Source organism: Giraffa tippelskirchi, chromosome 4 (genome assembly GCF_054371585.1).
Source record: "Giraffa tippelskirchi isolate mGirTip1 chromosome 4, T2T-mGirTip1v1.2.pri, whole genome shotgun sequence".
Lineage (NCBI taxonomy): Eukaryota > Metazoa > Chordata > Mammalia > Artiodactyla > Giraffidae > Giraffa > Giraffa tippelskirchi.
In genome coordinates, this window is record NC_137278.1 from 26,961,193 (window position 1) to 27,105,371 (window position 144,179).

Consider the following 144,179-nt stretch of genomic DNA (forward strand, 5'->3'; position numbering starts at 1 on the left):
CTGTGGTGTTGCAGAGTCCCTTGAACTGCAAGGAGATCCAACCAGTCCATCCTAAAGGAGATCAGTCTTGGGTTTTCATTGGAAGGACTGATGTTGAAGCTGAAACTCCAATACTTTGGCCACCTGATGCGAAGAGCTGACTCATTGGAAAAGACCCTGATGCTGGGAAAGATTGAGGGCAGGAGGAGAAGGAGACGACAGAGGATGAGATGGTTGGATAGCATCACTGACTCAATGCACATGGGTTTGGGTGGACTCCGGGAGTTGGTGATGGACAGGGAGGCCTGGCATGCTGCGGTTCGTGGGGTCACAAAGAGTCGGACACGACTGAGCGACTGCACTAAACTGAACTGAACTGAAATATCATTGGAATTTACCCATCCAAATCAGAGTATTACTTCCCCAAAGCGGTCCCCTCCGGAGACCCTGCTTATCACCTGATGCTGTTGCTACCTTGCTACCCATCCCATCACCCCAAGAAGGCCTAAAGACTCTTTGTCTAAGAGAATAGCTTTTTTTTTTTTTGGAGGAGAGTGGAGTGTAATAGTTCATGCACTTGATACATGTGTTCAAAGTAGCAATGTTGCCCAACTCCCGGGAAATACCATCCCCACTGCCTCCCAGGTAAACAGGGTCCCTGGGGATTCACATCCCATAGCACCTGGCCCGAATGGTGCTCCCTGGAATTGGGCAGCACGGCACTGCAAGAGCTGCAGGAGTGCCTGCTGGAACCAGCCTCCAAATAAGGTTCTCAAGTTCCAGGGGGTCCTAGTCTGGGGGAGAAACAGATATAAACAATCATTATAAAGCCAAGAAGAACTATCCTGTCAGCCTGTTTATTGATAGCTTGAGGGAAACATCAACTTGGAACGCAGAGAAGAAGTTCCGAAAAGTTTCATGGATGAGGACTGGAGGTTGGGGAAGCCATTAGAGCCTGTCTTTAGATGAAAAGAGGGTTTTGCAGTTTATTAGTTTCCTGTGGTTGGTGTAATAATTACTACAAATTTGGCTGCTTAAAATAGCACATATTTATTCTCTTACAATGCTGGAAGCCAAAAACCCGGATTCAGTTTCTTTGGGCTGAATCTCCCAGTTGCTACTCCCAGCTCGGAGCAGGTCCGAGCTCCCTCCAGAGACTCTAAGGGAACATGTTCCTTTCCTCTTCCAAGAAAGGGGTGGTTGCCAACATTGCTTGGCTTGTGTCTGCCTCACTCCAGTCTTCAGGGCTCTCTCCATTCTGTCTTAACATCACCTTCTCATCTCAGTATAATAAAATTGCCTTCCGCTTCCTTCTTACATCCTAAAGGAAATCAACCCTGAACATTCATCAGAAGGGCTGACGCTGAAGCTGAAACTCCCAATACTTTGGCCGACTCACTGGAAAAGATCTCAATGCTGGGAAAGACTGAAGGCAAGAGAAGAGGTAGCAGAGGATGAGATGGTTGAATGGCATCACTGACTCAATGGACATGTGTTTGCACAAACTTTGGGAGCTAGTGAAGGACAGGGAAGCCTGGTGTGCTGCTCTTCATGGGGTAGCAAAGAGTAGGACATGACTTAGTGACTTAACAAGGATACAAGTGTCTGATTGCCTTTAGGGCCTACGTGGATGATCCAAGATAAGCTCCCCATCTCAAAAAGCTTAACTGAATCACATCTCCAAATCTGCAGAAGATGTCTCTCTCCGATTTTCTTTTTCTTGGCCAGGTAAACTAACATTCACAAGTTCCAGCAATTTTAATTTAGAGAGGACATTCCCAACCTGGTTCCAAGTGGGGGAACCCAGCAAAGAACAGGCAGAGAAGCAAGAAAGAGGTTCAGAGTGTTCTGGACCTGGAAGGAGTCTGGACTGGCTAGAGCACAGGCCCCCTGGAGAGTTGGGTCAGAGGTCAGAGCTGGAAAAGCTTCCCCAGTCACGCTTAGGCCAGAGGAGCCACCGAGCAGAGGAGGGACTCAATGGGGTTGAGTGTTAGAAAGATCCTCTGACCCCTGCGTGGAAGGACGGGCTGAAGGGAGGGAAACTGCTGCTTGGGACGCAGGGAAAGACAGCAGAGAGAGAGGACTGGCCTGACTTGAGAGGGTGACATTGAAGAGAGGGAAGGGTCAGGATGGAAAACTAGGAGGAAGTAGATAGACTGTGGTGTGATGGATGGGGGAGAGGGAAGTGGGAGAGTCTGAAAAATCAGTGGTGGGCATCTTTCCACTTGGTTTCTATAAATAGCCCAAGTCAGTGTGTGAAGTGGGCGCCGCCGCTGAGGTCATGCACTGAACCCCGCTGTGGCTCTTGAATCAGTTCTGGGCCACCTGGGAGGGAGCAGCCCTTGTCGGAGGCTTGGACAGGAAGTTCTCCAGCAGGCAGGTGTGCCAATGCCAGCCATGCCCACGCAGTTGCCGCCCGGTGTGGATTCACCCTGAGCCACTTCCTAGGGTGGGGCCACTTGCCCCCCCCACCCCCGGCCCTCACTAGTCCCTCCCCTCCCTCCCTGTGTGTCTGGCTGTCTCTGACTCAGCCCCAGGTGGGGAAGGGGCACTGATGCTGCTCATCAATGGAGTAACGGAGGGCTGGGGCGCGGGGAAGAGGCAGGCCAAGCCCGTTCTCCCCGCCCCCCACCCCATCGCCACTTTCTCCCAGCTAAAAACTCTTTGCAATTTCCTCTGACAGATTCTTAGCGCTACTTTAGCTGCGTGACCTTTAACTGCGTAATTTAACCCTGGAGGTCCAGTGGTTAAGACTTTGCTTTCCAATGCAGCGGATGCAGGTTCCAGCCCCGGTCTAGGGAGCTAGGATCTCACATGTCTGTCGGCCAAAAAAACCCCCAAAAATTAAAAAAAAAAAAAAAAGTACAACGATATTGTAACAAATTCAATAGACTTAAAAAAATATTCAAGTGAATTCTAGCAATACAAGAAGGGAGGGGTTTATTCAGATCTTTTCCTCTGCATTTATGCACATAAGTAGTACTTATACTAACATCTGCAACTCACCGTTTTGACTTAATACGTCTTAGAAATATCAGTTATCTGTAACCAGACTCAGTCTTGTGTGGAGATTCCCTGGTTTGGCTCTACGTTGATTTTTAACCATCTCCCTCCTGATGGGTGTTTTTGTTAAAACTTTGCTATCAAAAAAATGCCACCAAATATCCTCGCATGGGCTTCTTCATGGAGAGAACAAACCTTGCCTGGGATGGAAGTGGATGAAAGGCCCAAGAGATTCTGAGAACCCTGCTGAACTGTGCCCCTCCAGGCTGGGCTTCCACATTCCTGCCCAGGGCTCTCAAATGGCCCCGAGCACTTATTCTGAGCCAGGTCCTGGCACAGCTCTTGGCTGGTAGGAGAGGGAGCCAGCGATGCAGTCTTAGGGTCGTATGATGGGGTGAGCCATGGGGGCCGAGTACTGGGGACAAAGGGGAGCAAGGAGGGCTTCCAGGAGCACAGTTTTGCTGGGCAGAGCAGCAAGTGGAGGAGGGCCAAGGCCAGCCATGCCCGGGTGAGTACTGCTGTCCCCTTAGTGCTCAGGGCCATGGGGGATGTGAGTGGCAGGAGGTGATGCCAAGCTAGGAGAGTGACTGTCGCCCGAGGACGGTCACACAGGGCGTTAAGCAAAGGTGCTTGACCTCTCTCTCACCCACAAGCACATGGTCGAGGCTGATCCAGGAGGGTGGGAAGGGGAAGAGGCATCAACTCCCATCAGCTAAGAGCCCACCGTGAAGCAGGCCCTGTGTGAAGGGCCTTCTTCCTTTGCCTTTCTTCCTTCTTTCCTGCCCTCCTTCCTTCCTTTTTTTCTAATTAATAGATTTTTTTTAAGAGCAGGTTTAGGTTTACAGAAAAATTGAGGAGAAAGTACAGAGAGTTCCCATATCCTAGTCATCCACCCCCAGTTTCCCCATTATTAACACCTTGCATTAGGGGGTGTGCGTCTGTTACAACCAATGAACCAATATTGATACATGATTATTACCGAAGTCTGCAGTTCGCATTAGGATTCACTCTTGGCCTTGTACATTCTGTGAGTTCTGACAAATGTATATGGTCATGTACACGCCATTATAATATCACAGAAGGTAGTTCCGCTGCCATAAAAATCCCTTCCGCTCTGCCTGTTCATCCCTCCCCACCACCCAACCTCTGGTAACCCCTGATCTTATTACTGTCTCCATAGGTTGGCCTTTTCCAGAAGGTCATACAGTTGGATTCACATAGCACATGGCCTTTTCATATTGGCTTCACTGAGTAACATGCATTTCAGGTTCTTCCCTGTCTTTTCATAACTGGATGGCTCCTTTCTCTTTATCTCTGAATAATATTCCATTGTCTGGATGCATTAATTTGTGTATCCACTCACCTCCTGAACGACATCTTGGCGGCTTCCAAATTCTGACAATTATGAATAAAGCTGCTGTCAATATCTGTGTGCTGTTTTTTGCATGGACATAAATTTTCAACTCATTTGGGTAAATATCTAGGGGCACAATTACTGGATCATATGGTAAGACTCAATTTCATAATACATGAATAAAGTCACATCATAAAAAATCAAACAATACTACACAGAACGGAGAAGGAAATGGCAACCCACTCCAGTATTCTTGCCTGGAAAATCACATGGACGGAGGAGCCTGGTGGGCTACACCCCATGGGGTCGCAAAGAGTCGGACACGACTGAATGAGTAACACGCACACACTACATAGAACACGAATGTTGTGCCCTAATCCTGGGCATACCTTATTTTACAAATGAGGAAAGTGTGTCGCTAGAATGTAAGTGACCTGTTCTGGAGTTGACAGCACGAAGCTGTGGAACACACACGAGTTCTATGGGCCCTTGGAAGAGAGTCAAGAATACTGGCCTGACTGTAGGTGTGAGGGTGACCAGTGATGGTGGTAGTGGGGTTTATCCCTTCCCTTCCCAGTCTCCCTCCCTTCAATGCTCCCTTTAGAACCCAGTCATCACAAAGTGAGAACACCCAGGCTACGGGGAGAGGCCTCCACATGTGGGTGTTGTGGTGATGTCAGCTGTCTGACAGCTGGCGTCAAGTGCCAGACATGTGAGGGAACTCTCTGTCTTGTGATCCCAGCTCCCAGCCTTCAGGGTGCCCCAGCTGACACTGAGTGTAGACACGCTGCCTTCTGATCCTGGCCCACACTACTAATGTATGAGTTTGAAAAAAAGGAAGGGGAAGACGAACGCAAAGCTTCTGCCACTGGATTTGGGGGTGGTTTATTTCACAGCAGAAGATAGGTAAGACACATTAGAAGATGACACAATGTTCCAGGCTCATCCTGGATACCTCCTACCCTAGATCTGCAATTAGCCAATGAGAAATGGAACTTGAAGACCTCAGTCTGAACTCTTTGGGTGAATTGAATTTACAGATTAGGTTGGGGAGAAATAACAGTTTGTAGCACTGACTCTTCCTATCTGGGAATATGCTGTCACTACTTAATCCATTTTTCTTTACTGTCTTTCAATGAAAATTATTCTCTTCACATCATGAATTTCTTATTTGGTTTTCTCCATGGTTATTTGCAAGCTTTTTTTTACTATGATGATTTTTTTTTAATTAGTTTTTTGCTGTCTAGACAGCTGTAACTACAATCAGTTGATTAGTTTTTGTATATGAATCTTCTGTCTAGCCAATTTCTTAAACTCTTAATAGTTCTAAAACTTTTTTCAGTGGATCCTCTTGGATTTTTTAGGTAAATCATTCTACCATTTTTTGCTTTTTAATACTTAAATCTCTTATGCTTTTCTTAATGCACTCTCTAGGGACTCCAGCTTTATGTTGAATAGTGGTGACGATTGTGGACATTCTTATTTGCTTCTGTCTTTAATGAGATTACTTCTAATGTTTCAACATTAAATTTGCTATTTGCTTTGAATGTTTGATAGATATTACTTTTTAGCTGAAGGAAACTTCTCAACATTGTTAGCTTGTAATGAGTTTTTATCAGAAATGAATATCCAGCTGTACGTCCGAAACTAATACTACATTATAAATCAACTATATTTCAATAAAATTTTTTTAAAAAGAAATGCGTATTGAAATTTATCAATTGCCTTTCTTATTATTTGATATATTTTCCCTGCTTATGTGTTAATGCACTAAAATCACATTAATAAAATTTCTGATGTTCAACTATCCTGAATTCCTGCAATAAAATTCTGCTGGGTCATGAAGTATGATTCCACTGGGTTTGGTAGATTCACATATTACTTAGGAGTTTTCTATCTATACATGTAAATGAAAATAGCTCATGGTTATTGTTTGTGTGTGTACTATCGTTTTGTTTTCAAGTTTATTACAGTTTTGTAGAATAACTTGGGAACTTTTCATTGTTTTCCATGCTCTGTAAAAGTTTATATAAACTAGAAATTATATGCTCTTTGAAGGTTTACAGTAGACTTGTCCCCAAAACAGTCTGGGCTTGCCTTTATTTTAAGGATGTATATTTGATAACTTCTTCTTTTTACTTTCCTTCCTTCTTAAACAAAATAGCATTCTTTTATTGGATAGATTATCAGGAAAATACAACTGTATATTTGCATGTACTTAATAGTATGTCCTTAAAATATACAGGGCAAAAACAGTAACAAATTAATTATGATGGGATATTTTCCTCTCAATGGACTTCCCAGATGGTGCTGGTGGTAAAAACTTACCTGCCAATGTAGGAAACTTAAGAAGAGACATGATTTGATCCGTGGGTCAGGAAGATCCCTGGGAGTAGGAAAGGGCAACCTGTTCCAGTATTCGTGACTGGGAAATCCCATGGGCAGACAAGCCTGGTGGGCTACAGTCCATGGGGTTGCAAAGAGTCAGACAAGAATGAAGTGACTTAGCACACACACACACTACTCTCAATAGATAAAAGATATAAATTTATTTGAAGAACAAATTATAAAAATTGACGTAATATTTCACTCAATAACTGCAGAATCCAATTCTGTCCCCTCCACACAAAATATTTATAAAAATTAAAAATATAGACCGATTCATGAATTTGCATGTATCCTTGCTTAGTTCAGTTGCTCAATCGTGTCCAACTCTTTGCAACCCCATGGACTGCAGCATGCCAGGCTTCCCTGTCCATCACCAACTCCCGGAGCTTGCTCAAACTCATGTCCATCAAGTCGGTGGTGCCATCCAGTCATCTCATCCTTTGTCGTCCCCTTCTCCTTCCTCCTTCAATCTTTGCCAGCATCAGGGTCTTTTCCAATGAGTCAACTCTTCGAATGAGGTGGCCAAAGTATTGGAGTTTCAGCTTCAGCATCAGTTTTCCAATGAATATTCAGACCTGATTTTCCTTTTTGTCTGGTTGGATCTCCTTGCAGTCCAAGGGACTCTCAAGAGTCTTCTCTAACACCATAGTTCAAAAGCATCAATTCTTCGGCACTTAGCTTCCTTTATGGTCCAACTCTCACATCCATACATGACTACTGGAAAAATCCCTTGCTTAAGGACCATGCTAATTTCTCTGTATTGTTCCAATTTTAGTATATGTGCTGCTGAAGTGAGCACTTAAACATCTTTAAGTGTACAGTTCAGTAGTGTTATATATACTCACATTGTAGTGCAACAGATGTCTAGAACATTTTTATCTCAAAAAACTAAAACTCTACATTCATTAAACGACTAATTTCCCCTTCCTACCCTACTTCCTGTCCCCCACCCCCATTCGTGGCAACCACTATTCTGTTTTTAGGATCTAACTATTTTAAATTCCTCATTTAAGCAGAATCACACAGTATGTCTTTTTGTGACTAGCTTATTTCACTTAGCATAATGTCCTCAAGGTTTATTCATGTTATAGCATGTGTCAAAGTTTCCTTCTTTAGAGGCTGAATAATACTCTATTGTATGTATATAACACATTTTTCAATCCATTCATCCATCAATGGACACTGGATTTCTATCTTTTGGCTATTGTGAATAATATTGCTATAAACATGTGTGTGCAAATATCTGTTTGAGATCCTACTTTCTTTCGGATATTTGTCTCTTTGTTCAGTTGCTTAGTCATGTCTGGCTCTTTCCGACCCCATGGACTGCAGCATTCCAGGCTTCCCTGTCCTTCACCATCTCCTGGAGTTTGCCCAAACTCATGTTCATTGAGTTGGTGATGTCATCCAACCATCTCATACTCTGTCTCCCCCTTCTCCTTCTGCCTTCAATCTTTCACTGCATCAGGGTCTTTTTCAGTGAGTCACCTCTTTGCATCATGTGGCCAAAGTATTGGAGCTTCATCAGTCCTTCCAATGAATACCCAGGGTTGATTTCCTTTAGGATTGACTGGTACTTTTGGATATATACCCAGAAATAGGATTGCTGGATCATAAGCTAATCCTAATTTGTAACTTTCTGAGGAGCTGCCATACTGTTTTCCATAGCAGCTGCACCTTTTTACATTCCCACCAGCAGGGCATAGGGCTTGTTTCTGTACATCCTCACTAGCACTTGCTAATTTCTGTTTGATAGCAGCCATCCTAATGGGAGGGGGTAGTATCTCATTGTGATTTTGATTTGCAGTTACTTCATATGCTTGTTGACTATTCATATACCATCTTTGGAGAAATGTTTCTTAATGTCCTTCACCCATTTTTTTTTTTTAATAAGACTGTGTTTTTTAATTCTTGAGTTGTAATTCTTTATATATTTTGGATATTAACCCCTCATCAGATACATGGCTTGCAAATATTTTCTCCCATTCTTTTTGCTCTGCTGATTAGGCCCGTTGATGCAGGCATTTTGAAGTTTAATACAGTCCCATTTATCTATTTTTGCTTTGGTTGCATGTACTTTTGGTGTTAGGTGCAAGAAGTGAAGTGAAAGTGTTAGTCGCTCACTCGTATCCAACTCTTTGTGACCCCATGAACTGTAGTCTGCTCTGCTCCTCTGTCCATGCAATTCTCAAGGCAAGAATACTGGAATGGGTTGCCATTCCTTTTTCCAGGGAATCTTCCCAACCTAGGGATCAAACCAGACAGAGTCTCCTGCATTGCAGGCAGATTCTTTACCATCTGAGCCACCAAGAAAGCCCTACATGCAAGAAATCATTGGTAAATCCAGTATCATGAAGCTTTCCCCATATGTTTTCTTTTAGGAGCTTTATAATTTTAGGTCTTTAATCCATTTTGAGTTAATTTTTGTGTACGCTGTAAGGCAAAGGTCTAACTTCATTATTTAGCATAAGGATATCCTGTTTTCCCACATTGTTTGTTGAAGACAGTGCTTTCCCCCATTTCGAACGATTTTGGTACTCGTGTTGAAGATAATTTGATCATATGTGTGAAAGTTTATTTCTGTGCCCTCTCTTTTATTGGTTTACATGTTTGTCTTTATGCGAATCCTACTTTGTTTTTGTCATTTTCATTTTTTAAAGATATAATTGACATATAATGTATTAGTTTCAGGTGTACAACATAATGATTTGATATTTGTATATACTGCAAAATAATCACCACAGTTAGTCAACATCCAAACACTGTTTTGATTACTGTAGCTTGCTTTAAAAGTTTTGAAATTAGGACACGTGAGCCCTTCCTTCAACTTTGTTCCTTTGACTACCTTCTTAATTTCTTTTATGATTATTGGTCTATTCAAGTTTTTTATTCTTCTTAAATCAATTCTTTTTGATGTATAGTTGATTTACAATATTGTGTTAGCAAAGTGATTCAGATGTGTGTATATATATATATATATATATCACATTTTTTCCATGACAGGTTATTACATTTTGTAATATCTTGAATGCTATACAGTAAATCCTTATTGCTTATCTATTTTATGTGTAGGAGTTTGTATCTGTTAATCCCATCAGTTCAGTTCAGTTTAGTTGCTCAGTCGTGTCCAACTCTTTGCGACCCCATGGACTGCAGCACACCAGGCCTTCCTGTCCATCACCAACTCCCAGAGTTTACGCAAACTCATGTACATTGAGTCGGTGATGCCATCCGACCATCTCATCCTCTGTCGTCCCCTTCTCCTCCTGCCTTCAATCTTGCCCAGCATCAGGGTTTTTTCAAATGAGTCAGTTCTTCGCATCAGATGGCCAAAGTATTGGAGTTTCAGCTTCAGCATCAATCCTTCCAATGAATATTCAGGACTGATCTCCTTTAGAATGGGCTGATTGGATCTCCTTCCAGTCTAAGGGACTCTCAAGAGTCTTCTCCAACACCCCAGTTCAAGTGTCAATTCTTCGGTGCTCAGCTTTCTTTACAGTCCAACTCTCACATCCATACATACATGACTACTGGAAAAACCATAGCTTTGACTAGACGGACCTTTGTTGGCAAAGTAATGTCTGCTTTTTAATATACTGTCTAGGTTGGTCATAACTTTTCTTCCAAGGAGCAAGCGTCTTTTAATTTCATAACTGCAGTCACCATCTGCAGTGATTTTGGAGCCCCAAAAAATAGTCAGCCACTGTTTCCACTGTTTCCCCATCTATTTGCCATGAAGTGATGGGACCGGATGCCATGATCTTAGTTTTCTGAATGTTGAGTTTTAAGCCGACTTTTTCACTCTCCTCTTTCACTTTCATCAAGAGGCTTTTTAGTTCTTCTTCGCTTTCTGCCATAAGGGTGGTGTCATCTGCATATCTGAGGTTTTTGCCATACTCCTAATTTATTCCTCACCTGCTCCCTTTCCCATTTGGTAACTGTAAGTTTGTTTCCTATGTCTGTGAGTCTGTTTTTGCTTTGTATCGCAGTTCATTTGCATTATTTTTTATATTCCACATATAAGTGATACTGTATTTGTCTTTCTCTTGAATCAGTTCTTGAACTTTATATTGCCCTAGAGAATTACCCATTTCAATTTTTAATTTACAGGTAGACTTTTTAATATAAATGCTCTTATAATTAGAAAAATAATTTTATATCTGATACTGTTTGTATTGTCCTTTTTCAAAATTCAAATTTGACAAAAGCATGTCTAATTCATGATTATTTTTGATTGAATCTATTTTTGTGGGGTTTACTAATTCCTTATACTTTTTTTTGTAATTAGTTTTTAAATTAGATTTTCTTGGCTAAACGTTTTTCTCTGAATAGCCTTTGGCTCGAATCCCCCAGGCTTTGTACAATACTCTCACTGTAATTAATTTTGAAGTTAGCGCGAACAGCTTATTCCAGAGTAGGATTTTTTTACCTAGGAGCTATTAAGAATGAATGGTATTTTAAAGATTCCTAAGATATATTTCTAGTAATAGATATACTTCTAAGGAACATTTTTGGTCCCCTTTTCTACTTCTATTCAGTGAATCCTACTGCAGTCCATTCAATGAATGTGCCCTATATGATTTCAGAATTGAGTTTCAAAGAAGTTGGGGCAGGGAGGGCTCCCAAATTTCACTCCCCTCCTCTGGGTAATCCACATGCTTTCCTTCCAACCTTTGCTGTAAAAACGGCCCACCAGATGTTGAGACCTCCTGGCTTTTCAAGGCTTCTCATGAAAGGCCTGAGTGAGACTGAGGAGTTGGCAGTGTTAATGGAATTCTTTAACTCTGTAACTCGTAGTGGTAACTTCACCATCCCTTCAGTTTCTCCCTACTTCCAAAGCTCTGCCCATCATGTAGGTGGGTCCTTTCCAGCACTGCACTTATCACTCCTTGTTCAAGAATTTATGATTCCCTGTTGTTAACCACAGCATTGCTTCAAGGACCTCATTCTTTGAGGTGTTCATTAACCACAACTGTAAAAAAACACGGTAGCTGATGCCATGGCCTCAACCCCAACTTCCCAGGTCCACCTACTCATCCTAGTGTAAGTCTATTCATTTCTCCCTTCCCTTCCTAGCCCAAGGCACTGCATCCTGTGCTGTGCTTCCCACCTGTGTTTATCTTTGAATTCTTGATTTCTGTCTAAATTTAAAGCTGTTGAGGTATAAACTAATTTTTTCTCAGGCTTACTCTTTCCAAACAACAAATAGGACACAGTGCTTTCTCAGCATTTGATCATGGAATGGTTTGCGGTATATTTTTTCTCCACTGTTTACCAACCTTTCCATAAACCCTGACCATGACTTAGGTTCTGCGTTCACAGTAATGGCCTGGTCCTGAACTTGAAGAGAACCTTCTACTCAACTGCATGGGCCCCAACACTGCTCCTAAAATGTCTGCCGAGGTGCGAGAATCACAATCTTCTCAGGCAGCCCTTGACAAGCCTAGGAAGTTAGATGGCCCTGTCCACTAGGAGTTATCATGTAGACCCTGAAGGCTAAATTCTGTGACTGGTATCAAGACCTGGGTGAGACCCCTCTGGTCTGATTTCTACATACCTACTGCTTTGAGAGGAGACTTCTGCTTAACTTTGTTGCACAGGCAGATGCTGGAGGGATTGTTTTAGAAGGCCAACAGGGGCATTTTTCTCCATTAAATGCTTTCCTTGCTAGAATAAGCCAAATTCGCAGAAATTACTGAGTGATACTGTGGCTTCCTTTAGGTCAAATCAGTCACACAAAGCTTTTCCACACTGGGCTATCACTACAGTTCAGCTCTCAAAGCAAGTAGATACCCAGAGAAGATCCAGAGAGACTCCTTAATCACTCAGCAAAACATTAATATATTGGCAGAGCACTTCTCTGATTGAAGCATAATCCTAGCATAAAGGGTTCCTGAATCACTCACTCAGTGAAAATGGTGCAAGGGATGAGCACGAGGAATGGTAGAGACTAAAAACCTTGGTGCCTTCTGAGTCTCTTACTATGCTTTTCTAGGTGTGTGTGTGAGAGACCGAGTTCTCTACCACATTACCTTTCATTTCTTTGTGGTGCTTCCATCCTGGCATCCATTCACCAACAGGCCAAAGCTACTAATACCACCATCAGTACCAAGAAAAAAAGATTAAATGTACCAAGAAAAAAATTAAAATGCTATAAAGTTTCCTACTCATGTCTTCTAGTATTCTTCCTAGTGATTTATCTGCCAACTTGAGTCAAGAGCTCATTTGCAGAAACAAGAGCTCTAAGTCAAATATTTTGAGGCTGTACATAGGCAAATTAAAAACAAACCCCCCTTTGTAGTTAACTGTTAACAGAAGGCACTGAATATTCACTGCCTCTGCACGTCACATATATTCTCCTTTAATCCTCACAGTTTTAGGAGGTGGGTGTTTTTTCCCTTGCCTACATATGAGGAAACTAAAGCTTAAAAGATGAAAATGGCTGTCTACAAGTGTAAAACTAAAGGAACCTGGGCAGTTCAGTTCTAGAGTTCAAACACTGAACCATTTACACTCTTATGCCCAGGAAAATTTGAATCTAAATGTAGCCAATTTCTCTCCTAAACTACCAAACTTTAGGGGGAAAAAAAGTTGTATGACTGGCACAAAAAGAAACAAGAAATTATCAACAGTATGTGTAGATAGATAATAAAAGTTCAACAAATAGTCCACTGAATTTTGAGCTTCCCATAGGATCTACTCTATACTTACAAGGTTCTTAGCATCAAGTACTCTCAGATCTGAGGTTCTGCAGGAAGTCAGGATGTTATTTCTACTTACATGCAGATAACTTAAGAGGCCTAAAGGGTAACCACACAGATCACACACCTCAGGGCGCAACCTAGGCCTGGCCCCTACCTTTCCCTCAGCAGTGCCTTCCAGAGGCACACTGGAGCCTCTACCGAGAGCTCTATCCCTTCTCACGTTGTGTCTAGAGATGAATTGACCGAATGGCTGCACATTCAAATCCTGTATGTTGATCCAGTCCTTTCAAGTCAGATGGGTAAGGTAGACAGTGAAGACTACTTACTCCTTAGGGCTTTCTCCGCCTTCCTCTACTCGCCCACCCGCTTTGGAGAAACCATTGTTACGAAGGCAAATAGACTACTACCCAGGTCACTTTAGGAAAACACTTTTGTGATGTTGATAAACTAGGGTGGGAGGATGTGACATTTATTTCCCTTTTAGGAACTTTAATTTCATCACTATAATGGGGTAGGTGAAACACTCCAGAAGGGCTAACAGTTGGGAATAGAACCAAACCAAGATAAAACTAAAATGGAGGATAAACAATGTGTATGAGAAAAATTCCTTTTCCCACTTAGTTTTATGAAGATATCCGTTTTGAATTCTACCAAATTATCTATATAGATTAAAAAAATCAGCTATAGAAGGGACAGGAAAAAGTATTAGCACAGTTGAGAATTAGGTTCTAGGTCTCTTTATGTATCTATCTATCTTCAATTCTTAAAACCACTAAGGATTTAAAAATAGCTTCATCCCATACTAAAGATGAGGGCTTCCCTTGTGGCTCAGCTGGTAAAGAATCTGCCTGCAATGTGGGAGACCTGGGTTCGATCTCTGGGTTGGGAAGATCCCCTGGAGATAGGAAAGGCTACCCACTCCAGTATTCTGGCCTGGAGAATTCCATGCACTATCCATGGGGTCACAGAGGCGGACATGACTGAGTGACTTTCACTTCATACTAAAAATGAAGGTACTAAGGCTGAGGTAACACAATCAAATTCACAAGGTTTGTGACAAGTCAGTTTAACTTTAAATACAGGCCTGAACCTAGACTGTACTTTTAGACAACACAGTCTCCTAAAATGCATGTATGTGCAAAGGAAACAAACACCTGTGGGTAAAGATATGTGATTTAATTAATCCTCAAAAACAACTTTGAACTGTCATTTTATCAGTAAAGAAACAGGGTTGAAGTTTCATCATATGAAGTATGTAATGACTCTATGTAGTTAGACAGAGATTATGAATATTGTAAGATAGGATTCATACCATCAGTGCAATCACTGGCCCCAGACTAGCATCCATGTGATAAAGATATTTTCATTTTCCTTAAATCAGAGTAAACTTGAATGGTTAATGGGAATTGTAATTGAGGTACAGCGGGGTATTTTATGTAGAGAAAAACACAAGACCAGATTTATTTCATACAATGTTATTCACACATTTTTCATTTTCTAATTTATACATAATATACAAAGAACTGAAGATAACATTATTTCATATGAACCAATAAGAGCCAGGACTTGGACAAACTGGTCCAGAAACAATTCATATCAAAAGACAACCAAGAGTAAAGCCTAAGTGGTTCTGCCCAATTAAGTTTATTCTAAAATGTCACTTTCAGATTATACCAAAACCTCATGCCAATTTATTAAAAGGTGGAATCAGAGAGGTGGGCATCAAAAATGGCAGACCAAAATTTCCAGAGTAACAGATATTTTTCTACGATAAGCCCTAAAATACTGGGAAGATTGGGTTGCTAATAATGGGACACACAAGAACATCAGGAATCCAAGACAATGGTCCAGTTTCCCAATGTGCTGTTCTCCAGGACTTTCTAAATCTGTAGAAATAACTTGTCTGTGTGGATAGAAGATAAAGAAAAACCAGGAATTTAACTGTGCAAATCCAGGAAAGTCACCACCAATCTCCAAGGACAACTTTGATCCTGAAACCATGAGCTGATACTGGGAACAAAAGTTCAACACAGGGCCAAGACATTCTGAGGCTGGCAAAACAAAGTGGGAAGGGTGGCAGGGAGCAGCCCTGTATGGAGGGGAAAAAAGCTCTGTCACTATGGCTGGGACATGCTGATGAACAAGTGTGACTGTGAGAAGGGACAGCGACAAATGGTTAAATTTAATGGCCTCAACAAGGAATGTTGGGTTAGAAAACTAGAATAACTCAACATCAAACATGAAAAACTATGCCTGGCACCCCAAACTTCATGCCATTATTTTTAGGTTCATGATATGAACAGCTATGTGAAAAACCTTTATGTTCACTATTGTGCTCAGAAGACTGGTATTCTTCTGCAGACTTCCAATAAAAAAATCCCTTACATATTCAATTAAAAGAGATAGCATGGTTCATTAGTTTTTAGCACTAAACATAAGTGAGTCAACATAAAATTTTTATACAAAATACTGACTTCAACAAAATACAAAGCACTTTCTTTATCTTTCAGAAACTGAATATACAAAGCAAGTTTTTTCCAAAATATTTTCATAGGCAAAGGATTAAAAACGATTTTAATTATACACATATGGTCACAATTTTGCCTTAAAAAGATTGTTGGGAAATGTACATAAGGCCGCTTGTAAATGTACATCATGTTACTGTTATGTCTTATGTCCAGAGAAAAAATGTTATCATACAGATTTGCTATTACTTGGGAGTAGGCTATTCAAAAATACAGTACTCTTCTGTACAAAGAAAAAAAGTCACATCACATTTAATAAGATGGAAAAAGCATTGGCCTCCATAGTAATCAAATATCTCAGTCCAATACTTTCTATTATGCACAATACCCTGACTTCTTGAAAGTGATCCAAATCCTAGCATGTCCATATTAACAGAGTCAACAACTATGTTATAAAACAAAGTGTTTTTCACAATAATAAAAAGAAAGCTGGTTCATACTTCTGAAACCATATAAAGATAAAAAATTTTTAAAAATCACTCTCAATTTGGAGAAATCAATTTACATTATACAACACTATATGCCAGGTCAGAGGGCAGGGACATAAATGTACACCAAAATGCAAATGTTTCCCAAAGAGATAAAACAAATTCCATTTACAGCATTGAGGTTTACAAATATACACCTGTACAACCAAAGAAAGCATCACTACCAAATTAGCAAGGCTTTTATAATAAACATTGAAACAAGATTTGCTTTCAAACTGTAAACTTACATCTATTACTACACACACAATGCATATATTTATAGGAAGCAAAAAAAAGCTATCTGAATATGTAATCATGCTTAAATGTTGAGCTACCAAATTCACTTTTCAGTGGCCCCTTTTCACCTCTATCAGGTTCCTACTTTCTGAATCTACTATGAAAAAGCAAAATAAAGCTCAACACTTTCTGAACATGTCCTTGTAATTCTATAAGCAAAACAATATACAAATCTCCACTCTTTCTCATCGCAAATCAAACTGAAAAGTTAAAATGGAACTTAACTTTTCATTTAGCATACTTAATTGGATGGAAGTGTCACCATGATTCTGTTTTTTTTCTACCTCTTATAACAATTACATATGTAAGTATATACAATACTTCTGTACATTGCCAGAGACATTTTAGGGCAGTATTTGTATTAAAACCACATCCACTGTCAATACTATAAGTTCTTTTCCTTTCAAATCACTTAATTCTTATCTTACTGAGTTTTTATTTGCATGATAGTTTGTGAATTACCAAAATACAACTTAACTTTCTCTTTAAAATATTAATAATATTTATGCAGTTGATTGTTAATCTGTTATAAAAGGCTTCACACAAAGGACAAAAAAAAAATAAGGACTATATTTCTATATACATCTCTATAAACCTGTTGTGCTATGGGGTCCGTAGACCTACCAGACTGCAAGCCAGTTTATTAAAAGAATACTGTACTTTTTCTTTTAAAAACTATTTTTGTGACTTTACAAGGTAAAAATTTACAAAATATGTGACAGCATTTTTTGATACAGTTACATCATATACAGGCATTCTGTGCTTTGCCAGCAATCCAATCTGATAGGTCTCCATTCAGGGCTGAATATAATTTATAATTCACCACCCCCACCCCCAAATATACACAAGAACCTTAAAAAATTTACAAATGGATGAATAAAGTCAATAAATAGTTTTGCTTTAAAAAAAATTTGAAGATTCATAGTTGAGTTGTGTTTTGATAATTCACAAAAGAAACACTCCTCTCACATGGTTACATTATCTTCTTTTTTCCTTTACAGCATTCCATTTGGTGGTCCTCCAATAGGCCCTAGATCTGGGCTATTTTTCAAATAATATTTTTCCAACTTGGCCAGTATATGCTTCCCATATGTATATTTGCGCAAAGTAGTAATGTGAGGTCGAATCTGAAAAATAAATAATCTGCTTAGGAAATCTAAGTTATTTTAGTTTCTGATTCCTAAAAAATCTGCCCCTAAATCTGGGTGATTTGGAAGAAATAACTGCAATTTTAAAATTCAAATCCAAAGAAAGTTGTTTGCACAAGCAGTTCTGTTCCACTCAGTCTCTCCAAACTTCTACTCTCAAAATTGTCTAACGAATAAAACAAGCCACTATTCCCATAAACAATTACACATGCAAATAACAGAGAAACTCCAAACACAGCAGAGAAGTATCACTAATGAGCTAGTGTATTCTTACAAAGTTTATGAGGGAAGAATTCTATAACTCTAAGCAACTAGACAAAACTTCAATACAAAATGAAGCAAAAGACATGAACAAGCAAGATATGTGAGAGCTAATACATTCAAGATATTCAGTATTTCCCTAGTAGTTTTAAAAAAGCCTATGAGAAGAATCATATCATTATCTTTCCATCTAGACTGGAAAAGATTTTATAAGCAATAACTGGTATTGATGAGATAATGATAAACAGGCAAATACCAGACAGATATGCAAACTTGTACAAAATTTTTGGAAAGCAACTTGGCAGAATCTATTAAAATGTAACATGTTCACATACTTTGTGCCACTTATTTCCACATCTAGGAATTTACCTTACAAAAACATTTAATTATGCAAAGATGTTGATATAAAACACTGTTAAGAACAGTTACTAAAAAATAAGTAATTGAAATGCCCTAAATATGAAATTGGTAAATAAATAATGCAGTTAAAAATAAGACTAAAAAAGTGTTACAGGTATACATTCTTAAACAGAAATATTAAATTTTAAAAACAAAATCAAGAGGGCAAAAATACCACCAGTATTCATTTTAACAGTAAGTTTTCCTGTGGAAAGTAATGATTTCTTTGAGAATCATTAGACTGTAGAAAAAGGATAGAGAGAAAACAGCTTAATTGATTAGGTAAAGGGAAAGACAATGCTAACAGTAGGTAAATATGAGAAATGAATGTGATTTTATTGAACTGATTACCTTAAGAACTTAACAAAAGGATACAGCATACCTACATCTGCCAAAGGTTTTCCACTGATTTTAAACTTTTTCTGCAAGTTCAGACATTCTGAGGAAGTTAAAGGAGTAGCCTGAACAAACTGAATCATCTATTTTAAGTGCTACAAATGGTATTACCTTGTGCATGATTATCTTTCTCTGACCAGGTTCAGCCATATCAATCATCTTCTGAACGACATAATTGGCATACTGGTCCTTCATCATGGTGTATAAGGCACTGTGAGGACCATCATTCTGGCAGCAAACTTCGTCAATCAGTAAAGCTCTCTCAGCACGGGAGGCATGAGTAACACACTTTTCTACTACATTGCTAAAAAATTAAAGTACATAACTGAAAATCATTTTGTCATTTTTTTACAGAAAACTTTCTCTGGCTTTTGAAAGAACTTGTTCAGTGCACTGGAAGGCAGAATAGTCAAAATAGGATTCTTTTGTAATTCTCCAGTTCCTTCTAAAACAGAAATTAATATCATGGAAGAATCCATATGGGACATCCCCAAGTTTAATGGCAGGCCTCTTTAAAATTATTAGGGACTTCCCTGGCAGTCCAGCGGTTAAGACCCCGAGTTTCCAATGCAGGGGGCATGAGTTTGATCCCTAGTTGGGGAACTAAGAACCCACAGGCCACGTGGTATGGCTAAACAAAAACAAATCAAAGACCCATAATTCAAGGGGAGTGGGTGGGGTGTGTGTGTGTGTGGGAAATTAGGTCATTAATAAGGTCTGAGGCTTTCATGAGCATGAACTAAATGAATTAAATGTGCAATTATCCACACATCTTGGGAAGAAATAATTTTCCAAACCGATTTCAAAAATGGTATATACGTGGGCAAACTAATTTGTCATATAGATTCTTTAAGAACAAAAGCAACACTCTAGATGCACTTTTTGCCTCTACTAAAAAAAATTAGAGAGAGACTGTATTCCAATGTTATAGTCTATATGCATTTCTGTGCTTAAAAAGCCAGAGTGTTAAAAGACCTGACCCTTGGAATGAGAAAATAATGCAATACCTGGCAAATTTGTGTTGACTCAAGGCTAAGACCTTTCCTCGGATTTCAGAAACAATTTTGCTCTTGTCTTCAGGTCGACCATGTTCCAGTACATGCTGAATAACATAATTGCCATACTGATCCTGAGTGCAGACATTTAAAAATTGATTTCCTCATTTGTTAGGAATAACGGTAATTCTTAAAAAAGATGTTTATCATTTTTCTAAAAATCCAATAGTACAATCAGGAGAATACAAAAGGCTTTTGTTTCACTGTGTGTTAACTCTATAGTGTGTTAACAATAAATTATATTTCCTTTAAAAAATCAGAACCATTTACAGAAGTATATAAACATTTCAAATTTTAGGGATTTTATACCTGTACCAACTGCTCTGTATGTTGGTGGAGTTCTTCTAAGATAGGTAAGGTCTGCTCTGCAGTGCAATGCTCCAGGATGCGCTGGATTACTCTGCAGCCATAAGGATGAGTTGAAAGTACAAATACCTTAAAACAATTAGAAGAAATAAACTTCCAATCTGTGACATTTTTGGAAAGACTGGTTTATACAGGTTTTTGATAACATGTTGAGTTAATTTAACATAGAAGAACAGGGAATTTACATTTAATACATCAACTGCCACATTGGCAAAGACTGGGAAACAGGATACTCAGTTTAGGAGCTAACAGATATTTTGATCAAAAGGAACCTCATCAGAAGAAGGAAGGCATGTAATAATGACAAAGAATGGATCGTGGGGTAGTGGTAGTGCTCACTGTAATCAGACACTATTAATTATTATGTATTAGTTACTAATTTATATTTATTTTTCTGTCTTTTATTATACAGTCTTAAGTCTTCTTCTCTCCTTCCCCCTCCCCCAGGAAATTTGGAAAACAATGTCGGGCTTACAACGCTAACAGCAGTTATCTTTCTTAGAGTAATATAATTAAACTCATACTTCTACATTTTTCAGCTGCAAAGATGAAGCTATCTATTGACTCACTCACACCCTATGAAAGAGGCAGAAATTAACACACATTTGGTATTTATCTCCTTGCATGAAAGTACTAGGTATCATCCTGTGATTTATAAAAAAAAAAGTGTTAACAAATTCTAACTAGAAGACAAAAGTCAATCTTACTTGTCCTTTGAAAGCATCAATGATGAACTGTAGTGACTGTGGCTGAACACATTCAATACACTTTTGTACAACATGGTTTCCATTTTGATCTTTCACACATTTGAGTACATGACCATCTAGCTCCTTTACCATTTCACTCTGCAAAACAGAAGACATTTATATTACCTTACCAAACAACATAAAAGGAGTAAAAGTAATGAGATGGGAACAAAAGTATATTCAAAAATTTGTTTGCAATTTTTTATATATCAAAGTTTAAAATCCCGAAAGTGTTAATAAGCAAAAGCCACTGAAGGTGAGAATTACTAAAATATTTTGGATTATAATGTAAATGATATTTGCTAAAATATAACCTAGTGATACTCAATTTGCTATATTTAAACTGTCTTCACTGTATATATCTTCCACTCATCTTTCTCAGCTGACAACTAATATAATGATGTCAGAATACTATACTTTTCTCGACTAAGCATACTCCTTCCCCCAAATAATCATCATCATCATTTTTTTGGCCGTGCTGTTCAGCATGCAGGATCTTAGTTCCTCAACCAGGGACAAACTATGCTATGCCCCCTGCAGTGGAATGGCATCCTAACCACTGAATTGCCAAGGAATTCCCCCAAGTAGTTATTACTGATGGGTATTTGAGATTATCAAGCACACAGAAAAGGGTAAGGAGCTGAGTAAGCCCTGAAGAGCCGTGTAATTTTCATGTAATATATCAATTATGAAAAATTATTATTGAGCATTTTTATTCTTTTTAATAATCTTATAACAAGGAATTTGATTCAAGGAATTCCCTGGTGGTCCAGTTTTTAGGACTCTGCACTTCTGCTGCTGGGGGCCCAGGCTCTCCCTAGTGGGGAACTAAGACCCTTCAAGCTACACAATTCGGGGGCGGGGGATGGGTGGTGGTGGTGGCGCATGCACGCGAAGGGGTGGGCACAGGACCAGCCACAACTTGATTCAATATTTTCCTTTAACATTTTATACCTTCTTCAGGGACAGATTCTCAGGAGATTTTAGATCTTTACTCATTTAATGGGCAAAGATGACATTTTTCAATTTATATTTGATTAATAAGCTCAGACAGTAAAGCATCTGCCTGCAATGTGGGAGTCCTGGGTTTGATCCCTGGGTCAGGAAGATCCTCTGGAGAAGGAAATGGCAACTCCAGCACTGTTGCCTGGAAAATTCCATGGATGGAGCAGCCTGGTGGGCTACAGTCCATGGGGTCTCAAAGAGTCGGATACGACTGAGTGACTTCACTTGCACTTTTCAATAATAAGGTTAAAGTTATGGTGCATTTTCTTTTAACTATTTTTCCTATAAAATTCTACGACTTCATTAACACACATCTTAATCCTTAGGGAAAAAATGTAAGTAGCCATACAATAATCTGTGTACCTGATCAGTGTAATAGGAAATAGGATTGTGAAGAAATGGAGTACACCTCGTGTAAAGGTATTCATTTTTTTTTCTTTTGACATGCTGCATGGCAAGTGAGTTTTTAGTTACCCGACCAGGCCCTGAACTCCTGTCCCCTGCAGTGGAAGCACAGAGTTCTAAACACTGAACCACCAGGGAATTTCCAGTATTCATATTTGAAATTTCTCTCACCCAAAAAATCTCACTTGTATTCTAACAGAGGAATCCTTGAACTCAAGATATTACACAAATGTTTAGTTATAAGAGGACTAAATTACAAAAGCAAATGTACTAAAGAATCCAAACAGGAGGGAATTCTCTGGCAGTCCAGAGGTTAGGACTCTGCACTCTCACTGCTAGGGGCTTGGCCCTTGCTGGGGACCTACAATCCTGCAAACCATGCAGAGCAGACGAAAAAAAAAAAAAAAAAAAAAATCCAAACAGAGACTGTAATACCATTATTCATGAACTGGTTCATCTAAAGCTTACTCCCAATGCTTTATATTTTCAAATATTAGAGAGAAATAAAATATCATTTTTTAAAGAAAGAATTTGAAAATTTTATTCAAGGCAAACTTGAGGATTATAACCTGGGAAGAGCATCTCAGAAAGCTCTGAAACTGTTTCCAAAATATCTTTGCCAGTCTGAGAGTTAAGAGCAGAGAAGCCCTAAGTATCTATACAAACTACTGATCTTTCTCCATTATGACACAACTTCAATGACTCTAAAGCTCGAGATTTCCTCAAGAGGAATGTTATTTTCTCACAGATGTTCACTGCTGTGATTACATACATATATACATATATATTATTGCTTTTAATTCTGGAATTTATTGAATGTGTGTAGCTTGAGAGTCAAAGTCTCTTCCTAAACTTACTAATTACCAATACCTTTTAAGAACTAATTGTTTTCTTCACTCATTGTATTTTGCTGTAATATATAAACCAGTTATATACAAAACAGTTATCTATGGGAGGTTATGAATTTTATTTTAAAAGTCTGTTTTAATGCACAAACCATATTAATTAATTAGTGATGCTTCACAGTGTAAAAAATCTAGTGGATTAGCAATTCTCCTCATCCCCTACTCTCCTTAATATCCTTGTCTATTTAAAGTAATTAAAACACTTATTTTGGGGACTTCCCTAGTGGTCCAGTGGTTAAGACTTTGCCTTCCAACGCAGGGAGTGAGTTCGATCCCCTGTTGGGGAGCTAAGATCACACATGACTCGTGGCCAAAAAAACCCAAAACATAAAACAGAATATTGCAACAAATTCAAGAAAGACTTTAAAAATAATCCACATCAAAAAAATTTTTTATTTTGATCATTTACAAAAAAATTCGTATGAGTATGTAACTGGAATTGGACTAATCCTTCTTAAACTTAAACTACTTAACTCTTTAAACTTAAAACACTTATACATCTTTCCATCCTAGAATATGGTATATTTCCTATTTAATTAATTTATATGTGCTCTCCTTCTCTTAAAGAACTGTAAATCTTGTTAAGAGGATGCTTAGGCTACTTTTCCTGTTGAGTGAAACATTTAAAACTCTCTATATACTTTTCTTTTTTTCCTTTTGTCCATGCTGCGTGACTTATGGGACCTTAGTTCCTGAACCAGGGACTGAACATGCACCCTTGGCAGGGAAAGCACGGAGTTCTAACCACTGCACCGCCAGGCAGTTTCCTGTAAATACATTTTTAACTGGCATATAGAAAAGCAACTGGTGTTAAAATATTTATTCTTAACAGAAATATAAATTTAATCCAAATAAACACTGGAAACAGTAAAATGTACCCCTTATACTATGGAAAATCAAATGAATAAATGGTAGCAGAAACATCTACCACCTAGTCTTGACACATAGTAGGTACTCAAATATTTTCATTTAGAAAAGATGCTGAAGAACAAATAGAAGACAGGTTAAAGATCTGTTGTATAACTTTTAATAATGTATTGTTTAAGATAGATTTTTAAAAATACTTTTAGTCTGTGGAAATATTTAACATTTCACTCCAAGATTACTATAAGATAAAACTTTAAAACTGGATAGAATAATACAAAAATTTTGTCTTAACTTACAATTACCTGCTGGTCAGACGAAATAGACTCTAATGCTTTCTGAATAACACGGCAGCCATACATCTGCAATGCTAAGGGTAGAACATGACCACGAATACGAGTAGCTAGGGCTAATTTTTGATCCAAACTCCCAAACTGATAGAGAAAAAAAAAAGATTTAAAATATAACATTTTAACCATAAAATACATTTTCACGTCAGTGGCACTGACTATATTCTCACCATGTGCAACACTCATCACAATTTGATTCCAAATCTTTTCCATTGCCTCAAACACTAGACTCATTAAGCAAGAACCCCACTCTTTCCCCTACCAGTCTACCAGTAGAATAGTAAGCCCTAGTCAACTTTATGTCTCTATGAATTTGTCTATTCTAGGTATTTCAAATAAATGGAACCTTATAATGTTTGTCCTTCTATATCTGGCTTATTTCACTTAGTTTCATCCATGAGTAAGCATGGATGAAAAGCTTTATTCCTTCTTATGGCTGAATGATATTCTACTGTATGTATATACCACATTTTGGTTATATATCATCTGTCGGGCATTTTTGACTGTTCCCACGTTTAGGCTACCGTAAATAATGCTAAAATGAACACTAGTTCATTTAAGTGCTTGTTTTCAATAGTTTTGGGTATATACCTAGAATGGAATTGCTGGGTTATATCATAATTTTATGTTTATAGTTTTTTAAGGAACTGTCTTCCACAGTGGCTGAACCATTTTACATTCCCATCAACAATGTATGAGAGTTCTAATTTCTCTATATCTTCACCAACATTTATTGTTCTCTATATTTTAAAATACAGCCATCCTAGTAGACATAAAAAGGAGCTAGGTATGGTTTTGATTTGCATCTCCCTAATGACTAAGGGTGTTGAGCTTTTTTTCATGTGCACATTTGAGTATCTTTCTTGGAGAAATGTCTGTTCAAGTCTTTTGTCCCTTTTTTAAACTGAGCTGTCTTTTTGTTGTTGAGTTTCATACATTCTGGATATAAAATCATTATGAGATACAGAATCTGTATATATTTTCTCCCAAGTATATATTTTTATATGAAAATAAACTTTATATGAAGAATAAACTTTCATAGCTTTTCTAAGCATTTAACATGAACAAACATGAATGCATGCTTACCTCAAAAAATTTCTGTATGACATAGTTGCCAAAAACATCTGTCATTAATTGATAGGCTGCTTGTAGAATTTCATTAAAAACCATCTGTCGCTCAGCTGGAGTAGCTCTCTCTAGCTTTTGCTGTATGAATCTATGTGGGAAACATTTTAATGCCATGACAGTATATAATAATAAGCTCCTACAAAATCCGTGTCTGACTTGAATATAACACACCCCAACATATATACACATAAAATCATTTCCAGAAACAGTATTACTACATCCTATACATTTAAAATAAAAAGAACAAAAGTTATGAAGCATATCTTTGTTAACACCTTAATTTAAAACTTCTAGTCAGACTGGCAAACATCTGGACATATGGATGTTTAATATGTAAGTTAGTTCTGGTTGTATTGTAATCAATAAAAAAACTACAAAGATATTACTGGTTATTCATTTATTTTTAATAATCATATTATTACTGAGACATCTCAAATTTAGCAAATGTGTTAGAATTTGAATACTATTTTCCTTTCTGTGTATTATCTTGAGAACACTAATTTGCATGTACCTCAAATATTATAGTACACATATATCCTGTTTAATGTAAAGGAACACAAAGCGTTTAACTTTGTTTTAAACACTTTTTTACACAAGTATATACATCAGGGACACAAGTTCATAAACGTAATTCAGAGCACTATTTTCCAAAGGAGTTTAAAGAAATTAAATGTATTCAGTAAATATAATAAAAATAATCCAACAAAAGAGCACTGCTATTTTTTATTATAGAAAACTGAAGAACCATAAAAAATAAATATCTGTATTTTTATAGTTTATCCTCATATGAAAGAAAAATCCATATTGGATATTTATTTTTTAAACAATTACAATTTTTATACAGGTTAAATAATCCTGGTCAAGAAAAATCTTGGCTCTTTCAAAGCAAAAATGCAGTGCAAAGCATCATAAATCATAATCACCTACCTAGAACCATGCTGGTCTTGAGAAAACTCAACTATGTGTCCAATCAAGTCTCTAAGTTGAAGGTTTGGGAAGCGGTTGTTTCTGAAATCTTCTAATAATCTACTTCGGCCAGAAGGCATAATATCAGACCTATTATACCGAAGCCGAGAAGGAGGAAAGAGCTGGCTGCTGGAGCTAAATAGACTGGAAGTGCCTGAAGCACTTCGGTATTTTGCTTCTGCTCCAGGTGCTGCAGAGATATATCGACCACTACCATTTGTCAGTCCTCCTACAACAAAGCAACTGTGGTCAGCAAATATTTTCAACAAAGTCATTCCTCAAATAAGTCACTTAAACTAAAAAGGCAGTCAATAAAGAAATATTTACCCTACTAATTCTTATATGGTATAACAGAAAATTAAAGTTGAAGGGGAACTCTCACACATTTACTTAATGTGTGTGGCTATAATATATGGGGAAAAAAGAGACTAGAACACATGAAAGGAAAAAAAAAACCAACCCTGTATTTGTTCTTGGCAATTCTGTTTAAAAACGTCTAACATCATACACAAAACCTGTATTTGTTTTTGGAAGTTTAATTTAAAACCTAATTACAACAACTAATGTCATACATAGTAGTATCAATATCAGAATATTGAAACCACTAACAAAATTTTCAGTTATATTAACAAACAAGTTACAAATAGCTATAGCCAACTCAGATTTCAAGTCACTAAAATAAAGGCTGATTGAAATTTATCCACAATGTTAATGGAATACCAATAACTAAATCTACTTTTTTGGAATATACAAAAATTCATCAAGTCATATACACTTGTATGTAAAGAAAAATGATTTCTCAGTTAACCTAATTAAACTTCAAACTTAAAAAACCCACAACATAATAAAGCTAAACTACAAAAGCTAATTATTAAAATTTTTAATTTAAACACTCTCCATAAAACACTACTGTTTTACAGACGAAAACTAGTAGCACTAAACATATTTATTATTTCTAGAGTTTTAACATCAGTCATTTAAAACAAATGAATAAAAAACCTCTTTAACTTATATCCCATTCCAAAGAACACTAAAGGGCAGTTGATAAAAACAAAAATAAATAGAAGCAGGTAACCACTTAAAAGTACTTGACAGTGTCCTTTTAAAAAAGAAAAATGTACAGAAAATTGGAAAATGCATACTTAGTAGTTCAGATAAATAAAATCCACTGTCAGCTTTATACTACTGTATATTACTTCTATTTAGAGTAGTGTTGTATGTACAATCCAGGCCAGAGTACAGATGGTGCCAAGGACACACTGTCAGTGCAAAGTTATAGAGAGGCATTAAAAGCCAAAAAGATTTACAGGGATAAGGAGCAGTAAAAGAGTTATAATCCTGGAGAGTGAAGTGGGTTAGAAAATTCCTCTTTCAGTTCCCACTATTCTAGCTTTATTTTTCATTAAATTTCCCAACATCCAGGATATTATACACATTCATTATTTATTTGAATCCTCAGCCCCATTTCCAATGTCAAGTGCCACAGGACTATATTCACCTACATGCTAGATACCTTGTGCCTAAAACAGCATCTGATGCACGGTGAGTACACACATATTCGTAAATACTTAATGTAGTCTCAACTGCCTATGGTCTAGTTCTGTAATACCTTAAAGTGTGTAATTTTAGCAAGCTATTTTGTACACCAAAGTCATTAACATCAAATTGTCAAGTACATTCCAGTTCTACCATAAATTTGTACTCATATATAAAAACTCTAAAAAGTAAAAGAATTCAGTGTTAATACTGTCATGATCTTTTCACTACTATTAATCCTTCTAGTTCCCTATTTTAATCTGTTTATAGTATTACCAATTGTTCACAGCAATAACTGATCATTAGCCCACTGGAGTCTCTAACAATTCTTTAACCTTTTCATAGGGAAGGGGTACTCTGCTTATCATTCCAATTTGTTTTTATAAACAATGGTTATGTCTTCCCATTCAAAGACTACCGTGATGATGTCATTTTATACTAAAACCCTACAGCATCCTGCTAGAGTACCTGCTCTACATTCTTCAGCTTACTTTTCAAATCTGTATTCCAGACCTGTTTTTCACATAAATTTCCTAACAGTACCCTAATGTTCAATTCTCTCCTTCTTACTCATTACTATGTCTGTACCATTGCTTGTCACTACCTGAAACATAGGGCCTAATCCTACCTCTTTATTTTTAATGAACTAAAGACTTCAATAGCAAATTCAAAATACATACTTGTCCCAGAAAATGATAATTTTATTTAGTACCTTCCAAGTAATTATCAATATCCAACACGAATTCCTCGTGTGTCTAGATATTTCTTGATTATATTCTATCAGCTCCTAATACATCAAACTCCTGATGTACTCTTTGACAACATAAAATGTCTAATAATGCCAAACTGCTTTGAGATTTAAAAATCTTGGAACTTCAGTTCTAGAAGACTAGCATTTTCATATATAAAGTTGAAAAATTAATTTCACAAAGGGTCAAGATGCCTTTGTTTCCTTACAAAGTAATTAAATATAAGCATTTAAACTCAATTTAAAATATATGTTAAACATTTAAAATGTGGTTGCTTTTAGGGAATTCCCTGCTGATCCAGTGGTTAGGATTCCACGCTTTCACTGCCAAGGGCCAGGGTTCAATCCCTGATCAGGCAACTAAGATCCCACAAGCCATGCAACCAAAAAAAATAAAAATAAGAAAAAAGATGGGGCAGGGGCGAGTTAAACACTGAAAGCGTATCATTGAAAACATAATATAAAATTTAGGGACATTTTACAAAATTGGCCTGTACCTTTCAAAAATGTTGAGGTCATAAAAGACTGAGAAATAGTTCAAGATTAAATTTTCAGGACACACACAAAAATGCTGATATGTTTATGAGTAAGGGATAGTAAGGGAAGTCTGCAACTTCCTTTCCAAAATAATCATGAAAAAAATGGGTGTGAAGGGACACGTAATGCAGAGGGGGAGAGAGTAGAGGGAAAGAATAATAAAGCAAATTCACTTATTATTTGGAAAATCTGGGATAAACTAGATTTAAAAAAAACTGTTAATGACTTTAAGTCTGAAATCATTTCAAAATTATCAAAAGCAAACAAATTGGTCATTTATATTCATACCATTGCTGCTGCTCCTGTTTGGTTGCTAAGTCATGTCCAATTCTTTTGCAACCTGATGGACTATAGCCTGCCAGGCTCCTCTGTTCATGGGATTTCCCAGGCAAGTATACTGGAATGGGTTGTCATTTCCTTCTCCAGGGGATCTTCCCGACCTAGGGACTGAACTCAAGTCTCCTGCTGGGTAGGTGGATTCTTTACTACTGAGCCATTTGGGAAAGCCTACCATACTATTGCTACTGGTCATCTAAGAGCAGATGTGTTCTCCACCAAATGTGTTAAACGGATAACAGTCCCTTCATCACTGACCTCACCCGTAACATTTATGACTCCTTAATCACTAGCTTAATAAGACATACGGGACATGGAGAGCTGTGCTATTAATTTCACAGATAAAGTCACTATGGTCCAAAAGTGATGTGACATGTAGCTAGTCAGCCAGGACTCCTAGGTCAGAGGTTATCACACAAGTTCTATGTGGCCCCTTATATGCTATTTACACAGGTATCTATCAGGCTCATTCATGACAACTGAATGAAGGCAAACATCTAATAACTATACTAGCAGAAGTAATATGATTTTATAAGTTTTCATTAATTTCCTTGAGAAGTCCATTGTTTTAAAATCCTTCCCTATTAAATATCAGACATCAAAAAGATCTTAAGATACTGACAAAATACAGAGGAGAAAAATATACAACTGAAACCACCACAAAATAAATCTCATTTTCCACCTCCCTAGGATCTAAAAGGCAGCTCATGAACCTATTGTTTATTTTTTTCTGTTTTTTAAAAAACATAGATTCTTGAATCTTCCCCAGTAGATAGTTTTTATTTCAAAAAAGAAAAAAGGTATACTTAAAGATTATTCTGATAGAAGTTTGGAGGCTAAAGGATTAGAATCAAGATAAATTAAGGTCTCATTTTGGATTCACGCTGTCAACTATTAATTTTGAAAAAAAAAAAAAAGTGCTAATCCAACTAGATTTGGGGCCCTGAAAAGGACACAACTAAATACAGGCTTACTAGGCAGAGTCTCTTTCAGAAGGTAAGGCTCTGAAAAACTCAAGAAGGTTAAGATGATAATGCAAGATGACTAGCTAGTTGGAATAGGTAAATAATAAAGAATGCATAGCTGGAAAAAGTCTAAAATGAGGATGGTCTATTTTACTTTAAGGTATTACTTTTAATTACTTCTAACCCATAGCCGATCCACTTAGTACTTTACTAGACTTTAGCAGGAAAAAGACTTTAGAGCAGAGCTTCTCAATATGCACATAAATCACTTCAGGATACTGGCTACACATTTCTAACAATACACATTAATTAGACCTTTATCCTGTGTTCTGGTGTACTGCCTTAAACAGGTTTTCTATGTTCAATACAATCAGCTTTTTCACCTACTTTGGAAAGCCCATTTAATGATTTCACATTCAGAGTTGATATTACACACTAGATCCTAAGGATCCACGGCAGGTAGTATTATTTTGTTGAGAAACAAAAAGGCAGCTATCTGTGAGCCCAATTCAACCTGGATCTGCACATTAATATAGACTTATTATTGTCCTCTTTTAGAGAGGTAGTGAATCCTTGTTGTGCATTCTTAACTGGACACTGAGAAAGCAGACTCTGCATAAAATGCTGTGTCGCACTGAACTGTGTTCACCAGTTTGTCCTCTTTTGTTTTAAGCCATTTAGTCGTAGTAATTTGCAGTCTCAGAACAAAAGTATGTGTTATCCTAACAACTCTACAAGACAAAGATATTATCTCCATTTTACTTGTGAAACAATAGGCTTAGAGAAGCTAAATCCTTATTCAAGGATGCACAGCTAATAATTAGACTGAGTTTTTTAAAACTATATTTGAATAATTCACTTAAAGCTTTCAGTTATATTCTGCTAGAAACTATTATATTTATACTTATATATAAATATTATATTATGCTATAAACTATAAATAAACTATTATATCTGAATAATTCACTTAAAGCTTTCAGTAATATTCTGCCTCATGAAGAATGTTTAATGCCATATACCATTCATAAATCTGGGATATGTTTGAGGTTACATGGGGGAATAAACCATGCAAATTTTTTAACTATAAAATTTTAACTATATATTTGCCATACAAAGACAGAATTTTTACTGGGGAAAAAAATCTTTCAATGAATTGAAAACCAACATAATTCTAGTTGAAAGTATAATCTTCCACATCATCTTAACAGACTAACTAACATAAAAGGCAAAAAGTGTAACTGTCAAGTGTGCTACCTTCAATTTACACATTTTATGACAATAAGTATGCAAACAATATAAGGAACAAACTATAAACCAAAATAAGTTATCTGCTGCTTCCATTTCTACTACCTGTAATTTTTTTCTAAAAGCAACTAATTAATCTACCTTTCAGCATCTAGTGCTTCAAACTTTTTAAAAATACAAAGAGGGAGACCATCTTCACAGAAGATACTTAATAATCTATCTTCATTCATCAAAGAGCATTTAAACAGCCTGTTTTTAACTATGCAGTTCATACTAGTATTATATCTCATTCCTATCTCTACTCAACTTGCCAATATCCATTATTCCATCAAAAAGCCCTGTATGATTTCAAGACTGCCTGAATCTCACATCTTTAGTGAAAACTAAATTATCTCTGTGATTACTGAACATGAGGACACTCTTAAAACCTACCCCTACCCCAACAAAATACACACATGCACAAATAAGAACTCACAACTGTCATAAAACTTTTTGAAGTGTAGTATTCTGCAGAGTAACTGTAGAATGATCTTAAAACACTCCTCAGCCAATACAGTACAGTCAAATAATGCTTTAATGTAGAAATGTAGGATGTTAAAAGAATTTTTTTAAACAAGAAAGTAGCTAGTATTCAAAAATAAATTCACCTATAAAACAGAAAGAAACAAACCCACTCAAATTAAATTACTCATTTTGTTGAGATCGGGATACAGCTGACCCTTGACCAACACAGAGGCTAGAAGCATTGACCCCACAAAAAACATACATATAAATTCTGACTTTCCTCAAACTTAATTACTAATAGTCAGATTGCTGTTGACCAGAAGCCTTAAGAGTAACATGAAGAGCTAACAGACACATGTACACAAGTATATTTTTTGCTGTTTGGTCACTAAGTTGTGTCTGACTCTTTGGGACTCCATGGACTGTAGCAAGCTAGGCTATCCTGTCCTTCACTATCTCCCTGAGTTGGCTCAAACTCATGTCCATTGAGTCAGTGATGCCATCCAACCATCTCATCCTCTGTCACCCGTTTCTCCTCTTGCCCTCAATCTTTCCCAGCATCAGGGTGTTTTCTAATGAGCTGGCTCTTCACATCAGGTAGCCAAAGTATTGGAGCTTCAGCTTCAGTCCTTCCAATGAATATTCCAGGCTGATTTCCTTTAGGATTGACCAGTTTGACTTCTTTGCTGTCCAAGGGACTCTCAAGAGTCTTCTGCAGCACCATACCTCAAAGGCATCAATTCTTTGGTGCTCAACCTTATTTATAGTCCAACTCTTGCATCTGTACATGATTACTGGAAAAACTATAGCTTTGACAACAAACCTCTGTCAGCCAAGTGATGTCTCTGCTTTTTAATACACTGTCTAGGTTTGTCATAGCTTTTCTTCCAAGGAGCAGGAGTCCTTTAATTTCATGGCTGCAGTCACCATCTGCAGTGATTTTGGAGCCCAAGAAAATAAAATCTGCTACTGCTTCAACTTTTTCTCCATCTATTTGCATGAAGTGATGGGGCCAGATGGCATGATCTTAGTTTTCAGAATGCTGAATTTTAAGCCAGCCTTTTCACTCTCCTCTTTCACTTTCATCAAGAAGCTCTTTAGTTCCTCTTCACTTTCTGCCATAAGGGTGGTGTCATCTGCATATCTGAGGTTATTGGTATTTCTCCCAGGAATCTTGATTCCAGCTTGTGCTTCATCCAGCCCAGCATTTCCCATGATGTACTCTGCATATAAGTTAAATAAACAGGGAGACAATATACAGCCTTGACATACTCCTTCCCCAATTTGGAACCAGTCGGTTGTTCCATGTCTGGTTCTAACTGTTGCTTCTTGAACTGCATACAGATTTCTCAGGAGGCACGTAAGGTGGTCTGGTTTTCCCATCTCTTGATGAATTTTCCAGTTTATTCTGATCCACACAGTCAAAGGCTTTGGTGTAGTCAATAAAGCAGAAGTATTTTTTCTGGAACTCTCTTGCTTTTTCGATGATCCAGTGGATGTTGACAATTTGACCTCTGGTTCCTCTTTTTCTAAATCCAGCTTGAACATCTGGAAGTTCACCGTTCATGTACTGTTGAAGCCTGGCTTGGAGAATTCTGGGCATTACTTTGCTAGTGTGTGAGATGAGTGCAATTGTGCGGTAGTTTGAGCATTCTTTGGCATTGCCTTTTTTGGGGATTGGAATGGAAACTGACCTTTTCCAGTCCTAAGGCCACTGCTGAGTTTTTCAAATTTGCTGGCATATTGAGTGCAGCACTTTCACAGCATCATCTTTTAGGATGTGAACAGAAACAATCCATGTATAAGCGGACCTGGGCAGCTCAAACCTGTGTTGTTCAAGGGTCAACTCTACTCTTAAAGCTGTGAAGCATGGTCTCAGCTTTCTTACTTCTAATTTAGTGGAGAGAAAAAAAAATCCAAAACAACTCTAATATAATCTAGTCTGTGGTTAACTTGGTACAAGAAAACTCATAAAGGAAAGATAATAATTCTAAGGGAGAGAATCACTATGTTAAATAAAGTAAATAAGTCAACAGCATTACAATCATTATATTGCAATCACTGGTTTATTTGTCTGTATTTACCACAAAAAAAGGTCAAATTTGCTGATACTAGGCAGAATGTTTTCTTCACCAGTGTCTCTGAAGTCAAGCACAGTATGCCATGTAGGTATTTGACACTGGTTGAATAAATTTATTAAGTGAATTAAGTAAAATAAATTAGGTAAAAATTTTGATCAGACCGAAAATTCTTAAATGGAGGCCAGAAACAAAACACAACAAAACTACACATAAAAGAGAAACATAAAATAGGTATTAGTTTCAGTATAATAAAACTTATTACTATTCTATTAATTAGACTAGTGTCTGATCAGTTTAAATTTAAAAATTAGTAATAAAATATATTAAGAGATCCTTGAAGTAAAAAGTATTTAATTGATATTAAAAGTCAATTGCAAGCAAGTAAAAAATGCCAACATACTGACATTCAAAGTCACTTTCCCCACCAACTCATAATAGGCTAAGTTATATTTTACCACAATTTTATAAGAAGTTCACAAAAATTCTAAACTCAGGGAATAGGAAAAGATCCTTTATTTAGTCAGAGAAGTAGCAGACAGAAATAAAAGCATTCTTCAAGGAGCAGTGTCATATCTTGGAATGAACTAGACAGACCTGGGCTCAAAATTTTTGTTCCTTACTAACTTGACAACTACAAGCAAGTTATTCAAGTGCTTTGAGAATGAAGTTTTATTTGTGTGTGTAGTATGAAGGAGAAGTCAAAGTTAATCTCTCCCTGTCTGGATACTAAATTGCTCCAGTTCAACTTACTGAAAAGACCATCCTTCCCAAACACACTACAGTGGCACCATGGCCACAAATCAGGTAACCAAACAAACAGGTCTATTTCTGGGTCCTTTATTTCACCAATTTATTTTCTCTACCCTTGTGCCAATACCACAACTTTAGTTACTGTAGTTTTAATAAGTTTGATATCTAGCAAATTTATTAAATTTTAAATTTGTTCTTGAAGACTGTCTTGATTATTCTTGGTTCTATTTTTCTATATACATTAAATAAATCACTTTGTCAGTTTCTTTAAAAAGCTGAAAAACTCTTACTGAGAGTGTGCTAAATCTGTGTATCAATTATAAGACAGTTGGTATCTTTATAATACTGAGTCTTTCAAACTACAAACATGGCATGTTCTCTTATTTGCCTTCTTCAACTTCAGTCAGTGCTTTATAGTTTACAGTGTAAAGATCTTGCCCTTCTTCCACTGGACTTATTTCTGGTTAAGGAAACAGTCTTATATAAAAATACCCTAAACATGTAAGTCAATTCTCCATATCACCCCATGCGACCCATGCTAACTTTCATTTTTAAAGGTTATTTGGCTAATAAAGCTGCAGGTTTCTCACAAAGCACATCTGCCTATATTTTAAGAGTTAGTTTCCTGATTCTATGTTTACTTAAAGTACATTATTTAGTGTATAAACAGTGAAATAATATAAGTTCTTGGTAAATTTTTGATAAACTGCAATAATTTTTAAGACATGCGAAGACTTATTTGATATCAGTAAGAAGGAAAGGTAGAGAAACAATTGAGTGAGGAGATGAAATGCAAATATGAAGGAAAGCTAGGGGCAATAAATAAAAAGTAAAACAACCAAATGATAGTAAATAACGATATACAGATTATAGCCAACAAAATTAAAGGCTCCAATTTGCAAAATAAAAATCAAGGGAAAGAGTATTTTAAAATACATACAATGAGAGATCAGACTTTTCTATTTTCTTTCATTCCATAAGCTGTTTTTTTTTCAAAAATTAAAAAATTTAAAACATGCAATGGTAAGCAGACCTCAGGTAAATGGAAGGAAAAGAAGGCAGGAAGAAAAAAAAAATCCATTAGTGAGGTGACGGGAGACAATATCAAAGGCTCATATAACCCAGATCCAGGAATTACAAGTCAAAAAGATGTGTGAATTGGAGTAACCCCTAATGTAAACTATGAATTGTTCCAAAGTGGTCTCTCTCTCCAGGTGAGTACTACTGGAAATTTCAGTGGGATAATCATTTTAAAATGAAGAGTTTAGCATCTGGCTGCTAGGTATTTAATGTCAACAGAATCCCCATAATCATCATGACAAGCAAGAACTGCTGTCATACAATTCCATATCAATCACCTCCTCATTCCAAGTATTTTAAACAGGCCCAAGTGATTCTGATATGGTAAACCACTGGATAGGATCATCAAATATTTTCTAGTCTCAAATCTGAGATTATCTTAACTGAATTAACTGGTGAAAACATTTTTCAGTCATTAGAAGCACAAAGTCACAGATAACATCGTTAAAGGATAATGAACAAAACGCAAGGGCAAAACTTAAATCACTGGGACCCCAAACCAGAACTCACACTAATGAATCTGTATACAGAAATGAAACATAATAAATTCTTCTACACAAGTAATAATTAATAGAATTTACTCACAACATATTTCATACTCATCAACAAATAAGTGACTTTTAGACACACCAATGGGTTGAAGCAATGCGTTCATTTAAACCACCATGAGAACCTGTAAATATCATTTTGTTTCAAGCTGAATCTATTCAGTTCTATATCGTACAATATATTCAGTTCCTGAATCACCTGCCTTATGAGTACCACGTATTCTTATTTCAAGGAGTAGATAATATTTGGGACTTTAAAAATGTCTAGACAAGAGCTTTTCTATAAATCTCAAGAATGACTGAAAAATGAAAGGGATCTAGAAGCCTAGTTATCTTTTATAAACATTTAAAAAACACACAACTTATGCCAGTGTTAAATATAATTAGAGGGGCTGATTAGAATCCTGTTATTGGCATACTTGGTAAAACTGTTCAATTGATTATAGAACAGCAGAACAGAAAAAATAGTATCAGGAGTTAGAACAATGTTCCAGCTTCAGTTCTATCATTTATGGGTTTGATCAAGCTTCTTGGGCTCATATGACCTATAACTGTCTCTTCAACGGGCATATTACTTAGCCACTCTATGTTAACAATTAGAATGAAATGAAATCATGAATATGAAGGTGCTTTAGAAAACTACCAAATGCTATTCAGTTACAGGGAACTTGGTACTTAAAGCATAAGAGTACTTTCAATGAAAACTTCAGAATAATTCATATTGTTTTCTGCTTCAAGGACCATATATGAAACTCAGCAAAATTGCACATAGCCTTAACAACTGATTTGGCCATTCTTGTTTTAACTCTTAAACATCTCATTCTGAGAAAAGTAGATGACTAAATTGGCTGAAGGTCAGCAATTTCAACAGATGCTGCTGCTAAGTCGCTTTAGTCGTGTCCGACTCTGTGCGACCCCATAGACAGCAGCCCACCAGGCTCCTTCGTCCCTGGGATTCTCCAGGCAAGAATATTGGAGTGGGTTGCCATTTCCTTCTCCAGTGCATGAAAGTGAAAAGTGAAAGTGAAGTCGCTCAGTCGTGTCTAACTCTTCGCGACCCTATGGGCTGTAGCCTACCAGGCTCCTCCATCCATGGGGTTTCCCAGGCAAGAGTACTGGAGTGGGGTGCCATTGCCTTCAACAGATAAACTACCACTAAACAGGAAAAATGACCTTAGAAGTTAATATTACCCCATCTACATTTCATAAAAAATTTTCTGTGATTAGGATAGAAGACGGATTACAAAGTTTTTAAATCTACTGCACTATTTGATTGCTGAATACACTATTTGATTACTGAATGCATGACATTAACAAAATGTTAAGTTACCTTCTAATTAACTAATTTCCCTGAGCTCATAGTTGTCATTCGACTTTTTGGCACCCTTTTTCTTAAGGAAAAAAATAAGCCAGTTCAAAAATGAAGAGGTACAGAGAAGAAAGCCATTTGTTCATCAAACTCTAATAAAAATACAGAATACTACTTTATACCCAAGAAGTTCCATATCAATCTAAATATTACGAGAATAAAGATTAAATAAGAAATCATTAACATATTGTAAACATTTACTCAAAGAAGAAAAAGAAAGGAAACAACTAGTTAGCTAGCTCCAGGTAGACGAACAAAATAAGATTGGAAATATTTCATCTTCTTTTACTGGGAGTGAACTATCTCAAAATAAGAGACTGACTTCTATCATAGAGAAATAATTTAAAACACAACTATTGGTAGAAGATTTTTCCCTCAACTCTATAAATCAATGTAACATGAGAATATAATTCATTTAATATTCAGTGCTGAAGGTAAAGCCCAGAATCTGACATAGCTATTTGCATTTCAAAATAAAACCCACTAATCTTAAAGTTGTTCTCTTTGTTTGTTCTTTTCCACTTGCTTGTCTGACCAGTGTTTTAAGTGCTTTTAACAAGTTATGGTCAAGCAGGTGCCAATCTGAAGGGACTCCAAATGCCTAAAGATAGTAAATATAGGATCAAAAAAAGGTATAGAAAGTGTTATCTTTCAGACTACAATGGACTGAAACATATCAACAATCCTAAAAGCTATCAATTTACACTACAGTTACCTGTAGTATATGATGATTTAAACACAAAAACAAAAAACCCCTACAAGTCACCTTCAGAAGTTGCTAAGGCATCAACTTATCAAAGTTACAAAATATAGGGGAGAAAAATCAAGCATTATCCTGATTCCTATATGAACTATGTATTTCAGGGTAATCTCACAATCAATGAGAGTTCTTTTCATAGAAAAATTCCAGCTAACCAATGCAAAAGGAATGACAGAGTTACAGAATCACCATTTTGCAATCTCTGAAGAAATATTCAGGTGATGATGAAAGGTTGCTAAGCTGTTAAGTGGATCTGGCTGATGTAAAAAACCAGATCATGGAAACAACCTCACAGGGGAACAACCAGATACATGTCTCCTGATATGGTGCAGCAGAACTATATAATCAAATAACAAAGCAAACAAACAAACCAGATCAAACCACAAAATTTAATTCCATTTTATAAAAAATTCAGAGAACAGAGGAACACATTAAATACCACCATGAGGAAGAATTCATCAAAGTCAAGAATGTGGGATATTCAATAGGACAAAGTTTCTTTCACAAATACATGTAGAGAAGAAGAAGAAAAAAAAAAGAGGATGGAAAAACGGTTTCATATCAAAAGACATGTCAAACAAATAATGGACCTTATTTGGACCTTGATGTAAACACAACAACTGTAAAAAGACATTTAAATCAATTAGGGAAGTTAGAGTAACGAGAATTATAATAAATGTTAAAAGGTATGATTTTGATATTGTGGCTATAAATGTTTTTAAAAAAGGAATCTCTTAGAAATTTCACACTATAATATGGAATATAAAATTACTTTTTCATGCTCCTGACTTCAGTATATTTAAAAAGGCTGCAAAATCTTAACAAAAATGTTTTAGGTTATAAAAAAATGGAACAACCAAAATCTATCAGTTGAAATACTGATTCTTCAATCACAAAGTGACTACTAGTCACCTAGTAGTTTAGTCATCTACAAAAAATATTTATGTTGATGAAATGACAACTATTTTTAAAAAATAAAACATCTCCTGGAAAACCAGAAGCACACAATGTTGTTATTAGCTTTTTCTGTGAATCAAGTAGCTAGCATGAGCAAAGGCATAGGATAGGTGGCTTAAAAAAAAAGATGTTTCACCCAGTATTTTAAGACTGTAGATATCTAAACCTACCAATAACTATAATGGTTACATGTCTTAACATCTCATAAGAAAATCAACTGGAACTAATTAATTCCAGTCAATTTTAATGAAATGGAAAATTTATCTCTATTTTATAATATTATATTCTTAGTGTGTGACCACAGTAAGATTATTTCTTAAATGGCTATGCAAATTCATTTCCTTAGGTATTTTATAAATCAGCAGCCTTGATAACCTAATTTATGGTATAATCCACTTCAGGAATACACAATTTAAAATATATTTTTTAGACCAAAGAGCATGTAAGTCTTGCATCATCAGTCAATGATATGAAAGTGAAGGACAGATTATTTTCATGAACACTATATGAAGAGCAAATTTATGAAATCTACTGAATTATTTCAACTTGGCAGGGTCTATTCCTTGTTACCAAACAAGGCTGCTAGTTATAATATGACTAAAGCTAAAAGAAACCAGGGAATCTCAAAAGAAAATAATCTACAGACAATTTCAATCAGAGGTGTATTAAAATACCAAATTCCAAGGTGAAGCTAACCTAAGGAGTTAAGCTTAAACTGTTGGGTACAAAAGTATCCAAGTACAATGTAGAACTCCTGGCCCACACGATTACTTCTCGTAACTGACTAGAATTCATTCCATAAGCATAATGCCATTTACACAGGCACTAAAGCACAACATAAGCAGTTAACAGTTGACAGAATCTGATCTGAAACTTACCTATGAAAAAAATGACAGGACATGACAAATATAATCTTAACGAATAAAACACAAAACTATTATGAAATATCTATTCTTAGGTATGTTTTGTTCTAAATTTTGGTGTCAATTTCAAAGTCTCAAAGGCATGTTTTAAATGGGAGTAGTAGGAATGGGTCTGAATAGGAATAATAAAAATCGAGAACTGAATAGCTCCTGTGACTGAGAAAAGATAAATGAAGGAAGGTGGTAGACTAAAAACTGGTTAAGTTTACACAAACAGTGCTACAAAGCAGGTCTTAGGACCCCACTCAAATAAATTAATTGGTTGCATATAGTTAATATCCCCAAAAGAGCAAAGGCTCAGAACTGGGGTGGAGGACTAGTCTTTTTAAAAAAGAAATCTAGCCCACTTTGTAATAACATAAACCTAAATGATGATCACTGTTAAAAGATTTCTTTGTTACGTGGACACTTAACTACATTACTGAGCTTTAGGAAAAAACAGCTATAGCTTTATGACTGGGGGAGGGGCTCAAATATAATCACTAACTTATATTTGCTTACAAAAGCAAACATTACTTTTTAAATCACAAGCTGATTAATCTTTCCAAGCATATATAAAAATCAGCAATAGAACTCCTCAATTTTAAGTTGAAATGACTAGAATCAGAAAAATCCAAAACCTAATTTTAATAAAATACTTTGAAGAGATAGGCATTCATACACAGCCTCTGATATCCAAAAACCCCTCAAAATATCCTGTTAAATACGTGGTTAAATACTTCTTGGAGCAGGAAAAAGGTAACCACCAATTCAAATAATCCTGGGCCGGGGGCAATTTTAATATACAGATATAAACCGAAGTTCTAAATGTCCCAACTTCAAGGGTACAAAAACCCTAGAACATTTTTTCTTAAATAACATATTCAAAAGTAACAGAAGTACATGGACCAAACCCATACATAGTAAGATTCTCTAACTCACAAACATACTCAATTCATATACCCTGATATAACCCTTTGGTAAAAGGCCAAAGCAAAGACCATCATACTAAACTAAATTATTTAAAGTTCAATAACTATGTGACTAACATTTTGCTTTTGGTGTGCACAAACTTTTGATGGTGAAATTTATTTCACTATCACATATAAATAACTGACTTTTCAGATGAACTAAAACACACACAAATCAAAAGCACAGACGAGAAAAAACACACCACTGTATTTCATAAAAGGAATAAAAAATACAATAGGGGTCTTTACCTTACTGTACATCAGACCCTCACTTTGAATTTTCACAAAAGTAGAACTTTTTCAAAAGGATAATATCTAAAAGCAAAAGCAATTTGGCATGTTTTATCCAACATTAAATATTTTACACATATCATAAAACATATACACAAACACACTTACATGTATACATACGAATAAAAAGGGTTTTGGTTTTTTTTTTTACCTAAATGCAAACTGGATGAGGATCCATGTGATGAAAGTGATGGCGGTGGCGTAAGTGAATGTCCTGGAGTTTGGCTTGGCAGAGGCATGCCTATTGGACTTGGAGAGGAGGAAAATCCCAGACTATTGTAAAATGGTTGCCCTATGGGTGCTAGGCTGCTACTAGATCTTTTGTACAAGTCAGAGCTAGTAGATAGAGACTCTCTCCTTGTGGCACTACTACTTGCAGAACTGCCAACTGAAGAAGAAATAAAAAAAACCCTAATTACATACAGTGTTAACTGAATAGAACCTATCCCCAACTCTTGCTAGGAAATAACAGAAGTGATCACAATAATTATTTTTAGAAACATAACAGAGAGGATAATTACTGTGATAACTATATATACTGTGATAACTATATATACTAACTTATTAATCATAAAAGGGTATAAACGCACCCCAGGAAAATGACCAAATATTGAAAAGCAGTCATATGTTCATTATTTCACACATATTTACCACTGACACATATGATTACTGTGCTTTAATACCCTGGTATGATTTATAAACCCTGAAATTTTAAGTTGTCTGCTATGCTAGAGATTAAATTCCATAAGGTTATATTTTGGTAGTATCCTAACCTTTGGAACCAAGTTCTTAGACTTCAACCCAATGCCAAGAAAAGATTATACTGATAAACAGAATATTAATACATTTCCCTTGCCATTCACATTTGATTTGGGTTTCAGCTTGTGTTCAAACCATAGTCCTTTAAGTCCATATTGGCCCGAATATTAGTCAGCTGTGAAATACAGTGGCAGCTTACTCCTCAGTACTTTTCACACTACACATTCTCCTGATTCTTCAACAGCTAAATTACAAAATACATATGGAAAAACCAAACTTTAACTGCTAGCTCTCTGTTTTCAACCAAAGACATGCATTCACTTACCCCTCGAGATCTTCCATTCTTAAGATGATAGTCTGGCCTCGTGAACTGCTTACTCAGGTAAAGATATTACATCCCTTACTGTACTACATACCAGTTTTTTGTTTTTCACTTAATCCCCAATTCAACTATTAACTTTCTAGTCCTTTTTTTCCTTTTATATTTTATAAAATCGTAAAAGAATGGTAGGTTCACATTACCATGTAGCTATGCAACCCAAGATCTGGCTATTAATCAACATATATTTGGATAATCAAATTCTTTACAAAGTATTTTTAAAAGGGTTGTCCAAAACTCCCAATTCACAAGTCTCACTTAGAGCCTGTATTTTCAATTATGCTTTTTTTTTAACTGTCTCTAATAAGCCTTTTAAACTAAATCCTTTTATATTCAAGATAATATCATATTACATTTTTAAACCTGTAAAGTTTTTAAAGGACAAGCTCTATATTCGGACCAATATGGTTAATTCTTTTAAAGAAAATTTTAATAGGTCAATTATAAATAGGCCATAAGGGTATAGATTAAAGAGAAAAATTAAGCAGAGCACATGATGGTAGACCAAGGTAAGCTTATTAATACAGATAGAAAACTTAATTACACTGGTTTTACCAAAATCAAAATCCTATAAAGGAAAAATACCAGGCTCATACTACTGTATTAAGCAAAATATCAAATTAACAGTATTCAACCTGTTAAACCAGTGAATGCAGTTTCTGAAGGACTGATCAGGTTTTAATGAAATTCTTACTTTTTAAGATATATTATAGGGAAATACTAAGTAACTATATGCATTTTTAATACAACAAATAAACACTACTGTAAGAATGGTTTTGGCAAAATTGTCAACGTATGCTATATTAACTATGCTAATTTAAAAGGACACTGTCAAAGTGATTTTTCTAAAACATGGCTACATTTGTAATTTCTATTTATTTCAGAAAACACTTAACTGACAAGGAAAAAGACAAAAGCCCTCTAAATGAGAGCAGCAGCACTATCATTCCCCTGGCAAATAATCAAAGAAACCATAGTTTTGACACATGCAATATCATTTTCCTCTAAAAAGTAAAAGCCAAGCGAAACATTTAAAAGTAATTCAGAAATAGCTTTACTTCAAACATAAACAAGCTGGCTTCTTAAATTTTACTATCTGCCTAAATTATCTGCAACAGTATGACTATAAAATACAAAACAAAATATACCTAAAATATTTAAGAGGCTAGACAATGACAGTGGAGTCACTAATCATGTATCAATTGTGGATAAAATGTTAAATCATGAACTTTCAACTGTAAAAGAACGTTCTAAATAACAGGCCGTAGAAATGGTGATTTAATCTCTATATTACAATGGCTAAGCTTCCTGGAGAGCTGAGTTATAAACTGGGGTATTTAACACTGTTAAGCATTAATAATTTCATCATATGGGTAAGAGAATGACTGTGTACATGGTACTGTGTATATACATGTGCATATAAGCATATTTCAGATTTCACATAAGTATGGAATTGCCATAATGTGAAACGGTAATGGGTAGATTTCGAAGGGTACGTAAGTGCACCACTTCATTGAACGCTCACAAAATGTCCAAGAGGAGGGAGATGATAGGTTTTTTACTGGTATTTAGGGATACCAATCATTAATGTCCTCTGAAGCAAGGTAAAACAGAGGTACCCCAAGCTGGAAATCAGAATGGAGTAAAGCAATGCTCATAAATAAGGGAGAATGAAGATGATAATTTTTTGGCAGAGGCATCTGCAGGGGACAACTATAGAAAACAAAATATTGATGACCAATCAGCTCCTGAATACAGGGGGAAGGGTCTTACAAATAAAGAGACAGGGGAATTTGGGAGTATACCAGACAATCAGTGACATTTTAGTATTACAAAAGGGAACAGGATATTTATCTTTTCTCTATTTTTCCTGTATTATTTAGGGCCTACAAATCTGCAGAAACTAGTTATTTCCACGAAAGTTTTTTTTTTTTTTTTAAGTTATCTGTTCTTTTGATTTTCTTCAGCAATCTAGGATTATCTGGGACAACTGCTTGTCAACTGTTAGAAACAAAAAATGAGTCTATGAGAGCACCTGGGCTACATATAAAAATACTAAGTTTAAAAGTAATGAAACAAATCAAATAGAAAAATTAAAAGACTGAATAGTCTCTATGTTCACTAGATTTTTCCTGAGAAGTTCCCATGCCCATTCTTTAGGCAATTTTTTTATTGGGCAAATATGGTATTTCCTTTTTGTATCTCATTATATCAAAAAAGAATTAAAAGTTAATAGGTGTTCTGGACCATCCCTATTAAAAACGTTCAAAGAATTCAGAAGATACTTTCTTAGAAAACTGGCAAAAATAGTTAGTAATGACTGGCATGTGTTAGTTTGGCCATTTTTTCACACCAGAAAAGAATATAATTTAATGTGGTGGGAAACCAGATGAGAAGCAGATTTTAAGACTCAAGGACACCAGAGAAATAAAACATTTCTTGAGGTGTGAATAAATGTCCCTTATAAAGAAAAGGCTGTCAATTATACCAAAAGAATGAGAGTAAGCTGTTTTTTCCCTAATGTTTCCTGAACACTCTGGAAACATCAGAGACTGATAATACATGTGTCAACAGGGTGTCAATGTGGGCCTCTTCTGATTTCAGCTCCTTCTCAGTTACAAAATCAGTTTCTGTGGGTACATTATTTATTTTGTGAAGCTATTTAAAATTAGGATTTCTTAAGTATTATGTACAAAACTAGGATACGAGACAGGGGGAGTCTTTTTAAATGTATTTTTAGTGATAAAGGCTAAGTTGTTTAACCTAAAATAAATACAGGCATCCTTACTGTAGGGGCTTCTGTTTAGAACATTTCATTATATTTTATTTTTATATATTATACCAAATAGAGACCATAAATAATCATTAACATTTAATAAGAATAAATCATCTGATGAGCACACAGATAATTATTTTAAAATATCAGAACTTAAGATGGAAAAGTTTTTACTGCCTCAAGCATTAATATTATAGGGAAAAGGGAAGAGCTAGTAATGAGCATAATATATAGCCCAAACGAATCTTACTAAAACAAAAATTACAGTAGTATAATTCTTAAGGCCAGGGGAAAATATATTATATTTGATTAAAGAATGGGCTGCTTGAAATGAGTTAAACATTCATAAACACTGCAAGAGGTTTCTGTCTACAAAACTAAACCAATAACAGTATCTTATTCCTGTCCTTTCTACACTACTAACTATTGTTCATATTAATATAAAAACAAATACATGTACCTCATGTCCACTTAGCAGAGTACACTCATCTTAAAAAGAAACTTACCTGATGAACCAAATCCACTGAGGGCTGAGCCTATAGCAGCACCCAAAGAGCTACTGCTTCCAAAGCCAAGAGATGTACTTCCAGGTTGGCCAGGTCCGTGAGAAAATAAAGAACTGCTCTGGGAGCTATTAGTCAGAGAAGTGCTCCCATAAAATGAATTAGACTGCAGATTAGTGCTTGGCTGCTGCTGCTGCTGCTGCTGCGGTGGTTGCTGAGTGCCAATTGGCCGGAACAGACCATTTGTGCTGCCTGTGAGACTATTTGCAGTTCCTCCAGCTGCTGCTGCCGCTGCTATAAAATAAATTTCAGACACTTCTTATAGCTACCCAGAAAACCATTTTCTATTTTTAAAATATCTCAAACAACACCAGAAAATTATTATCCCTGAAAATGTCAGTTACACTTACCAGCTTGTGCTGCTGCTGAACTAATTAAAACAGGTGTTGGAGCCATTAATCGAACTGGAGCTCCAAGGCCAGTTCTTGCTCCAGGGCCAACCACTAAGGCACCAGTCTGATCATAATAGGCAGTTGGAGCTAGTACTTGATAGCCTAGATAACAGCAAAATAAATGTTTACCAACAAAAACATTAATATAGAAAGCATGTTATTTACTTTCTCCCACAGTTGTTTTTATCAACCAGCAAACACAGTTATTTTTACTGTGAATATAAAACCATTAGTTACTATATAAAAAGCAAACACATCTAAGAAGGTATTACTAACTAAAAGAAAATCTAACAAAGCCTAAATAAATTTTTTCCCTGAATTTTGACAGCGATGCCTCTTGCTTATGGACCACAGAATGATGAGATTAGTCCTTGCTTTTGAAACTACAAGTAATAAAGGGCTGATGCTTGAAAATTATCACCAGCAATTAGTTCTCCCAAGAGGAGAATGGGTAAAGACTAAGCGGAGTGAGGGAAAACAGTGTAAGATTCATTAGGCAATTTTAGTAAATTTCTAAACCAAGTGCCTCATTGACAGCATTCCCTCAGATTTTCATTTGCAAGCAATCCTTTAAAGATAAAATCATGATATAAACAGGTAACTTAAAATCATGAAGTTTAACAGTCAATCTGTAAAGGGTCTCAAGCTAGAGTCTGAATAAAAATCACATAGGCATCAGTTGTATTACAACCTTGACCACAAGGTGGGTGACAATTGGCACTGCTCAGAACTATAGGAAGAGTAGTTTTTCTCTTCACAGACTTTCTCAGTTCCTCATCTGAACCACAGAACAAAAAATGATTATTTCGAACAGAAAAGTGGCTTTTTTGCCAATCTTCTCAAAGATGATGCAAAATAACAAATACCACTCAAGATGCATGAGAGAGAAGTTAACTCTATCTCTATCTCTCTCTCTCTCTCTATATATATATATACACATACATACATACATACAGTGGATACTTTAAGGCCAATAGGTTTATTCTCTCCCAGGACTCAGGTTGAAAAGGCTGTCTTATATAGTAACAAAGACTCAGGCTCAAAAGTGTGAGGACCACTTGCAAAAATGTACTAGCAACCTTGGATATTTTTAAATTTAAACATCACCTTCCAAATTAGGACCAAAACTTTCACATGTTAAGGCTGTTTTAATAAAATGCAGTAACTCTGATTCACAATTGCAGCTTTATTACAATGGGTATGAATTAGGAGGACCAGCCAAATGAAGGGCTGCACAGGGCAAAATCTAGGAGGGAATGACCTCTCCTCTCAGGAGAACTAATTGGTAATAATTTTCAAAGACCTCTCCTCATAGAATGAACACGATAATTTGAGAAGATTATCAGATATCCAACTGCAACTCTCATATAGAATATGCAAGTCTGGAGTTTACTAGAGATGTTCAGGTTGGATTTACAAATAAGAGAGTGGTCAACATAAACATGGTATAAGCTAAAAACGATCCAACCACCAAGAAAATAAAAGGGTAGGGCCTATGGCCTGGAGGGTACTTCACATTAAGAGGCTGGAGAGAGGAGGAACCAAGGAAGTGACTGAGAGGAAACAGCCAGGAAGAAAAAAACCAAATCGGAACACAGGGGTCTCCTGGAGGCCAAAGAAAAAAGAATTTTAATGAAGACTGAGCAATTAACAATGCAAAATGCTGCTAAAAGGCATTAAGAATTGAGAACCAGACTAATGAATTTAACAATATGGAAGTCATTCTGGTAAGGATGATAGTCAGTGTGGTGAGTTTAGTAAAGAATGGAAGAACCATAACAAGTACAGAAATGCTTTTGAATTTTGCTGTAAAAAGGACCAGAGGGGAGCTACAGAAAAGGGGCTGAGAATAAATTTTTTCTTAACCAGAAAATGTTCTTGTTTAGCAGAGCATGATACTTCTTAAGTGTTTAAAACATTATTGTGAAATAAAACATAAAAAGTGCAAAAACCAAAAGTACATTATAATGATTACAACACAATAAAGTGTAACCTCCATGCAAGTCAAGAATAGAAATAGAAAACTGCCTGGCACCCACCTCTTGTAAGTCCCTGCTCTGCCACAATATTCTCTTTCCCTTTGTTGTTTAATCGCTAAGTCATGTCTAACTCTTTGTGACCCCATGGACTTGTAGCCCGCCAGGCTCCTCTGTCCATGAGATTTCCCAGGCAAGAATACTGGAGTGGGTTGCTATTTCCTTTTCCACTTCTCCAGGGGATCTTCAGAATTACACAACATCCTACCTCCCATAAATGGTCTCTCTCTAAACAATCATTTGAATTATTTAAAAAATTTTACATACAATTCATCCATGTTGTTATACATAGACTATGTTTCCATTTTCATTATTGTGTAGCACCTCACTAAACACACACCATGATAAATGTATCCATTCTACATTTACACTGTTCCCAGTTAGGGGCCATTGCCAACAGTACTGCCATAAACATTTTCATATATGTATGCTGGTGTGTTATGTGTACATATTTCTCTAACCTAAATGTATAGCAGCTGACACCCTGAGTTAAAGGGTATGTGTATTTTCAAACTTTAGTAGATAATGCCCAACTGCCTTCAAAGTGGTTGTGCAAATTTATACACTTAACCACCTTGATATTAAGCGTTCTCACTGTTCCATGACTTTAAAAATACTTGATAAATTATCAGACTTTTAAAAACTGGCCAATCTGAAAGATGGCAGAAGCGGTTTTGCCTTTCTTTACTCAGAAGGAAGTTGGGTGTCTTTTCAGATGCTAATTGTGCCTCGGCATTTCCTCTTGGGAAAACAACTGTTCAAAGTTTCTCTCACCCATTTTCCTACTGGCTGTCTTTGTTATTGATTTATTTTTATTTATTCTGTAAAATAATTTTATTTTTGGCTGTGCTGGGTCTTTGTTGCTGCAAGGGCTTTTCTCTAGTGGTGTGAGGTTTTTTCTTTGCAGTGGCTTCTATCGAGGAGCATGGGCTCTACGGCATGAGGTTTTCAGTAGTTGCAGCTCACCGGCTCAATAGCTGTGCCTCCCTGTTTCTATAAGACAGGCTCAACAGCTGTGGTGCAAGGAGTTGAGGCGCTCCCACTGAGACACCAGGGAAGCCCTCTTATTGACTTATAATTCTTTAGGTATGCTGTATTCAAGTGTTACATAGTTTCTTCTTCCACTCCTAGCCTGACCTGTCATTCTCTTTATGGAGACTTTTGAAGTAATGGGTTCAAATTTATTATTTCCTTTATTTTCATAACAAAATTTCCCTGTATTATCTTCTAATAACCTTTAAAATTCCACTTTCCTACACAGGTCTAAAATCGAAACGTAAATGATTAATGAACACAGGGTAAGTCATGGATCCCAATTTGAACAATTTGTTGTTCAAAGAATCAATTTTCTTTATTTCACCTTATTTATAAAACAAGATCTTCCTATCGCTTTTTGCTGGATTTTTTTTTTTTGCTATTAATTAGGTAGGTGTCCATTCCTTTTGGGATCTCATTTTTGGGGTCTCTATGTCTCTCCGTGCAGTAATTCAACTGAAGCTTTAGAGTAAAATTTTACCCTAGAGTATAAGTCAGAATAGACCAAGTCCTTCTACTCATTTTTGTCCTTTAATAAGAGTATTGTGGCTAATCTTGACTCTGGTATTTTCATTAGATTTTAGTATCAGCTGTCAAAAAACCCCACAGTAAGAACCCACTGGGTTCTGATTGGAAATATATTGAAACTATAGGTTAATATGGAAAGAACTGGCATGTTTAAAACATTGAGTTGCCCAATGGTATCTAGGTCTCCTTGAACAAAGCTAGTGGAGGTGATGGAATTCCAGTTGAGCTATTTCAAATCCTAAAAAGATGATGCTGTGAAAGTGCTGCACTCAATATGCCAGCAAATTTGGAAAACTCAGCAGTGGCCACAGGACTGGAAAATGTCAATTTTCATTCCAGTCCCAAAGAAGGGCAATGCCAAAGAATGTTCAAACTACTGCACAATTGTGCTCACTGCACACACTAGCAAAGTGATGCTCAAAATTCTCCAAGTCATGCTTCAACAGTACGTGAATCATGAACTTCCAGATATTCAAGCTGGATTTAGAAAAGGCAGAAGAACCAGAGATCAAACTGCCAACACTGGATCATCTAAACAGTAAGAGAGTTCCAGAAAAACATCTACTTCTGCTTTACTGACTACACCAAAGCCTTTAACTGTGTTGATCACAATAAACTGTGGAAAATTCTGAAAGAGATGGGAATACCAGACCATCTGACCTGCCTCCTGAGAAATCTGTATGCAGGTCAAGAAGCAATGGTTAGAACTGGACATGGAACAATGGACTGGTTCCAAACTGGGAAAGGAGTATGTCAAGGCTGTATACTGTCACCCTGCTTATTTAACTTATATGCAGAGTACATCATGCAAAATGCCAGGCTGGATGAAGCATAAGCTGGAATCAAGACTGCCAGGAGAAATATCAATAACCTCAGATATGCAGGTGACACCACCCTTATGGCAGAAAGCGAAGAACTCAAGAGCCTCTTGATGAAAGTGAAAGAGGAGAATGAAAAAGTTGGCTTAAAACTCAACATTCAGAAAACTAAGATCATGGCATCCAGTCCCATTGCTGCTGCTGCTGCTGCTAAGTCGCTTCAGTCGTGTCTGACTCTGTGTGACCCCATAGTCGGCTGCCCGACAGGCTCCCCCATCCCTGGGATTCTCCAGGCAAGAATACTGGAGTGGGTTGGCATTTCCTTCTCCAACCCATGAAAGTGAAAAGTGAAAGTGAAGTCACTCAGTCTGACTCAGAGACCCCACGGACTGCAGCCCACCAGGCTCCCCCATCCATGGGACCCCCTAGGCAAGAGTACTGGAATGGGTTGCCATTGCCCTCTACGATTACTTCACGGCAAATAGATGGGGAAACAATGGAAACAGTAACAGACTTTATTTTTTTTGGACTCCAAAATCACTGCAGATGGTGATTGCAGCCATGAAATTAAAAGACACTTACCCCTTGGAAGGAAAGTTATGACCAACCTAGACAGCATATTAAAAGGCAGAGACATTACTTTGCCAACAAAGGTCCGTCTAGTCAAAGCTATAGTTTTTCCAGTAGTCATGTATAGATATGAGAGTTGGACTATAAAGAAAGCAAAGTGCCAAAGAATTGATGCTTTTGAACTGTGGTGTTGGAGAAGATTCTGGAGAGTCCCTTGGACAGCAAGGAGATCCAACTAGTCCATCCTAAAGGAAATCAGTACTGAATATTCGTTGGAAGGACTGATGCTGAAGCTGAAACTCCAATACTTTGGCTACCTGATGCAAAGAAATGACGACAGAGGATGAGATAGACAGCTGGATGGCATCACCAACTCAATGGAAGCTCCAGGAGTTGGTGATGGACAGGGAAGCCCAGCGTGCTACAGTCCATGGGGTCGCAAAGAGTCAGACACGACTGGGCGACTGAACTCAACTGAACTTAATGTCTAAACAAAGCTGTTTTCCCAAAGAAACTGCACACTTTTAAAGACTTATTCCTAGGTACGTACTACTGTAAATAATAATCTTCAAATTCTACATTTCAAAACACTGTAGTGTTGGGAGTTCCCTGGCTGTCCACTGTTTAGGACTTGTGTTTTCATTGCTGTGGGCCTGGTTCAATCCCTGGTGTGTAACTAACCTGACCAAAAAAAAAAAAAAAAATGCTGTTGGCTGACAATAAAGATTTTATGCTTTTATTTTGATTTTATTTTTACATCTGAAAACCTTAGCAAAAACACATTAATCCTAATATTTTATCTGCAGATTCAGTTACTATAATCATATTTTCTGCAAATGACAATTATTTCTCTCTTAACAGAGCTTTTTCATTTTTTTTTTTAGAGCTTTTTCATTTTATTCAAATTTCTCTCATGTTATATAGCACTGGCTATATAATACAACATTTAATACAACATTAATCTTTAATTAATACAACATTTAACAGCAGTATCATTAGCAGAACTCCTTGTCTTTTTCCCAATCCTTGATGGAAAACTTTCATATACTGAGTATAAATAGGAAGTCTGTCATCCTTTGGAGGTGGGGTGGGTTGTTTAATTCTCTTTGACTTCCCAGCATATTAAATCTTCTGATTCTTAACTGTAAGTCAATATATAAATTTATTATGATGTTCCTGCATCTTCTGAAAAATTCTTATGATTGGTATCTCTTATTTTAATCTTTTAATGTAGAAAATTATACTGTGTGAGTTACTAATGCTCATCTTGCATTCTTGGGATAAAAACCAGCTTGTTCACGATGTATCACCCTGCTTTATATTGCTAGATCTGGTTTGCTAGTACTTCAGGATTTCAAATCCATGTTTATAAGTCTGATTAGCCTACAATTTTCCTTTACTGCATGTTTGATAGGTTTTTTTTTAATATCAAGATTAAGCTAGCACCATAAAATGGCATTGGGAGATCAGTCTTTTTCTATTCTCTACAGTTTTAAAAATTTAAAAACTACTTCTTCCTTGAATGCCTAGTTATCATTCACCAAAAAAGTTGTGTTAGCCTGGAATTTTCTTGTAAGACTTCTTGATTACTCAATTGACGTAATGGTAATGAACTTTAGACTTTCTATGTATCATTGAATCTGTTTGATAATATTTTTCTCATTATTTGTCTACAATTTCCAATTTCCTAACATGAGATGGATCCTAATATCCTGTTATGATTATTCAATTTTTCTGATATTGGTTATTTATGTCTTCTCTCTTTATCTTTTCTTTTTTGATGAACCTCTATGAGGTTTATCAATTTAATTAGTCTTTTAAAAGAAGCAACTTTGGGGATAACTTGACCTTTTTAATTGTATGTTTGTCATCTATTTCATCTACACCAGTTTCGATTTTTACTATTTCATTTCCTTCTATAATTCTCAGAATTTATTCTCTTCATTTTATGGTTCCCAGATAGAAACTTATTTTCTAATGTATACAGTCAAGCCTATATACTCCAGTCATTTGCAGAAACATGAATAGACCTAGAGATTATCATACTAAGTGAAGTAACCCAGATAGAGAAAGACAAGGAATCTTAAAAAAAAAAAAAAAAAAAAGATAAAAGTGAATTTATGTACAAAACAGAAACAGATCCACAGACATAGAGAACAAACTTAACAATTACAAAAGGGAAAGGAAGGAATAGAGGAGTTTCAGATTAACATATACACCACATACAAAAAAAGATAACTAACAAGGACCGACTGTGTTGCACAGAAAACTATACTCAGTATTTTGTAATAGCCTTTAAGAATCTGAAAAGGAATATACACATATAACTGAATCACTCTGCTGTACATCTGAAACTAACAACATTGTAAATCAACTATACTTCAATTAAAAAGAAAAGGCCAATATACTCCTTCCTTTTCTATGTTTTGCTTTTAGGTGTAGTAAATAAGTTTAAATATGCACCATTTTCATAATCAATCACTTCAAAAGTTTCTAATTTCTATTATATTATCTTTGTTACTTAAAGAGCTTGATAAAACACAAGAGATTAAAAAAGACACACTCCCCACACTCAAGAATTACACAATTCATAGAGAAGGTAGCATACTATATTCTTAATCCTAAAATGCCACTTATTTGCAGACCTGACATTGATCAAATAACTTCCCTTAGGAAGAAATACATAACTCTTTCACTTTAATTTTAAGACACTTTCCACCTCCAAACATGCTAAATTAATTAACAAGTCACAAATAGCTAAATGAAACACAAGGCAGACAGAAGTACTAAAGGAGCAAGTTATGTGCCACAAGAATGAGAAGAGCAGAAATGATTATTAAATTTATTTTGTTCCTTTTTTTGGCCATGCCGCATGGCAGCCAGGATTTTAGTTCCCCAACCAGGGGTTGAACCCATGCCCCCTGCATTGGAAACACTGAGTCTTAAATCACTGGACCACTAGGGAAGACTCAGGAGGAATAATTATTCATGAACAAGCACTGGGAAAGATTCAGAAAGGCTTCATGAAAAGGATCATATTAAAAGACGAAAAGGAAAGTTAATCACAAGTATAAAGCAAGGCTTTAAAAAGGAAAATGTAAAACTATATATCCAAATTTTGCTTAAAATTTATAAAAAGGTATTCTAAAGGAAAAATGTTGGCTAGGGCTAAAAGCATAAAAGGATGTTTGTGGAACAGTCTGTGGTCTAGTATGTTAAAGTATAGAACCAGGACACTGTTGATAAGTTTAAAAAGTAGTTTGGAGCTAGATTAACGGAAATGTTAGCAACCAGAATGGTATACACTAACCTGGAATTTTGAAAGGTAACCAAAAGAATAAAAAGATGAAATAAACTGAAGAGACTAGAGGCTTACAGAGTTAGTGGGAGGACATAGGAGAGGGTGAACAAGAACAGCAGAGTTGAAAAGAAGTGAACATGAGATAGAATAACCAAGAATTGGCAAGTCATTGAATGTGGGCACAGAAGAAATCAAGACTTCAAGATGACTCTGAGGATGAAGTAAAAAATTTCTAGCTCAAGTAGAGAAGGAAGTTAATAGTGAAATAGGGTAAATAGTAAGATAAGCAAATTTGGGAGAAGTGAGCTCATTTTGGGACATTTTCAGTTTAAGGAATAGCAGGAACATACACATGGTAATATTTTGTACAAAGGTAGTAATGTGTTACATATTCAGAAAAGAATCCAAGATGCAGATGTAAACTCACTTGGTATACTGGCACAGGAATGATAGGTGAAAAGTGAAACCAGTTAAGATTCTCCCAAAGAAAGAAAGAAATGCTTTATATAAAGCATCTCTATTTTTCCAATACAGAAACTGAGGTTCAAAGAGGCAAATTGGTCAAGGTCACACAATCAAGTGGCAGAGTAATATGGCAGATCTGACTCCAAAAGCATCTAGTCATTAAGCTAGACTGTCATGTACGTTTAACTGATATACAGAGGAAAGGGAGACTGACAAAAAGCAATGAGAAAGATGGGAAAGCCAGGAGAGTAAAATATCACACAAATGTAGGGGAGAGGAGTTTCCGAAAGTTAGACATACAACAAAGAATTGAAGAATGAAGAAAAATAAGGATGGAGGAGAGGAAGTCATACTCTGGCACTGAGTTACATTCAGATCAGTTCAGTTCAGTCACTCAGTCGTGCCCGACTCTTTGCGATCCCATGAACCGCAGCACGCCAGGCCTCTCTGTCCATCACCAACTCCCGGAGTTTACCCAAACTCATGTCCATCAAGTTGGTGATGCCATCCAGCCATCTCATCCTCTGTTGTCCCCTTCTCCTCCTGCCCCCAGTCCTTCCCAGCATCGGGGTCTTTTCCAATGAGTCAACTCTTCACATAAGGTGGCCAAAGTATTGGAGTTTCAGCTTCAACATCAGACCTTCCAATGAACACCCAGGACTGATCTCCTTTAGGATGGACTGGTTGGATCTCCTTGCAGTCCAAGGGACTCTCAAGAGTCTTCTCCAACACCACAGTTCAAAAGCATCAATTCTTCAACGTTCAGCTTTCTTCACAGTCCAACTCTCACACCCATACATGACCACTGGAAAAACCATAGCCTTGACTAGATGGACCTTTGTTGGCAAAGTAATGTTTCTGCTTTTTAATATGCTATCTAGGTTGGTCATAACTTTCCTTCCAAGGAGTAAGCGTCTTTTAATTTCATGGCTGCAGTCACCATCTGCAGTGATTTTGGAGCTCAAAAAAATAAATCTGACACTGTTTCCACTGTTTCCCCATCCATTTCCCATGAAGTGATGGGACCAGATGCCATGATCTTAGTTTTCTGAATGTTGAGCTTTAAGCCAACTTTTTCACTCTGAGTTACATTAGAACTACTGAAAAAGAATCATGGAGGTGGGGCTTAAAAAAGCAGTGTGAGGTAGAATATAAATTCTGAAAGGGATCAATAGAGTAAGAGGGGAGCACAAGAGAGAAAATTTTTTAGGATGAAGAGGCAGACTAGTATCATAGTGATTATAGAAAAGGAGGTGGCAGATGGATAAAGACTGAAAATATAAGACTAAGAAACAATGGATGGCATATATAGTCATGCAGAAGGACTGAAAGTCTATCATCAACATAGCACAAGGAATAGGGATTTAATGAATGAGAAGTGAAACACAGAATATGGAAAAGCTAAGAACCCTATGAGATTTGAAGAAACAAACATTAATTTTCTTAAGCAAGCTCCTCTATTGGCACATAAAATTTTATAACTATGTAACTATTTGAATAAAGGAGAATTATTTCATCATAGTCCTGGGCAGAATGAAGTACAGGAGACAGAGAAAAATTTCATAGTGAAAGAATGATATAAACAATCAACACATCACTTGGGAACACCAATACTAATTCTAGTAAAGCCCTATTCATGAGAGTGATTTTTACATTTATAGTCATAAAGGAACTAAATGTTGTGGCTCCGAAGATTAGGTAAAATAACCTGATTTCTTCCTAAAAGTTTTATCTGCTTTTAAATTTCTCATCACTCCAAAGATACAGTCAATTCTTTATAGACAAATATACTGTAAAATGTGGTTTTCTGTTAGGATTACCAACATAGAGTTCACTGGTGAACAAAACAAAACAAAAAAGCACTTTCTTATAGAATGGAAGTGAACATAAAAATAAATTTTGAGAAGATCAAAGTTGATAAAATAGCAAAATACCTTGATTTTTTAAGTCAACAAGAACATTAGCTGAACATGAGGAACAGGAGCAAAGGCATTTATAGGAAGTAAATAGGACCAGCATCAAAAGTCTAAAAAAAATAAGCAACAGTAAAAGGGAGTAGCAAATATACACAGGCCAGAAGCATTCTCTTAAATCACAGTCCTACTTAGAATCTAGTAAGACAGGACCATGGTACTCTGTGACTCTTCTCCCTTTCCTATTTGCAGCTAAGAAACAAGCGGGACCCACAACAGTCTTAGCAGGGGCTTTCAGAAACTCCCAGTTCAGTTCTTCTTAGCTTTGTTCCATCCCTCCACGTGCCTATAATTTCAGCTTCACAGTCCATTTCACAAAGGGCTGCTTTTGCCAGGTATCTAATCTACAGTAGCTCTGGGACAGTAGCTTCCATGAAGCAAGGATATAGCTGAGGTAAAAAAGGAAAATAATGAGAACAGCCCTGTTCTACTATCATTTGTACTTCAGAGACAGTATTAACATCCTTTTTCATTCAGTAGGCTTAACAAGACGATAAATTCTGACCTTAGAATTTCAGAGAGAATAGAATGAATGTAATTGATACAGAATTCCTCAAAACAATATAAAGAAATACTTAATAGTATGTTAAAAAAAAACCCTCAATCATGTAAGTAAGGACCTTCTCCAATGCATTAAACACATCTCCTACATGATCTGAAGAGAAAATTTATCTACAGCACAATTAAATGAAACTGGAATATGTATTTCATTAATAAGTACAGTTGACTCTTGAACAGCACAGGTATTAGGGGCAGTGACCCTCTGTGCAACTAAAAATCTGCATGTAACTTTACAGTCAACCCTCCACACCCACTATTCTGCACCTGCAGGACTGAATCAACCACAGACTATGTAGTGCTATAGTACATCTTTATTGAAAAAGATTCAAGTATAAGTGGAAACACACAGTTCAAACCGGTGGCTGTTCAAGGGTCAGCTGCACTCTACATAGTTAAAGGAGTACTCTTATACTAAAAGTAAAAAACAGCATGCTTAAAAGTGGGTCTTTAGGAATGTGGAGATATGAAGGAATAGAACAGCAGGTGATGCATTATCTACAAACATTCAAATGTAGCCTTTAAACTTCACTTTAAAAACGTAACAAGTGCCACTTTATTAGCTTAAGAAAAATACCTTCCATCTTTCACTACTATTAAAGTAGTAATTTTCACACAAATTAACTTCACAAAAAATGTATTTTGCTGGTCTTTTCTAAAAGTTGTACTGCAGCAACAGGAAGAAAATTTACTAAATACTGATGCCATTAGGTTTTAAATACCAATAGATTAAAATACTATAAATGTACTAAGTAAGACTGAACTAAGTCCTAAGTGGAAAATGTTAGCTGTACACTTCTCAACATTAATTAAATACTAACCTTGTAAGGCAGGAATGGCAAATAGGTTTTGCCTTACATGCTAATAAATGGCTTTTATTTCTTAAAGCACTGCATTAAGAATTCTGGGCTTCACTCCACTAGATGCTATGATTCACTCTATAAACAGACTAATAAAAAATGTTTTTGAGAATTCTAATGCACATTTGTCATCCCTGTCAAGTCTCACAAAAGATACTGATTTCACCTATTGGCACCTGAGCTCTAAATAATTTATTGCAGGGTAGGATTTTAAGACATGTTGATTTTTCTCACTCCTCAGTGTGACAGTCTACATTTAACCTTTTAAATCTATCCAAATTTCCACAATAACCAACTATATACCTGGCATGCCGGTAGCAAGACCCTGACCAAAAGCCAAAGTTGGATTTGCTGCTGCAAGTGATTCAGCTTGCTGCCCTTGCTGGCCCTGATTGGGAGTAAGAGGGCGCTGACCTGCCCCAGCACGGAGAACCTACAAAGGACAAATGATTTCCTTAGAAACGATATTAGAAAATAACAAATTAATTTATCTTGGACAACTTTATATTGCAGATAGTCTTTGGGTATTCTTTGAACATATTTACATTCAAAGAAATGTCAGTTTACCACTAAAAAGTACAAATTAAGTAATTCAAGAACATAATCTATTAAGCAACATGGAGATTTTAGAAGGTCTTCACAAAAAATTATTTCTAGTATTTGTGCTCTTTAACTTACCAAAGTAGTATTAAAATGAGAGAGAGATTTGGGGGGAAGGGCAAAATTTTAGATGAAAAAAGTTTAAATTCTGTAATTTTCTAAGACTGAAAACTATAAATTAAATATGACGATTCAATTTGTCTCTTACAAGACTGTGATGCAGAGTGAAAACTTCAAATTTAACCAGGTTTTCAGGATTTAGAAGCTTTAATAAAGTGAGCAATAAGCTGCTTTTTACTGTAAAATCTTAAGAGTGAAAAAAGGAAGAAAGATTTCATCAAAATGTGAAAATTCTTAAGAATGGTCAAACTTTACTACTTCATAATACACAGCCCTTCTTGGAATGATAATACACAACCATGATACACATTAATTTCACAAAGGTAAATACTTCAACAGTTCAGGACAAGGGGGATTCCTCTCCAGTCCAACCATGTAAGCAAGCATCATGCCACAAGTATGGGTAATGTTTAGGCAATGTGATTTTTTCATTTAGCCAAAGAAGACAGATTTTAAGAGTATTAAATGGTGCTATGGTATAATCTATAAGGACTGAGTCAAAGGACAGCTTTAACAGAACATTAACATAGTTTAAAAAGAAAATTCAACTGCCAAGTAACAAACACTATACTTGTCATTAAGTTGCTTCTTTGGTATAAGTATGATAAATTTGACAACCAGAATTCTGGCATTTTTATCAGAATTTTTCTTTGACATTTATTTACAAAAGTAGCTTCAGGAAAGCGGAAACTGGGAAAAAAATCTTCAAGATAGACATTTTCTGTTTTAAGAAATTAAATCTAACCTTTACTGAAAATATTTCATCTTTCCTTGCTTAAAAACAAAGCACCCAGTAACCTCCTTTTTCTGGTCAGAAATATATTAAGTTAATATTTAAAATAGTAATTTAAATATCCAGAAGAAAATGAACTGACAATCACTTTAATAGAAACACTGTGAGTACACTTAAAGAAGTGAAGAAAAAATTAAAAACTGTTAAGAGATTTCAAGACAGTTTCAAAAATGGAAATGTAGAAGTGGAATACAACATAATATTCAAGTTCGTATAATTACAACTAGAGGGGAAAAAAAACCCAAAATACTTATCTATCAACTATACGATAGGTACTGTGCTAAACACACTGGGAAAAATAAACAGAAAAAACACAGATCTTGAATGCAAGGGGCTCATACAACTTCAAAGACTCTTTAGGTATTATTTAATGAAGGCAAGCCTATACCTGTTGCTGTCCAGGCTGAGCTTGTGATGCTGCTTGTTGATTTGCTGTGTTGTTTGCCGCAGCTGCAGCTTGCTGCTGAAATAAATTGGCTGGATACACCCCCCACGGAACACCATAATACTGAGGTGGAACCACTGCAGGACCTAAACCCCACATCCCACCCCCCCAAAAAAATTTTAAAAAGTCACTATATTTTATAGAATAAGGTTGGTCAGTTACCATTAGATCATAAAAAAGGAACAGTGCATAAGACTTAGAGTAGATGTCCTTACAATCCTATATCCACATGGAACTACTTTCCCCTTTCCCAATTCTACTAGAGACAAAGTCTACTGAGGCATGGATTATTAAAAAAAGGAAGTATTCAGAGGTGACAGCAGCGGTATTAATGAAAAGATATGAAACTAACCTCAAGAGGGACAAATGAACTGACAGGACACTTAATCACCTACTCAACAGCTGTTGAATGCTAGTTTATGCACTTAACACTGGCAAATAGGAACATTAGACAACATAAAGATTTCCTATATTCAATTCATCACTCTTTTTACAAAGGAATTTAATTGAAAACATTTTTGGCTTTTAATTGTAAACTATAACATAAAACTAGGGAACATTTGGTACTAAGCTTGCTAAAAGTATATTTTATTTGTAAACAGAATTTTAAAATATTCTTCATATCTGAGACAAAATTAGTTACAATTCTCACAAAACAATTGAAAATCATATAAAAACAAATGAAACATCAGTGCTTATGTGATTAGGAAAATGGAACCACTGAGTTAAGACAAGAAAGAACTATATTATATAATCATAAAGGGACATAGACATAAGAAAGCAACCCAGGAAAAACAGAGTAAATTTTTGCTCTATCTACTTTATTAAAGATAAAACTTAATTTCTGGACAGTATGTAGTATCACACAAAATAAGACCTCCCATTAAATTAATAATTAACATGTCATGTTTCCTGGCTGATAAAACAAACATGTCCTAAATTCCACTGATGATTTTATTTTATCTGGTGGTGGTGGTGGTTTAGTCACTAAGTCGTGTCCAATTTGCGACCCCATGGACTGTAGCCTGCCAGGCTTCTCTGTCCATGGGATTCTCCAGGCAAGAATACTGGAGTGGATTACCATTTCCTTCTCCAGGGGATCTTCCCAACCCAGGAATTGAATCTGGGTCTCCTGCATTGCAGGCAGATTCTTTACCAACTGAGCTATGAGGGAAGCATTACATATTAGTGTATCTAATATGTGTAATTTAGAAAGTCAAACTCTTGGTTTCATTTTGTTTTAGAAGAAAATAAAGCCCAGTGTTACTGAACCACTAACACGAAAAGCTTCAAAAAAAAAATTCTAAAGACAGTTTAAGCAAAATCAACAATCAAGACTCTTAAAACTTAAGAAAAGGATTTATGAAGAAAGGATACACTGTCACAACAAAACAAAAGAATCAGACATCCAGCTAGAACTTCTCTGTCCAAAAGTAGCCAGAAGTCACCTGTGGCTAAACAGTTGAAAGTTGAATAGCCTGAACTGAGATGTGTTCTAAGTATGTAATACATTACTTACTATGGGAATTTTGAAGACTTGGCATTAAAAAAAAAAGTACCTATGAATAAAAACTATTGATTATATGATATACTAGACTAAACCAAAAAGATTACTGAAATTAAGTTCATGTTTTTTACTTTTATAATATGGTTACTAGGAAAAAAAAAAATCTAAGTTACATTATCTGGCTCACGTTCTATTTCTACTGGACAGTGCTGATCTCAGAAAGTCTAAGTCAGTCCAGAATGTCAAGAATCCTTATCTCGAAATTAATGATCACTTAAAGTTGCTTCTTTCAGGTTCCACAGATTCACAGATTAATGATTCTCTGTATTTAAGATATACCAGCACTTTACATATTAACATCCAGTTAAATGGTACCAAGAAAGCTCACATCCTTATGGAACCACAGGCAGATCTACACCGAAAGTACTCATTGTGACACGTTAGTTTCAGTTGGCTAACTAAGGGATCCAGCAGGAATTTGACATTAACATTTTTTCCCACATCTTAAAATTCTTGTGTATTAAAAAAAAAAAAAGTCCACAGATACCTAAGGAACCTACAAATGCCTAAGAAAAGAATACCTGTTCTGCAGGCATGATAATAACTACCAGAAGCAGATTTAACATTAATAGATCAGTGGTAATTCAGTGAATTTATCACTGACAGCTTTAAGTTATGAAAAGTTAGTCAATCAGCAGCCTCAACCAAGGAAACATACTTTCATGGTTGATATCTCCCTGTTCCTGTCTTGGTAACCAACATAAACCATGCTTAAGACTAATTCATTCCTGTCTCTATAACTGATTCAATGTAAAACAACTTCTCCCTCTAAACCCTAGACAACAAATCACTTTGCTCAACAATATTGTGCCAAATCAGTACACAAGTCTTCCTTAAATAAGAAATACAATTTTTTTTTTACGTTTTAGTGCAATACAACTGACACGTGACACTGTGTACTTTTGCTTTTTAGTCTAGATTTTGAGTGGTAGTTATCAGGATTTGACATTTACTAATATATTCTTTCCAACTCAATTCCACCTTTTCATCCCTCAGCTTGCCTGTTTATGCTAACACTGCTAATTAAACTTTACTTTTTAGATACTCATTCACTCAAGACTGAACCTCTTTTACCTTGTCCTATTCCTGACCTGGGGGTAGCTGCAAAAGAGACTCCTGTGAGCGTCCAGCTTATTTTCTGAGAAGTAACTTTATTTGTATTGTCTCTGTGGGTAAATGTGATCAGTTACAAGAATAAAGATTTGCTAACGTAAGACTTTTCAAACTATAAAACTAAAATGTAAACCAACTATGCCAGGAGGAAAAGTTATCAGACTTAGGTTTTCTCCTGTAGCATTACAGTTGAAAAATAAACTAACTCTGGAAACTTCATTTCACTCTGGATATATGTTTCAGTTTTCCCTAGGAACTCCAAATTGCCCAAATAGACAAAAGTAAAGCTTACCCCCAAATTAAAACTAAATCCGGAACAAGCAACAAGTATGAGTAGTAAGTTACCTGCTAACGTAGCTGCTGCAGCCAGTCCTGCTGCAGTATATGGATCAGTCCCTGGAGGAGCAGCACTAATAATATATGGATTTGGCACAAATGCAGCTGGAGCAAGGCCTGCTGAAAATACACCAGCTGTATTTGAAAGAGAGAGAAATAATAAAAACATATGCATGATTTTCTTCATTAGAAAAAAAAATTCTATTCTGAAATTAGGGTTGGGGAGGAGAGAGTATATGATTCTAACCCTTATCACCTAAGTGACCTTGAGCATGTAACCTGTTTCTGGGGTTCTTCATGTATGAAACAGGTATATTACCAGTAATTTCTGTTCAAATTAAATGTAAATGACTGTATAGTACTAGCACATAATAAATGTTTAGAGCTAGAACTACTATTGTTCAATAGTGGTTTTTCATTCAATCTTGATTAAGTCAACTATGAGCTAGGGATTAAACACTGAGGAGGACAGACATGATCTGCCCTCACAAATCACAATCTAGTCAGAAAAACAAGCAGAATACAGTGTAAGTGCTATGAGCACAGAGAGACAGGATATCAAAGGAGCTTTTGGCAGGATGATATGGAGTTGTAGTAAGATAAAACTGGAACTATAATCAGAATGAAGGCTCATGAAGAGTTTCCTGGGTCATGTTAAGCAGTTAGGACTTTACTCTGAAAGTAAAAGGAAAACAACAAGTTTTAAGCAGGAGAATAAACCCACTTCTGAGTCTAATATATGCCAATATAGATTTGGTAAAGGAGGCTAAGGAAGATTTATGCTAGAATTTCCTCTTCTAGAAAGTAAATGTGAAAAGTACAAAGTAGGAAATAGCTAAAGAGGACATGTTTAAAGTTAAAGGAGCTCAAAAAGGTTCAAGTTGGAAAGATGGTGGGGGATGGATATAGGCATAAAATGCCACGTGGACATAAAATAACTTTTATGCTTACTATATTATAGTGGTTTTCACGTTTTTGGACTGTGATGCACAATGTAAAATATTATTTCACATGGACCTAGCATCCAAACACAAAAATCTCAAAAAAATGTTTACCCTTATGAAATTTCAATGCACTCTAAACTAAATTGCTAATTTTAAGAAATAATGGTTACAACCTACAATACTGATTTCATGCCCAGGCAACACATGGCCATTTGCTTTTGATGTTTATCTCAGAAAAGTGAAACCAGAAAGTTAATAGAACACTAAAGTGAGAAATGGACTTAACCATATTTCAAAAGTAATTATTTCAAAAGTAATTTCAAAAGTAATTCAAAAAAATTTCAAAAGTAATTATTATCTTCAGTGGTTAAAACATTGTGGCACTGGCTTAGAAACATATAACTAGATCAGTAAACAAGAATACTATGAAGTGAGGGTGTGTGTGTGTGTGTGTGTGTGTGTGTGTGTTTGGGGTGTGGTGGTAGTGTGATTTTTAACCTTAACATTGCAAATTGATTATAAAAGAGTATCTTTGGAGAATGACTTGGAGATAATTGGGTCATATTCCGATGGATACGAATTTTAATGAAAAAATAAAGGTATAAAAGATTTGATATAGCTTGTCTCTTTGATAGCCAAAAACAGGTAGTAGGCTAAAACTTGGCCCATGGACTGGACCAGAAAGAGGTGATAGATACAGTATATTTTATGTTTTAAAATGTACATCCACACTCAATAGAGGGGGAGAAAGAGAAAAAAAGATGGAGTTGTTTTGATGGCTGTGGAGTTTCTGTAGGGTAGGAAATTGATATGCGATCCACAGGAGTAAACTGGAAATAAACTATGAGGCCTGCAGAGGGCTGCAAGAGGGATAAATAAAACGGCCTGCTCATCCCAGGACTGGGGTTGAGGGGGTTAGACCCCCAAACCACTAATAAAGACTTGGAGACTTCACCCTACAGTGTATATTTGTCAATTGGGATGAATAAATGTAAGAGAATCTCTCATATAAGATAGTATCTAAAACAGAAATTACAAGGCAAACAAAAAAGAGTAGTCACATAGTAGAGGTTATACCCATGATGTAGAAATAGGAGAACTTCAAAGTTCTGAAAAGAATTTTTAAATGTTTATTTAGAATATAAGAGATAAAGGGCATAGGTCATCAAAGATCAGAGGTCTTAAAACATCAAAATGATGTGAAAACAAACCATTTCAGAATCTTGTAAATAAAAACACATGGGGTGGGCTGCATAATTAACTAGCTATCACCTAGGAGGAAATAGACCAGAAGATAAAACTTAGGAAATCTCTCAGAACACTGAAAAGAAACACATAGTAATCAGGACATGGGATGGAGTGAGGAGTAACTAAATAAATTAGTGCAAGGCTTTTTCTGAAGGCTTGAATAAATGGGGACACATGTCCTATGGGGGCAACTCAATACCTTAAAGATGCCAATTCTCCTTAAATTGTGAATTTAATATATTGATTGGAATCCCAACAGGACCTTTTATTTTTGGAAACATGCAGTACTTGGATGCAATCTCAAAAACGACAGAATGGACTATAAAGAAAGCTTAGTGCAGAATAATTGATGCTTTTGAACTGTGGTGTTGGAGAAGATTCTTGAGAGTCCCTTGGACTGCAAGGAGATCAAACCAGTCAATCCTAAAGGAAATCAGTCCTGAATACTCACTGGAAGGACTGATGCTGAAGCTGAAGCTCCAATACTTTGGCCACCTGATGCGAAGAACTGACTCATTGGAAAAGACCCTGATGTTGGGAAAGATTGAAGGCAGGAAGAGAAGGGGACGACAGAGGATGAGACGGTTGGATGGCATCACTGACTCAATGGACATGAGTCTGAGTAAACTCTGGGAGTTGGTGATGGACAGGGAGGCCTGGCGTGCTGCAGTCCAGGGGGTCACAAAGAGTCGGACACGACTGAGCAACTGAACTGAACTGAATCTAAATGGACTATCAGGCAGCTAAGAGATGACTCAGCAAACCTGGATAAAAGGACTAATGATCAACTCTTCTCTACTTAACAATGGAACAAAGGTGGGATCCATTTTGATAAGTTATGCTTTCTTAGAAATTTCCATTCTATTCAAGTTTTCAGATTTATCCGCATAGTTTCGCTGGTTTCACAAAGAAGTTCTAACTTACGCCAAATCTTTTATAAGGTCAAATGTAATTGAAAATACTCCAAGGCATTAAAAAAAGAAACACTTTTAAACTATTTTTAGGAAGCAAGTATACTGAAATCAAAATCTAACAAAAAAATGCATATACACACAGGCTAAATTCATTTATGCTAAGTTACTTCAGTCGTGTCCGATTCTGTGTGACCCCACAGACGGCAGCCCACCAGGCTCCCCCGTCCCTGGGATTCTCCAGGCAAGAACACTGGAGTGGGTTGCCATTTCCTTCTCCAGTGCATGAAAGGGAAAAGTGAAAGTGAAGTCGCTCAGTCGTGTCCGACTCTTAGCGACCACATGGATTGCAGCCTACCAGGCTCCTCTGTCCATGGGATTTACCAGGCAAGAGTACCAGAGTGGGGTACCATTGCCTTCTCCAAATTCATTTATATGTTGATAAAAATCCTAAATAAAACATTAGCGAATAAAAGAGCTCAATATTATATACAATTCTTTTAAATTCTAAGAGCACAGGAATGATTCAATTATTAGAAAACAGCATTAGTAAAATTTAATAAATACTAATCATGAGCTTTCAGATACCAGTTTAAAGATATAATGAAAGACAGGAAGTCATTTACAATGATAGCAAAAGATAAAATACCAAAGAACAAACCTACTGAAAAATATGCAAACTTATATGAGAAAAACTTTAAAGCACTCATAAACATCACAAAAGCAAACTTCAACAAAATTAAAGACACACTAGGTTTTGAAAGAATAATGTCATAAAGATGTTAATTTTCCTAAGTTAATTTAAGATTTTAACCTGATCTGAAAGTAAACAGGGGCTTCCCAGATGACTCGGTGGTAAAAAACACACCTGCCAATGTAGGAGACATGGATTTGATCCCTGGGTTGGGATGATACCCTGGAGGAGGAAATGGCAACCCACTCCAGTATTCTTGCCTGAAGAATTCCATGGACAGAGGAGCCTGGTGGGCTACAGTCAATGGGATCGCAAAGAGTTGGACACTGAGCACACATGCATATGGTAGTAAATAAGAGGATGTTAAAGCTCATATGAAAGAAAAGGCAAGAGCTGAAAATTTAAAACTACCAAAAGGAAGAGCAATAATGGGTATCCCAGCCTACCACATATAAATCATACAATAAAGTGTCAAGAAATAAAGAAGTGTTGTAATGGCCCATGAGTACACAGGAATCAATGTTTCTAACAATGAGTGAGGAAGCACTATATACAGGGATAAAGAAGGCTGGGGAAAAGTGTAAAAAAATAGATCCAGAGTGCATGCTGCTATTATAAGTCATCTAGAAATATGTGGTCACCTTTGATTAAAACCGAAAATAAAATTTTGGACCTGGAAAGACTTCTTGGATTGACCCAAAACAATACAAAGTTAAGGGAACAGAACTAACTTAGTATATCTCATCCCTGGTCCCCAAACATCCTGATGTTGAGAGTGGAAATAAATCAAGGTCAGCCAAAATCAGGTGTAAGAATGGTTCCATGAATCTATACACACGATAAAATGACACACATCTATACACACTCATTTACCAACGGCTGTGGTACTATACTATAATTATGTTAACATATAGTCATTTAGGGAAAACTGGGTGGGGAATCTGTGTACTCTCCTTGCAATCTCATGTGAATCAGTAATTATTTCAAAATAAGTTAAAAAAAAAAAAAAAAAAAAAAAACAACCTCAACAGAAAAACAGGTACTAATGCCTGAACTCCACCAGTAAGACATATGTAATCATAGTACTTCATATTATAGTCTTTACTATAAAGCTTAAAGACTAAATAGCTTAATGATGTAAGAAAGAAAAAGTTTAAAGAAATTTTCTTGGGATTCTTACTTCCAACCCATTTTAAAAACAAACACTCTGACTTGATATGAACACCCAAAACGATGCTTGAATTTCCAAGTGTTTAATGTTCTCCATTTCACACTAAGAAAAAAACTTATGTGCTGACAGCTTTCATCAAGTTACAGATTTTTATTTCACCAAAAATACAAGTAAAAGCCAAAATGTTCTTTCCTAATCTTTACTCTTGCCATGTAACCTACTATTGTTTTATCTCAATGAGATGTTTCAGAAAGTAATGAAATAACACCATTAAATAAGATCTAAACACTTTAACACAAAATTTTCTAACACTGTAATTAAAATGGTAACTTATAGACTCACCTATATGTGGCTGCTGAGCTGTGGCTAATGCATACTGCTGCTGCTGAGCTGCAGTCAACTGCTGAACTGTTAGTGCATTAGTCCTCTGAAAGAGCTATTAAGAAAAATATTGAATACAGCGATTAGTCTCATAGCATTTCATTTTTGTTTAGAAAGCTAAGAATGGAATATTATAAATACATATCACTTTCTCAACTATAAGGACATTTTATTCAATAAAACATTAAAGTGTTTAAAAATAACCCTATTATTTATGTCAACATCTCACAGCACTTCAGGCTATACTACTACTAGCTAAGAGGAACATCACTGAAGGAGGAGTATTCTTTACCTGCTGCTGGGAATTGTAGTCAAAAAGGCCTACAGTAGCTCCTGAAGAGTCCATTGGTACCTGATTACCAGGATAGTCAAACTGTAAGGAATCCAGACCAACTTGTTCCATGGCATCCAGATTCTGAGTTTCAGGATTTGAAAATTCTTCAACAAGTGGTTTATTAGTTGTAGGATTAGGAAGAGGCCCCAATCCTTCTGGGGGATTAGTACTGGGGCCCAGGCGCTCAACTACTTCAGTTGGAGAGGCTTGACGACTTCCAGGAGTACGACTATGTAAAGAAAACAGAAATGAGTAAAAGTAACAACTATGTCAAAAGGTGAAATCAGAAAGTAGGAAAATCATGGAAAACAAATGGTGGTAAAACACAAAAGGCAAATTAGGGACCCTAGGTCACTAAGCATTCCTTTTTATCACTTTTTTTTCCCCTGTTTAATCCAGCTTACACTTAAAAGCTGACATGGTTTCATTTTTTAAATATTATTAGTGACAACTGTCCCCAATTTTAATAGCATAAAGATATAATTCAATTTTACAGATAAGGAAATTGTCCAATATCACGATTTAGGCTCGAAACTTGTCGCAAATTACAGACAAAATGAGCAGTAGGTATGAACAGCAGACTACCATGCAACAAATATGAGAACACTCGAAACCAAAACCTACCCACCATACTCCCATCCTGTCTACCAGCATAGCTGTCCTAACATCTTGCCTAATACTTCGGGGGAAAAAAAAAAACTAGCCAGAAAGAATCATATGGCCTTCACAACTGAAGGCTGTATAATACAGAATACAAAAGAAAAGGGCAGTGAACCAAGACAGACAGCTGACTCCTGACTCTAAAACATTATTCTGAGTAAATCATTTCAACACCCGGGTCTCAGTTTCCTTGAGACAGAGGAGGTGACACTGTAGTTCTATAATAACAAAAACAAAAAGACTATTTGTAGAAACCCTCTATGAGCTCTCCAAAAACAATCTTTATCATACCACACTGTTTCAGTTTAAATCATCAGAAATAAATAAAAATGAATATTTATCAAAAGTTAGGCATGCACATCAGTGAAGAGTATAATTCTATATACAAAAGAGCAAGTTTCTCTACCGATTAGTCTTAATTTTCTGAAGAAATTTAATAACACTAAATTTTAAGCACTGACTCTTCTCTTTTTATCAACATCCTTTACAGTGTAAACTATTTTCACTTTATTTCTGGACATAATTGATCCTTACTAACAGTCTCCTTCCTTCTGTGGAGATAATTTATATAAGATCTTTTCCTTCACAAGAAGTAAATTCATTCTGAGGATCTATCATTTCATAGTATAGTCAAATGTAAGTATGTTAAATAAATGGTAGTAACTATTGTAACCTGTCTTTCAATGTCAACGGTTATCCACATGTAACTGCCCCCCACCTTTAGGTACCTTACAATGGAATAAATCTGCCAACACATACAGAACATTTCACAGAGCAATTGATTAATTACAAGAATTGTTTTCTAGATACTTTAGGTTTGTGGACTTACATTTTATTTCAAAATTAACCACTGTCCTTGCAACATCAGAAGAAATTTCAAACTCCTTTCCCCTTTATCCACAATTAAAATTTTCATGTGAATAATCCAAGGCTTTTCATTCAGAATATATGGGAAGAAAAAATAAAACTGAAAGGATCTTCTTTAAAATCAGTCCATTGAAAAAAAGAAAGAGGTGGGAGGAAGGTCCAAGAGAGAGGGTACGTGTGGTGTGTGTATATATATAGCTGATCCACTTCATTGTATAGCATAAACCAACACAACACTGTAAAGCAGTTATACTCCAAATAAAAAAAAAAAGAAAGCAAGCCTGCTATAGTTCTTTCATTCCTTTCAGTTCTATTCCAACAGATGATGTATCAGTTAATGTATGTAATAATGATGTGCTACCATAGTGACCATATGACCAGTTATTACTTTGAAATGTTTTTATACTGTTGAAGACAATACTGCATCAGAAATACTTTATAAGCAATTTAAAAAACATACTACAAACTTAACGGAATTAGAATGCTATTGAATGTAAAGTTCATATTAATATGGAGAAATATAGTCTTTCATACAAAACAACTCTAATACAGCAAAAGAAAAAAAAAGAAAAAGAGGATTCAAAAGAAAAAGTCATTATGCTATCAGTGGTGCTATTTTCTTGCTATAGTTAATGGTGTATTAACACTTCAATTATAAATGTATGCTCTGCAGGGTTTATAATCAACTCAGTCTTAAATGCATGCCCTTGAAACACAGATTAGGTAATAGCAGAAGAGCAAAATCAGAATAAGGTTCTAAAACAAACTGAGTAGCATTAAATTTATTTCTTGTCAAAAGAGGTTTACTGGTTTTGGATGCTTTTTTGCATTTAGAACAGATGTAAATGGCACTGTTTTTAAGAAGTATTGTTACTCTGTTTTTTGATAATTAAAGGTAATAAACATAAACATGTACCTAACAACTAACTGATATTTCATGGTTCATAAGATCGCAAAGAAACAACTATTTCCAGGTATAGGCCTCAAAGCATCTGATTACTGAAGTATAAAGTTCAGGATATGAAGAAACAACTCCCTAATATTTAGATAAAATGTGCACTACCTAATCTAATTCCAAAGGCTAGAACCAAAGAAATACTTGCCATAAAGAGACAACAAAAAAATCTACAACTGAACTTAAATTCTGAACTTAACACTAATTTTTAGAAGTCTGATATGTTCCTCCTGTCCTAATTTCAGGAATATGATTAAGTATCACCACAAACTCAGAAAAGGGGGGATAGGATACAATACAGAGAAAGAAGGAAGAGGTAACTCTACAGAAAGGTGCTAAAGAGCAAACTCAAGAAGAGTTTGCCAAGAAATATCACAGATTAAACCTTAAATTCACTAAACTTTAGCAGGGAGAAAACAGTTAAAATTTAGACTACCATATTAGTAGAAAGGTAATAGCAACTTCTAACATTACTTAATGGAATGCATTGTTTTAGAGAATTTTGAAGACTTATCTTTTTAAAAAATGGCACATAATCATTAACTAATACTCCTTATAAAAAAATTGTAAATCTTCCTCCAGATTAATACAAGGTACAAAGGGAAATAAAAAAAGCCAAAGTTGGAAAAATACCTAAATCAGTCATATCAGCTAGTAGCAATAATCCCTAAAGAGATATGATTTTCTTCTTGAGAAAGTGAAAATCTTACTTAAAATCTTTGCAATCGGCATCCATTCCATTTGGCAAACCTCTGCCATTTATTTTAGAATCATCATCATCTCCTTGCTTAAGATCTCTGTTTTGGTCCTCCTCAAATGGAGAAGCCTTGCCTTTTTGATCTCCTTTCTCAGGTCCATCTGTTTCAGCATCTCTAGTGCCCTGAGGAAAAAGAATCTGTTTGATTCTGAATATTTAATAGAACACAAAAAAAGGCACCACAAGGTGACCTAAAACTACACTATAGTGCATGTAAACAATAAAAACATTGAATCTTATTTTAATTTTGTAGTCAATGAATTTATCAAAGGCCAAAAAAATTGAGTACAAACCAGTGATTTATAACAGAAGGGCTAAGGCAACCTTAACTATAGCGGTGCTAGAAAAGCAGTAACACCACAAGTGAAATTAAAATTCTACTTAATGAAAGATGATTTTGTTTTTTTAACTTTCATATCAAGTACTACCATGAATAAGCAATTTTAATCTTACAAACTTTGTTTTTTAATTAATATGATTTTTTTGGTAACATGATTAAGATTATAAATATTACCAGTGGTTCTACCATTTCGTGTATTTCAAGAAGTGGCCAGGAGAAGAAAACAAGAGCACCAATAACTATAAAATTACCTTTAATTCTAGAAAGGGCCAGAATAAGAAACTGACTTAAAGACAATTGAATAACCATCCAGCAACTTAAAAACATTTCTGCGTTCAAAATACTTACAAAAGTTCCCTTCCTAAATCGAGAATCCAATTTATCAGCAGGAGAAGAACTTAATACATATTCTACCATGCTCACACCAAGGCCTCCACTTTCTGATCGCGGAGACAATATTGCATTTACTTCACTGTTTCCATGAAAACCCTGTCCAGATCTTCTTTGTACCATAATAGGCTGGGACATTGAATGGTCTGTTTGGAAAAAAGAAAACAATTACAAATTTGTACTTTTAAGGTAACCAAAATCTATTCACATCAATTAATATACAAAAGAAAAATCAGCATATTGAATTAATATACTAAAGTAAAATCAGCATATTGTTTTACTTTGAATATTACTGTAATCTTTATAAAAAACATCTTCAATCTGTTTAGACTCACTGCCCTTTGGACATTTCTTGAGAATACAGATTAAGAAAGTAATTGTTAAAAAGCAGGTAAAAGGCTATCTGAACAATAATCAAATTCAAAAGTCATTGGCAATAGAAACAATCTGAAGTCTCCACTGCCTTTAAGCCTCTTATTAAAAAGTTCTATTGTCAATTCAGAACTCAAAACAAAAAACTTTAGTGATAAAACCTGAAATAAAAATAACTCCTCTTAAATTGACGGAGGCATTTCTCAGGCTCACAGTCATGTATTGGACAGATTCAGAATATATGGCTGTACTGCTATAAACATACATGACTAAGTTCATTCAAAAAAGCCAGTAGTATCACAGAATTTTCTATTCTTGGTATAAAGACTAAGTATCACTTAGTTTTTTTAAAAAAAAGATTCCTTTTTTAAAGATAAAAAAAATTTTTTTAATTAAAAAAATCCTTCTAGTCTAAAAGTTTTCCATTTATTTTTAACAAAAAAATTATCCATCTGGTACAAATACCTTTTCTACATATTTTTGTGACAAAAAAGGCAATACTTAAGATCTGAAAGCAAATAGAAACATAAAAACATTTGAGGCAAGATTCACCTAGATTTGCAGAAAAAAATTTTGAACCAATATGCTAAGCATTGTGGTATGTACGTGGGATCTAAGAACACAAGAGTCCCTGAACTCTAAGAGATTGTAGGTTTAACAGGAAGTGATCATAGTTAAGAGTAAAAGCACTTCAATAAAAATAATCCAGGAAACTATGGGGAAGAGAAAGCATATTCATTACTTTTTCCCAGTCTTGGAGTAAATCCCAAAGGAAGTGATATGAAGGGTAGAGAGCAAAAAATAGGTGAAAATGGGGGTGGAAAGCATTCCAGTCAGAGAAACCAGTATGCTCAAAGGCCTAAGAGTGCCAGGAGAACACAATGAAATTAATAATCACAAATAATTCAGTTCAGCTGAGAAGGAAATATGTGTATGGTAAAATCTCCTGTGGTCATTGAAAGAACTATAGAATGACAATTCTTTTAGGACAAGGAATGTGATTTTCATATTTGTACATGCTTGGCATTCAATAAATGTTTACTCTTTACTCAGTAAACAAAACAATCCATCCATTTCTAATTTTCTCATGTCTCCTGGTAAAAACTTATATTCATCTTCAAAATTTTATCCGTACAACAAAAAAAGTTGGGAGAGGGAGTGATACAAGGAATTAACTAAAATTATAAACTTGACACTAAAAAGATATATCAGGAATATATAAACAGTTGCTTAAATGTTTTACTGTTGGTACCAGTTGTCTTCCAAATACAACATACCAAAAATATCTCCCTAACATTCATCTTGAAAATATCTCTCATTACCATGTTGTGCTCAAGATGTTTTGCTTTGGAATGCTTTTAAAAATATTTGGTTCTGGTAAATAAAGCAATTAACCATTTAACTTTCAAAACAAAAATCAAAACATGCTTATCAACCAAACTTTCAAGCATGTTGTTTTAGCAGAGAAAGTGCCTTTTGTGGGGAGAATGTATCCTGGCCCAAATAACTGAATAACTTAAATTATATAAATTATATATATATAATTTTTATATAAATTATATAAGTTCAATCTATATAGGTTAATACAAATTCAGAAAAAAAATTCCTTGAAGGCAGGGATCACATATCTCATTTATCTTTGTATTCTCCAAACGTGGCACATTACATATTGGTTGAACGCAAATAAAATTCCCAATATTTTAGTCTAATTTAGTATTTAGCAAAGTTTTCAATCTGTTTCCATTTTGATTATAAACAGTACTAAAAATTTCCAGCTTTTCGTAACTTTTTAACAATTATCTTTAAGAACAAAATTTAAAACTGTAAAGGACTTAAAAATCTTCTTAATGATTTGGAGAGAAAAAAAGTACCTGGCAATTTACACTCAAAATATAAAGTTAATTTGATAATTACCATCCAGAAACTTGATTTTATATTACTTTGATCATTTTATGTAGTTTTAATAAGCTGCTTTTAGTTATAAAGTGGAAACTTATTTGTTAAATACATGTTGAATTTTCACATGTACATCTCAAATTTTGCTAATGATATAATCAGTAGTATTTTAAGACTATAAGTATGCTCTGTAATTTACCAATAAATATTGTCACCCCCATGAGTTACACTCCTTACATTCCAGTTCCTTTCCATAAGAATTTCTTGGACCTCAGTCTTTGTTACCTATGGATATCAAAAACATTTAAAGTCTGCTCCCTTTCTGGGAAGTCTATCTTACTATGGGGGTTTATTTCCTTTATGGGTGTGGCTAATGTTTAATAAAGCTAGTCTGAGCTGCAGTTGATAGACCACTATCCACTGATACAATTCAAGCTTGAAAATTCCTATGGTTAAATTGTGTCCTGTATTTTAATGGAAATTCAGAATTTTATAATCAGAGTTTAATCTCAAATAGGACTTCCCTGGTGGCTCAGGTGGTAAAGCACCTGCCTACAATGTGGGAGACCTGGGTTCGATCCCTGGGTCGGCAAGATCCCCTGGAGAAGGAAATGGCAACCCACTCCAGTACTCTTGCCTGGAAAATCCCATGGACGGAGGAGCGTGGTAGGCTACAGTCCATGGGGTTGCAAAGAGTCAGACATGAATGAGCTACTTCACTTAACCTCAGATAAAACTTAATAAAATCTTACTGTGACAAACATTTCTAATCAATAAGTGGACCATTAAGTATGGCTTACTCTACATAAGAAAATTACGAGGACACATGAAATCCTCAAAGATACCACAAAGTTTCTCCAGGTATTGTTTGGGGGCAGTAGGGTTTAAAAAAAAATCAAGTATTCAACAAATTCAGAACTCTCACACATACACCAATAACTTACGAGAAGTTCCCCACGCAGTCTCTCTCCATTCATCATCCCCAAGAAATATGCCTTTTTGTCCATCTTTTGTTGAATCATCAGGTTCCCAAAATTTTTTGGTAGGCAAAAGCTATTTGGAAGGAAAAAAGTTATTACATTTAAATTTCATCCTAATTACAAAGAGCGAAAACACAGCAGAAAGCAAACTTACCATCAACAGGTACAAGTTAGTTTTCAACGCTAACGAAAATTCAACAATGCCCTGTTTCCTAATTTGTCTAGTTAATCATAACTCCCTATTTATGCTTGGATACTGGTTCTAGTAACTCTAGACCTGAAGAATCAACTTCATACTTCTGCATTTTTCAAATGGTTTTACTGTCATGTGGTATTTTTAATGAATTCTTTCAAAAGACTTAATAAATTTCTTTAAACAGATAATACAATAAAAATATTTATACAAATGATTAAAGTTTTCTCTTTACTTCCAAGTACTGCCCTTGGAGTATCTCCTATCCTACAGCTTCAATGACAGACAATTCTTCTTACTTAACAATTCAATGGAAGTGAACTTCACAATTCTTCCTTATGTTCTCAATCTACTGATCCTAAAGCAGGAAGCAGGATGGTGGAAGAGATACATTAAGAAGACCCTTAAATACTTTCTGAGATAATCTCAAAGCCCTGTGTCCAATCCTATGTTGTAACACACACAAGAATATGAAAATTGTGTTGGTTTAACCATTTGATGATTAATAAAAATGTACACTTGGTCAATTCCCAATGAGACTTTAGTGTTCATCCAGGTCTCTTCTGTCTACCTTTCCTGACACTCAGAAGAACCAGACAGAGGGTATGTTTGTTTGAAAAGAACAGACTCACTTTCTAAACCATGCATGTGACATTCAAGTAAGCATCTGTAAGGCACTCATCCCTCTCAGCCCATAATTAGATCCTCATAATTAAGCCTGTAAGTACTTCCATTGCTACAGTTAAAATACTAATTACCTGTATTTGCCTCCTTAAGGGCATGGTGACCTCATCTTCGGAGAGCTCACAAATATAAAATACCCATAATAAAATGAACTTAGTGAAACTTATATGGGGTCTGGAGAGATAAGACTGTGTTTGTCAGGGGTTTAAAGTGTGAATGGAAGGTGGAGAGGACACAAGAAGTGATGAACAAAGGCACAACCTGAGAAAACACATAGTTAGTAGAACATGGTGTGAGATGGACAAACAGATGTGGGAGCTGATGCTGTGAAAGCTATCTAGGCAGATTATGAGGAACCTCAAAGTTCTAAGAATAATGGATATTCTAGACCAGAGGCAAGCAAATAATTCAGGAGAATTACAACAGAGTTAAGATGACAAGAACTGAAACAGTACACTGACAGAAAGAACTGAGAAAATAAAATGGATTTCAGACATTCAGGAGAGTCAATAGGATACAAACAAAAATAAGAGACTGATTAAAAAGAATAAAACTTTAAAATCTGGTTAACAAGGTAAATGATAGTACTACTGACCAAAACAAACACAAAAACAGGATAAGCAGCTTTTGCGGGGAGTGGGGTGGATTCAATATGGGCATATGCCTAATCTATAGATCTTTCGTTAAACTAAATACTGTTCATTTTAAAGGAAACTAAGTTCTGCTATTAAAAAAAAAACAAAAAACTTTTTACATATTAGGATCTTCCTGAGCTGCAAATGATTTGTATTTAAAGTACAGACATTTTATTTATTTCTATTATTATTTTAAAAGAGATTCTGTTGATTTATTTTGGCCACACTATGTCTATTTCTGCTTTATTGACTATGCCAAAGCCTTTGACTGTGTGGATCACAATAAACTGTGGAAAATTCTGAAAGAGATGGGAATACCAGACCACCCGACCTGTCTCTTGAAAAACCTGTATGCAGGTCAGGAAGCAACAGTTAGAACTGGACATGGAACAACAGACTGGTTCCAAATAGGGAAAGGAGTACATCAAGGCTGTATCTCGTCACCCTGCTTATTTAACTTATATGCAGAGTACATCATGAGAAACGCTGGGCTGGAGGAAGCACAAGCTGGAATCAAGATTGCCAAGAGAAATATCAATAACCTGAGAAATGCAGATGACACTACCCTTATGGCAGAAAGTGAAGAGGAACTAAAAAGCCTCTTGATGAAAGAGGAGAGTGAAAAAGTTGGCTTAAAGCTCAACATTCAGAAAACTAAGATCATGGCATCCAGCCCCATCACTTCATGGCAAATAGATGGGGAAACAGTGGAAACAGTGTCAGACTTTTATTTTTGGGGGCTCCAAAATCACTGCAGATGGTGATTGCAGTCATGAAATTAAAAGACACTTACTCCTTGGAAGCAAAGTCATGACCAACCTAAATAGCATATTAAAAAGCAGAGACATTACTTTGCCAACAAAGGTCCATCTAGTCAAGGCTATGATTTTTCCAGTAGTCATGTATGGATGTGAGAGTTGGACTGTGAAGAAAGCTGAGCGCCGAAGAATTGATGCTTTTGAACTGCGGTGTTGGAGAAGACTCTTGAGAGTCCCTTGGACTGCAAGAAGATCCAACCAGTCCATCCTAAAGGAGATGAGTCCTGGGTGTTCATTGGAAGGACTGATGTTGAAGCTGAAACTCCAGTACTTTGGCCACCTCATGCAGAGTTGACTCACTGGAAAAGACCCTGATGCTGGGAAGGATGGGGGCAGGAGGAGAAGGGGACGACAGAGGATGAGATGGCATCACCGACTCAATGGACATGGGTTTGGGTGGACTCCAGGAGCTGGTGATGGACAGGGAGGCCTGGCGTGATGCGATTCATGGGGTCGCAAAGAATCGGATATGACTGAGCGACTGAACTGACTGACTGACGTAGCTTGTGGGATACTAGTTCCCTGACCAGGGATTGAACCCTACCAAGGTCGGTAAGAGCCCTACACAGTGGACCACCACGGAATTCCCTAAAGTATAGGCATTTTAAACAATAATCTATACTAACAAAGATTCCAGTAAAATCCAACCTTGGTTGTTTCGATTTTTAAAAAATTTCACTATAAAGTTTCATGCAAATATTCAAACACAATGTAAAAATGATAATATAATACTAAAACACTGCTCTTGATATACTTAAATTATTGAACATTTATTCACAGTGAAATCCAGGTTAATTCCTTTCAAGTACTGTATAAATAAGCCATTTCAGGCAGAAGAAAATGATTCCTGAAAGAACAAGGCTTTTATCCTATATTTCATAAAGATAAGTGTTTTAAAATCAAAATAAAGATAACAAGTAATCAATAATGAAGTCATAATAAGTTAATAGAAGCATTTATTAGACATAGGAGATCCAACCAGTCCATCCTAAAGGAGATCAGTCCTGAATATTCATTGGAAGGACTGATATTGAAGCTGAAACTCCAATACTTTGGCCACCTGATGCGAAGAGCTGACTCATTGGAACTGACCCTGATGCTGGGAAAGATTGAGGGCAGGAGGAGAAGGGGACGACAGAGGATGAGATGGTTGGATGGCATCACTGACTCAATGGACATGGGTTTGGGTGGACTCCGGGAGTCGGTGATGGACAGGGAGGCCTGGCGTGCTGTGGTTCATGGGGTCTCAAAGAGTCGGACACGACTGAGCGACTGAACTGAACTGACTGATTAGACATAGAAGCGGCTGAAACAAACTAATCTAATCTTGTGAAGTAGTAGAAATAAGAACCTTTTTGAGGAGACTATTCCAGTCTTTTGGGGTTAAGATTCCATGTAGTGCTGTAACAGTTCACAGATCACTGCTTTGACACCCAAACTATAAAACCTGGAGGGGAGTCTATGCCAAGGACTTATTCAGTGTGCCTACTTTCTGCCAAGCACTGTGCTATGACTATCTCCATTTTGCAAGCATTTATAAATTATCATGGACAAATAATCGAGCAGTTTATAAAATTAACACTTCTCCTAACAAAGGCCTTTATCATCATTCCAGAGACAGCTGTGACAATGCAGACACTGACTTCAAATATTTTTAGAGAAACTACTAGCTCGTGACCAAGAATTAAGTTAAAATGGACTAAATACAGAGGAAGGCAAAAAATAGAATAGCTTAAAAAAATATATTAAGGGGTATAGTGGTTGGAATAGCAATAAAAATAGTGTTTTGCCCCTGGAGACTCTTTTACTGTAGCAGAAATGGGAAAGCACATTACAGAAAAGTAAAGCTAAGAGATCTTGAAGATCTGTAAAATACATTATCCAATACTGCTGCATATTATTTCCCTAATTCTCAAAAGCTATAAACCAAGGTCAAACAACTTGGTATTTCTTGTCAAGAACATACTCCTCTGTCCTTCCAACTATCCAAATCCCCACTATCCACCATTTCATTAGTTCTTTCTTTAAAGAAGCACTTATGCCTTGCCCTTTTCACATCCAAAGAAATCAGTCAACACTCTAGTATACTACTATACTACTTTGAAATAAGCAATAAATAAAATTCTTGCTAGAATTTATGAGTTACTTACACTTTAGATTTTTCTAATACAAACTGTCAGATAAAATCACCAAACCAAACAAATTAACATAATTCTAAGAATTAAGAGAACTTGAAGGCTCTATGTCTACATTATAGTGTTCATATAACGTCCAAACTGGGACAGTTTTGAGAAAGGGAGTACTAAAAACAATTATGCCACGATAACATGTATCTGGACTGTCTGAACAAATCAGGATATAAGGTGACTCTATTTAACAATGGAAGTTAATAAAAGGTACAGATGCTAACAATTAGGCATATAGAAAACAAAAGCCACAAGGGAGTTCTCTAGAACTGCAGAATGGTGCTTTTCCAGACTTTAGTCTTCTCTGTTAATAAATGATACCAATACTTAATGTTTTCAAATCACACTACTCTCAAATCTTTTACATTCTCAATACCCCTTAATATCACAGCAAATATTATTAGATGTCATCACTTCCAATGGGAAGCAGTACTGTAAACAGTCAAGGCACTCAAGAGTTCAATCTGTTGTTCAAGCACTGTTACATTGTATTGGGCCAGATAATTAACTCAGGATCAGTTTCTTCATCTGAAAAGGATAATAATAAAACTACTATTTTCGAGTTTCTATGAGGTTAGAATACAAGAACATAAATAAACTATTTAGAACAGCATCGAGCATATGCCAAAATAAGTATTAAATATCTTTACAACCAAAAGTATGAATCTTAATATTACCAAACATGAATAACATGCTGCCCTGTAGCATTTAACTGGCTGATTATTTTAAATGATTATAATAACATTCATTACAAATATCTTGTCTAGAGCTGTTTGCTTTCTTAGTTTGAGTATCCTAGAGGGACCATGAAACTACACTTACAAAAAACAGCTGCCTAATAGTTATATTTTGCATAAGCACACAGAATCGGAGGTTAAGTAAACTGTCCAAGATTACATATAATATTACATACTTGTATAGCTAGTTAGTGGCAGCATTAGGAGTTGAATCCGTAACAGCTTAATTACAAAGCCCATATTCTTTACACTTAACTACCACAGAAGATGTTTCTTTACAATTGTAGTCTAATTTATCAGTATTTCTAAAAATATCCAGTTATTAGGCCACAAATAACCATAATGAAAAAAACAGAAGTTTAAGATACTATCATGATATTCAGACCATATAATGTGGGTATTCATTAGAGTGGATAAAGTTTAAGACAGAATGGCTAAGATAGGAATTTACAGACATAACTATAATCAGCTGGTTTCCACTCCAGTTATCCCTAACATCTCAGATCAGAGCATTTGAGAGACATACGTGACTCATACAAATGCTATTCTTATTACTACCTTCAAAGAGTCAATCTTTCTCAAGGTCTACATATAGCACCAGTGATAGACCTGAGAAAAAACAGAAGTCTCCTTACTATTCTCTCCAATATGTTTTCTACTTTACCATACTACCTGGGAACTGACTACACAAGTTTTCTTTAATGTTTTCTTTAAATATTACTGTGTCAGAAAAGAAAGGAGAGAGCTTTACCACGCTAAGCTATGAAATACTCACCAAAAACACATTAACTCAATGATTCAACGTTAAATTTTGGGTTCCCTAAAGAATTTCAGGCAGGAGCCTCTTTTTCTAATTTAAAAGTATATGTATATAAACGTATCCACACACCGAATTCCTGTTAATTTATATATATAAAAATAGGTAGGTATGTGTCTCTGTAGTATAGTTTTAAAACAACATACTAATGAAAATGAGTTCAACCTCCTATGGGTTAGCTTTGCTCTTTTTAAGCCACGTGACATAATGCAAATTGGTAGGCCTTCTGGCAAAAATGTGCTATGGAAAAAATCGGAAAGGATGAGTTTATGAATGGATGATTACAAATCTATTCCTATTTTGGATGAACAACCCCAAGAAACTGTCCTTCTGATGATGAGTCAGTAAAAGCTATCATGATCTACATAACCCAGTACATTTGAAAATAACCCTATATGTAATGCAGTGCTTTGTACATTAGATTTACAACTTAAGACATAATGAATAGTTTTATTTTTTTAAAAAAAGGTCAAGATAAGGCAATATATTAGAAAGGATTTTGCACTGAAAAAATAAATAAGCAATTCTAGAAAACTCAAGCCTGTTTTTAGTTTATTAAAATGAATGAATTCTGGGATAAAACAACAAGCCTCACCTGTCAGGAAAGGAGAAGACTGGTGAGAGAGAGACAGGCAAAGAAGGAAATCCCAGAAGGTTCCCTGCTGCCTGTGAGATGAGGAAAAATAGAAAGGCTTGTGGGAGAGGGAACCCAGAGACAGAAGCCTCAAAAGGTTTCTCACTATCTCTTAGAGTAACAGAATTAGCTGGTAAACTGTTAAGAAAAAAACTTAATTAGTGAATAACAGCTTATTAAAAAAAATACATTTTTACTAGATGGTCACAGAAGCATGACCTTCTAACTACCTGCCAAAAAACCGGACAGCCTAACCCTAACCACTTTTACTCTGTATATCTGACATTTCCACTAAGAAAAGCCTGGATTTAAGCTTCATTTAAAAAACCAGCCTCTTTTTTTCCAAAAACCTCAAATACCCCTCCTCTTACCCCCCAAATAACTGAACTCTCTGTACTGCTTCTGATCATGACACCCTTTTTAAAACTGCAAAGATGTCTTTGGGTTTATCAACTACTACTTAGAAAGGGAGGGAAAAAGTCAATTTGTAAATACATACTCAATGTAGATCTGGAAAGTAAAGTATTGTGGGGTCTAAACAGAATTAAGGTAAGGGTGTGACTCTATTTGGTATTAAAAAAAAAAGTAAGTTCAAGTCTGTTACAGACTAGGCTGAAACACTGTTCAAACTTGCTTTTAAGATATATTATCCTACTTTCTAAAGATCAAAGAAAACAAGTAACAAGGAAACAAAAGCCCTCTGAACTGTTTGTTTTTGTTCACCCAGAGTGTAAATAATGCCTAAGCAGCCACTGCACTGCAGCGAGGCTGCAAGGTCTTCTTTTAACTAAAAAATTATTCCCTCTCTCAAATTTTCTTAGGGCCCAGAGTTTTACCTTAAGCACTGGACTAACAAGTTTACTTTGGCAATACTTATGCTTAAGCACCTTAACTCACCCTTAAATCAGTCCTCTGAAAATGACAAACTCTTTGGAAAACGCTGTTTTGAAGAAAGGGAGGGTTAGCTAGCTGCAGGGTGCCCTCTTGTGGCCCAGAGGAGTGACTGGACTCTTTTTCTGCATCTGAAGAGCACAGCATTGGATGGAGTGAGTCTCATGAAGGTCTACCAAAGTAAAATAATCTCCAGGAGCAAGCAGTTAATTACACATCTTAGGTCTGTTCATGATTATTTTTTATTATCAAAGTCCACACTGTTACTACTACAGAACACGACAAATCAAAAATGTGACCACAAGGGTTTTCATAATCAATAAAAGTTTTCTAAATATTCATTTAGGTATATGGAAAACTAAGTATTTTTGATGCCTTAAATTATGTGATGATGAGGTTAAATGGGATGCCCCAATGAAAATCATAAAATAGGACTGATAAAATCCAAAGTATTAGGAGTATTCACTGTGTGCTAGTCATTCAAAGCTAACAATCTACTGAGGAGACTAATATAAAATGAATAAACTGTAACAAGTATTATAATAAAAGTATGTATAAAGATCCACGAGAAGTCAGATGAAGTAATTAATTTTACTGCAAATAGCAAATAGATAAAGAACCATTTTTCAGTAGAGTCCTGCAGAGGATTAGAAGTTTATTAAGCAAACAACGAACAAGGAGAAATTTTTGTGAGAGAATAATGAACAATTAAGTGTGGCTAAAGCAAACATAGCATACATATATAAAACAGCAGGACAAAGATCAAGGAGAGCTCTTTTCTGATCAAAGTTATTATGGTCCATTACCAAAATATGACAGTATCTAACTGGGTCAATCAAATCAGCTAGACACAATAATCCCACTAACATTATTGCTAAAAATTAAAAAAAAAAAAAAGGCCGAGATTCCCACAACTATAGATTTTAAAAGCCCACATCATTTGGAAGATATCACCACTATTTTTAAAAGATTTACAGTTAATAAACAAGTTTCAATGGCTAAAAGACTCAAAGTGAGATACACATCCTTAGTATTCATAAATATTTACCTCTCCCATTCCCCGAGATTCTAACGCAAGAGCTTGAAAATCATGATTCATTTCATCCACAGATCAAACCTGTTGAATAACAAAAACAAAATTAGAAGAAAAAAAAAATCTTAGATTGCATCAACTATTTTTATATTACATTCTGCTATTACTGATGTTACAGTATGAGCTGAGATGAACAAGAATCCGTTTCTCTATAAAGACAGGTTTTCCTAAATAGAGCACCATAGCAATCAACACTAAAATTTATGGGAAAACCAGGAGGTTCAAGGGTTCTGGGATTATTCTGTGCGCCAAAAGAAATCGCTACTAGTTTCTTGAGCAAAGGAATACATGGGAAGTAAAGAACAGAAAAAGTGAGCTGAAGTAGTACTACAATACAGTTATCTTTTTTGTGTGTGGCTGTGCCATGAGGCATGTGGGATCTTAGTTTCCAGATCAGGGACTGAACCCTGACCCCCTGCAGTGGAAGCAGAGTCTTAACCAGCCCAGAATCTTCCTTGCACCATCAAGGAAGTCCCAATAGTTATCTTCCTTTTTAAAAAATGTAGTTCCTATTACAAAATTATTACTTTGTACTACTTTTTTTCAGTTCTCAAAATTTCTCAGAATTTTATTATTTGTAGATCTTATACCAATGATAAAAAATTAATCAGCTTTGATATTTTTTTAATATCCAAAGGTTCCCTTAAAAACAATCCCTTTCCCTACAATTAGCAAAACAGCATGGAAATGGCACAAAAATAAACACAGAGATCAATGGAACAGAATAAAGAGCCCAGAAATAAATCCATGCACTTACAGCCAATTAATCTACAACAAAGGTGGCAAGAGTATACAATGGAAAGACAGTCTCTTTAACAAGCTGGGAAAACTGGACAGCTACACATAAAACAATGAGGTTAGAATATCATCCCACATCACATAAGAAATGAGCTAAAAATGAATTAAAGACCTAAATGTTAGACTTGAAACCACAAAACTCTTGGAAGAGAACATTGGCAGAACACTCTGACATAAATCACAGCAGTATTTTTTGGATCTGTCTAAGACAAAATAAAAGCAGAAATAAACAAATGAGATCTAATTAAAAGCTTTTTGTACAGGAAAATCAACAAACTGAAAAGACAACCAACAGGATGGGAGAAAAATATTTGCAAATAATATGACTGACAAGGGGTTAATATCCAAAACAAACAGCTCATACACTACACATAAAAAAAACACCAAAACCCACCCCCTGCAAAAAAAAAACAAACACTCCACGCCTCAAATCAAATAACAGGCAGAAGACCTGAATAGACATTTTTCCAAAGAAGAAATACAGATGATTAACAGGCACATGAAAAGATTCTCAATACCCACCAATTATTAGAAAAATGCAAATCAAAATGAGATATCACCTCACAATTATCAGAATGGCTGTCATCAAAAAAAATCTACAAATAACAAATATTGGTGAGGATGTGGAGAAAGGGGAAGCTGAGTACACTGTTGGTGGAAATGTAAACTGGTACAGCCACCACTATGGAAACAGTATGTTGGTTCCTCAAAACACTAAAAATAGAACCACCATTATGATCCAGCAATTTCACTCCTGGGTATCTAACTAGAAAACACTGATTAGAAAAGATACATGTATCCCAACGTTCATAGAAGCACTATTTACAATAGCCAAAACATGGAAGCAATCCAAATGCCTATCAACAGATAAATGGATTAAAAACATGGTGTTTACACACAATGGAATATTACTCAATCATAACAAAATTCTGCCATTTGCAGCAATGTGGATGAACCTAGAGAGTATTATGCTTAGTGAAATAAATCAAATAAGTCACAGAAAGTATTATATGATATCACTTATATGTGAAATCTAAAAAATAATACAAATGAATATATATGCAAAGCAGAAACAAGCTCACAGATACAAAAAACTACTGGTTACCAAAGGAAAGGGGGGATGCAAATTAGGGGTGTAAGATTAAGAGATACAAACTACTATGTATAAAATACATAAGCAACAAGGATATACTGTATAGCACAGGCAATTTGTCATTATCTTGTAATAACTTTCAATGGAGTATACTTTATAAAAATAATCACTATGCTGTACATCTGAGGTGAGGTGAAGTCGCTCAGTCGTGTCTGACTCTTTGCGACCCCATGGACTGTAGCCTACATGGCTCCTCTGTCCATGGAATTTTCCAGGCAAGAGTACTGGAGTGGGTTGCCATTTCCTTCTCCAGGGGATCTTCCCAGCTCAGGGATCGAACCCGGGTCTCCCACATTGCGGGCAGACGCTTTACCAACTGAGCCACCAGGGAAGCATGCTGTACATCTGAAATAATGTAAATCAACCATAATTTAAAACAAGAATAATTCTTTTCCCTTCTCCTCAAACTAAAACTACAGCCTATTTTTCTTTTTCCATTTCTAACAGTTTAAATTGCTTTCTACCTTTCATGTGACAATGTGTTCTTAAGTCATAGTCTCTTTGCCTCCCAAAGTTAAGTACTGCTGAAGAAAACCATTCAAAACTGAAGCCACTACAAATTCACAGCCTTCAAACTTTGGAGCCTTACAATGTAATCCTATTTAGTATTTTTCCCAGTGAGTTCTTTCTCTTTACAATTCCATAGTATTTGATATTACAAAGCACTTCCTCTCTTCTTTTAATGCTGTTCTGTTGTTAGGGATTCTCTTACAATTCTTTTTACTTTCTTATGTCTAGTTACTTCTTCTCAGGCTTCTTCACAAACTCCTATTTGTCCACTCAACTCATAAATGTCAGTGTTCCTCAGAATTATATCCTTGAGCCCAAGCAATCTCATCTACTCTAAGTGCTTTGATACTTAAATGGCATATCCACAGGATCTCACTCCCAGTTTGTATTTATAAACCAAATCTCTCTTCTTCAGTATTTCCGAGTTATTTCCTTTCTCCCATTCCCTGGAGGTACCACAGGAAATTCCAATCTTACTCTTCTGTATTCTATACTTATAAATTAATTCTTTCCTTTCTTACACCAATATCCAATCACTAAAGTCAACCTCCTACCTTACTTATATCTAATTTTCAGTTGCCTGGTTGGTCAGACCTCCACCATCTCTTGCAATCTTCTACCTTCCCACCCTACAATCTAATCTCCAAAATGTAATAAGCTACCATTTTTCTAAATTGTACTCTGACCATATGAATCTCATATTTTAATCCTTGACTTCTCCTTAATGTGGCTTAGAAGGGGAGAGAACTGGATTCAAATTACAGTTCTAACAGCTAGTAGTTCTGTAACTCTAAACAACTAACCTAAATTATTTTTTCTCAATTTCCTCATGGAAAAATAGCAGCAGCAGCTTCCACATGGCATGCTGTGAAAAGTGAATTAGGTAACATAAAAGTCTGGGTATGTAAGCTTTCAAAAGTTAGCTATTAGAACAGTTCTTCAATTGTTTCATAAAATGGTACTTGAACAACTGGATGTCCATATGCAAAAATATGAACTTCAATACACACCATGATATAAAAATTAACTCAAAATGGATCATACACCTAAATGCAGCACTTAACATTATCAAACTTCTAGGAAAACAGCAAAGCTGTGTGACCCTGCATTTGGTAGTGAGTTTTTAGATCAATATCAAAAGCAGAGTCCACAAAACAAACACTTAGTCTAAAAATTTGACATCAGCAATAAAAAAAAAAGTTCTACAAAAGATACTGATAAAGAAAAAACAAACTACAGATAGGAGGAAAATATCTGCAAATCATGTCATATACAGGATTTGTGTCCAAGATATAAAAATAAACGACCCAATCAAAAAATGGGCCAAAGAACTAAACAGACATTTCTCCAAAGAAGACATACAGATGGCTAACAAACACATGAAAAGATGCTCAACATCACTCATTATTAGAGAAATGCAAATCAAAACCACAGTGAGGTATCATTTCACACCAGTCAGAATGGCTGCTATCCAAAAGTCTACAAGCAATAAATGCTGGAGAGGGTGTGGAGAAAAGGGAACCCTCTTACACTGTTGGTGGGAATGCAAACTAGTACAGCCACTATGGAGAACAGTGTGGAGATTCCTTAAAAAACTGGGAATAGAACTGCCATATGACCCAGCAGTCCCACTGCTGGTCATACACACCGAGGAAACCAGAATTGAAAGAGACGCGTGTACCCCAGTGTTCATCGCAGCACTGTTTACAATAGCCAGGACATGGAAGCAACCTAGATGTCCATCAGCAGACGAATGGATAAGGAAGCTGTGGTACATATACACAATGGAATGTTACTCAGCCATTAAAAAAAAAAATGCATTTGAGTCGGTTCTATTGAGATGGATGAAACTGGAGCCCATTATACAGAGTGAAGTAAGCCAGAAAGAAAAACACCAATACAGTATACTAATGCATATATATGGAATTTGAAAGATGGTAACGATAACCCTATATGTGAGACAGAATAAGAGACACAGATGCATAGAACAGTCTTATGGACTCTGAGGGAGAAGGTGAGGGTGGGACGTTCTGGGAGAATAGCATTGAAACATGTATATTGTCATATGTGAAGCAGAACACCATTCCATGTTCGATGCATGAGGCAGGTGCTCGGGGCTGGGGCAGTGGGATGGCCCAGGGGGATGGGATGGGGAGGGAGGTGGGAGGGGGGTCCAGGAGGGGGAACACATGTGGACCCATGGCTGATTCATGTCAATGTACGGCAGAAACTACCACAATATTGTAAAGTAATTGGCCCCCAACTAAAATAAATAAATTTATTTAAAAAAAAAAAAAGAAAAATAAGAGAACAACCCAATTAAAAAATGGGCAAAAGATCTAAACAGGTATTACATCAAAGAAGATACATGGAAGATGTATGGATAGCAAATAAGCCATCCTTTTCTCTTAACTTGCTAGAAGAGCTGGATTCATTAACAGTTCTTAGAAAGTGATAACTTTATTCATCCTTCCATTAATAAGCTTTTACTGGGCATATTCAATGTGCAAGATTTTACAGAGAAAAGAATGAATTAAAATATGGTCACTGTCCTCAAAGAATTTAAATCAGTCACATTTTCTGATAATTGGAAGAGTAGCTCCTATCAGGCCAAACCCTCCTGCATTTAACTATAAACCCTGGACAAAATGGGCTTTCCTGGTGGCAGCGGTAAAGAAGCCACCTGCCAATGAAAGAGATGTGGGTTCAATCTCTGGGTCAGAAATCTCCTGGAAAAGGAAAGGGTAATCCACTCCAGTATTCTTGCCTGGGAAATCCCACAGACAGAGGAGGAGCCTGGCAGGCTATAGTCCATGGGGTCACAAGAGTTGGACACGACTTAGTAACTAAACAACAACTGAAAAAAACATAAAAACAAATTGAAGGCAATAGAAAATAACAAACTGGAGGATAGTCTAGAACTGAATTCTGTGCATAAATTCAACTCAGATGTTTAAATAATCCCTGAACTGCATTTGTGTGGGGCTGACTCCAAGCAGCCCAATTATGGATAAAAGGACTAAGCAGAAATGTCTGCTGCTGATGTACACAGAAGTTATGGAAATTTGGGGTTTGAGTTCCATGAGAATAAAAACAATCATAAAGACTAAAACACAATCCAAAATTACTAGACACACAGAAAAACAGGAATGTGTGACCCTGACTAAGGAAAAAGTCAACTAATAAAAGACCAACCCCAAGATGACCTAGAGGTTAGAATTAGCAAAGATCTTAAAATAACTATTTTAACTGTGCTCAAAGATGAAAAGAAAAATACACTAATAAATGAAAAAATAAATTCCAGCAAAGAAAAAAGCAAAACTACAAACAATCAAATGGACCTTCTAAAACTGAAAAATGTCTTTTAAAAATTTCACTGGATGCACTTAACAGTTGCTGTTGTTCAGTCGCTAAGTTGTGTCCGACTCTTTGTGACCCCATGGACTGCAGCACACCAGGCTTCCCTGTCCTTCACAATCTCCCACAGTTTGCTTCAACTCAGGTCCATTAAGTTGGTGATGCTATTCAACTATGCTATCCGTCTCATCTTCTGTCACCCTGTTCTCCTCCTACCCTCAACCGTTCCCAGCATCAGGGTCTTTTCCAGTGAGTCAGCTCTTTGTATTAGGTGGCTAAAGAACTAGAGCTTCAGTACCAGTTCTTCCAATGAACATTCAGGGTTAACTTCCTTTAGGACTTATAGTTGATCACTTAACAGTAAGTTGAAAATAAAAAGTGAATTTGAAAACAGATCAATAGTGATTTCCAATCTGACAAGAAGGGGGGGGAAGGAAAGAGAAACAATTAATGAGGTGGAAAAATTATTTGAAGAAATAATGGCCAGAAATCCCCCTATATTTGAGGAAAGCAAAATTTACAGATTCACAATGCTCAGTGAACTCCATGCAAAATAAATAGGAAAAACAAAAACAAAACCCCACCCCTATGCACTGAAAAGTGATGAACAAAGAGAAAATCCTGAAGGCAGACAGAGAAAAAAATTACAAAAAGGGGAAAAATGATGAATGACCACTGACTTCACACTAGAAGCAACGGGAAACAGAATAAAAAGGATCAGACTTGAGGGCTGAAAGAAGAAAAAATGCTAACCTAGAATTTCAATCTGGTGAAAATATCCTTTAAGAATAAAGGCTAAAAGACATTTATAGATAAAAAAGAAAAAAAACTGCTAAACAGATTTCCACCTCAGAAAACCCTTTAAAAACTCTTAAGCTAAAGGGAAAGGATATCAGATGGAAATTCAGATCATCAGGAAGGAAGAGTACCAGAAATGCTAAGTATGTGCATAAGTACAAAGGACTATTTTTTTTCCTCTTTATTTCTTCAAAATATATATCCCCACTTAAAGCAAAAATTTCATTATGGGTTTGATAACATAATAGTTAGATGAACTATTTACACGCACATCCAATACCTAACTATAATAAATAAATATCTCTAGCCATACCATCATGACATGGATTTAAAACAAAAGTTCGATATCAAAACACTCTTTTATCACCCAATATCTAAGTTGGCCCTCAATATCCATCCACATCTGCATGTTTCACCAACCAGGGATCAAAAGTATGAAAAAAAATTCCAGCGAGTTCCCAAAATCAAATTTCCTGAGGGCTGGCACCTATTTACATAACATTGACATTGTAATAGATATTATAAGTAATCTAGAGATGATTTAAAGTACACCCTAGTGTGCACAGATTATATGCAAATACCACACCACTTTGCATAAGGAGCTTGAGCATCTTCAGATGTTGGTATTGGACTGGGGAGGCCCCTGGGACAATGCCCTGCAGATACTGATGAACAACTGTACATTCATAAATATATTTTGGAGGGACCCCAATTATCTGATAATAAAGGGAATCTTGGATCAAATGTGTCCTACACTTCTCAGTCATGCAATCAAAGTTCTACATCTTACCGTGAACAATTCACTCTAATGTCTAGTATGGTCTGCTCAAACCATCTTTGACTTCCATAGTTTCTTTAAAATTTCCTAAATTGGGGCAGGGTCCATTTTATTTTTTGCAAGTGCTTCTTAAGATCTCCATACAGCTCTAAACTCAGTGTCCTTTATAATCTTTTTTACATTTGTGATTTTACTTTCTCCTATACCACGTATCTTACAGACCCTGTATTTACAGATCTCCCATCCCATTACAGCCTCAATTTCTTCCAAGCATTAACTGTTTCCCAAACCTAATGGCCAATCATCTGAAAGCTTCAGAATACTGCTAACATACTATCAGGAATCAAGTATTCAATCACCTAAAAGAGGTGTTCTAATTTCTTAGAAATGCTTCCATTTAAATCCTACCAATTTGACAATGCAGCCATATAACTCTGACTTCATAATTCAATTTATGAACATACATTAAATGATATTAAGCCCTGAAGTCTGGGCTCAATACACAAAGATCATACCAATTACAGGTATTAAAAAAAAAAATTTTCTTTGTGACATCTTACTTATCGGTATTCTCTGAGAACAGACTGTCCTTATTAAGATTAATTATTCCACAAGGGCCAAAAAATGTTAGATTCTTGTTACTTAGGATGGAAATAGTTATAAAAATGGGTTCGTTATTCTGCAATCCTAAAGAAAGCATTATGAATGAATTTTACATATAAGATAATGTGCGTGCATGCTAAGTGGCTTCAGTTGTGTCTAACTCTGCAACCCCATGGACTGTAGCCCACCAGGCTCCTCTGTCCGTGGGATTCTCCAGGCAAGAATACTGGAGTAGGTTGCCATTTCCTTCTTCAGGGTATCTTCCTGACCCAGTGATCAAACCCTGTCTCCTGAGGCTCCTGCACTGCAGGCAGATTCTTTACCACTGAGCCACCAGGGACGCTCCTAAGATGATGTGGTACAGTACAAATAATATGTGATTTAGATTCAGAATACAGAGTTTTTTGTTTTTTGTTTTAAATAAATTTATTTATTTTAGTTGGGGGCTAATTACTTTACAATATTGTAGTGGTTTTTGCCATACATTGACATGAATCAGCCATGGGTCCACATGTGTTCCCTTCCTGGACCCCCTTCCCACCTCCCTCCCCACCCCATCCCTCTGGGTCATCCCATTGCCCCAGCCCTGAGCATTTGTCTCATGCATCGAACATGGAATGGTGTTCTGTTTCACATATGATAATATACATGTTTCAATGCTATTCTCCCAGAACATCCCACCCTCACCTTCTCCCTCAGAGTCCATAAGACTGTTCTATGCATCTGTGTCTCTTATTCTGTCTCACATATAGGGTTATCGTTACCATCTTTCAAATTCCATATATATGCATTAGTATACTGTATTGGTGTTTTTCTTTCTGGCTTACTTCACTCTGTATAATGGGCTCCAGTTTCATCCATCTCAATAGAACCGACTCAAATGCATTTTTTTAATGGCTGAGTAATATTCCATTGTGTATATGTACCACAGCTTCCTTATCCATTCGTCTGCTGATGGACATCTAGGTTGCTTCCATGTCCTGGCTATTGTAAACAGTGCTGCGATGAACACTGGGGTACACGCGTCTCTTTCAATTCTGGTTTCCTCGGTGTGTATGACCAGCAGTGGGACTGCTGGGTCATATGGCAGTTCTATTCCCAGTTTTTTAAGGAATCTCCACACTGTTCTCCATAGTGGCTGTACTAGTTTGCATTCCCACCAACAGTGTAAGAGGGTTCCCTTTTCTCCACACCCTCTCCAGCATTTATTGCTTGTAGACTTTTGGATAGCAGCCATTCTGACTGGTGTGAAATGATACCTCATTGTGGTTTTGATTTGCATTTCTCTAATAATGAGTGATGTTGAGCATCTTTTCATGTGTTTGTTAGCCATCTGTATGTCTTCTTTGCAGAAATGTCTGTTTAGTTCTTTGGCCCATTTTTTGATTGGGTCGTTTATTTTTCTGGAATTCAGCTGCAGGAGTTGCTTGTATATTTTTGAGATTAATTGTTTGTCTGTTGCTTCATTTGCTATTATTTTCTCCCATTCTGAAGGCTGTCTTTTCCCCTTGCTTATAGTTTCCTTTGTTGTGCAAAAGCTTTTAATTTTAATTAGGTCCCATTTGTTTATTTTTGCTTTTATTTCCGATATTCTGGGAGGTGGGTCATGGAGGATCCTGCTGTGATTTATGTCGGAGAGTGTTTTGCCTATGTTTTCCTCTAGGAGTTTTATTGTTTCTGGTCTTACCTTTAGATCTTTAATCCATTTTGAGTTTATTTTTGTGTATGGTGTTAGGAAGTGTTCTAGTTTCATTCTTTTACAAGTGGTTGACCAGTTTTCCCAGCACCACTTGTTAAGGAGATTGTCTTTTCTCCATTGTATATTCTTGCCTCCTTTGTCGAAGATAAGGTGTCCATAGGTGCATGGGTTTATCTCTGGGGCTTTCTATTTTGTTCCATTGATCTATATTTCTGTCTTTGTGTCAGTACCATACTGTCTTGATGACTGTGGCTTTGTAGTAGAGCCTGAAGTCAGGCAGGTTGATTCCTCCAGTTCCATTCTTCTTTCTCAAGATTGCTTTGGCTATTCGAGGTTTCTTATATTTCCATACAAATTGTGAAATGATTTGTTCTAGTTCTGTGAAAAATACCATTGGTAGCTTGATAGGGATTGCATTGAATCTATAGATTGCTTTGGGTAGTATACTCATTTTCACTATATTAATTCTTCCAATCCATGAACACGGTATATTTCTCCATCTGTTTGTGTCCTCTTTGATTTCTTTCATCAGTGTTTTATAGTTTTCTATATATGTCTTTTGCTTCTTTAGGTAGATATATTCCTAAGTATTTTATTCTTTTTGTTGCAATGGTGAATGGTACTGTTTCCTTAATTTCTCTGTTTTCTCATTATTGGAGTATAGGAATGCAAGGGATTTCTGTGTGTTAATTTTATATCCTGCAACTTTACTATATTCATTGATTAGCTCTAGTAATTTTCTGGTAGAATCTTTAGGATTTTCTATGTAGAAGATCATGTCATCTGCAAACAGTGAGAGTTTTACTTCTTCTTTTCCTATCTGTATTCCTTTTATTTCTTTTTCCGCTCTGATTGCTGTGGCCAAAACTTCCAAAACTATGTTGAATAGTAGTGGTGAAAGTGGGCATCCTTGCCTTGTTCCTGACTTTAGGGGAAATGCTTTCAATTTTTCACCATTGAGGATAATGTTTGCTGTGGGTTTGTCATATATAGCTTTTATTATGTTGAGGTATGTTCCTTCTACTCCTGCTTTCTGGAGGGTTTTTATCATAAATGGATGTTGAATTTTGTCAAAGGCTTTTTCTGCATCTATTGAGATAATCATATGGTTTTTATCTTTCAATTTGTTAACGTGGTGTATTACATTGATTGATTTGCAGATGTTGAAGAAACCTTGTATTCCTGGGATAAAGCCCACTTGGTCATGATGTATGATCTTTTTAATATGATGTTGGCTTCTGTTTGCTAGAATTTTATTAAGGATTTTTTCATCTATGTTCATCAGTGATATTGGCCTGTAGTTTTCTTTTTTTGTGGCATCTTTGTCTGGTTTTGGAATTAGGGTGACGGTGGCCTCATAGAATGAGTTTGGAAGTTTACCATCTTCTGCAATTTTCTGGAAGAGTTTGAGTAAGATAGGTGTTAGCTCTTCTCTAAATTTTTGGTAGAATTCCGCTGTGAAGCCGTCTGGTCCTGGGCTTTTGTTTGCTGGAAGATTTCTGATTACAGTTTCGATTTCCGTGCTTGTGATGGGTCTGTTAAGATCTTCTATTTCTTCCTGGTTCAGTTTTGGAAAGTTATACTTTTCTAAGAATTTGTCCATTTCTTCCAAGTTGTCCATTTTATTGGCATATAGCTGTTGGTAGTAGTCTCTTATGATCCTTTCAGAATACAGAGTTTTGAGTCTTAAATTCTGCCTAACCTCTAAATCTTATCTGTTGTGAAGATCAAATGTATCCAAGTGTTTTGTGAGTGATTGATAAATAGTGCTCAACAAGTAACTAGTTGTTATTATTAAAAGCATCATTACATACTATTCTAGAAAGAACTGATACTTTCTGAAACTCTCAGGGTGCTCAATGTTTGTGTCTCTGGTAGGATGGCTTCTGTTAGTATTTCAGCCTCCTGCCTTGTTTTCAGGTTCAATACTATTTGACTTGGAACATATTACTTCTGATCTTTCTAATTAGGTTGCCTTTAATCTGCAGTAAACTGTAGCCTCAGATAACTATGGCAGATTTTAAAGAGTCAACAAGCTCTAATAAGGAAACTACCTCTAACAAACACAAACACACATTCTAAAGTTTCAATCCTTTCTTAGGAAAGCAATTTGGTATCATATATATAAGTTCTCATTTCCTGAACCAGTCTCCCTTACTTTGAAAATCAATCCGAAGAATAAAACCTAAATATAAAAGTTTTATGTAGAAGAATGTTTGTAGTAGCGTTGCTTACAGATCCTGAAAGTATAAACTGCATAACTGTCTCACAGTAAGTGATATAACACATGTATAAATAAGTATTGCATAGCTATTAACAATATTTGAGTTGGTAAGGAAATGCTTACATTAATAATAGCAATATTAAGAAAGAACAAAAGGAAATATATCAAAATCTGTACAGTCCTTAAGTGATCAGAGCACACCAATTTGTTCCATCTATTTTTATTATAATAAACCTGTACAATATACAAATGAGAGAAGATTTTTATTAAAAAGGAAAAATAGGAAGAGACATCTTCTCAGAAGTAAAAGCATCAGAACTTTACTGAAGTCCCCTTTTTACTTACTTCTAAGTTTTCATCTGTGGTCCAAACAGATGAGGTCATAAATTAGAGACTCTACACTGAGAGATGTCTCTTAGTTCTATGGATCCACATACTTTTGTGGTGAATCATGCCCTAGTGCAGAGGTCAACTAACTTTTTCTGTAAAGAAACTGACGGCCAGTATATATACATTTTAGGCTTTACAGGTCATATGGTCCCTCAGCTTCTCAAGTATGCATTTGTAGCACAAAAGCAGCCATGGACAATTAGAAAATGAATGAGCAGGGATGTGTCCTAATAAAACTTTATTTATGAACCATGAAGTCTGAATACCATATTTTTTGATGTGTCACAAAATCTTATTTCTTTGGGTTTTTTTTCCCCTCAACAATTAAAAATTCTAAAAGCCAATCCTAGAGAGCAGTTCAAACAAAAACAGGTGGTGGGCCAGATCTGACCTATAGGCCAAACTTTGCTGACCTAGGCTCTACTGCATTTACTCTTGATTGCTCCATAAAACATCAAATGCAGATAATCCACTCTCAAATCAGAGCAAACCCAAAGTTAAGCATCAGAGCTTTGTTTTCAACCTTTTCATTTATACTATCCCAGTGCACATTTTTTAATAATGAATAAGGATTTCAGATTACATTTAAACGTAGGTGGTGTTACCATTTCCTTTCAATAACGAGGGTAGGTTACAGGGAAGACTTTAAAACAAAACCCACAAAACAAGACTAAAGCTCAGCTTTTCAGTTTAGGGTGTTATTTATTTCAATCATGAGAAAGAGAATGGATGAGAAAGTGGACAAAATAATGGGATAGAAAGAAAATAAACACTGTTTCAATTCTTCTGCAATAAACTCCATATTAAAATGAAGCTGCAGGAGCAGTGGGTCACACATATGCCACTAAGAAGGACTAAAATCTTTGCAAAACACCAAACTGTTATGTCAAACTGCTATGTCTGCTGGAATCAACTGAGGGCAAGGGAAAACAATCTGGATATAATGTAACAACTCTCCCCTGCATAGTTAGATGTAAGGGAGAAAGCAAACAACCCCTTTCTTTCAACAAGCAATGGAGTAGCAGGCTCTCAGTTAAGTAACACTGAACTATGTTCCCTTCAGGAAAATGTATCCAAAAATTATGGTATACACTATACTGCTTGGGGGTGTAAAGTCTGTTTTCAATTTTTTTTGGCTTGCATTATTAAGCCATGAAGCTTATTTCCTTAAACAATTACAATTTGCTAATACAGAAAATACGTAATAGAAACTTATCTACGGCCAAGACCCGGTATAATCTCGAGGTAAATTTGAACTAAAAAGTTATAGTGTTTGAGGTTATGAGTCTTTAACACAATTGTCACAAAAGAGTGTCTTATTAGGTTTTAAAAGTGAACAGTTTTAGCTAAATTTTCTGTAGAAAGCATTATTACTAATTATGTAAGAAAAACAGATAAAGTACCACAAACAACAACTTGGTTAAGTTTTTTGAGTTTTCATATGTACTAATGCATAATCCAAAGTTTACAAATAGCCTGTATAATGAACCAAGAATATACATTATTTTCTCAGGGAACATCTGATCCAATTCCTTACCATATGCCTACCATAAAAAACTGGAATAGGAAATGGCAACCCACTCCAGTATCCCTGCCCGGAAAACTCCACAAATAGGAGAACCTGGTGGGCTACAGTACATAGGGTCACAAAGAGTCAGATACAACTGAGTGACTGAGCACACCATAAAAAATAGGTTGGGGGGCAAAAACGATTTAGAGCTACAATAAAAGGTATTAAAGCACCAGCATGTAATACTTATCACATTTTCACAGCATTATAATTAGTTCTATTTTAAAGCCATAGTAATTATTAAACTCTGGAGTTAAAGGGGTGACGAACTGTCTTAGCCACCAAAATGCTCAATATATATTGAATGAAAAAATCATTTTAGGAAATGTAAATTCAGATCACGCATGCATGCTAAATTGCTTCAGTCATTTCTGACTCTGTGTGACCGGAACGACTACAGCCCGCCAGGCTCCTCTGTCCATGTGATTCTCCAGGCAACAATACAGGAGTGGGCTGCCATGCCCTTCTCCAAGGGATCTTCCTGACCCAGGTATCTAACCCACATCTCTTCTGTCTCCTGCATTGGCAGGCGGGTTCTCTACCACTAGCACCACCTCAGTTCAGTTCAGTTGCTCAGTCATGTCTGACTCTTTGTGACCCCATGGACTGCAGCATGCCAGGCCTCTCTGCCCATCACCAACTACTGGAGTTTACTCAAACTCATGTCCATTGAGTTGGTGATGCCATCCAACCATCTCATCCTCTGTCGTCCTCTTCTCCTCCCGCCTTCAATCTTTCCCAGCATCAGGGTCTTTTCCAATGAGTTACTTCTTCACATCAGGTGGCCAAAGTATTGGAGTTTCAGCTTCCACATCAGTCATTCCAATAAATATTCAGGACTGATTTCCTTTAGGATGGACTGGCTGGTTCTCCTTGCAGTCCAAGGGACTCTCAAGAGTCTTCTCCAACACCACAGTTCAAAAGCATCAATTCCTCTCTGCTCAGCTTTCTTTATAGTCCAACTCTCACATCCATATGTGACTACTGGAAAACCATAGCTTTGACTAGATGGACCTTTGTTGGCAAAGTAATGTCTCTGCTTTTTAATATGCTGTCTAGGTTGGTCATAACTTTCCTTCCAAGGAGCAAGTGTCTTTTAATTTCATGGCTGCAGTCACCATCTGCAGTGATTTTGGAGCCCAAAAAATAAAGCGCCACCTGGGAAGCCCAAAATTCAGATCATGAAATCATCTGATGTCTGGATAGTGACTGTTTATACATGCCTTCATTTACACACAATGCTCATTTTAACAGACATGAACAAGGCTCTTCCTCAGACTTTATGTACAACTGAAAACATTTCCCAACATAAAATGAGGGCAACTTCCCATGGCACTACTTCTTCAAATTAGTCCTCTAATACAGAGAGGCTGTTGCTACCTCAAGAATCAACTACAAGAACAAAGTACATGAAAACTTAATTGATTGACATAAGTCAATATACACAAAGAGTAACTTAAGCTGCTTATAAAATATTCCTGTAATAGTCAAACTCCTTGGACTGATTTTAACAAACATAATCATTGAGCATTAATTAGTAGTATCCACTGAAAACAGGGGAGAAAGAAATGGCAGCCCACTCCAGTATTCTTGCCTGGAGAATCCCATGGACAGAGGAGCCTGGTGGGCTATACCGTTGATGGGGTTGCAAAGAGTCGGACAGGACTGAGCTTCTGAGCATTGAAAACAGGTACTAAAGTCCTTAAGAATACCTTAGTCTCTTCAACACAGGAAATCACTTTTGCAAAATTTCCAACAAAATTAATTTGTTTAGCAATGCCTCTTCTTATCCATATGACAAAGGTAAACTAAATCCAGGTCTGCGTATTCCTGGTAGACTATTAGCTTTCATCAACTTAACATGTGAAGTCTCTATAAATCACCATCAACATCTAGTCATTTGTTATTTATCTGGGGGAACAAACTGAACCACACACTTTTCTAGTGGTGTTGAACAAGTCACTTAGGTGGTGGTTGAGCCAAGAGCCACAATTTTTTTTTGATATGTGCTACTCATTTGTCCATGTACTTCATGGGAGAATGACATACTTGTTTTACTACCATTAAGAACAATACTGTATAACTGATTCAACAATACTAAGGAAAAGTCAAATTTTACGTTCTGAATAAAACCTGGCCCAAAAAATGTGCTATCAATATACAGACTCCCAGAAACTAGAAATCTTCAAAGACCCTAGGTTAAATCTTCTAAGATTAGAAATTAAGATTGTTCCAGCACAAGCATTAAGACATTAAATAAAAATTTACCAAATATTTATGTGCAAGAATACTTTTAGCTCTTTGAGGCACAATCTCAGATATACTCTCAAGGAGACATAATGGGGATAAATACATACTTACATACTTGCAGCTGTGAGGTGAGGTATTTTTTCCTTAGAATTCTCCCAAAGGAGAATCACTATATATAGTCCTTACAAAGTCTCTTATATTACAAGGCATTCTCTCAATTGGTTAAGAAATAAAACAATGATTATTGAAATTTCTTTTTGAAAAACAGAATACTGCTCAGAGAAAATCTACACACTAAAAAAACCTCAATGCTAGTTTTTGATGCTTTTACATATACCTGAGAGCAGTAGGTCAAATAACTTAGATGGAAAATGAAGATAACTATTAGATAACTCAAAGTGGTTCTAATCAGTCCAAGATACATGTGAAATGTCCAATGTATATCATTAAATGAGCCCCCTCAAAAAGCAGTATTTCTAAGCTAACATTTTTATATGTAATTTAATATGCCATCATTCTGAAAGTGGAACAAGTATTTATACGCCTCATGATACATGTAATAAGAAACAGCACCACCATCAATGAAAAAAACTGCTTTTTTAAAAAAAGTAAATCAGTAAACATCAATCTAAGAAAGCTGGTAGATCTAAATACTGATATTAGAAATACGAGAAAGAGAACACACAAAATCAACAGATAACACAAGGACGCAACTGCCCAATCCAGAATATGGAAAAAAGAAAAAATTCACCTCATTTCACTATATATGAAATTTTGTCATGAGGAGGGGAGAGGAAAGACTATTATATAAACTACAGGCTTAAAAGTCAAATATATTGTATAAACCTTGCTTGAATCCTGATTCTAACAAACCAACTATAAAAAAGACTTCTGAGAAAATCAGGGAAACCTAGATATAGAATGGGTATTAGATGATATTAAGGAATTTTGTTAGCAGTAATAATAGTAAGATTGTATTTTTTACCAAGTTCTCATAAGCATGAGAATTAATGCTTGAACTGGCTATTGTCTGGGATTTGCTTTGAAATACTTTAAAAAAGTAAAATATAGGTATAAAGATTTCACACAATGTTGAACATGGATATCTAGTACTCCAAGGTATACTATACTATTCTACTTGAGTTTGAAAATTTCCATAGTAAGTTTAACAAGATAACAATATGACAAGCAGCCTTGTGAAGCATTTAAAGCCTTGTGAAGTATTTAAGCTGGGCTCTGAGGGATAGGCAAGTTTTGGACACCCTCCCACACACCTTGAAACAAAACATTTATCAACTGCAGCTTGTTAAGGGGGTTACTCTCTACAAGGTTAACTGACTTATGATCCAAGTTGTTGTTTAAACCTAACATCACCTATTTCCTCAACCGTAGTTTTGACAAGTAGTATATGAAATTAAAAACAACAACAACAAAGAACTATTTCCAAATGAGCATAAACCTCTCTCGACTAATTTCTATCAGACACCATCCCTTAAAGAGAAAACAGAATTTACTGAGCACTTGATTTTATGCCAGTGATCACAGTAGGCATGTTATATTTAATTCTCACTACAATCCAGCAAAGTAGGTACTGTATTCCTAATTACAAACAAGAAAACTGTGCTCAACTTCCCCTATCCTAGTAGACAAAGCTACTAAAATGGCAGAGGATTCAATAATATGAAGACTCCAAAAGCTCCATGCTATTTTCCACACCAACCAAGCATAAACCATCACTCTCTTCCCCAACTTTCCTTTTGTTCAACTATTCCAGTCCCCTGGACAGCTCTGTCATTTTATCTTTTCATGTGCAAATCCTACAAATCCCTTTGGATTTTTTTGGCTCAAATGCCACTTTCTCTGTTAAAACTTCCTCCAAATAATCTTTTTCTCAATTCTCCTTACATTTAATTTGTATTTTTCAATGTATTAATATCACCTTATCCATGAGAATTTAAAACCTCATCAGAATTATGCACCACAATTTTGCCTACTGTTCTAGTTGTGCCAGTGTTCTGTGAAATGTTAACAGTCATGGGGGAGGAGACCAAAAGGATACTAAATACTGTAATAATGAGGGAAAGAAAAGGATAAAATTATCAACTATATACCCATTAAAAGCATGAGATGGGTATATTTATGCATACATGGAAAAAATTTTAGACTATTAAGTGGAAAGGCAAGGTAAAAACCAGTTTCCACTTCTGTAAAAGCAGGACACACCCATACGTATGTATACATGGAAAATAGTGATACAACCGCTAATAGTGGTCATGTCAGGAAAGAGATATGCATGATTTTTATTTTATAGTTCTATACTCTTTGAATACTTATATTTTAAAAATGTTTAAAATATATACATGTTAAAAATCACTAGGCAAGTTAGCTTGGAAATCAATGGTTTTATACGGTAGAACTCAAATATACATACATCTATACATGAAAGATGTATCATGAGTTATAAAGAAACATAACAGAAAAACATCTTTTCAGTAAATTAAGCATCACTTAAAAGGAAAATATTCTCCAGAATTCCCTTAAAAATCAATGGTTACGACTTGGTGCTTTCACTGCTCTGGGGCCCAAGTTCAATCCCACCGCTTATCTGTAAACTTCTAAGGGTTTTAAAGACGATATGAAGCAATTTACATGTATAACCATACCTACTATAGCAACTACCTCTAGACACACCTTCATGACATTTTGGGTTTAAAAAAAAAAGGAAACCCAATTTGTAGATCTAAATATTCTATCATCTGACTTAAAGGAATTGCACTTGTGGTTAGCACTTATTTTTTTACCCTAATTCTTCAATATACTCATCCAAAATGTTCCAAAAAATGGAGCAAAAAAAAAATCCATACATTTAAATTCAACATATTTTGCAGTCTGATTTACATATTTCTAGCTTTCAAAACATTTCACAGTATTGTTCTTTGCTTTGTAAGTATTCTTTGACAAAAGGTGAGGGAAGAAGAGGGGAATTGGCTTAAAAAAATTCACAATTACTTCTACCACTCAAGACTATCATTGATCTAATTCAGAAATTCCCAAAGAAAACCAAAACACTCCAGTTTTAGGCTATTATCTCATTCTATCATCAATGTGAATCAATAAGGTTAATCACTACAGGAAGCTACCTCTAAGTTTGGAGTCTCAAAGGCTTAATTACCTGGGGTGTTAATCATTCACTTGTGTCCCACTCTTTGCGATCCCATGGACTGTAGCCCGCCAGACTCCTCTGTCCATGGGATTCTTCAAGCAAGAATACTGGAGTGGGCTGCTATTCCCTTCTCCAGGGGAATCTTCCCAACCCATGGATCGAACCCAGGTCTCCTGCACTGTAGGCAGATTCTTTACCATCTGAGCCACCAGAGAAGCCCACCTGGGGTAAAATACACTACATTAAGATCTGGGATGGATCAAAGATGTGCTTTTTTCAGTACATACAGCGAGGACTGGTTAACTGACCCTCAGAAAACTAAACGTGCTAACATTTTGAAAATTCTTCAGGTACCCCTCAGGGATATGCGGATCTTAATGTTAAGGTCACTGGTTATCAAATCCTCATAGTGCATGAGAATCTAGATAGAAAGTTTGAAAACTACAAACACATCCCACCTATCTAAGATTTATTTGAATTAGTCCTAGAAGGGAGAAAGGCATAGATTTGGGGGGGCTTCCTTGGTGGCTCAGAGGGTAAAGCGTCTGCCTGCAATGCGCGAGACTGGGGTTCGATCCCTGGGTTGGGAAGATCCCCTGGAGAAGGAAATGGCAACCCACTCCAGTATTCTTGCCTGGAGAATCCCGTGGATGGAAGAGCCTGGTAGGCTACAGTCCACAGGGTCACAGAGAGTCGGACACAACTGAGCAACTTCACTTTCTTTCTTTCCTTCCGCTCTCCAAGTAATGCTTCCCTTCGCAGATAGGGTTGAGACCCTTATACATACCATACCACCTGTATATAAGGGTTTAATTCACAAGGACCCTAATGATTTTCCAACTAAAAAGTTTTGTATCATTCATCATGGCATAACAGAAACAGAAACCAGAACTAAAAGATCTAGAAGATGGTACCATGTTTGCCTCTAAGTAGCTAAATGACGGAGAAGGCAATGGCACCCCACTCCAGTACTCTTGCCTGGAAAACCCCATGAACGGAGGAGCCTGGTAGGCTACAGTCCATGGAGTCGCTAAGAGTCGGACATGACTGAGCGACTTCACTTTCACTTTTCCCTTTCATGCACTGGAGAAGGAAATGGCAACCCACTCCAGTATTCTTGCCTGGAGAATCCCAGGGACGGCGGAGCCGGGTGGGCTGCTGTCTATGAGGTCGCACAGAGTCGGACACGACTGAAGCAACTTAGCAGCAGCAGCAGCAGCAGCAGCTAAATGAACTCAAAGCACTTAACTCTGTTTCCCCATCTGCAACTGAGAGTAACAACGTTTCCCTCATAAGGTTATTGTGGAGACCAGATACCATGTAAAACTGCAATATAAGTCCTCTCTAGTCTATTAACTCATCATAATGAGTGAACATATTTTTTTTTCTGTTTGAGAATCAATATATAATCTTTGACAGTTATTTCTCTTCTGGTAATTTAACTTACACAAACAACATAAAAGGATGAACTGAATAATGGTATTTATTGCAACATTTGCTTGCAGTAGTTCAAAAATAGAACCTAAACAAAAAAAAAATGGCTTAGCAAAAATAAAAAGTCATGCACTATTACAGGTTATTAAAATTAAAGTTACATGTACTAATACAATAAAATATCCATGATATTAAATAAAAACACCAAGTTGCCAGAAGTGTGTAATCTGATCCAAGTTTTGTTTAACAAAAGAGAGGCAATGTGTATGTTTGTGTGGAGTATGAAAAAATAAACACCCAAGTTTGGTAGGAGATTGGGTACTGCTGGCTTCATGCTTTTGTATTTCTGTGTTCTAAGGCTTGCTAGCGAAATAAATTGTTTTTTTTAAAAAAGGTTCCATATTAATACAGTTTAAATCTATTACAGTTTATAAACTTTATCACAAAACAGAGTACAAGCAATCTTGTGCTATTTTCAGTTCATTTTACTACTAGGTTGAATGCCCAACAAATGAAGACTTGTCTCCAATGGTGATCTAGAAATTTTCAATTGTTACACGTTATCAATTAGAAGCAACATAGCACCAAGGGGAAATAACTCAAAAAATCTTAATTAGGTTGTAACAGAGAATTAAAGGAAATCATTTGAATTCGTGGTATGAGACAACTGGAAAAAGCAAAAACCATTTTAAGCAGCAGATTTTAGTGCAACTTTTAAAAGATTTTCTTCTTCAGACAAAAATTTTCCAAAGTGTATTTCTTAATCACCAACGCACAGCATTCTTTAAAATAAGAGGTTCCTTGTCCAATACACTTAGGACACACTGCTCCCCAGCACCCATTTGTTCTTTTGCAAGCTTAGCACATGGTCATTCTGGAATCCATTCTCTGCGTTATTAGCATAGTAAAGGCTCTGCGATGTCCCACAATTAAAACTGCTGCTTAACTGGGAATCCCCTAGCAGTCCAATGGTTAGAACTCCACACTTCATCTGATGAGGGCCTAGGTTTCATCCCTGGTTGGGGAACTAAGATTCTACAAGCCCTGAAGTGTGGCATGTACACACGCATAAATAAATAAATCTGCTTCACTTTAACCTAGTATGACTGTAACTTTCTAGTAAACATGTTAACACAAAAGATGATATTTTGAGAAGCAGTCATTCTAGTCTAGTCCAAAAAAAAAAGAAAAATGAATGAGTTATCTATTTCAATTTTCTTAACTTTTCTCTAGGAAACGTCATAACCTGTGACAGTTAAGTTTTTGAAATGTTTAGTTTATTATGACTATCATGAATAGTGTAAGAAAAATACAAGCAATGCAAATTTTTGAATATAAGGAAATCTTTTAGGTGATGAGTATGAATGTGATTTTTTAACAGGTTCCTCAAATATTCAAGAACAAGCCTTGAACTGGTGATCTGCTTCCCAATGACTTTAAATTGAGATGACCATACCAATTTCCTAAAGATACAGAATTAAAACAAAACAAAACAAAACAAAAAACCTAAGCTCTCACTTAGAAAACAACAAAACTCAAAAACACCTACACTGCAGTGTCTGAAAAGAGAAACCAAATAGTATGTTAGTTTCAAGGACTATGAAGGTATGTACCAAAAAAAGTGCCTGTGGTAGAAATAATCTTGAGTATAATCTGAATGAAATTCACTCTATACAAAATAAAAAATTTTGGAAGATACACCAAGTGACTCATAGGAAATGTACACAACAAAAACTAATCTTAGGAAAATACCTAAGCAAATATTAAATAACAAAAATAGTAAGTAAACTCAAGTTTAACTTCTAAAGTCATAAAGATGGGGGGACACAGTATATTATACAATGAAACTCTCAGTATCCAATTCCTTGGAGACAACCTTATTTCCTTTTTTTTTTTTTAAGAGATAACCTTATTTCTAACACTAAGCTTTAAAAGAAAATTCTTATGTACAGTATTATAGAGAACTCAGAGTTGTAATAGAAAATATACTCAACGACTTGCTTAGCAGATGCAAGGTTTCATGATCTCATTTTTTAGTCAATCCTTCAAGGAAAGTCATGTGTCTAACTCCTTTAACACAATCCAGGGAAAGCGATTCACAGTGATTATGTTAAGGGTTCCTGGACAATGGTCTAAATCTTTCCAAGATATTATCTCCAAAGTCTTCGTAGAATTATTCAAATTTAAAATGGCCCTTAAATCCAGTGGGTCTCTATCTATATCTGCAATCAAACCTTTTCAATTCTCCTCCCTACCTCCCGTTCTAGCTCTGCCATTCTCCCTATCTGGGTCACTATACATACCCTCTGGCTAAATGCCATTTCACCCATCTCTTGACTAAATTAACATTTCTAAGTCTTTTTACAGTCCACTTTACCTCTTCTGGAAAGCTTTTCCTGACCCCCTGCAGTGTCTACCCACCTGAGTCCACAGCACTTTTGCAACACCACCTAGGGTGGCACTTGGTGTACTGCACTGTGTAAACATGAGTTTTATCAACTTCCTCTCCACTATAAACATAACCTTATAGTTGCAGTAAAACAGTAAGAACAGAGACCACTGCCCCACCAACATCTAAACACTGTGGCACATGACAGGCCTGTAAACCTCAAAAAATGAATGCAAGTTTCTGATACTCTAGCTTGATGGAATGATACAACTTAGAATATCCAGAGTAACAAATGGACTGAATGGCAACTAATACTCCATGAGTATTAACCAGACTTAGGATAAAAATTAGCGAACGATTTATCTTTGAGTACTCCTATTTTCGCTTGTATAGGCACCACATAATTTAGAGTTTAAATGAAGACTGAGCATGCACAAATTGGATGAAAAGCAATCAATTATATTTCTATTGCAAGGTGGTCCAAGAAAACATCGTAGGAAAACCTGAATTTCTAAATTCTCTACATTTCAAATCTTAATTTTGGTTATGCTGAAGTTTTAAATGACTCAGGTTTTGCCATGGAAAGTGTAATGTTTTTTCATTTAATCACGCTAAAAGTGCTAATAAAATACTGTGTGTCTTAGTCTCTCAGTCGTGTCCAACTCTTTGCAACCTCATGGACTGTAGCCCACTAGGCTCCTCTCTGTCCCTGGAATTCTCTAGGCAAGAATACTGGAGTGGGTTGCCATTTCCTTCTCCAAGGGATCTTCCCCACACAGGAATCGAACCCATGTCTTCTGCATTGGTAGGCAGATTTTTTTTTTTTTTAAACCACTGAGCCACCCGGGAAGCTATTCATTTACTTTCTTTTAATGTCAGAATGAAGAAAACCATTTTATACAGTTAAAGACTATCTCCCACTGGTTCCCTAGTAAGCCTTTCAGAAACAGGGCCTAAAATCAGAGATCACCACTTAAGAGATTCAGAACTTGTTACTCTTTGACATAAAATGTCCCACAAACAGAAATCACAAAGACATCTCTAAAATTAAGTCTCACATACTTTTTTTTGGGGGGGGGACTTAAAAAAAAAAACCCAACCCCTTCTCACACTATTTTTTACGTACTCTGGAAGTCAGCTACAGATTTTATTCTCCTAGGCAGGCACTGAGTAGATGGTTCTGTACTATCACTTTATAGTCAATTTCACCAGAACTCTTCCAGGAAGCAGAATTTTGTGATCCAAATACACATATCATCCTAGCTAGGTGAAAATGACGGCGTTTTTTTTTTTCTGTCCCATTTCCAGTTAAAGTGTTCTGACACCCTAACTATCCCTTTTCCCTTCACACTTCTTAACCACTTTTGTATCTGGCAGCTATGGTAAAATTCTGGAATAGGTATGTAAGGTGGACACAATCTGGATGTTTTCCAGTACTGTAAAATCTTTTATCTCTTCACAAGATAATGGTAAGAGAATAAGAAGTGAAAATCTGTGATATGTCTCTAAGCACATTGCTATGTGAAAATCTGAGAAGCAGCAGCATGTATCATGCACCTACCTATGTAATAATTCTATACAGCACTTCACTGGAATTAAAGTGTGAAAATATTATTTCTCTGTAAATTCACTTACTTTTTCAAAAGCAACAACTTTTAAATAAAAGTGTCTTCTATCTATATTGCTAAATATAAAAATCACTATTTAAGTATTAGTTTCTAAATAATAGGGTTTGAAGAAACCTTTTCCCTGCCACATCAGAATTCAGGAGTGAGAGACATAGGAGTTAAGACTAATGGTAATCCAAATAGCTCCTTTATTTCTGAAAAGCAAAATCTAAAACCTAGACCAAGACAGCGTCCCAACAACTACACTCCATAATTATCCTAACCCAGTCACAGGTAGCACTGGACAACCACAGTCCTCCTCCAGAAAGGGACAGAGTCTATCACTGGCCTCAGAAAGAAACAAAGTGCCTTCTGCAAGGGGCAGGCTCCCAAAGAGAAAGAGGAAAGGGGCTGAGCCACACTTGATCAGTTCCTTCTTACAAACTCATCAAAAGGAAGAGTGAGAAGGTGGGACAAGAGGAGCAAGTCAGACTATTTTTATGCTTTCTTAAAAACAGCAAAAAATCTAGTATATAACAAGCCAATTTACACTGTTACAGGTACAATTATTATCTTAATCATACCTCTCAGTAAAATGGCCTCAAACTGTGAATGCAAGCTGAACAAAGCCATGAGGTACAACCATTCAGATATTTCAAGTATGTATCCACAAGTTTTAAAAACATGAAAAGATAAGAGTATTTTCCTGTATTAGAAACCCAACAAATTCAAAGGTCGCTGAATTACAAAGTACAAAGAACTTGAGTCCAGGAGACAGAACCAACCTCCACTTACAACTATGAAGATCCGATCAGTATCAATAAAAAAGAGGCAGTGTAGTCACAGAGAAGATTGGCTTTGGATGTCACACCTGGCCTTAATCTCTGAAAGTAATGACTTCTGCTAAATTGGATAGTACCTACACAGGAAGTAACTACACAGGAAGATAAATTATCTTTCAACACCGGAAAGATTTATAAACAAGTATGGAAGGTTTAAGAGAAACAAAATCCTAATATTAGTGTCTGTGTTAAGACTGCTTATTTGGCTTATTATATATTTGTAATGCCTAAAAAAGTTGACCTATTAAAGTGACAACCTTGTATGACCAATTTAAATATGGCAGTATTTAGACTTCAAAAAGCTGAAATTTTATTAATATCAAACATCTTAGAGAACTTTAAACTCAAGAAAATTATGTATTGAAATTAAAGTTTAAATTGTTTGAAGATATTTAATTACAAATGTAACTTGAAGATGAGTTATTATGCAAATAACAAAAATGAACTTTAAAACCTGAAGAACCATGATTCTGAAATTTTTTTTTTTTAATATGGCTTATTTCATACAAAACCCTCCCTCCAGGACAACAAAAGACAATTCTAAACAACTCAATGTCACCAGAAATTGGACTTTTAAAAGACATGCTTGAAATAAGGGAAATGCCAGCAATTATTTAGGACGACTGTGCAGATAAAGCAAATCATTTATTTTAAAGCAGGGTATTGAAAAACTAAGAACAGAAACTTAGCCAATTAAAACTATTTATGTTTGTGTTTTTAACCGGATTCCTAGCCAGAAATCCTTAAATCATCCTCCAGTGCTCCAGGTCACATGGTGAAGAGTCACCTATTAAACACGAATCTAAGCAGTAAACAAGTCTTCAAGTCCTCCGAAATTCTTCGGTAACACCCTTTATTAAAATTTTCTTGATAAACCTTTCCAAGTACTACATTTCTCTCAAACATTTAAATGCTTTTTTCTAAGCTTCCCCCCGCTCCCAAAAAAAACCTTTGCCCCTAAGTCTGTCACCAATTTTTAAGCTAAAAATCTCACAAAGTACTAAGTCCAGATTTTAACACGGTTGTCTTATTATACATGATTAACTCCGCAATTCCCATCCCATTCAAATGTTTAAATGTGTCAGAATGAAAAGCCAGGAAAAGTTGGTTTTCCCTAGCTGTGGTCTCGGAAGTTAACACTAACTTTTACACGTGTGTTTGAGCAAAAAAAATTTTAACATGTTCCCCAAACTTGGCCCAGTTCAGATACAAAAGGATGGCTAAAATGTGTGAAGTCCGATTCACACATGTCTTCTTTGATTTTAATTTTTACACACTTCCCTGAGTCTCGAAATCGGTTCCAGTTAACAAAAACACAACACTCCTCACCAATGGCACCTAACACAACAAACCCAAGCCGCCGTCTCTTTCGTCCCTACACCTGTCTACCGGAAGCTTTTCCTGGACACGCTCGGGACCTCAAGCATTCATCCCCACACTTGTTTTCATAAACCCGCTCCTTCCTCTGAGCCCACTTCCAACTCGTATGCTTCTCGAGATCCACCCGGCCTCTCTCCCCCCGCAAGTTCCGAGCCTTTAAGGGCTGGGCCGGCGGACAGCTCGATCTCTAACCCCAAGCGCGCCGGGACCAAAAAAGAGCCGGAAGGGCCCCCCGCAACCTCCGCGAGGCTCAGACGCGGGGAGGAAAGGAAGCGGGAAAGCCGTGAGCACCCCCCCACACACACACACGCCGGGAGCACACCCCCTTCCGGCACCCCTCCTCCCCCCGCATTGTGCGAGCGGGCCCCAGGCCGCGGCCGTCCGGGGCTGCCCGCCGGCCCCGTCCGCCCTCCCGCCAGCGGGTTGCCCCCAGCCGAGACCGCCACACAAAGCCCGGGGAGCCGCCCCGCGGCGCCAGAGCACTGGGAGAGGGGTGCAAGCGCGACTGACTTACGGGACTGCTGCGGCCGCGCTGCCTCAGCCGGGGACACCGACCGTTGGGCACACGGCGGCGTCGCTCTTGGCCGTCCTCCCCCTCCTCCGCCTTCGGTGGCGGCAAGATCTTCTTTCTCCACCTACCTCCCTCCCCCCCACCCCACCTCCTCCTTCTCCTCCCCCTCCTCCGAACCACCGAAGTACCGAGGGTGAGACACAGAGACTCACAACAACATGGCTGCCACCGCCGCCTCCCCTCCCCTCCCCTCCCCTCCCCCCCGCCCACCGGGCGCGCGCAAAGCACTCCGGGAAAAAAGGGAAGGGAGGGCGGCGGGGGCGGGGGCGGGGGGAGGGTAGTGCTCACCGAGGTGCCGCTCCACTCAGTGGCTCCCAACGCTTCTCCCGCGCTCCAGGCGCCCGCCGGCAGCAGCTCTGCGCGTGCGCACGCTCTCCGCGCTCGCGCGTTTCGGCCGTGCCTCCAGCGTCTGCGTCCCCGCCCTCACCTTGCGAGCTCGCGGCATGTTTAGAGCTCCGCTGAGGCGCCGGGCGGGAGCGCGCGCCGGGTTCGGGCGGCGCAGGCGTGGTGTTTTCGAACGCTGCTTTCGTGTCTGTCTTCCCTCGTGGGGCCTAGTCTTCCGAACTCGCTGGCCTTGCGCTTCCTGTCCTGTAGTTCATTGTTCTCCCCCACACACCCCGACTGCCTGTGAGGGTGTCAGCGCCCTCCCCACCGCGGTGTAGCCCTCTCACTTCGTCTTTCGGGGTGCAGGCGCCCACAAGACCCGGACCAGTAATCCAGGCCTTTAGGTTTCACCTTTATCCTCACCCCGATGGAAGACGGTGGGGGTGGGGGGGGCGCAGGGACACAAGTGTGGAAGAGTGAACCCCTTAAGTGGACTTATGCGGGGGGCTGCCCCCCACCCCTCTAACCTCTGTGCTTGGCCCGGTAAACACAAAGGAAACCCGGGTGTCCTGCTAGGCCAGGGATTCTCTCTCGCGGCTGCTTCCCACGTCTGGATTTTTGTAGCAGGCTCTTTTATTAGCCTTCCTTTGTTCAGCCTCAGCTGCTGTAAATATCAGGTGTGCTTGATATTTAAGGTGGTCATTGTACGTGTCACTGACGGTGATGCCTGACAGACATTTTAATCATCTGGAAGCTTATTAAAAATGCAGAATCTTGGCCCCACTCCAGAACTTAGTGAATCAAAGTGCATTTTAACAAGATTCCCAGGCAATTCCTCTACACAATGAAGTTGAAGAAACATTGTTAATCCAGTCACAATAATTCCATCTCAATAGTAACTGTTTCTGCAATGGGTGTGTCATCCATTTAAAGCCAGTGAGACACAAAGGTGCCAACTCAGAGCTTTGAGGGGGAGGGCTCTGTAAGGAGCCAGTCTCTCCTGAATGTAAAAAAGACAGCAAGAAAGCATGTTGCCTCAGTTCCTGCTGTCAGGCATCTTATGACCACAAGGGAACCTAGACTGGGGTCAAGTAGCCTACTCAGAGTGTTCATTCCCCTCTTCTTAACAGATCCAGTAGACGTTCTGGTGGGACAGAGGAGGCATAGGATGAACAATTGTCCTTCGCTTCCCAGCCACACGCATTGCATCTAAGGAATATGTTTATATGGCCTGTTGAGACAAGTGCTTCTCAACCAGAGTTGCATGTCAGAATCATCTGGTCAACATATTAAAGATCTTGATTTCCAGGCCCCATCCCAGAGATTTTTATTTTAAGGGTCTGAGCGGAGACACTGATGTTTTTAAAAAGCTCTTCAGTGGTTATGCTGTGTAGCCATTGAGAACCACCAGGTTAGACAGATCACATCTTACAGCATAATGCTATTTCAATATTCCCTATGCAAATACCTGCTTTCCACTGGGACTACTCGCTCAAGAAACTTCTTGTAAACTCCTTTTATAACTTTGTGGTTTTAATAAAAATCATTTAAGCCTTTTATAGAAGCTTCAAGAAATAAAAGCTCCAAGAATACTGGAGTGAGTCGTCTATCCCTTCTCCAGGGAATCTTCACTACCCAGGAATCGAACCAGAGTCTCCTGCATTGTAGGCAGATTCTTTACCAACTGAGCTATCACGGAAGCCTAAAGAAAAACTCAAATCACCCCAATTTTAATATCTCAGAAATACTACAAATAACCACGGTTGGTGAACGCCATTATTACATAGATAAATACAGATAGAAGGGTGGACAGAGAGCTACATATGTAGTGACTGTAACGGGGTAAACTCAATCTGCACATGTTGTTTTTAAAGTACAGTGTTGAATTTAGTCTTAACTTGAATTTAACTGAAGGATCTACTCAGATGCATGTTTCTTCACTGCAAGAGAAATTGACTAATAAGAAGTTCCTCAAAGGTTAAACACAAGTATAAAAATCATTAATAGGACAGAGTAACTTTTTCAAACTACATGCTTCAATGTTGGTCACTACTGAGTTCCCTGCTATGAAAGATAGATCTGCACACTTTCAGTTCCTTCTACCTCTGTCCTGTACTTCCTAATTTTTTGCTTATATGATTTTTCACTTTGTCAGGGTTTATAACACTGACATGCTACTTTAATCCATTATTTCCATACTGATTTGTCTTAATCTCAGCATTTAAATGTATTTTTCTTTATTTTTTAAATTAAATATAGTTGATTCACAATATTGTGTTAGATTCTGGTATATAGAAGGTGACTCAGTTATATATATATATATTTTGTTTTTTTTCAGGTTCTTTTCCCTCATAGTATATTACAAGATACTGGATATAGTTCCCTGTGCTATATAGTAGGATCCTATTGTTATCTAGTTTATATAGTAGTATGTATCTGCTAATCCCAGACTCATAATTTATTCTCCCCCCCCCCCCGCGCCCCCCACCATTTCCCCTTTTGGTAACTATAAGTTTGTTTCTATGTCTGTGAGTCTATTTCTGTGTTGTAAATAAGTTCATTTGTATCTTTTTTTTTTTAGATTCTACATACGAGTGATATCGCATGATACTTGTCTTTCTCTGTTAGACTTACTTCACTTAGTATGATAATCTCTAGGTCCATCCATGTTGCTGCAAATGGCATTATTTTGCTCTTTTTCATGGCTGAGTTATATTCCATTGTACATATATACCATATCTTCTTTACCCATTCATTTGTCGATGGATACTTAGGTTGCTTCCATATCTTGGCTATTGTAAATAGTGCTACTATGAACATTGGGGTGCATGTATGCTTTTTAATTAGTGTTTTCTCTGGATATATATGCCCAAGAGCAGGATTGCTGGATCATATGCTAAATCTATTTTTATTTTTTTGATGTATCTCCATACTGTTCTCCTTAGTGGCTACACCAATTTACATTCCCACCAACAGGGTAAGGGGGCTCCCTTGTTTCTACACTCTTTTCAGTTAAATGTATTTATTGTTTATTGCTTCTTCATTTCTGACTTCATTTTGATTTAGTAGTATAGATTTTGTCATGGATCAGCCTCTTGTTGTTGTTGTTTAGTCTCTAGGTCATGTCTGACTCTTTTGCGACCCCATGGACTGTAGCCTGCCAGGCTCCTCTGTCCAAGGAATGTCCCAGGCAAGAATACTGGAGTGGGTTGCCGTTTCCTTCTCCTGGGGATCGTCCCAACCCAGGGATCAAACTCATGTCTCCTGCATTGCAAGTGGGTTCTTTACCATTGAGCCACCTTGGAAGCCTGTATCAGCCTCTACTTGGGTTATAAACCACCCTCAATAATCTTTTCCTATATCCCAGTTTTGTGGGTTAGTCAGTGGGCTGCATTCAACTGGGAGTTTCAGCTGATGTCTCCTGGACTCACCTATGTGATTGTGGTCGGCTAGTGGCTGACCAGGAAGCCTGGGCTCCGATCTGGTGGTCAGCCGAGGCCCTTTGTAGCCCCTTCCACAGGCTTGCTCAGGCCTGTTCATCCCTTGGAGAGGGAGTTTGGAAGCGGCACTGTCCCCTGAGGCTTAGGCTTGGGCCTTATATAGTGTCCCTTCCAAGTCATTGGTCAAAGCAAATCATAAGCCAGCATGGATTTAAAAGATAAAGACATAGACTTTACCTTTTGATGAGAGAAGCTTCAAAGAATTTATGTCCATTTGCAATCTTTCATGATAGTTTCCTATTCCCTAAGTTATTTCATGCTTGAAAATATCTTCCTGTTTTATTTAAACTCAAGCAACAACTATTCTTGGGTCTTGCTGTTTTTCCCCTCAGGACTTTGCAAACATTGCTTTTAGTGAAAAGTCTTGTGGAAAACCTGAGGCTGATTTGATTTCAACCTACTTAAGAATTTTTTCTGTACTTTTGAACTTCAGTGTCTTAACAACAATGTGTCTCTAACATATTTTCCTGATATTAAAACATAACCTTGATATTTGGAAGTTGAGATTTTTTAATCATTTCAGGAAAAATTTTTTTTTTTCAGGGAAATTTTTGTGTGTAGTAGTTCTGAATATTATTTCTGTGATCTTTGATGGATTCTCTACTTCAGGGACAATGATTATTCTTATTTGAAACATTTTGTACCACTACTATTGTAAAGCTAATGTAAAGATACTATTAAAAAGAATTTATGTGGTTGCAGGATCTTAGTTCCCCAACCAGAATTGAACTTGGGCCCCCAGCAGTGAAAGCCCTGAATCTTAACCACTGGACTGCCAGGGAATTCCCTAAAAAGAATTTTTGAAAAACAAACGAAAACTTTGTCCTCCACATGCATCATCTCCTTACTGATTTCTTTAATATCTTTGTCTTTTTCTTGAGAATTCATTATATTTAAATCAAGCCTTTTCATCAAGTTATTAATTCAGCTTTCAGTCAAATGGTACAATGGTACAGTGTTGCAGTGTTGTTTTAGTTTCAGATTTTCCTTAACCCTCCAATCTTCCTTTTCATCTCATTTTAGATTGTTATCCTCATCTATATCGAGTGTTAATCTATTGTCTTTCAGCTCCAAACTTTGTGATGCTTAGGCTGGGATCCTACAAATGGCACTTCTTTACCAGCTGGCTCCCCCAGGTAGACATGGCCAATTGTGGGCACTTGGAGAGAGATTAGAAGGTCAGAGAAAGGAGAGGCTTCTTGCCCCTTCTAGTTCTCCTGTTATTCCTGTCAGAATGATCTCAAAAAAGCACTTCAGCTCAACTGTAGAAGTTGGTTCTAGTTTCTAACTCCTTTGCACACTCCCAGAACTGACCAGTTCACCCTTCAAAGTTGTACACAGCCACTGGTCAGGGACCCTCCTCAGACAGAGGTCTAAGGCCCAGTTCCCAGGGCCTCTTTTCTAAACTCCTGAGTAGGAGTAACTGGGGTGCACCCTCCAAGGAGGTCCAAGTCCCCTAGTATTTATAACTCTGTGCTACCTCACTCACCCTTTCAGCTCTTGAATGCCAGTTTAACCAATTCCCTGTGTTAAATTCTCTCTGTTAAAGTAATTAATGTAGTCTCTATTTTCCTGACTGGGCCTGAGTTGATACATCATCCGGAACTTATTTTCTTGAAGTCATGGTATTAAAATATAACATAAACATTTACAGAAAATGTGGCTGGGCTGTTTCTTTTCTTTCTAACACTCTTTTCTCATGCCTTCATTGTCAGTTTTTTCTGAATCTTATTTTTTGTTTTAATGGGTCTCTTCTTAGAAACTTTGCTGGCTCTTATTTTTAAAACAGTTTTATTAAGCTACAACTCACAGGTCATACGGTTTGCCTGTTTAACGTGTACAATTCAATAGGTCTTAGTTTACCCACAGATACTTGCAATCATCAGCAAAGTCAATTTTAGGTATGTTAAAAATAAAACATACCCTTAGGATACCACTCTACACACCCTCATACCTCCTAGCCCTAAGCAACCACTAACTCACTTTTTATCCATGTATATAGTTTGCCTATTCTGGACATTTTATATAACTGGATGTGGGGTTTTTTTGTGTGTGACTGGCTTCTTTCACTTAGCATAATGTTTCAAGGTTCATCTATGCTGTAGCCTGTGTCAATACTTCATTCCTTTTTATGGCCAAATAATATTCCATTGCACATATTTACCACATTTTATTTATCCATTCAATTGATAGACATCTGGGTTGTTTCCACCTTTTATCAATACACTGCTGTGAACATTCATGTACAAGTTTTTGTTAAGTAGTGCTTCTGTTCTTTGATTATGGTTACTCTCAGAGAGATTTGCTGTCTTTTGTGTGATGTTTTCCTCCCAGCCTTGCTCCCTTGTGGTACATTTGCCTAATGGAAAGACCACTTTTATTTTCTTGCTATTCATGCTCACCCTGGGCAGACCTGGCAGGCTCTCTTTTGCTTTGAGTGACTGCCAGTAAAATCTCTGATACTGTTCTCACTCATCTGGGACTAAGATGTCTTCCCTTGAAAACTGTAGTTTGAGTACTGGGTATAGTTTGAAGCCACTTTTCTGTAGCCCCAGGAAACCGTGGTAGGAGAGGGAAAGAGCTCAGTCGGCACTAAGTTGATTTTTTTTTTTTTTTTTTGCTGCATGATCTAGATTCTGGTTACTCAGTAGAGAGTCTCTTGAATGTTCTCTGCCAAGGCCAGTGACACTGGGTGAAAGGTCTATTCCACTCCCCTGGGCTTCAGCTTGTTCTGTCAATTAAGAGCGTCCTGAAGATAGTGACCTATGATGACAACCACTTTGCTGCTTGGCTTGCCCCATCATTGCAGCCTCATCTATTAGAGTCCTGTCTCACCACTAAAGTGGAGCAAAACCCTGACCAGCCCATGCACAGCTGAAATAAGCCACCTTCCCCTTCCAGGACAGAGCCCAATTTCTTAAGGAATTGTATAGTTGTAGAGGTGTGGGTTTGGGCTTCCCTGGTGGCTCAGTGGTAAAGAATCTGCCTGCCAGGGTAGGCGACATAGGTTCAATTCCTGGGTCAGGAAAATCCCCCAGAGAAGGAAATGGCAACCCAGTCCAGTATCTGTGCCTGAAAAATTCCATGTACAGAAGAGCTCGGCAGGCTACAGTCTGTGGGGTCACAAAGAGTTGGACACAACTGAGTGACTAAGCACGAGTACATAAGCAAGAGGCGTGGTTTATAACAATTTCTTATTTTCAAAATTATGAGGAGAAATTTTTCTTAGATGTTCTTTATCTGGTGAATTTCCATAGCATGGAATAATCCCTTGCTCTCAAAGTGAAGCCTCCAGTCTCAAGCATAGCATTTCTCCAAAGCTTTTATTTCCAATCTCAAATTAGTTTCCACAGTGGTATTCTAAGGAACACACGGCTTGAATTCCACTCTTTGCCCTAAAGCCAGTACAAAATAAATAGAGACACTCCATGCTTCCCCCTACTCAACCCTGCAACCGCACCCCACCCCCCCACCGCTGCTGTCAGCTAAACCTTGACTGCCAATTGCTCTTCCATGACAGGCAATTAAACCATGGAGATCTGGATTGTGGTATGTTTTGGGTTCTGGAAACACTTGTTCTAGCTTGGATAAGCTGTGGTGGCTATGGGTTTATTCGCTTGTGTTCATTAAATGTTTGTGCCTAAAGCCAAGGCTGTTGTGATCTCATGCATTCTGTTGCCCTTGGAGGAGAGGCCAACTGAATATTAGAAGGAGAGCCAGAGGCATATCCCTGAATATAAACATGCCTGGATAGGGTGGGGTTCTCCCAGCTTTTTATGGTTTTTCAGAGGGAAATCCTGGCCATTTGGGCATCACGGAGAGTAACAGTCTTCTTGCCTTGAAATAAGAAGGGTAGATCCTAGAGACTGTGAGATCTATGACTTTATCCAATGTCTCTGACCAAGGCAAGGGCAGAACTGGAACAAGAGACCTTGTACTATCTCAAACTTCCATAATTCCCAGAGTCTGACTTGCATTCCATTGGGGTGATTTCTGAGGCAGTGAGGTGAGTCAGGGAGTCAAACTATGCTCATAAATTCAAAAATAAATAACCATCTGTCCATAGTGTCTATGAAAATCTACTAGAATCTTCTGCTTTATAGACTGCCAGGGATGGAGATTTTGAAAGTAGATTTCTCATTTTGTCATTAAACGAGAGATGCATTTCCATGACAAAAAACATATACAGAATGTTATTGAGAACTGTCTAGTAGTACACCAGGCTCACTGTGAAATCGTGATTTATAATAAGAAATATATATTTGCTTGTAGGCCACATTCCTGGCATAGAGCTCCTAAAACCCTTGGAATTTTCTACATGAAAAGAAAAATAAAGGTTTCTTTGGCTATTCATAACAAGTCTCTTTCAACCACACATGAGTTTACATTTATGAAAGTGACTTTTGGAAAACTTCTAAGGATGGAGGTTGGCTGGTTGCCAGGGCAACCGACTGGGTAATCAAGATAAAAGATTGAAAATTTCAACCCCACCCCTTGATCTCCAGCAGAACTAGGAGTGACTGAAGATTTAATTCAATCACCAACTCCAATGATTTAAGCAATCTTGTCTACAAATGAAGCCTCCAAAAGCCCTAAACAATTGGAGTTTGGGGAAATTCCAAGTTGGTGAAGATGTTGGGGTGCCGGAGGATGGCACACGTGGAGAGGGTCTGCACCCCTTTTCCTGTGCCCCATCCTAGGCATCTCTGCCATCTGGCTGTTCTGAGAAGTATTCCTTTATAAATAAACTGGTAATCTATTTACCAGTAATAACTAGTAAAACTAGTAAACTATTTTTCTGACTTTTGTGAGCCTCTCCAGCAAATTATCGAAGCCAAGGAGATCATTGTGGAAACCTGGGAACCTCTGATTTGTAACCAGTAGGTCAGAAGCAAAGGTAACAGCCTGGACCTGTGGTTGACACCTGAAGTGGGGGAGGGTGGAGCAAGGCTTCTGGGACTGGCCCTTAACCTGCAGAGTCTGCCCTAGCACTGGGTAGAGAGTGTCAGAATTGAATGAATTATGTTAATAGGACACCAGTTAACATCCAGAGAGAACTGGAGAATTGCTTGGTGTGAGAACTACACCCCTTGCCCCCCCCCCCACATATTTGGTGACAAGAAGTGAAATATTAAGAGTAACAGAGGGAGAAAAGAGTTTTTTTTTGTTAGTTGGTACACAGAGGAAACAAAGGCTTCCCACATGGCTCTAGTGGTAAAGAACCCGCCTGTCAATGTAGGAGACATAAGAGAAGGTTTGGTTAAGATTCCCTGGCAGAGCGCATGGCAACCCACTTCAGCAATCTTGCCTGGAGAATCCCATGGACAGGAGCCTGGCAGGCTACGGTCCATAGGGTCATAAAGAGCTGATGTAACTGAATCGACTTAGCACATATGCAGAGGAAACAAAGAGTTTTTCCTATTCACTCATCCTCAGTGTTCATGGTCCCCTGTGTGCTGCCTGTGTCAAAGGAGCTTTAACCCCCTGCACCCACCCACATCTCTTGATGCTCACAGAGAAGGCTGATCTAGAGAGAAAACAGCATGGCATGAAACACCGAACTACCCTGTTGTATTGTCTCACCTGGTCAATAAATAGAACCAACATTCAGCATTTCGTAGAGCATATTAGAAAGAAGCAAATTCTCCTTTGAAATACAGACATAAGCAAAAACTAAGAATTCTTGGCCATGAATAGTAACAAATGGTTTGAAGCAAGAAGTTAACATCCCAGGGACTTTCCTGACAGTCCAGTGGTTAAAGACTCCGCCCTTCCATTGCACAGGGGGAGTGGCGGGGGAATGGGTTGGATCCCTGGTCCAGACACCAGGGGCCAGACACCAGACACTCCCTGGTCCGGGAACTAAGATCCCGCATGCCATGCAGTGTGGCCAAAAAAAAAAAAAAAGGTAAAACACCCTGGAGCAAACTACATCAGGTGGGACAATCTCAGTGTGGGCCCCAAAGTTGGACATGGAGGAATCCTGAAGGGACGAAATTAATCTCTTGGCCACATTAGTTACACATTTTTTACCAGCTTCTAAGTGAGGAGAAACTGAGGACAAAGATCAGAACCTTCTGGCCAGTATTTATAATTCAATGTCTATGGGAATCTAGAGTAAATGGATTGTGGTTCTCATTCTGCAGTTTGTGCTCCTCATTTTCAACTAATCCTTTTAGTGTCTACACACAGTTCCACATAATCTCAAGATTTCGCTATAGATAATACAGAGCTGGGTGAATCTTATTGGACTGTTAAAGTCAAAGGCTAGTACATACATTGGTTAAAACAAGATGAGTAAATGCTCTTTCAGGCTCCTGCTTTAATGAGATTCTGAGTGTGCCTTATGGTACATACATCTCATGATACACACCCGTGTGCGTATGCTAACCTGCATCTACACCCATACGCCCACCAGCAGTGTCCTGTCTTCACTGTGCCACTATTGCACTTACATGCCCATCAACACCTTTGCAGGGTCACCATCTTCAGTGGGCTAAAATCACTAAGTCGAGATCCTCGGCATGTCCTGATTTTCATTTCCTTCTCAGAGAAACACAAGATCCCAGGATGCAAGGCAACTGCTCTCGGCAGCTTCCTTCTTCCTCTTTGTTCAGATCAACAGTCTGAGTCATCCCTGGAGTCATCTTTGACTTTTATCTTTCTCTAATACCACACACACAATCCGTCAGAAAAATCCTGTCGGTTTGCCTTTGAAATATAATCAGATTCCACTCATTTCTTACTCTTTCCATCATGACCACTAACCACCATGGTCTGGGCTACCATCATCCCTCAGCTGGATTATTGCAAAACCTCGTCTCCCTACCCTCACCCTTGCCCTGCCCTAGTCTATTCTGCACCCAGCAGCAAGTGTGTCCCTTTCATAACTCAAGTGGGATCATGTCTCTCCCCTGCTCAGAACCCTTCAATAGCTGCCTGTGTCACTTGGAATAAATCCAAAATCTTTACCATGCCATTCGTAATCTGGCTCCCAGCTACATCTCAGACCTACTCCTTTCACCCTCACTTGAGCCACGCTGGATGCTGGGCTGGTCCTAAAACATACCAGACACTCTTGCTTCAGGGTCTTTGTGTTTTTAACTCCTCTGCCTGGACCATTTCTCCCCGGATACATGCACAGCTCACTTCCTGACTTTCTCTAGGTCTTTATTCCAATTCGCTTTTCTCTGGAAGATCTCTGAAGACACTTCCTTAGATCGCACACACACACACACACATACACACTTCCCACGCAGCCATTCTGTATCTCCTTACTCTGACTGATTTTTCTTCTTGGCATGTAGCACCGTCCCAAGAATTATTTATCATCGATCTTCTCGCACGAGAATGTAAGCTCCATGAGGGTGGAGACTTTGTTGTGTTCAGTGCTGGACCCCAGCTCCTGGGATAGTGCCTGACATGAAGGCTTATGAGCAAAGTGTATGGAGTGAATGGATGAATTCATCGTAGGCAGTGTCTGCTCATGCTCACCTAAGCGTCTCAGGGGAGAAAGCTTTTATGGGGATTTCCTCCCAACCCTCTGAAGGGAAGCAGTAAAGGAGGGTGCTGTCTGGCTCTACTTTTGTCCTCACTGCAGCTGGCAACTGTCCCATGAAAGGGCATTTGAGGTGAGGGGGGCTGTGAGAAATTTATGCCACTTTTTAGGAGTGCAGGCGCTGTGAAACGGAACCGTTTAAACCTGTCTGACAGGAGTGACTCCAGGATTCTGCCCAGACTTGTCAAAATTCTGCCCACACTAGAGAATCTTGGGGGCTTCCTAAGTCCCGATTCTGTCCATGCCGAGTGAGACTTGCGGAGGGGGCACTGGGATGGCCCCAGAGTTCTTGCAAAGGGGCAGGGACCAGGGACTGAGACAATGAGGGGACAAGACCTTGTCTCAACACACAAAGATAGAAGCTGCAACCTAGTTTTGCCAGGAAATCAGCAGCAGCAGGGGAGTAGAGTCTAACTTTCAGAGTCACCCATTCATTGGGCAAATATTTCCTGAGTATGTGCTATGTGCCAAGCATGATTTTAGGCCTTAGAGCAGGCGCCCCCAACCTCCAGGATCTAATGCCTGATGATCTGAGGTGAAGCTGATGTAATAATAGGGGCTTCCCCGGTGGCTCAGACAGTAAAAAAACAAACAAACAAAAAAAATCCTGCCTGCAATGCAGAAGATCAGGGTTTGATCCCTAGGTTGGGAAGATCCCCTGAGAAGGGATGGCTACCCACTCCAGTATTCTTACTTGGAGAATTCCATGGACAGAGGAGCCTGGAGGGCTGTAGTCCATGCACTTGAATCATCCCCAAGCCATCCCCACCTCACCCCTCCATGGAAAAATTGTCTTCCACGAAACTGGTCCCTGGTGCCAACAAGGTGGGGGACTGTTGCCTTGGAAGATTGTTCTAGGAGCTGAAGATTCTGGGATATGGACCACAGTAAGGGACCCAAGTTGGCTCAGGAGAGTGCCCAGACCCCCTTCATGTTTCAGACCCCCTCAGTCTCCCTTTTCTCTGTGAGGGAAGCAGCTGAGGTATCAGGGCTGCCTCCCCTCCTCCAGCAGGGATCAGCGCTGCCTGGGTCACCGAGGTGCTGCTGACCCAAGGAGGCACCAGGCAGCCTCTGGAGGTTCCGACCAGTGCTCCTCACCAGGAGGACCCCTCGGCCCCTCCCCCTAACTGCTGCTCATCCCCTGAATGCTGGAGGGTCGTCTCCATCACCCTGGAGGGTCGTCTCCATCACCTGCTGCCCTGTGCATTGTACCCAGAGCTCCACCTGCTGACAGACTCTCCCCTCGCTGCCCTGGAGCCTGGCTTGGGCATTGGCTTTGTACTTTTCTGGCTTCCCTCATAGCTCAGTGGATAAAGAGTCTGACTGCAATGCAGGAGACCTGGGTTCAAGCCCTGGGTTGGAAAGATCCCTGGAGCTGGAAATGGCAACCCACTCCAGTATTCTCGCCTGGAGAATCCCGTGGACAGAGGAACCTGGCAGGCTACAGTCTATGGGGTCGCAAGAGTCAGACATGACTGAGCGACTAAAGATGCATACACGTGCCTGGTGGGGACACAGACAATGGAACAAGTTGTGTTTCTTCAGGGCAGGAGGTTTGGGGGGTGCTGGTCATGGATGAAGATATCTTGGGGGCCTTCTTCTAAACCAGTCAGTGGTGTTGGGAGTTTAGAATGGTGCCTAGCCACTGACTAGCTGCTGACACCCAGAACCCAGAACTCAGTCCTGACTCAGGCCTGAAAGGCAGTGGGAGGTCCAGAGGGTCTCCAGCAGGGCACGACCACCCTGAGGTGTCACAGACTGGCCTCATTCATTCACCCTCAGGCACGGGGCCTCAGGATCAGCCCAGACTTCTGCAGGACTTTGGGAGTGAGAGCACTTGTGTGATAACTGTCTTCCCCCTGGCAGCAAGAGGAGGTGTAAACACTTGGGTGGATGTCTGAAACCGGATGGTGAGGCTAAGAACACGCCATGGCTGATGGGATCTGGTTTCCAGAATATGGCCAGGCCCGTGCAACCCGTCCTGAGTTCTGGCAATAACTGGCCCAGTGAGTCCGAGGTGGTCCTCACAAGGAGAACGATGGCATTACTTTGGGTCATCTCTGGGGAGGCTTCCAGCCCTGCTATTCTCTGACTTCAGAGAGGAGAGAGGCGTCTACTGGGTTTTTGGCCTTTTCCGTTTCTCTTTGAGAACACTCTGGGCACAGCACTTTGTGTTTTTTAAGCCATATTTATATATGATTCTTTGGCAAGAACCCAGATCCATAGCAGGCCTGGCCAGAGGTTGGCATTTGCAGAGTCTGGGCACCGGGGATGTGCCTGAACCTCAGTGCTCCAGGTGGGGGAAGCTAGTGAGTGATAGGAAGGGTAAACCACAGGCAATAAGACATTCCAGAGGGCCTCAAAATACCTGAAGGGAGGCTTACCCAAAGGGCTTCCATCTCAGAGAGAGGGAGGGAGGTGGGAGGTAGAGGAAGATCTCATGATTGTTAGAAATCAGTTTGATTTTTGTTTTTTTAGTAACCTCTCATGGCAACCAGAAGTTGCTGAAGTCTGAGCATTTGGGTAAAACAAGTAGGGTTGCTCCAGGGCTGGGGTGGTAAAGTATTTCACGAAATCAGGGATGTTTGTACCTGGAACCCAGCTCCTCCAACACCTTAGGCAGCAGCTTCGGACACGGGAGAGCATCCTTGGGAGCTGTGGCCTTTGCACGAGGGGCGCTGGTACTGAGGCCGGGGAGAGGTACCCTCGCAGGTGTAGGTGGGGACAGGATCCCTGGGGAATTCTACTCCACTGGGGAGTCTCCGTGGCACTTTACCTATTCACCAAGCTTCTTCATTACACAAGACAGGCACTGGTCATCATTGTGCTCCAGTAATGCGCATTGGGGAGCACTTCCTTATTTTGTCCCCTCACTCTGGACACCACCGTCTGGTCCACGAGCAGCAGATGACTTCACTTAACTTGCCTACAGGTGACTCCAGAGCTCTGCAGACTCGACTTACATGAATGAAGAAGAATTCTTTTACTAAAAATTATATCTGAAATACTTTTTAAAATTATTATTATCTGAGACAATTGAAAATAACCAAAATAACTCACCCAGTACACCAGCAGTCAGCTATACAATGGTCACCAATTCTGTAGAGCTGAGCTGTCTGCTGTGGTCACCACTAGCCACATGGGCCTGTTTAAATATTTTCATGAATGAAAGTTAAATAAAATAAAAAAAATACAGATCCTCAGCTGCACCAGTCACAATTCAAGTGCTCATTAGCTACATGTTCCTAGTGCTGCTGTATTAGTGCGGACAGAGAACATTTCCACCATGGCAGAGAAAATTTGTTACCGCTCTGTTCTAGAATCCTCCAATCTCTGAAATGGCTGAAACCCTTGTCCAGGTGACTGATGAAAACATCCCTTTCTGGTCCTGTCCATATCTTCCTCATCACTGATTCTGTAGCTCTCTCACCTGCAACCCTCATCCCATGCTGTCTGACCTGGAAGGAGTGCCTCCTAATGTCTTTGCTGATTTTCCCTTACAAAAAACTCTGTCCTTCCATCTGCGATTGTTTGGAGTTTACATTTTAAGTTCAAAATCCACTTCAACGAGCTCTTCACCAATGACTTTACACAGAGTGGATCCTGGGAGCTTGCATGAAAACCTCTCCTTTCTGGAACTTGGCTGAGATGTCCTGGGAACCTGTGTGCTGAGTTTACACAAGTCTGAGTCAGTGAGGTGCCAGACACGGAGCCTAGAGCAGGAACAAGAGTCTTCAGAGTCACCGCTTATCTCTGATTCAAACACCCTTGGGCTGCTGTGGTCATTAACTCTTGCAGGTGGTTCAAATCATCTGCTTCTGATCAACCCAAGGCAGCTTCTACTGAAGTCCTGGGATGGGGAGGAGAAATCAAAGTGAGAGGGTGGCAGCAAGAGCCTGGGGGTGGGACCCTGGGGAGGGATGGAAATTGGCCTGCAGCGCAGTGTTCCTGATTGGCTCTGGCACCTCCATGTCTCCGCAGTTGTATTGATCCCCACGGATAGCCGTGGGGCCAGCCCCATGGTCTGAGCAGTCTGTGGTCTCCTGGTCATGCTGGGTGCTATGTGCTGTGCTTAGCTAGGCACCTGGGTTCCTGAGTCCAGGGGCCAGAGGTGATGTCCATTTACATCTCCCCTATCCATGGCTCCACGTCTGCCTTTCTTGTCACCGACACGTTGGCGCTGCCATGTGTGCACTTTGCTGAGTATGCACAACTCTTTAACCCTGCCTGCCGCCTCATGGCCCCAGGCCCTGGGCAGGACAAAACATATGATACTGGACAGCCTCTCATCTGTGCTGAGGCCATTCTCATGCTGCTTGGGCTCAACACCCAGTGCTGAGCTGTCCCACGACAAGGAAGTCCTCCTCATCCACTTAGGCTCCAACATGGACCCTCACCTTACTCCACTCAGGCTGTGACACCCTTTGCAAGCCAGCTGTTCCCCATGTGGCTCCTTCCTTAAGCTCCAACCTCCCAGGACTAGTCACTCTTTGCCTTATTTCACGGAGAAGGCAATGGCACCCCACTCCAGTACTCTTGCCTGGAAAATCCCATGGACAGAGGAGCCTGGTAGGCTGCAGTCCATGGGGTCGCTAAGAGTCGGACACGACTGAGCGACTTCACTTTCACTTTTCCCTTTCATGCACTGGAGAAGGAAATGGCAACCCACTCCAGTGTTCTTGCCTGGAGAATCCCAGGGACGGCAGAGCCTGGTGGGCTGCCGTCTATGGGGTCGCACAGAGTCGGACACGACTGAAGCGACTTAGCAGCAGCAGCCTTATTTCAGGCTGCTATAACAAAGTGCTGAGAAATGTAATATTTCCTGCCATATCGGTGATCAAGGATATCACAGTCATCAGTGATTATAACCCTCCAATGTAAGCACCTATCAGGCGAAGAGCTGACTCATTGGAAAAGACCCTGATGCTGGGAAAGAATGATGGCGGAAGGAGAAGGGGATGACAGAGGATGAGATGGTTGGATGGCATCACTGACTCAATGGACATGAATTTGGGTAAACTCCAGGAGTTGGTGATGAACAGGGAGGCCTGGCGTGCTGTAGTCCATGGGGTCGCAAAGAGTCAGACACAACTGAGCGACTGAACTGAACTGAATGTAAGCCAGTGAGCCCTGAGGATACTCAAGAAGGAACAGAATGCTTGCTATCTAGCAGCCATCAGATTGCAATCACTCCCTATGGTGAGCCCTGAGGAAACTCAGGATGTGAAAACACAGGATACTGGCCTCAGACAAGTGAAGTGCACATCAGAGGAATGATTTCAGTGAGCCCAGATTCTTGCATCTTTTCCCATACGTACAAAAGTGCTAATTTCCTTAACCTGGGATATCCCATTTTCTTTAATTAGCAATAATCTTTTGATGTTCAGACTACTTGCCCTTTGTTGCACAACTTCTAAATAACCTAGGTCCCCCCTTCACCTCCTCAGAGCAGTTTTCTCAGGATTGCTTGAGATGCTACTTTCTGGGTTGAAGTCTTAAAAATTTCCACTGAATGCAACATAACTCTCAACTTTTAGATTGTGAATATTTTTTTGAAGTCCACAGTGCCTTAGACTGGGTAGCATATAAACAACAGACACGAGTTTCTCATAGTTCTGGAAACTGGATGTCTGAGATCAGGGTACCAGCACGGTTGGTTCTGGTGAGGACCTTCTTCCAGATTGCAGACTGCCTGCTTCTCACTGTGTCACGGAAACAGAGGGAGGGAGCTCTCTGGAGTCCCTTTTATTTTCAGGGGCACTAACCCCACTCATGAAGGCTTCACCCTCATGACCTAATCACCTCCCAAAGCTCCAACTCCTAATACCATCACACTGCGAGTGGGATTTCAACATATGAATTTGGGAGGACACATTCTGTCCATTGCACTCTTCCACCCAGAGGATCTCCTTACTCAGCTGATGCTCCGACACTACTGCTGCAGTAGCCTATCCCACCACCCCCAACCACCACCGTGCATGCCTGTTTTGCTCGGTAACAACAAATGACTTCTGGACCAAACTGATGAGAAGGGAAAGGGAAAAGAAAGAGGAAGAGGGATTGTTACTTTATTTTTAATATGTAATATGTCCCTGCACTTACTGACCACTTTGTGTCTACTTCCCCTGGTACACAGTGTATCAAGTTGCCTTTTATTTCAGGAACTTCTTGCACAATTTCTCCAGCTCTATAATATTGTTTTCCTTCTTTGGGGACTCCAATTCTGTGCTTGTTGCATCTCCACTGTCTTCTCTGTGTATCAATGTCTTTAGGATTTATCTAGAAATTATTTCTTTGCATTTTCTCTGCTTGTTTGATCTCCATTCTCAAGCACTTTTCCTGTATTTTTACCCCCACTCCCCTGTTACTTCTCTACTTTTGTTTTGATTTCTGTGATCTTTTTTCTTCTCTTTTCTGAGTTCTGCAAATGTGCAAGATCGTTTTCTCTTGCATTTCTCTGACCACTTCTTCTCTGGGACTACATACATATTTTATTCATTCTTCCTTATTGAGTCTATTTCTTTGTTAAGTCTTTGAAAGTAATGGCCACACGTTCAGTCAAAATTTTCACCTGTTTCTTGGCAAACAGGTGGTTCCTTGTAGCTGGTAAGTTTTGCAGCAATTTCCTGTCTTTTTTTTTTTTGTCCTTCAAATTAATGCTGGCTGCCTTTGAACGTCCCTTGTTGACCTACTTGTTGGAGTTTGTTTCAAGGGACAAAGTTTTGTTAATGTTTTTCTCATGTTAGTTGTTACTAAGTTGTTTCACTTTTCTCAAAGAAGTTTCTCTCCTGTGCTCATTAACTACCATGCATGTGTGCATGCTCAGTTGTGTCCGACTCTATTCGACCTCATGGACTGTAACCTGCCAGGCTCCTCTGTCCATGGAATTTTCCAGTCAAGAATACTGGAGTGGGTTGCCATTTCCTTCTCTAGGGGATCTTTCCAACTCAGATTTTGAACCCATGTCTCCTGCTTTGGCAGACAGATTCCTTATCACTAGCACCACCTGGGAAGCCTGTAAGTATCACAGCTCTTGTATTGTATGTGAAGGATACCAACTCATCACCTCAGGTTGAGCCTTTTACCTAAAGGATGTCTTCATGCTGGGGTTTCTGGGATCTGTTCCCCTGGGCCCAGTTTGCATTTCACTTCCATACTCTAGAGGCTTTCATAGTGTATTACCTTCATAAAGATTATGAAGTAAATTTAGCAGCTTTTGGTAGCATTTATGCATTTTTGAGTTGTGGATTTTATTGCACTCATCTCACACACTGGTAAAGTAATGCTTAAAAATCTCCAAGCCAGGCTTCAGCAATACGTGAACCATGAACTTCCAGATGTTCAACCCGGTTTTAGAAAAGGCAGAGGAACCAGAAGTCAAATTGCCAACATCAACATCCGATGGATCATGGGAAAATCAAGAGAGTACCAGAAAAACATCTATTTCTACTTTATTGACTATGCCAAAGCCTTTGACTGTGTGGATCACAATAAACTGTGGAAAATTCTGAAAGAGATGGAAATATCAGACCACCTGACCTGCCTCTTGAGAAACCTGTATACAGGTCAGGAAGCAACAGTTAGAACTGGACATGGAACAACAGACTGGTTTCAAATAGGAAAAGGAGTAAATCAAGGCTGTATATTGTCACCCTGCTTATTTAACTTATATGCAGAGTACATCATGAGAAACGCTGGGGTGGAGGAAGCACAAGCTGGAATCAAGATTGCCGGGAGAAATATCAATAACCTCAGATATGCAGATGACACCACCCTTATGGCAGAAAGTGAAGAACTAAAGAGCCTCTTGAAGAAAGTGAAAGAGGAGAGTGAAAAAGTTGGCTTAAAGCTCAACATTCAGAAAACTAAGATCATGGCATCCAGTCCCATCACTTCATGGAGAATAGATGGGGAAACAGTGGAAACAGTGTCAGACTTTATTTTTCTGGGCTCCAGAATCACTGCAGATGGTGACTGCAGCCATGAAATTAAAAGACAATTACTCCTTGGAAGGAAAGTCATGACCAACCTAGATAGCATATTAAAAAGCAGAGACATTACTTTGCCAACAAAGGTCCATCTAGTCAAGGCTATGGTTTTTCCAGTAGTCATGTATGGATGTGAGAGTTGGACTGTGAAGAAAGCTGAGCGCCGAAGAATTGATGCTTTTGAACTGTGGTGTTGGAGAAGACTCTTGAGAGTCCCTTGGACTGCAAGAAGATCCAACCAGTCCATCCTAAAGGAGATGAGTCCTGGGTGTTCATTGGAAGGACTGATGTTGAAGCTGAAACTCCAATACTTTGGCCACCTGATGCGAAGAGCTGACTCATTGGAAAAGACCCTGGTGCTGGGAAAGATTGAGGGCAGAAAGAGAAGGGGACAACAGAGAATGAGATGGCTGGATGGCATCACCAACTCGATGGACATGGGTTTGGGTGGACTCAGGGAGCTGGTGATGGACACGGAGGCCTGGCGTGCTGTGGTTCATGGGGTCGCAAAGAGTCAGACACAACTGAGCGACCGAACTGAACTGAACTGTCTCTTAGTTTGGCTGAATATGAAATTTTATAATGGAGATAAATTTTTTTTATGCTAAAAAAGATTCCTGTTTCCTTTACTACTACTCACACTACCTCTGACACCAAAGGTGAGGGATTTTCCACACCAAGCAATTCTCCAGTTTTTGGTGGACACCAACTGGGTGTCCTTTGATTTAATTCTGACACTAACAGACTCCACATGTTAAGGGCTCAGTTCCACAAGACTGCCTCCCATTCCAGCTATCAGTTGCAAGTCCCAGATTTTCTGTCACAGTCCAATCAGGTGACAGAAACCACACAGCAATTTTATTAACAGTAACTAGAAATAAATAGAAAGAATTAATAATAAATAATTATAATACATAATAAAAAAAACAAAGTAGAAATAGAAAGTAAATATGGAGAATTGTCAACTACATAAAATCACTGTAAGGATGAAAGAAGAATGGTATATGTGAAATACTAAGAAAAACATGTATTGGTCTCAGCCTTCAGCTTCTGCTAGTATTTGGTCTTTGATCCCAGTTCCACAAAGTTCCTGAAATCCTTGTCATTTGCTGATTGATAAAGGAGTGAAGAACATCTTTTGTGCTATTATTTGGTCTCTGACCTCATTCTTGACACAGAGCTCTTAAAATCCTTGCAATTTCCTAAGTGATGGGAATTGATAAGAGCTTCTTAGCAGAGCTCCCAAATCCCCTGGAATTTCCTGAGTGATGGGAGCATCTTTTGTTTTAATGCAGTGAACTCTGGGTGAGCTTCTGGGTAGGAACTGGTCACTAGAAAGACTAAGCATGATCAGAAGCTTGGAACTCAGCCCCAAACCTTATTCTCCAGGGAGGGGAGAGGGACTAGAGATTGAGTGAACTATCCATCATGCCTAGGTGATGAAGCCTCCATAACAGTCCCTAAGGTATTGGCTTCAGGGAGCTCCTGGGTTGGGATAGGGTGGTGCACCCCAACTCCATGGAGACAGAAGCTCTGGTACTGGGAACTCTTCCAGACCTTGCCTATGTACCTCTTCATCTGACTGTTCATCCGCATCCGTTGTTATGTTTGTTATTAAAAACCAGTAAACTAATGCTTCCTTGCATTCTGTGAGCTATTCAAGCAAGTTATCAAACTCGAGGAGGGGTTGTGAGAAGCCGCAGTTTACAGTATTAAACAATAGCAAATGTAGGTTTCCTGCAGCTGTTGAGATAGTTTTTTTTTTTTCACTTAATGAGTTAATACGGTAAATTAATTATAATAAGTTTTCTGAAATTTAGACATCTTTGTGTTGGTGAGATAAACCAATTTTTATCATGACAAACCAAAAAAATAAAAGACACATGTTGGATTCAATTTTCTAACATTACTTTCAAAAAAATTTGCGTCTGTGTTCACAGATGGGATTAACTTTAAAATTTTTATTTCTTGACCTGTTCTTATCTGGTGGTGATAAGACTATTCTAACCTTATCAAATAATTTGGGCAATGTTTCCAGTTTTCCCTTTTCTCTGATAATTTGTATTAGAATGATCTATTCTTTGAAATTTGACAGAATGTTCCTATAAAGTCACCTAGACTTTTTTTTCTTATAATTTTTTAAACTTCTGTTTTAATTTATTTAATGGTTTAGCATATAAGTAATCTATTTTCCCTAAATCTTAAATTTGTTGAAAAAGTAGTATGTAATGTCCTCTTACTCTCTTTTTTTAAAATTTAGCTTTGAAATTAAAAAAAATTTTTTTTGGCTCTGCCGTGTGGCTTGTGGGATCTTAGTTCCCTGACCAGGGATCAAACCTGTGCCCCTTGCATTGAAAGCCTAGAGTTACCACTGGATCACCACGGAAGTCCATGAGTTAACTTTATTTTTATTTAATTGTTTAAAAAAGTCAAAATATTACAGATCTTGGTTCCACTCCTTCCCACTCCTCTCACTTCTATCCCAGAGAGAATCACTTCTGACTCTGATAGCTATATCTTCTTTTTTCTATTGAGAATTCAGACATCTTTTTTCCATATATTTCTGTCTTTTAATTCTTCCAAATTTTCTTCACATTCTTTTATAACTTTTTTGCATGGTCTCTTTAATCCATCTGGATTTAAAAAAAATTACACATAGTAAAGTGAAAGTGAAGTCACTCAGTCATGTCCAACTCTAGAATTCTCTAGGCCAGAATACTGGAGTGGGTAGCCTTTACCTTCTCCAGGGGATCTTCCCAACCCAGGGATTGAACCCAGGTCTCCCACATTGTAGGCGGATTTTTTTCCAGCTGAGCCACAAGGGAAGCCCAGGGATACTAGAGTGGGTAGCTTATCCCTTTTCCAGTGGATCTTCCTGACCCAGGAATCGAACTGGGGTCTCCTGAAACTGCAGGCGGATTCTTTACCACCTTAGTTATCAGGGAAGCCCCACGTATAGTAAAGGAACTAGCTTTTTTTCTTATTATGTCTAGCAAATTGTAGCAGGATGTTACATTGAAAAGTTCCCCCTTCCTCTAATATCCATTTCTGCAGGTCCGTGGAGCTGTGCTTCTCACAGCTTCTCCCAGACAATTCTCCCAGCTGAGTAAGCTGGGGTACTCAGGCCCATTCCTGGGAGACAGGGGACTCTTGAAAGAGTGACTGTGGCCTGAGAAATCCCCACTCAACTTTCTTTCTAACCGAACAGCAAACTTCCTCCCAACTTTTCTTCCTTCCTTGACTTTCTCCTTCATTGCAGGTCAGACATATATCATGGACTGACATCTCTTCCCACCTTTCATGACTTCCTCCTCATTTTCCTTCACTGATATTTCTTCTGATAAATTTTCGGTACATTTCATCTTGGTATCTGTTCCTTGGAGGACCCGCAGTAACACATACATGCACATTTTGGGACCAGAGTCATGTGGAGACAAGAGAACTCCAGATATAGTTGGGGATCTGAGGGTGGAGGAACTTGTGTTTACTTCCATGGGGAAGGCCCATGAAAGCAGATCAAGTCATAGAATTCCCTCATCATGCAGATAGCATGATTCAGCATAGAAATGTAGAAATCCCAGCATGACACATTTAGGCAAAATGGCTCAAGACATCTTCTCTGGTGCCCTGTGGCTCCAGAGTAGTGCTGGAGTATCAAAGCCTTCCCCATGCTCCTTACACCTGCAGCAAGAACGAGTGAACTGTTAAGACAGAGCAGATCCCAACCTGGACAAAGTGAATCCCCCCTGTCAATAGAGCATTTAGCAGCCAAGTGGCTCACTTGAAACTTAATAAATAGCTGCATCTTACAACTCTTGTTTAGCAAGGTATGCTATAAACTCACTATTGGTGACATTGTTTTTGGCAGCGTTCTTAGTTGTAAGCAACAGAAACTGATTGATGCATAAAAAGATTTATTACTATGACATTAAGTAATAAAACAATACTAACATTTATTAGTGGCAACTTTGATTAATTTTATTAACATTTATTGATGGCAACTCCAGTATTCTTGCCTGGAAATTCCTATGAACAGAGGAGCCTGGTGGGCTACAGTCCATGGAGTTGCAAAGAGTTGGACACCACTGAGCAACTTGAGCACACATGCAGCATTTGTTAAGCATTTAAACTTTGCCAACTATCATTTGAAATTCTTTGCTTGTATGAAACCAGTGTAATCCTTACCACAACCTTTATGACAACAAAAATAGCTGTTGTCGTAGTATCTATTACTATGTATTTAATGGTAATATATCTATTACCATAGTATTACCATTCTATGGTTAACCCCACATTGATACTACGTGATTGATACTATGGCTGATACTATGATACTATGGTTAACGGCACATTATGATGGAAAAATTGCATAGAGAGGTTAGGGAACTTTCTCAAGGTTACACAGCCAATTAGTGATAAAGTTCGGGTTTAAACCCAGGCAGTTGGACCACAGAGCTTCTCTGTTGCCCATTAAACGCTATAGAACTGGTGGTAGGAGTGTTGTGTGTGTTAGGAAGGAGAGAAGACTGAAAAACTAGGTTTGAAGGATATGAAGACAGGGACAATATTCCAGATCATAACATAGAAATTATGCGATGAAGATACTGTGAAGATGTGTGATGAAGATATGTGATGAAGTTTGCATTGCCCACACCAATGATACTGACACTGTCCCTAGAACTGCCACCACTAATAAACCAAATGGGTTTCCTACTTCTTCACATCATAGTTCTCTGATTCAAAAGGTAAATGCATCTGTTTGGCAGAACCAAGATCATGTGCCCACATCCAAGCTGGAAGGGAGTTTGAGGAATATTTTTCAGCTTCTGTAGAGGGATACATGGACTTCCCAGGTGGCTCAGTGGTAAAGAATCTGCCTGCAATGTAGAAGAGAGGGGTTTGATCCCCGGGTCAGGGAAGATCCCTTGAAAAAGGAAATGGCAACCCACTCTAGTACTGTTGCCTGGGAAATCCCATAGACAGAGGAGTCTGGTGAGTTACAATACATGGGGTCACAAAAGAGTCAGACACAACTTAGAGACGAATCAATAACAACAATGATTAATCAATGATTCTGTGGGTCAGCAATTTAGGCTGGGTTCAGTGGATAGTTCCATGAGCCTTTGCTGGGCTCACATAAGCTTCTATGGCTTTCCTCCAGTTCTGGAGGCTAATAACTCCTCCTCACATTTCTGGCTGTTGGCTAAGAGAATAGGACAATTAGTTTTGTGTCTCTCACCGCCCCTCTCAATCACCTGCTTCATTCGTGTGGTTGATGTCAGGGCTCCAAGGGGAGTGAGAGAGGGTGAGCTTCAACATGCAAGCACTTATTAAGCCTCTGCTGGCTTCAAGTTTGCTGTTGTCACCCAAAGTGACATAAGGCCAAACCCTAAGCTATTATGGGAGGGGATGGAGCAATGAGAGTTTGAGAACTGATTGTTAAATTTCCAGGAGTTTTGCACACTAGTTGTTAAATAGCTTGTAGCTTGACATCGCCCACGGTGGGAACATTTATACCACAGAAACTGGAAAATGCTACCAACCAGGGCTTTTTTTTTCAGAGAACCAGTTTACCAGTATGTCACTAGGACTGTCTGAAGACATGGGCACATGGAGAGAAATTATTGCAACTGTTTTGAAACAATCTATCATACTGAATGTATTTCTAAGCATGACCATTATTAGAATTGCATATATATATCTCTCTATATATAAAGATAGGATTGTTTGAGTGTTGAGCAGCCAGTAGTTCACATTATTGTGGTCATTTGCATCGTTTCATCTTTTCCAGTGACAGACCCTGCTTGAACCAGGCTAAGCCACTCTCATGATATAGTGATTTATCCGAAGGACAAGCAAGTGAACCAAATTAATTCAGTCAGAATTATTCCCTGGGGTTTTTTCAAACTGAAGTTGAGGGAAGAAGGTCCCTCTCCTTTCTCTTACAAATTATGATGATGTGAGCCAAGAGCTGCCAGCAATCATAATGACATTTTTGTAGGTGACAGCCAGCCTGAGAGAGAAAAAGCTAACATATACAGATTTGCATGACAGAGAGACAGGAAAACAGTGAGAAAAAGAAAGTTAAGGGGAAGAGAGGAAAAGATGGATCTATCCTAACCCTTCTTGCTGTTTGGTTGTGTCTAACACCATATATATACATATATATATATACATATATATGTATATATATATATGTATTTTTTTGCCTGTAATATACTGAATTAACAGTTTCTGTCATTCACAACTAAACAGTCCTGACTAATACATGAGCAGAGATATCTTGTTGAAGCGGCAGAGAAACTAAGACAAGGAAGGGACCAGTATTGCTGTGCAAAGACAGAATCTGGGTCAGGGCATCTTGTCCATTCTTGGGGGGTAAATCATGCAAACATACCCATTGATATTGACACTGATAATATCATATGAAGAGTGCCTCTGACACTTGTAACTCTCCTCTCTACCCACTCTGTCAGTTTAAGGTATGGTTGCAGATAATGAAAATGACTCCAGACAACTGAAATAGAAAGAGAGTTAATACAGGGGAGTTAGGTGATTATAAAATTATTGGAAGGGCAGGAGGAGCAGACTGGAGGCTGAGCTTCTGGGTATGGCTCCCCTAACACCACAGAACTGGCCTGCTAAGGAAGTCATTGTTCCAGCTGCTGGCTTAAGGATATAGCATCTTCACTGCAATTCACATAAAACATTGAATGCCCTGTACTCTGTCTCTTTGCAACTACAAAGGTACACCAGCCAAGGAGATTTCTGCTTTTGTAACCACATGAAAAACAAATACCGGGGCTTCCTTGGTGGCTCAGTGGTAAAGAATCCACCTTCCAATGCAGGAGACATGTGTTCGATCCCTGGTCTGGGAAGATTCCATGTGCCATGGAGCACCTAAGCCCATGTGCTACAACTATTGAGCCTGTGCTCTAGAACCTGGAAGCTGCAACTACTGAGCCCACGTGCCACAACTGCTGAAGCCCAAGCTCCCTAGAACACTTGCTCCACAACCAGAAAAGCCAGCCTAATGAGAGACTCGTACATCGCAACTGGAGAGTAGCCCCCACTTTTGCCACAACTAGGAAAAAGCCCAAGCAGCAACAAAGACCCAGCATGGCCAGACATAAATGAATACATGAATAAAATTACAAATAAGACGGCTATAAAAAAAAATCCCCTTGACCGTACTTGCCAGCAGAAATGCCAGCAACCACAGAACAGTATATTCACTCCTCAATCTCACTCCTTAGAGGCAACAATAGTTAACATTTTCTTCTGTATCCCTCCATAAATTTTTCAAACATACATAAACATACATGTAAACATATATGTTACCAATTGATTTAAAGGACTTTTATTTGGATATCTTTTCTAAATAAAGAATATAACTGGGTTTTTTAAGCAGGTCACTCTGAGCCCTAATTTTAACGTGGAACCAGAATTCTTGGAAATAAAGATAAAATATTTAGGAAGAACATTAAGCATCAATTAAATAATGGAAGAGGCACACAACTCCTTGAAAATCACATCAAAATGAAGTGTTCTTTTAAAAGTTTGGATTAGTATATACACATCTTTTTCATTTAAAAGCAAAATGCTTCTATAATTTATGAAGGTGAAAATGTACATTATTAATTTTTAAAAGAGCAGAATTTTATAGTTTTGTCTAAATTCCATTTCAAAACTTACAGAGCAAAGAGCAAATACATTATTCTTTCAAAAACACAGTGTAAAGAGCAAAAATTAAAGCAATTTTTATATACCCACCAAAGGTAGAAACAAAAACCCACAAAAATATAGAAAGAAAAAGAATTCTGAATCTAAGAGTGAGTGATTTTAAAGGCTTGATTTTACATATGAGATAGTAAGATCAATATATCACCTAATCAGTGCCACAGGATCTGACTCTATAAAGTTCAGTGCTGTAAGAGAAAGAAAAGTCTAAATGATGAGAAAAGAAAAGATGGAGTCAATTGTCAGAGAAGAGCACCGGCCTGATCCTCACTTCTCACTGGGCACAGGCATGTCCTGGGTCTTCACACGGGCCTGGGGACTATGTGAGGGGCAGACTGTGTGAGGCTGGGGGAACCTGAGTTACTGCCTTTGTGCCCTGACCCTGCTCCAGGCGTCCATCTCTGTCTGCAATTCATGGATCCTGGCGCCGCTCACGACTGTTAATCATTGCAGCCCAGAGAGGGGCCTCTTAAGTGGGAGCCTCAGACATGGGGAGATTCCATCCTGTTACTACGGGCAACCAGGCAGGGCTAAAGTCTACCACCCAGCCTCCTGCTCCAACATGGGACCATGCCCCTGGCTGGTCTGCTCTGGGAGTGTGCTGGGGCCTGTCTGGGCAGCCCAGGGAGGATGTGTGGGTCTAGAGAGGGAAAGGCTGTGAGACAGTTTGGCTCAGACAATGGGGACCCCTGAGTGAGGTATGCGGGCTGGAGTTAAAGTGTATCTCTGGGGAGGAAGGTGGTGCTTTGGAAGATGAATCTGGCTCCCTGTGCTGGAAGGAACTGAGGCTGAGCACATCTGTGGAGGGGACCTGGGGTGGTAGCAGAGTGTGTGAGGGATGTGGCGGGACCTGGAACATACGGGAAGGAAAACTAGCCTGCTCTTCTTGATTGTGGGTGGGGAGGAGGAGACATCAGCCTGGACTCAGGTTTGTGCCCAGAATGCATTTCCTGGAAAGGGGGTTCTGAGACAGATTCCAGTTCCACAGGTTGACTAGGCAGCTCTCTTGGCATCAGCACCTGGAGGAGGGAAGAAAAGGAAGCAGGATGGGAAGGTGGACAAGTGAGCCACAATGCAGCCTCAACAACAAGCCCAGCTGACCCCACGCAGATGACCCTGCAGAACTGTGCCGACCCCAGCAATGAGGCGGGGCTTTGGGTTCCCACACTGATGGTTCTTTGGATGTAGACCTCACTGGTAAAGGAGTGGGCATAGCTAAGATGGGTCCCTGCTGCTGACAATATCCCTGAGGGAGAGGGACAGCTGAGGGCTTTCTGCCAGCAGCACTTCTAGCATTTGGGGAATAAACCTGTCCTTCCTGAGGGGGACCTCGGTGGCCCTCAGAGGGTCCACCTGTTAGAAAAAATGGAGAATTATTAAGGAATCCTGGCAGGGCTGGTAGGAAGAGTGGGCCTGGGGAAGGTGATGAGTTCCATTTCGGATGTGTTGAGTTTAAGGTGTTTAAGGGACAGTTGGGTGGACTTCCCTGGTGGCTCAGATGGTAAGGCGTCTGCCTATGATGCAGGAGACCCGGGTTCGATCCCTGGGTCGGGAAGATCCTCTGGAGAAGGAAATGGCAACCCACTCCAGTATTCTTGCCTGGAAAATCCCATGGATGGAGGAGGCTGGTAGGCTACAGTCCATGGGGTCGCAAAGAGTCGGACACAACTGAGCAACTTCACTTTCACTTTCACTTTCAGGTGGGGAATCCAGTAGACAGCTGGGTGTATAGGTCTGAAGCTCTGGAGGAAGCTCAAGGACAGAAATACAGATTTAGCAGAAACATGAAGGTGGAGTGGAAATCGGAGGAATCGATGGGGCAGTTGGAGGCATAGAGAGAGGAAACCCAAGCTGACCCGTCTGGCAGCTGCTCTTCAGAGGGGGCCTCTCAAGAGGAAACACCTGCACCGACCCAGCAAAAACCCCAGTGGGTTCAGGAATTCCCGTCTTGGTTGGAGCTCTTGGAGCTGAGTGAGAGCCCTGGTCGCACTCAACCAGATAGAGCTCTCCGTGGCTGGTGTACAAGTCAGGTGGGAACATGGACCGAGCGCTGCCCAGGGGCGGAGATGCCCACATGGAGACCTCTCCTCTTCAGCTTGCTCCATCTCCCGTGTCCCCCCCCCCCCCCCGCCAACCTCCTCTACCCTCCTTTGCTTTGAGGCCTGTCTCCCTCCCTTTCCCTGTCCCTTCCCTCTCTCCAACTCTCTCCTTTCTATCTAGTTCTCTCTCCTTCCCTTCCTCTGGGCCCACTAGAGGGCAGCAACTCACAGTCCAGACCCAGTGTCCACCCTCCCAGCCTCTGCCCGTGCTCTGCCTCTGTCTGGGGGTGAGGTTGGGGGTAGGATAGATGGGATAAGGTAGGAATGCCATGCTCAGTAGAGAGGGCAGGGACTGCTCCTCCTTCGCTGTGCTTTGTTGAAGCAGAGAGACACAGTAGCCCACTGAACGACCTTGGACAGATGGGGTGTTTCGGGCTCAGAGAAGAGCCGGGGCCTGCTCAAGATCTCTGAGTTACAGTCCCTTTCCCCTGCTCTCTCAAGGGCTCCAGAGCCTTAGAAATTGGAACTGGGCCTTATTCCCACCGTTCATGTCCCATGGTGTTTTTGAAAGGATTCTTCTGGGAAATACAGGCTCTCAGATTGTCCAGAGTGTCAAAAGCCCATTGCTGGACCCCAGGCTGCTCCATCCCACCCCACCTGGAAGCCTCACCTGGGCCTGGTTGCCTGGGTGTGTGAGACCCCATGTGTGAGACCCTCAAAGTCTCCTTGTGGCCACAGGTCAAAGAGGCTGTGTCTGAGCAGTGTGCCTGGGCCTGCATTCCTGAAGGCGTGGTTTGGCCAAGAGAAACTAAATTTTTCCAGATGAAGGGGAAAATATGGAATGATATGATGGGAGAGGGGGCATACTGGGAGGGAACCCCTACAACAGAGTACTTACTTGGGGTCAGGCCCCAATTGTAACCCATGCCTCTCCTTCAACTCCCCTATACCATACTTATATTCATGCACACATCCATACATGAAGACATACTTACATGCACACATGCATACATACACACATGTACACATGCATGCATACATAGGCCAGCTTCAAAGCTGTGACCACCCAGGGGCAGCCTCGGCTCCTCTGGGCTCTGAGAACAGCCCTAGTCAAGAGGAGTTTGAGGACCTGGGCCTGAGAGGCCAGGGCCTTTGGTAGCAAGTCACTGCCCCTGACCAGCATCCTGCAGATCCGTCACTTTCTCTGAGCTCAGCCACACCAATCTGCAGAACTAGTCCATTCCTCCTGCTTTAGCTGAGCTGACATGGCTGGCTCTGTAGCTCCTATTCCTTCCAAAAGAAGGTGGAAGCCCAGCATGAGGCAAGGTCTAAGAAACACCACTTACAGAAGAAATACCACTTCCCTGGCTGGAGTGTAGGAAGGCCAGGAATGGAACTTCCGGTGGCTGGCCTAGGCATAACTGTGCAGATGGGCCAATGCAAGGGCAGCCCTTCTCATCCACGATTCCACAAGCCCGGCTGCTCTCATTTCAGCAGCAGCCATGATGTCCCTGATGGAGAGTTGGGCCCTGAGGTTTTGTGGGCATCTGGTTTCACCAAATTTCTCTCTCTTTTCATTTTTCAAAAATTTGTTTCATTTTGGTTTTTCCTTTTTCTTTAAATTTGCCGAAACAGAATGAGTGTTTGT

At 38.1% G+C, this 144,179-nt stretch overlaps 1 protein-coding gene and 1 non-coding gene across 33 annotated transcripts; both read right to left on the reverse strand.

Annotated features, from left to right (window-relative positions):
- Positions 1–7,416: 7,416 nt before the first annotated feature.
- On the reverse strand, positions 7,417–7,523 carry LOC145504068 (U6 spliceosomal RNA). Its single transcript, XR_014052050.1, has one exon. It is a non-coding gene; the product is annotated as a U6 spliceosomal RNA (small nuclear RNA).
- A 7,335-nt stretch (positions 7,524–14,858) lies between these two features.
- On the reverse strand, positions 14,859–114,490 carry PUM2 (pumilio RNA binding family member 2). 32 transcript variants are annotated; one of them, XM_081593639.1, is made up of 23 exons: positions 113,326–113,575; positions 85,822–85,890; positions 84,780–84,904; positions 83,844–83,914; positions 77,143–77,251; positions 73,889–74,076; positions 73,154–73,323; positions 69,920–70,190; positions 69,589–69,682; positions 64,288–64,413; positions 61,206–61,348; positions 59,608–59,737; positions 47,119–47,262; positions 46,712–47,002; positions 42,443–42,679; positions 26,673–26,940; positions 25,704–25,833; positions 24,573–24,701; positions 21,050–21,187; positions 20,286–20,411; positions 19,929–20,050; positions 19,033–19,225; positions 14,859–17,844 (listed from the first exon to the last, which is right to left on the reverse strand). In XM_081593639.1, exons 6-23 carry the CDS (start codon positions 74,066–74,068, stop codon positions 17,713–17,715), a joined length of 3,024 nt encoding a protein of 1,007 aa, XP_081449765.1. In that variant the 5' UTR covers positions 74,069–74,076; positions 77,143–77,251; positions 83,844–83,914; positions 84,780–84,904; positions 85,822–85,890; positions 113,326–113,575; the 3' UTR covers positions 14,859–17,712. The 32 variants fall into 32 exon arrangements, with proteins under 32 accessions (XP_081449765.1, XP_081449754.1, XP_081449753.1 ...); XM_081593628.1 differs by lacking the exon at positions 83,844–83,914; XM_081593627.1 differs by lacking the exon at positions 83,844–83,914 and having other exon boundaries at positions 24,567–24,701.
- Positions 114,491–144,179: the final 29,689 nt, after the last annotated feature.

Bases quoted from the DNA above. Each gene is read 5' to 3' on its own strand.
- PUM2 (XM_081593650.1), bottom strand. From the start codon at position 85,872: ATGAATCATGATTTTCAAGCTCTTGCGTTAGAATCTCGGGGAATGGGA. The intron at 61,349-64,287 runs GTAACTTACTAC...TGTGGGGTTTAG, and splicing joins TGCAGCAGCTACGTTAGCAG to GTCCTGCAGTGGTTCCACCT. The intron at 17,845-19,032 runs GTAATACCATTT...TTTATTTTTCAG, and splicing joins GAAAGATAATCATGCACAAG to ATTCGACCTCACATTACTAC.